This window comes from Triplophysa dalaica, chromosome 13 (genome assembly GCF_015846415.1).
Source record: "Triplophysa dalaica isolate WHDGS20190420 chromosome 13, ASM1584641v1, whole genome shotgun sequence".
Taxonomy (NCBI): domain Eukaryota; kingdom Metazoa; phylum Chordata; class Actinopteri; order Cypriniformes; family Nemacheilidae; genus Triplophysa; species Triplophysa dalaica.
In genome coordinates, this window is record NC_079554.1 from 22,382,598 (window position 1) to 22,504,493 (window position 121,896).

At 38.2% G+C, this 121,896-nt stretch overlaps 7 protein-coding genes across 9 annotated transcripts; 3 read left to right on the forward strand and 4 right to left on the reverse strand.

Moving 5' to 3' along the window:
• Nucleotides 1-25,742: 25,742 nt before the first annotated feature.
• Nucleotides 25,743-28,713, reverse strand: hlx1 (H2.0-like homeo box 1 (Drosophila)). Of its 2 annotated transcripts, XM_056763624.1 has the most exons (4): nt 27,953-28,713; nt 27,299-27,466; nt 26,882-27,066; nt 25,743-26,294 (listed from the first exon to the last, which is right to left on the reverse strand). In XM_056763624.1, the coding sequence occupies exons 1-4, from the start codon at nt 28,371-28,373 to the stop codon at nt 25,992-25,994; spliced, it is 1,077 nt and encodes a 358-aa protein (XP_056619602.1). In that variant the 5' UTR covers nt 28,374-28,713; the 3' UTR covers nt 25,743-25,991. The 2 variants fall into 2 exon arrangements, with proteins under 2 accessions (XP_056619602.1, XP_056619603.1); XM_056763625.1 differs by lacking the exon at nt 27,299-27,466 and having other exon boundaries at nt 27,953-28,711.
• A 4,950-nt stretch (nt 28,714-33,663) lies between these two features.
• Nucleotides 33,664-40,383, reverse strand: rhpn1 (rhophilin, Rho GTPase binding protein 1). The gene is made up of 17 exons (XM_056765421.1): nt 40,323-40,383; nt 39,993-40,105; nt 38,679-38,794; nt 38,156-38,284; nt 37,991-38,066; nt 37,832-37,909; nt 37,636-37,760; nt 37,386-37,552; nt 37,202-37,299; nt 36,984-37,073; nt 36,590-36,746; nt 36,274-36,393; nt 35,382-35,576; nt 35,118-35,194; nt 34,894-35,037; nt 34,666-34,812; nt 33,664-34,545 (listed from the first exon to the last, which is right to left on the reverse strand). Exons 1-17 carry the CDS (start codon nt 40,324-40,326, stop codon nt 34,354-34,356), a joined length of 2,028 nt encoding a protein of 675 aa, XP_056621399.1. The 5' UTR covers nt 40,327-40,383; the 3' UTR covers nt 33,664-34,353.
• Nucleotides 40,384-41,141: 758 nt separating this feature from the next.
• On the reverse strand, nt 41,142-48,329 carry naprt (nicotinate phosphoribosyltransferase). Its single transcript, XM_056764134.1, has 13 exons — nt 47,931-48,329; nt 46,959-47,086; nt 46,795-46,877; nt 46,586-46,716; nt 46,381-46,496; nt 45,915-46,108; nt 43,568-43,708; nt 42,837-42,921; nt 42,674-42,754; nt 42,447-42,549; nt 42,025-42,182; nt 41,628-41,735; nt 41,142-41,521 (listed from the first exon to the last, which is right to left on the reverse strand). The coding sequence occupies exons 1-13, from the start codon at nt 48,178-48,180 to the stop codon at nt 41,435-41,437; spliced, it is 1,665 nt and encodes a 554-aa protein (XP_056620112.1). The 5' UTR covers nt 48,181-48,329; the 3' UTR covers nt 41,142-41,434.
• A 1,897-nt stretch (nt 48,330-50,226) lies between these two features.
• On the reverse strand, nt 50,227-51,908 carry c13h8orf82 (chromosome 13 C8orf82 homolog). Its single transcript, XM_056764135.1, has 3 exons — nt 51,647-51,908; nt 51,521-51,569; nt 50,227-50,734 (listed from the first exon to the last, which is right to left on the reverse strand). The coding sequence occupies exons 1-3, from the start codon at nt 51,779-51,781 to the stop codon at nt 50,274-50,276; spliced, it is 645 nt and encodes a 214-aa protein (XP_056620113.1). The 5' UTR covers nt 51,782-51,908; the 3' UTR covers nt 50,227-50,273.
• Nucleotides 51,909-52,766: 858 nt separating this feature from the next.
• arhgap39 (Rho GTPase activating protein 39) lies at nt 52,767-88,823 on the forward strand. Its single transcript, XM_056764133.1, has 10 exons — nt 52,767-53,013; nt 64,635-65,024; nt 68,525-69,701; nt 71,373-71,537; nt 71,624-72,023; nt 73,377-73,450; nt 74,963-75,162; nt 75,720-75,811; nt 85,328-85,497; nt 86,596-88,823. Exons 1-10 carry the CDS (start codon nt 52,787-52,789, stop codon nt 86,788-86,790), a joined length of 3,090 nt encoding a protein of 1,029 aa, XP_056620111.1. The 5' UTR covers nt 52,767-52,786; the 3' UTR covers nt 86,791-88,823.
• A 484-nt stretch (nt 88,824-89,307) lies between these two features.
• Nucleotides 89,308-93,823, forward strand: LOC130434820 (GDP-L-fucose synthase-like). 2 transcript variants are annotated; one of them, XM_056765170.1, is made up of 10 exons: nt 89,308-89,437; nt 90,691-90,839; nt 91,093-91,207; nt 91,284-91,412; nt 91,521-91,594; nt 91,766-91,899; nt 91,973-92,104; nt 92,198-92,277; nt 92,999-93,098; nt 93,228-93,823. In XM_056765170.1, exons 2-10 carry the CDS (start codon nt 90,691-90,693, stop codon nt 93,281-93,283), a joined length of 969 nt encoding a protein of 322 aa, XP_056621148.1. In that variant the 5' UTR covers nt 89,308-89,437; the 3' UTR covers nt 93,284-93,823. The 2 variants fall into 2 exon arrangements, with proteins under 2 accessions (XP_056621148.1, XP_056621147.1); XM_056765169.1 differs by lacking the exon at nt 89,308-89,437 and adding an exon at nt 89,622-89,669.
• A 9,181-nt stretch (nt 93,824-103,004) lies between these two features.
• Nucleotides 103,005-120,688, forward strand: LOC130434279 (GDP-L-fucose synthase-like). Its single transcript, XM_056764331.1, has 11 exons — nt 103,005-103,113; nt 103,229-103,329; nt 117,556-117,704; nt 117,958-118,072; nt 118,149-118,277; nt 118,386-118,459; nt 118,631-118,764; nt 118,838-118,969; nt 119,063-119,142; nt 119,864-119,963; nt 120,093-120,688. Exons 1-11 carry the CDS (start codon nt 103,020-103,022, stop codon nt 120,146-120,148), a joined length of 1,164 nt encoding a protein of 387 aa, XP_056620309.1. The 5' UTR covers nt 103,005-103,019; the 3' UTR covers nt 120,149-120,688.
• The last annotated feature ends 1,208 nt before the right edge of the window (nt 120,689-121,896 follow it).

The window sequence follows — 121,896 nt, forward strand, 5'->3', positions numbered from 1 at the left end:
TTAGACAAGAAAACTATAAAATAACAGAAAATAATATTTTAAATCAACATTTTATCAAGTCAAGAGTTTAAATCTTTAGACATTTTAAACAGGTTGGTTAAAAGGTTTAAAGGTTAAAAATATTTTTGATTTATTTCTACATTTGAGACGCAGGTTTCTTGTTCATTTGTGCCAAATAAACATTTTAAAAATACAGATAAATAATTCGTCTGTTGTGATTCGAATGTCTTAAAAGCGATACTGTTGTGAGAAATGTTGGTGGTCTAATAAAAGTGAGCTCTGCAAAAGGATCTTTGATAAAACGAGGCCGGGAAAATTATATGCGTCTTTCACACACGGCAGCCAGTGATCAGCACATCTGCAGCATGTAAAACTCCTGTAAACCTCCTAACATTTGCCTTATGAATGTCAGCTCGACGTCACGCATAACCTTACACAAACACCCGGCACACATGTTAATCCTGCACACGCAGCGGGACACGGACAGGGCCTCCGTCCCAGCGCTATCTGTCCCGTCCACCCGCTGCTCGGCCCGAAACGCCAGATCCATGCTGAGGCCTGTGACACACTGGCCCCTTTCAAATCCCCAGCCGCGGGCCGAGAGAGTCCGGCCCGGGCCGCACATTAACTGGAACAGGTGCAGGCGAGCGGGTCGCTTGTTTCCCTTCACGGCCTCCTCAGGAAATCATAAAGCAAATATATTGCTGGGGGACGTTTTGTTGGGGTGCCCTGTGAGCAAACTGAAAGGGGAAATGGATCAACGCACAGCCACTGAGGACGGTAAATCAACGGAGAGCTGAATGTACTGCGGTGGCCCCCGGAGGACCCGGCTCAAGGCCAAACTCTCTGTCAGTCATGGCCTGGTGTTAATGTCATAGCCAGCTGTGCTCGGCAGGCCTGCAGAGATTGAGACGTCCATGTCGATCGCAGGAATTCCACTAGAGGCCATCGTGACGCAGGAAATGCGCCTCTGAGTCAGGGATGATTTGCATTCAATGCAGTTTGACAAAGACATAATAAAGATGACAAAGAAGCTTTTGAATGCAGTTTTTCAAAGTCAACATGAAACGGCGAACGCAGGTCATTGTTACAGATGACCTGTTGTGAATCAAGATAAGGAGACACTCATTTCTAGGCACTTGCTAAAAACATATTTTGATTCATTCTTAGCAAAAAATTAAGAAGTTATGGATCGCAGATTTAATGTTGTAAACATTGTAAACCTGGATAAATTGGCAACACTAAAAAAATAAGTAAATAAGCGTTTCAGAGGTTTCTTGGTTTAAGTAAGCAGAACTTTCATATTTTATTTACTGTGAAATTAGATTAGATTAGATTAGATTAGATATATACAAGTACAGTGTAACGAAATGTAGTTTAGGTCTAACCAGAAGAGCAAATAGCAAGTGCAGATATACAGTGTGAATAAATACAGAATACAATATTAGGAAAATACTATACAATGGCCATGTACTATGAAAATGTGACAGTCGGTATGTACTATGAACAATATAGACAGAAGGCTATATACTGTGAACATTAATGTACAGGTGGTTATGAACAGATAACAATATTGCCAATACAATAGTGCAAGTGACTTAAGTGTGCATAAGTTACAGACATTAGCTATTAAAGTTACAATGCAGTAGATGAGTTGATGCAGTTATACAGTTACAGTGCAGTAGATGAGTTAATGCAGTTATACAGTTACAGTGCAGTAGATGAGTTAATGCAGTTATTGAAGTTATAGTGCAATAGATGAGTTAATGTGGTTATTAAGGTTACAGTGCAGTAGATGAGTTAGTTTTCAAGTTCGTAGTAAGTCTTGGTAAGCGTGATTCACATATTTCATTCATCCTTCTCGTGAAACTAGGTATACAAAATATAAAAAGTTAACAAAACTAATTTTTCAAGATTTTCTTTATTTTACAAAATTATTATTCTTTATATGCATTAAACAAACAGATTGAACTATTCAACCAAAATTAATAAGAAGAGACTGATCTCAGAACTGGTATAAGCACAGTCATTGCTCACTGATGACATATATGTGGCCTTCCACAGGTTTTGCAGATGCACCCCTCTTCTGAACAATGGTAACCACAATGTTGTAAAATATGTCAAACACTTCTAAATATCCAAGATAAGTGAACATTAAACACTAATAAATCTTTAACTTTACTGAAAAACATATCAAAGAATCATTTTTTAAAATGTACTCTCATAATGCAGTCTGATGCTAAGCATGTTGAGAATTGAAGATCCTTCCCGACAAATTGTCTTGAATTTACTTTTCTAGATTAAGTAAATTGAACAAGGAGCGAATACATTTTTTAGAGTTTTAGTCAAAACCTTAAATTAATAAAAGATGATCATTAAAATTCGATCAAAACTAGAAATTTCTTTCAGGAACTTTATATATTTAAGTATAAAATGAAGTTTCCAAAACTTAATCTGTTTGATTATTTTGAGCATTTGGGTTCAATGACTTCCACTCAGATCTCCCTTCCTGAAAGCACTTCCACACGCAACTCAAATCTTCTTTATTCTCGTGGTCAGAAGATGCTTAACCTGTTTGACTTTACCGAAACACAAAATCCTCAATTCTACAGAGCAGTCACACTTTCTTACAAAATAAAAGCACAAGATGACGGGCCTATCGAGCTCCAAAAAGACATACGTTTTGTTCTCCTCACACAAAGTGTATTGCATGCAAACTTAAAATGTAACGCAGGACGTTAAAAGTTGCCTGTCTACAAAAAACAGCTCATTGATTCTTTAAGATACAAATAAATATGTGTTATACAATAAATAAAAGGATCACTAATATAAAAATATGCTAAATATACACAAAATATTATGCAGGATACATTTAATTTTGACACATTATTTCATGCAGTGTTTTTGGAACAACATTGTGGTCTAATTGATGACGTGCATTTGACATCTGCTTTATTGACATGTGGAGGTAAAACGACTTCTTGACACCCGTCATCGTGTAATTCTGTATGAATCTTCCAGGGATTTAAGACACAAGTTGCCTCGTCTGATAGAGCGATTCAACACAAGATATAGAGAAACAGCTGTGCTACAAATGAGCCCTTAACACAGAGACTTTGATAAATGTGTTCAGAAGTCCCGAAGGGGACGACCTCCCGGCATTTCCGTCCCTCATCAGGTTAAACGTTCCTTAACTACACGTAGGCCTATGTCTCTTTAAACATGTTCGGCGTCCTATCGCAGGGCAAACATCTGACATTACAGTGAAGTGCATTTCAAGCTGTGTAAATATGAATTCATATACAGACCGCCGCTCTCCAGAGCGGTTTAAATCATAAGCACATTAGCCATTGTACATAATCCCAGCCGCACGTATAAATCACTGTTCTCCTACAGTAATGAGTGCTAATGCTGGGAATATATGAACCAATGATCATGACCCCACATGACAAAAGATTTGGTGTTTCTCCCATCATTACAATTCATGCACATGTTTCTTCAGGATAAAGTACATATAATCTTGAAATATGGAGAGAAAATGCAATGTGCAGGATTTATAGCAACAAACAATAAATTAGATTCCCCTGATTTGCATTTTGTTACGCTGCAGTCTGCAATAAGAACATAGTCAATCAATCACACGTTTATTTGAGTAATTATTTTATTTAAGTATAAATATAAGTATTTACTAAAAATAAGAAAATTTACGTTTAACTACTTCTCAGAAAAACAGTTGTAAATAGTTGTGTATTAAAGTTAGGTATGTCAAATTATTAATCGCGACTAATCACATCCAGAATAAAAGTTTGTGTTAACATAATATATGTCTGTGTTCTGTGCATATTCATTTTGTATTTATAAAAACACACACACAGTCACACATACATACATATTAAGTAAACATTAACATGTATTTATTTATATTTATCAATAATTTAAATGAAATATAAATGTTTATCATTTTTTATATATACATATTTTTCTTAAATACATGTATGTATGTCTATGTGTTAATGAATACAAAATTAATATTAACAGAACACAGATATATCTTATATAAACACAAACTTTTGTTCTGGATGTGATTCATTGCGATTAGTCGTTTAAAAATAATCCTTTAAAAGTAAAAAGTTGGCCAATTTAGTTCCAAATTGTACCTATATCAAATGATAAAAACGAAGCAAGTGCACTCTCTTTTTGGACAGACCCATGCTGCTAACTTGTAAAATGTGTTCACGTACTTGCGAAATTACAACTTGTAAACTTTTCTGAGTGCATCTACGTGTATCACCCGACCACATGAACGTCACGTGACAGTACGACGACTTTAGGATTCTATTAATATTGTAGTTTTCTGCTTTAATGGCAGCATTGGTTATTGAAACACTTCACGTAAAACTAACTGGACAGGTGGACAGCAGTTCATTTCCTCTAAAGCCAAGAAACAGATCAACACACCATTACAAAATACATTTATCCTGCCGTGGAAGGTAAGACACGTTGTTCTATATTGAACAAAATATTTCAAATAAATATTTCAAAATAATCAAAATATTTTCGAAACCTTTGGAAATCGCTTAATTACGTGTTGAATAATGCGAAATACATCTCTTCTAATATCTTAAATTGTATCGTATACCGAGCTGCAGTGGACACGTTTAAATAACGTTACTTGGACCCATGCGAGCTGTCTCTATACCGGGTGGGTTATATACACGTTGCTGCTGATTGGGCTGAAATTCTTACACACACCCACCAAACAAGACAAAACGTATCTCAAACCCTGTTGCACAGCTTTGCAAACCGGTTCCAGGAAACCGCGCACCGTTTTGAACTTGAACCAGGTCATCTATCGAAAAAATATAGTTAATATGTAACGTTATTTCTAATTCCACTATTTTATCGAGAAAAGGGTTCAAAAATTGTATGCAACACATAAACATCTTACATTTAGCAAAAGTGACGGAATGCTTATACGATCCCTTCACAGGCGTCACTCACCGCGGCTACGACCGTGCAGCAGCCAATTAGGAACGGCCACGTCACAAACATGCAGAGGTAACAGTAACATTTGATAGTTCACCTGATTATTTCAAACCTATGACGCATTTGTTAAAATGGCGTATCTTGATGTTTCTGCGAAATATTTAAATAAATTTAATGTAATACATTATTACATATTTAAATATGTTATTAATGAAAAACATATGAATATATTTACAAAAATGTTACATAGAAAAGCCTGTCATATGCTCATGTAACCATAAGCATGCTGATGAGTCTCAGGTGTTAATAACTCTGATGAAGTGAGAAACCAAAGAAAGATGCTGCGTTCGTCACAACTTGGGTTTCGGATATTATGACGTGAAACATGCGATTTCCGACCTCAATCCACATTTGTTCATAAACAGTTTCTGCATATATTAATGTTCATGTTCGAACATATAACGTGTGGTAAAAAAAGTTATATTTGTTTACGGTTCACAAAAGCCTGCGAAGAGCTTCCCGCCATCTTGTGTGTGACGTCAAATGACACGTCCTGCTGAGGTCGGGGGGATTGATCTGGCTCGAGTTCAGAGGTCATATAACTCACTTCTTTTGTCGTTGCTATGCCGAATTTTGACTCCCCGCCAGATTAAGACTCCCCTCATTGAAACTGCTGACGGTTTAGCTAATCCTAACTCCTGGGGGAGTCATAATGTGACGGGAGTAATTTTTCGACACAACACCGTTCAATACGTTCACTTCGGGGATTGAGAGCGCAATTCCCGAAATCCGAGTTGTCTCGAACGCAGCATTATACACTTGTTCAAACACTGAGTGTTTCAACATTTCACTGGACAACAACACATGTTTCTTTGCATTTATAAAACGGCTTCCAGATGAAGAACTTCTCATTTTTACAGAACAAACGTCTACATTTTGCCCAGACTACAAGAGCACATCTATAGTACACAATAATTGCGGTTAATATCTGAGTGTTGCAATTCTTACGATATGATCTACACATTTCAACGGCCGGGCAAAGATGTTGCAATTTATTGAAGGTGTCTTTAAACAGAACTGAAACTCCTCATTTTAGAGTAGGCAGCTGCTTATGTGTGCATGTACTTTGGTTTCTTTCTGTGTGAAAGTGGTTGTAACTTCTCCAAATGACCAGAGCATCAGGTAACAACAGACGAGAGCATGTTTTTCTGAGTGGAAAAGTGTAAGCATACATCATTTTCAAGTGTCGGCCATTCCCTAAATCTTTCACACTATTGAGGATTTTCTGAAATAATGCATTTGATTATGTATCTTTATGCTGTTTTGTTTTTAAAGATGTCTGATTAGAAAAAACGCAGTGATTGTTCCCGCTTTTCTCCAAGTAACTGTATTAATACCATTGTGGCCAATGAACTTCCCTATTCTGGATATGACACATTGTTTCATCTTCCTGTTTCTCTTTATCTGAGTCTTTGCACATCGAGAGATGATCACACGCGCAGTCATTAACTGTGTGTTAACTTTGTGGACGAAGATAGAGGAAGTGTTTAAGTCGGTGTTAAGAAATTTTTAGCACTTCATTAACATTCAGTCATGACCCACAGACATTATAAAATATTGTTTATTTGTTTAATTTTGTGCGGAGAATGTTCCAACGCTGACCTGCAGCATGCATGTATAACATTGACAAATGTCATTTTAACGGAATATGAAATATTTTGTCATCAAATCAATGTATTACATGTATGCATTTGGCAGACTTACATTGCATTGTACCATACATTTGTTTCTGTGCTATCCCTTGAGACCGAACCCTTGACCTTGGTGTTGCTAGCGCCATGCTCGAACACTGAGCCAAAGGAAAGCTGGTATTAGCATTTTTATTTTTCACTGTTTTAAACCCAATTGGGAGTCTTGCCATATACCTGCCAATAACTGTGATATTGAAAACCACAATTATTTACATGATATTAAAAAAGTAGCATGATTTGTTTTTTTTAAATATAAATAGATATTGTGATATCATTATCGTGAATTATTTTGGATATATTTTCAGAATAATCACAAAATTGGATTTTGTCACAATGTTTAAATTGTGTTGTAAAACTGTAAAAGAAATATCCTGTGGGAACTCTTTCTATGACTTTCTATGATTAAGTGTAATTTTATATTAAAATAGCAATAATAAAATTGTACCTAAAATACAGTATGAAGAAACCATAAAGTTTGCCAATTGTAATGCAACATGGCACATCGAAACATAGATTTGGACTGAATACTTATAAGGAATAATACGTTGGTAAATGTGAAGTCTGTTAATAAACCGTCCCAGTTAGCAGAGAATAAACAACCCTTAATAGTGTACACTACCGTAGGTCTGGAATGCCATGGTAAAGTAAACAACATAAATAAAGAGTTGCTGTATGTCCTAAGATCTTACGCTTAACAGTGAAACGCATTCATAATGTCTCAAACTGAACAGATGACAGCAACACACATTCATCAAATGAGCACTCAAACTCTAGGAAGCCACGTCTAGTAATAATTTTAGCAGATGCTTTGCCAAATGTTTCATACGCGGCGCTGCCAAGAGGGAAAAACAATCTCACGTCCCACAGGTAAAATTATCATTTATGAGAGTTTTTACATCAGACTCAAAATGTAAAAAAGTGCATTTGTGCTGCAAGCGCCAGTAAAATGAGATCAGAGCAATAAAGAAAACGCAAAGAAAACAAATATTTTGAAGTGACTGTATACTTTAAAAGAAGAACAGCTTCCTTCTCCAATGAATCTCATATATGAGGATTATGGGAAAACCCAAGATGAAATCTCACTTGAGATCTATTGACGGTGTTGGCGTGGGTTCGGCGTAGTCGTGTACCAAACTACAACACAAACTGCTAATTCGGGAATGGAGTACGTAAACCACAAACTCAATAAGTGTTGAGCGTCTCTCAAAGTTCACAATTCTGGAACATTAAGGCTCCAGGTTTCACAGGGTGTTAAAGGCACGACTCACTCAACGGGTAATGGCTGCAAACGACTCAAACTTGAGAAAAACACAATCTTTTGTACGGAAACGGAGATTTTCATCGATGTAAATTAATGCGTGTGTACCGCTGCACCCTGCGAGAGGATTTCAGAGCCCTTTATCACCTTCCCGAACTGTTGAGGAAAAATAATGCCCCCTCTGTTATTCTCATCATGGCTGCGGTGAGCGAGTCTAAGGGGATATCCTGTTGGAGAGCCCAGCGCATTTATCGTCCACGCGGCGGTTTGGGGTGACTCGAGATTTACAAAATGTTCCACTGGCTTCCACTTACCTCTTTACAATATTACAAATATAGAGTAATGGGCCTTACATCCTCTGTTATTTCACAAAACATGAGGCTCTCAAAATGGTGCCAGCTTTAGAATGGTAACCGAAAGGGTCGGTGTGACATTGCAGGGCGTCCTCGCCAGGATCGGGAATTTGGAGCCCTGATGCGGTGATGAGCACAGAGATTAATACTCCACGGACACGTCTCTGGACGAGTTTAAATGTGCAGTAAGTAAATGTGTTGTATTTTTTATACAGTTTATGCCCAAGTATTGTAGAAAAGATTATGTAGACAACCATTCTTCGTACATTACATTTAGTGGAAAGTAAGATTTTATTGTTTTTATGTTTTACTGCATTTTATTCAATTTAACAACATAAGTCATTTGGCCTATAGGAATGTAGTTGTTGCGTAGCCAATTTATAGGTGCTTTCTTTGGCCAAGGCCAGTCCATGAGGTCATATGACTGACAGGTAAAGCAACCAATCACGTTTGGTTTTGTGCCACGCCATGTTTAGAGGCGTGGTAATGTCCCTGCAGTAACAGACCGGTGTACATTCACGAAGTTCACTTTCAAAATAAATGTGGATGATAATTTACTCACCCTCATGTGATCCAAGATGATTCTGTGTTTGTGGCTTCAGTGGAAAAGAAATGAAGGTTTTTGATGAAAACATTCCAGGATTTTTCTCCATATAATGGACTTCAATGGACACCAAACGCTTGAAGGTTAAAATGACAGTTTCAGTGCCGCTTCAAAGCTTAAACGATGCCAGACGATGAATAAAGGTCTTATCTAGAGAAACCATCGCTCGTCATTTTTTTTTTATGTATATAAACACAAATGCTCGCTTTACTCTGTTCTGAGATGCGCGTTCATGACTACACAAAATACGTCATTATGTTGAAAAGGTCACACTTGACGTAGGCGGAAGTACCGAGTGTTTACAAGTTCAACGTGCAAGTTTTCAACGTAATTACGTATTACGTGAAGTCAATCATATGACGACTTCAAACGTGCTGAAGTGTGCTCAGAAATGTGTCCCGTGGGCGTGACCTCTGAATGCTTATTTTTTCTCGAACATACAAATACTGCTCTCTCAAGAGCCTCAAGTCCAACAGGACCGTCTGTCTCTGCAGTATTTTCCATCAGCAGATATGGAGAAGACTTCAACGTCAGTCCAGCGTCACACCTATTGAGCATCAATCCACAGTCAGTCCATCCAGAACAAAAGCCTCTCACCAACAGTCATGAGAAACTATGAAGTGTTAGTGAAATCTCTCTGCTGACCGTAACATCTCGTGTGGCTTTCTACACTTTGAAACCAAATTCAAGGCTCGATTTGCTTCTGAGACCAGAATGAACACCATGCTGGAAACCGTTAGCGGCCGGCACACAAGCCGTTGTTGAGGTCGTCCGAGCGCACGAAGTGGACCCGATGTCTCGCGTGCGGCGATGAGGCGGTCGCGCTGCCCAAATCAACGACATTACCATGGAAAACCAAAGGAAGCGGTCACAAGGGCCACCCAGGCTTTCCACAGGTCCAGGAGCCAGCGAAAGTATATCTTGGACGTATCTCTGGCCTGCTCTTGCATTTCCTACAATTAATTTTGCGCGGGTCTCTCGTCCCCGTTCATAAATCAAACCTGTGGTTTTGAATGGCCTTTTTGTCTCAGCAGTTGTGGTGTTTCTCGGCCGCTCTAAATCTCCCAACGAGCACTCGGCTCGCTGGCGCGCGTCGCGAAATAAAAGAGATCGATAGGGGACGCTTGCGTCTCCCCCCGCGTTGAAAGAGGGATGAGATACAGCGATGGCTATTTGTCTGAAGCTCACGGCTGTATTTTCTCTCTGACCATCTCGCTTGAGCTCTGTGCATCGAGAAATGGAAAATCCCCTCTCATTGGGTGTAGATGATGTGAATAATAATTTTGTTGTAGTCAGACAAAGCCGTTGTTGGATGGCAACGCTGGAATAAGAAGAACTGTACCACAGGGCCTGGTATAATTTTGGCACAGATTTGTGTAGGGTTGCAGACGGCTCATTTTTCGGTGTTTTGTTTGGCAGCTGAACTGGATGATGTGTGTAATGTGATAGGCTGTCCACTCCAAATTAACCCTTTATACATTAACACAGATGTCTAATCTTATTGTGCATTATTGAGCACGTTTAGTTTTTATATTTCTGGGAATGAATATCTTTGCTCCGCCTCTGAAACAACTTTTGGTGTCGGCTGAGGTCATCAAGCCCTCTTTCCTCCAACCACCTATCATGTGGAGAACAATCTTGACAGATAAGTCCCAACTTATTGTTTTACTTTATATCTCATAAACACTGGAAAATAAGTGATTTTTTAAGAATAACATATTTGGTCATTTCAATTATACATTGTTAATTTGGTTCAGTGGTCAGTTGCTGTAACTTATGAAAATCACTTGTTATACTTTTTATAATAACAGCGATCTCTAACGTCGTTTTTAGTCAAAATGATGGACAATGAAAAACTCTTGCGCAACCTCTGAGTTGAAGCAATGTTAAAACATTTAAAAATGTAAAAGAATAAGTTGAAAGAGCTGTAAGTCAAACTTACTTTTTTATTTGAAAACATCACAGTGCATTGTGCGTTCTGCAACCGCTTCAATCTAAAGACAACTCCAACGATCTCATAATGTCTAAACAATATTTCCACAAGCAAAGTAGAAGCACCAGTATGGGCTGAAAGGCCTGAAATAGAAACTCTTATGAAAGGCAACATCGAATAGTGGTTTGGGCCACAGAATGACGGATCTATCATGCCACCCCGGACTTAACGCAGCAGCACATTTTCTTGTATTCACGTGCCAAAACTATCATGGATGTGGCCTTCTTCCAAACCGTTCTTAAACTCTGTCAGGTTAATCTGTGGCCCAGTACGCTCTAAACACATCTCTAAACCTAGAAAAAATGATCATTGTACATTTCTTTAATGTCTCTGCCGACCTTCATATGATCTTTCGTGAAAAACTGTAGCGGATTTTAAATGAAATGATTTTCTCCACCGCCTTTGAAGTTTTTTAATTGTCCGTTGACGTTTCTCATGTGAATTTTGACGTGTTTTTATACACGTCTCAGGCTTGTAGTGTCGTCTGTCTGTTCCATATTAGGCAGTAGAGCATTAGAGGACAGATGCCATGGCGGGCATGCCAACAACATCCTCCAGCTTCCATAAACAAAACCTTTGGATGAGTCGTATTTAACTGGCACAGGCGAATCATCAAAGTGGACTCCAAGAATCCTGGTAATACTTAAACATACGTGATGTTCCTTCAATAAACCACAAGCCTTGACGCTGCCTCAATGACTTAAGACAAAATCACTTATGAGAGAGAGAGAGAGAGAGAGAGAGAGATGTGCAGCAGATGCTCTGTGGAATTTCTAAACAAAGAGATAGCCATCTATTATATCGAAACCATTTTACGCTTTATTTGGACCTCTGGTGTCTCTCATCACTCTTAGAACATGACAGTAATTATAGCCATCAAGGTGTTCCCTTGGAAACGTGGTCCAAGAAGTTTGAGTCGCTGCTTAATCTCAGAGCGGCCGTCTGACATCACGGTGTCGTTTATTTTAAAGTGGCTGAAGTGTGTAATGGCTGTAATTGCAGACAGAGCAGATTTAAACAGACAACTGTCAGGAGGACTAATCCATAAATCAATTTAAACGTTACTCTGAGAATAATCCCATAACAAAATAAAGTATTACTTTAGAGCTGAGCGAATCGTGTTGTTTAATCAGACATTAATCCAGAGATGGAGCTCAGTTCTGGCTGAACTTTTACTATATCAGCGACAAGACAGCATAAATCAGTTCTCTATAATTGAAATGTTTATTTATAATAATAATACCAGACTTTAGATTTGACCATAAGTATAATATAAAAAATATATTAAAAACTTTATTGAAACTGAAAATTCGGTAATACGTTATTTCCACGTTTTAGTATAAATCTTACAGATAAATATATTTACGAGTATTGTTATGTATAATACTTTTTCATATAAATATTAAAATTTTGAAACTCTTTATTTTGCCTCTCTATTGCCATCTCTGTTTGAAAATGAACTTACTGTTGTGATATAATTTCATCAATTTTTATGTGAAAATGTATTTTGTATAAAGCAAAAATATGGATTGCAGCTTCAATAATGATATTAATAAATCATAAAAGAATACTTTTAAAATAACTAAATTGATATTTACACTAGGATGGGATCTTCGTTCATAAAGTTGGCAGTTCTGATGGAAGCATAAGAAACCGTTCATTTGTGACATGTTGAAAAACTGTACGTGTTATTAATTCCAGGCAAACGCTGCAGTGTTCAGATCTTGTAAACCGAGCGCTAATAGCCGCTAGCCGGCATGTATTAGCCCGAAAGGTCCTGGAGGGAAATGTAGTCATTTGTTTCCTCTTGATTGTAAAACGCTATCTTTGGAATATATCAAATGTAAATAGCATTTAGACATCGTGACGGCACCCATTCGCCGCGTAAAAGCCCGTTTTATTTATTTCCAGTGGTTATGAGTGAGGTGATGTTCTATTAGGCATTACTGTCCATGATGTCATAATTTTATGCGTATAAATGTTCCCCGGATGATTTAGCAATAACTGTACTTCTCCAAAACGTTAATTCAAAAGGAACGAGAGCCGCTAAATCACACGACCAAAGTTCTCCGAGCAAAACAGGGAAGGGGAATGGAAAGCGGGGAAGCCCCCGGAGAAAAAAATCTGTCTAACATCAACAAGCCGGGCAGCAATGTGAAGCAAACACAGTGACCTTTGACCTCCACGCTGAGCCTCGGCTCATACATCACCAGACCGAAACTCCCTTAAAAGCCCGTTTACAGCGCCTGGTGCACTCGCAGTGAAATATGCGCCGCTGGATAGACAGAACGTGTCAATGAGGTGGGATTTCTCAGGGTCCGCGTCCGTCTGTTATCGCGAAACGTGAGTGAGAGAGGGAGAACGCAGAGGAAGATTGGAGCCGTAGAGGATGATTTACTTGACCTCGGCGGTGCTGGAACCCGAGGCGAGAGCCTCATTAATTCCGGGGTCATTCTGTTTGGACGTAAATTGGTTGAAAATTGGAATGTGTGGAAGACTTCCAGACGTATACAGAGAGTTATGAAATCTCTGTGCTCTTTGTTTCCTCTCCTCCCTATTCCGAATGAAAGCGTTCCCACATAACCTGACGTAAATCAAGTGGGCTTTTTCGTCGGAGGTCCCAAATCCCGTTCAGAGGGAGGGGACGGCCTGGAACGCTGACTGCTTATTAGTCGGTGAATGTAGTGTTGTTTTTAGCGATTACCGGCCGTAGGTGATTTCTTACTCCCATCCGCTCCCGAGGCGGGGCCCAACATTCATCTCAGACCCCCCCCACCTGAAAAAGGGACAACACTTGAGCTTAGTAGGAGCCCTATAAATAATTTTAATGCACACATTTGAAACTTTCATATTTCTCTTGGCCTGTTATCAAGACTCGGCTAAGAATGTAAACTACCTTTGCTGGCCCGTCTCAAGCTCAATATTTAATGTTATCTTCATTTGAAACATTACTGTTTGTGTTATAGCGGTTGTAGCCAGATTTTGCAGAAGCCCTGATCTTTTTTCTTTCAATGAAGACTTTTTTGGACAGTTGTTTTAAATAGATAGATGATACTACAGGAGTTTGTAATGATAAGCAGAATATATATGCCATAATAAAGAGATAAAGACATAAAAATGAGATCGAGTGATGAATCGAGGTGAAACCTAATGTGCACTATAACACCATTGGGTTTAATTCAGCGCTATGAGTGAAATAGAATACATTTTCATATTTTAATCTTTTTTGTTTTCATGGGTTTTTACCATGTAGCTGTATGTGGACCATGGATGTTCAAGGCATGTTCTTTAGAGTTGAACATAGGGAATAATAACAGATCTTTTTCATTTTTATCCACCAATATACCTATAAAAATTGTACATTGTTCGATAAATTCTTGGAAAATGAACAAGTAAAGTAAGGGATTACTCTCAGTAACTTCTGATGTAATGAAACTAAACACCGTGTGTAATATATGTGTGTGTGTGCAATAGTGGAATTGACATCAAAATTTAAAGTCTAACTTTAAAATCTGTGCTTTGATGTATACTTCTCACATTTGTAATACTTTATGTAGATTTATATTAATTATTTGAATTAATTAGAAGAGCAGTTTTATGTCCATTCTTGAATCACTTAACTAACCAGGATTGATGTAGGATATAGAAAGAAATTAGTAATAAGTCATCTAATACTTTTTGGAGAGAGTCATATGGACAGTAATCTTTTACAATTACACTATTGAATGTAATAAGTAACTAGTAATGAATTACTTTTTCAGAGTTACTCGCCCAACACTGGTCATGGCTTAGGCACTGATGCAATATGAGTTGTAGTTAAAAAAGGTTTAAAAACACAAAGATTGAGCCATTCTACCTGTCTCACACGGAAACATATTGAAATAAATAGCATTTGTAACGTCTGAACACGTACTTATACACGAAGAAAACCCAATATAATCAACATAAAAACTAGGGCTGCTGGGCTATGACAAAATTTTTGTCACGAGTATTTTTACACGATCACTCATTAACTTGATACAGAAAAATGTAAAAACTTGGATTTTTAAACTTTTAATTCAACTGGAAAATAAATGAGAAATGCTCCTTGAAAAATGGATTATTCTGTTTTTGCAATTGTTGAAGGCCAAAATTGACGATTACAATTTTTTTCGATTACATGACCAGCCCTCATAAAAACACATAGAGAAAACTAAACAAGACTGTTTTCAAATGTATTTTTGTTTACTACCCTTCAAGTCAAAAAAACTAAAAATTAATGAACTCATTTGTATTTTGCAATTGACCCTGAAGATTGAATTGTTATCAGGACACTTTGACGTCATACTTTGAAGCTGCGATCCGTATCTTTGCCACTCTATTGGGATTCTGTTCATGTTACAGTTTAAGATTATATAGCAAATAAACCACTGTCAGTGGTTCAACAACAAAACGAATCAATGGTCAGTTTGTGCATGATTCTTCTCTGTAAATATCTATTTTCATACACTTTATATTATATAACAATAAAATATCACTGTCAGCCCTGTAGATGTGAAAACATCTTCGATGTCTCCCATCTTCAAAAGTCTCAGGTAACTCGAGGGAAATGTTCTTATAATGTTTTTAATCTTATAAAAGTTTTTTAAAGATTTGAAAATAGTCACCATGCATACTGTTGAAATGAATAAAGAAAAGACACCGACAAATGTGGAAAATAAATCTAAATAAAGGCCGGTGATGTGTGCTCATGTAGTTGTTGTTTAATGCGAATTAAAATAGTGATGAGTCAAAGCAGCTTCACTGTCAGACTGCATCAGGCTCCAGGACCTGAAGGAAAGCAGATGCATGTCTTCAGAGCGAGTGATCGATCACAACAGCACCTTCACAAGTGTGTGATTGTGTCAAACACGGTGTTGTTGGAGGGCGCGAGCGGGTGCTGCTAAAAACTGTCACGACGACACAGATAAAGTCAGATTCCAGACACAATGGAGTGATGTTTACGTTTGTGTGTCGGGTCACGTGAGGTTCAGAGACATGATCCGTCTCCAGACCTTCAGCGGGTCTACATGAACCAGCTCATCTGCCGGTTAACACTCGGGGAATTCCGCCCAAATATCCCGTCTGTCCAAATAAATAACCTGAAGTGGCACTTGAGACGGCGCGCAGATGATGGTTTCCTCTCAGCAGTCGGAGACCATCGCTCCACGTTTCAATCAAAGCGCCGGTGCGGGTGGTTTTCGGTGCAGGAGTGTGTCGGGTCAGGACCCGAGGTTGTAATGATTAGCTGATAGATGTCACGATTCCAAACTCAAACGTGTGTGGGAGGAGTGCAATGGAGAGAGAGAAAGCCGAGGGAGAGAGAGACGAACGATGAAGGGTTGTTTATTTGACAGCAAACAGTTTGTGTTCATTAAACTCGTGTTGGGGTGGGTGCTAGTGCCAGAATCTGAATTTGACATATTAAAGAACCACGTGTTCGTGCCTAGTTTTTATATTCACGGAAATGAAATGACCAGTTCACCCAAAAACAAAACCGAACACAAAAGAAGATATTTTGAAGAATGTCGATGATCAAACCACAGTGACTTCCATCGTATGAACATGAAACCACGGAGACATTTCTCGAAACTAACATTGGTAATTTTGTAGTCATCATTCACACAAGATTCCTGAATAACGCCTTGCAGAGGGATGTCGTGTGCACATCAGATGCAGTGAACACTCATAACCGTCAGCAGAGCTCACGTCTGGCCTGCATGTGTTAAAATCTGACAAATGAGGAATCTGCGAGGAGATGTGAAACCGTGTTACTTTCTAAAAATCGCTCACCTTCTTTTCCTTAGGTTTGGATGAGAGTTTCTGTGGTAACAGCTGACCAACATGTCTGTTATTTCAACATTATACAGCAATGCCCCAAAACACAAAAGATCTCTTTACGCATTTTACAATTTTCACTGTTACAAAAGAAAATCAATGAAAGTTTTACCTGTAAAAACAAGAAAAAGGTGAAAACAGTAGACAGACACACCCACATAAAAATGCTCCACACACACAATATTCACACGTACTAACACACATAGACATAGACACACACACACGGACGCCCAGACACATGGACACACACGGACACACATACAGGCACACACACACAGACAAGCATACGCACACACACCTACTAAAACATAGACAGACATACACAGACGGACACACATGGATGTGCACGGACACACACGCACGCACAGTGAAAGCACACATTTAAGATAAAGGACAGAGAACCTGAAATCTACTTTAAACAGACTAGAAATTCCTATATGCAATATTAAATATGTAAAACTTTAAAATTCTAATTCTTAACATCTCAATTATTCCTCTTAGACATCAATGAGATTAAATGGAGAGGAAATGGAAACTTGATAAAGTCTCATGTGTGACTCGGATATTTAGAGAAAAAGATTCACAAATGTCTCAAAATGTCGACAATGTGTCAAACTGAGCTCAGATCTGTCTTGCCTACAATCACAAGTCAATATTATTGAAGATCTCAATATCAACTCAAACGTTTCTCATCAAATCCAGATTATTTTGCCTCTACATTCATTTACATCTCCATTTATTGTCTGCGTGTGCAGGATTTATTTGTTGGTTCAGAGATGCAGACACGAACATTCTCTGACGTCAGCGTCTGAAAGAATGTCACAGATCTGTCAAACTCATCCTTCGAGTTTTTCATGATCACATGATCTTTTGTGTTGTGATACAGTAGAGTTCAGTCATGCTGCTAAAATGAGTCACAGTCGCACAGATCTCTCTCTCTCTCACTCCTGTTTCTCTTCTTCACAGTCTCTCATTCGTCTCTTGTAATCTCTTCATGTTTGCTTTGAAGCACAAAGAACACAAACTGGACCCGTGTCGCGTTTGTTTTCTCTCCTGCTCTAACAAGTAGAGCAATAAACACACGTCCATCCGTCCGTCTCTCCCTCTCTCCTCCTTGTGTTCTGTCAGTGTCAGGGATAAAGAAGCAGATAATGAAGCTCGTTATCGTTGCGTTCATGAGAAATGACTCCATTAACCACGAGAGCAGAAAGACTCAGGGTGGTCCGTCCACACTAAAACTCCATTACACCCGCTTTAAACGACGCCTTTTCTAAACAAATCGTATCTCAGAAACGCCAACGTTTTTCATCTGAACGGCATCCAGCAGACTAACTAAATAAATATCTTGTACTTTATGGCTTTTTTATTAGTGTCGCTGTTTTTAAATGGGGAGAGAAACTTTGAAATAGTTGAAAATACACTTATTTTTTGTGCTAGTAATTGAAAATTTTTGTTCTTTTTGAGGAAAATTGACATGAATGATGCAGTGGCGTTGCTAAGTTGTGGCTATGCAGTTGTTTTCGGAGATGTTGCTAAAATTGCTTTGGCTCTCAACTTGTCTGTGTTTACAGTGTAGGGTGGTTAGCATTGTGTAGAACAGATTCATCTAGAGAGATATTGAATGTTGTTATTATCAGAAAACATATGAAATGCTTATAAATGATCATCTCTTTCTTCAGTCTGTACACAAAGCACATGAGTATTTCTAAAGTTCACCACACAAGTGATTCAGTCAAGTTGATGTGATACGTCTAAATTTAGTCCGGGATAAATTCAGTTTAGTTCCTTAACAGAAGTGTTAGAGTATGTGCTTTATGTATAATGCATTATAAAGGGTTATTAAAGGTTATGATGCATTATAATTGTTCATAATATGTGTTGTAATACATTAAATGTTGTTTTTACCAAATGCAACCTGTTACCAATGTTTATAAGTGTTAAAATGAGACATTACAATGCATTATAAGGTGCATTAAAAGGCATAATTAATAGTACTTTTATAATGCATTATAGATCTGCTTTAAGTCAAGCGTCATCTCTGTCCATGATTCAGTTAAGTTCAATATTGTAGCCTAAATGCTTTTGCTGTTTTGTGTTTGAAAGACTCCTGTTGTGTTTAGATTCACGTGTAGACTCATTCTTTGTGCTTTAGGCCCTTCCTCAAAATAAGACTCTATCTGTGTGTGAACTGTGGAAAAAGTGTTACATCCAAAAAATAACATTTAATGCAATTAGTTATTTTGATAATAAATAACATTAAGATTGTTTGTATTGTACAACACTTTTTCTTTCGTAATTCTCATCATTCTGAATGGTCATTCCAGTTATAATTTTTGCTAGTATTACATAGAAAACTGTATATATTTGTATACATTTTTATAATTCTATAATTCTACAATTTAATGAATATATGAATTCCTTTTTGCTTAGAGCACAATATAAACGTTTATTGTTCTAGTTTAGTGGTGAAATATAAGTATTTTCCACCTATAAGATGGTGTTTGGTGGGCGTTCTGGCGCAAAATGGTTTCCGTCGCATCAGCCAGGTGGATGCTGTACATTGGAGGTGCTTGAGGAGATTCCCCATTTAAAGAGATTTGAGTACCCAGAAGAGTGCCATATAAATGTACATTTACATTTAGTCATATAGCCGATGCTTTTATTCCACTTACAGAGAGTTCAGGGAACAATAAAGCGATACGTCTTACAGCAATAATGCAATAGGGTCAAATACAAAGTTACTAGTTTCCACAAAAGAGAGAATGTTAGTTTATTTTTTTTAACTAATTTGCTGTCTGTATAAATGTATCAAATTATTATTACAGTATGTGTTCTCCACTGTTTTTTTATGAAAAGGGAGATGCAGTACTCACAGCTACACACAATGAAGATTAAAACTTCCCGGTGTCGTGATGCTCGGGTGGGATAAGTGATATAATAAACTGTAGTTCAGTTGTTTCATACTGTACTTGTGTTCAAGGCTTTGCCATTCACAGGCTGCAGGGCTGAAACCATTAACTCCAAACGCCTCATAAATTCAAAAGCCACGGGCGTCTCCATTATAGAAATTGAACTAAATCTCCTCTTTCTTCCACCTTTGATGACAGTAATTTGCGTCTCTCTCTTTATTTTTTATATCATTGCGAGCTGAACTGGGTTATAATAACCGGTGTAAACGTTTTTAAATACCCTCGCCGTGGAGACGGAAAGGGCACGTGATTAATCTTCACCAGAGGAGCGCTTAACGTTAATTAATAACCAACTACAACCCAAACGTGCCACAGAGTTGGCAGAAAAACGCCCTGCGCTCAACGTGGCTCATTTATTAGTCCCTTCGGCCCTGGAGTCTGTAGATTAGCACCGCCGATTGGACTTAAGTGCAGGCACAAGGCATTACTTTAAAATCATGCGGGCGTTGAAAGTGTTCTTCAGTAGTTTGAGGCCAAGCGCCAAAGTCTCCGAGTCCAAGGACAACTGGGCTCCGTCCAGAGGGGGTGGGTGGGGGATCACTGGTGGGTTTTTCACGAGGCGCTGATGCCCCGTCGCCTGTGGTCTGAAGCCAGTACGGCAGTAGGTAACCGAAGCCGAGGTGGAGCGCAAGGAAGGGAGGAAACTCTGAACGCAACCATGAAAAATGTGGAGTATGAAAATGTCTCCCTTGGTTTATAGCTTCACAGACAGGCGTCCAAAAGAAACACATCTTTAAATTTAGCTTTAGATGCCTCTTAGTCTTTCGTTTTTTCTCTCTCTCTTTGCTGGCTTGCGAAAGTTTTGGTTTGTGGAAAGCCAAGCTGCTTGGAAACTGCGAGCATGTTAGAAAAGCGCTCGATGATGCACCTTTCTGAAACGTGTCGACAGTACCCAGATCGCTTTTCTGCTCCGTGAACACTGAAGCTTACCGAGCTGCTGAGTGTTTTACACTTCAATGCAGGAAATTGATTTAAAAAAGGTGTTGTGTAGATTTCAACAATTTATGGACAAATGAGGGTCGATGTGTAGGCCCAATGTTTGTTTTGTTGATGTTTCCCCTGCTCAAAAATTCTGGATGGATAAATTGAATCCTGTGTGTAGTTTTCGTTGATGAAACTTAAAAATATGTCACATCATGACGTTTTTTTATCTCTTGAATTCAAAATTTAAACAGCATTGTTATGTTAATAGGTTGACATCAGTGGATCGGATCTGCATTCATTCATACGGTGAATTATAAATACTCAAACATGTCGCTCAAGTGAAGGGTCTGCGGTCTCTGTCTACACCCTCTAAACGTCTGAAAATAGAGAAATGGGAACGATTGAACGCCCAACTGTCGGTAGTATCCTTCTGCTCTCATCTGTGGGTCTAGCACCATATATAGAGCTAATTTCACATTCTTCTGGTGTTTATTCCAAACGTTTGCATTTACAGATATTGTGAGTTTATCCTCATCTTTAAAAACACAACGGAGATCTTTCATTGAGTCGCAGTGAAATGTACTCAATGGTGTTATTCTTTTGAAATGGACTGCAGTGCTTATTGAATCATCATGACAGGCTGTTAAATTACAGGCAAAAGTGATTTTTGTTTCTCTGTAGGTGGAAACTCAGACACGTGTCACTAGTGAAAGCGAATCGTTCCTTTACCTCATACATCACACAGAAAGTTATGTGCTTGGCCAGCTCTCACAAAACTAAATAAAAGAAATCTTTTAAATGCACAATTCCTTCGTCTAACCTGACAGAAGAAAGCTGAAACTGGAGTAGAATAAATCAATAAGAGAAATAAAGATGATGTAACCATAGCAACAGAATCAGAGCGTCAGACTGTATATTCAAATCAGTCTGATAAACAAATGTTGTTTTGGGTTTAAGATAGTTGACAAGTCCTTCAGCTGGAGTCCGAATAAGTACTTTTTGACATTCAATCAGAATATTATAGGATGGCTTTTGTCATAATCTCAGTGTTTTTCAGATCTTTTTGTTTATGTTTATGTTGAATAGGCTTTAGACCTTTTTATGTCAACACGTTCCACATAACTGGATTACATTGAATTTAAGTTACATTATCTATTTGAGTAAACTTAAGATATCCCACTTACACAAAGTTTATGCAATGCTGTTTAGTTGAATCAGATTGAGAGTCGTGTTTTTGTTTTAAGTCATTATCTTGATGAAGTTCAACTATGCTAAAATGTATACTTTACATTTAACCAATACAGTAAACCCAATTTTATCAATTTGTTTATTCAATGAAGGCATTCAAGAACATTTTTTTATTTGATATATTTTTATAATAATCAGACAGTACTTGAATTTATCTTCAATAAGATGTTGAGGTATAAGAACTGGAACCGCCCAACGCTGTTCTGAATAATGGCAACCCCAAAACTCAAAAATATAGCAAACTCTTCAAAACCTTAAGGGATGCTTCACCCAAAAATGAAAATTCTGTCATCATTTACTCACCTTTGAGTTTTTCCAAATGTGTATAAATGTCTTTGTTCTGATGAACACAGAGAAAGATATTTGGAAGAATGCTTATAACCAAACAGATCTCAACACCCATTGAACCAATAGTAGAAAAGAATACAATGGTCAAAAGAGCCCCAGAACTGTTTGCAGTCCTATTTTTTTGTCTTAATCATCTCTCCCTATCATCACCCTCAACGTCATTAATCCTTCTGCAAATGAGCTTCGAGGTAAAATTCGCATTGGCCTCATTTATTTAAAGCAGCTACTTTTCCAAAATGTTTAGATTTGTAAGAGGAATCTGTGAATCTGCTCTCCGTCGCCTTGCGCTGCCGAGGTCAGAGGGACATTTAAACGGCTCTTTAAATAGCGGAGAAACATCTGACATGAAGTCCCGGGCCAGATGGGATTTCTCATGCTGGTCATAAAAGCTCAGAAGACAGTTCACAAATCAAAGGCTGAAGTATTATGTTAAGCGTTCGCACTGTTATTGTTATTGCATGTTTGCACATACAAACGTAATTCACAACTTTGCGAAGGAGAATTGGAGACTGACACAGCGGCTCAGACACAGGATTTATGTGAGCGGTCGGAGGCCGGCGGTGGAGGAGCTCACTGATAAAACTGCTGAATGTTCCACATAAAGTCATTAACCCTCCCATCGCTTTAAAATACAATCTCTGTTGCTATAGTAACCGTCTCCACACCTCAAACCATCGTGTGACTCTTACCTGTAGCTCAGAGAAATTCATTGGTCAGTGTGAACATGTTCAGGTAGTTTGGAGGGTGCATGAAGTAGAATTCAACATGTGAGCTTAAGTAGAAAAACTGATGATCTCAAGAGATCTTCTCACTCTCTTCCGGACTGAAGGCAAGAAAGACCCCGTGCTAAAGGTGGTCTTTGGTGAAATCATTAACGGGAGTGAGAGAGAGATGGTGAGTTAGTATCAAGAGCTCTGGTCTTTAGAGGTGAATGGAAAACCTTTTTACTGCTGGAATTAATAACTTGTGTCAAGATGATTGACTTGCAATATTATTTAGTCGTTTTATTTCTATTGTTTATATCATCTAAACACAAACCGTAAAATGATGTGACCATATTTATAATGTGTGAGCATATTCAAATAGGCTAGAATTTGAAGAAATTTTGAAGAAACACAAACACTATCTCTCTCTCTCACACACACATAAACAGACTCAAAAACAAACTTCCTAACACACACAAGCACACTCCCTCTTATACACACACTCACTCTCTTTCAAACACACAACCGCACACGCAGACTCTCACACACAAACACACACACACACTCTCTCACACACAAACACACACACACACCCTTTCTCTCTTACACACACACACACAAACACACACTCTCTATCTCTCTCTCACACACACACTCACTCTCTATTTCTCACACACCCACACACAAACACACTCTCTCTCTCACACACACACACAAACACACACTTTCTCTCTCTCACACACACACGTTTGAGTATACTTGTGAGGACATAACATAGACTTCTATTGATTTTCTATCAGGCTTATGATCAATTCTATCCCCTAAACCTTAACCTAATAATCACACACACATGTGTCCTCTATTACATTAAAAAAAAATATGAATTGAGACCATTATGAGCCTTTTTATTTAGTGAGGACCAGTCAAATGTCCTCACATGTGGGTTCACACCTATTTCACTGTGGTACTGACGACATTTGGCCCTCAAAAATATAGCTTAACCAGAACACTCTCTCTCTCACACACACCCGCACACACAAACACACTCTTTCACACACATACACACACACACAGCTGGCTTCATGGGTGTATAATGATGATTGTGCTGTCTACATTGCACAGGGTAAATGTTGGGATGTTCTCGATTTATGAATGTCTTTTAAATCCTAATTCTTCTCACAGACACTAATGCTCTTAACAGGCCTGTTTTTCATTGAACGCTTCTGTGTGTTGAGCTGAGCTGCATTCATGACACAATGCTTATGACTCAAGTACAGTATTTATAAAGAGCGACTGCACTCTTGTACTAGTAGCTGCTCTTATCAATTCATGAACTCATTAAACCTCCTGTTATCGCACGACTTCAGCCTCAGTGTGTTAAATGTATAATAATTCATCTGAAGATGTAAAATGGACACTAATAGTACTGTCAGGAGGCTGTAATATCTCTGGATGGATTATTGTCTAAATCCTGGAATAGTTTTGCAGTTACAGCACTGTCATGACACACTGCACCTCACTGCATGTGAAGTGTAGCTTAGACAGCCGGAGTCCATAAATGGAGCAGTTTCTGATCTGAACTTACATTCATAAAACATACTCATCCGCTCTGCTGCTGATATCTGGAGCCAGAGAACTTACACAAACTATAAATCCCAGCTCTTCTCTCTCTGTTTATTGTTAGACACAAATTTCACCCCGCTCACATTTTTCAGGGCCAAAAAGCCCTGGCACAATCACATTAGCCTGACTCACAAAGGTCTCACGGGCCAAAAGACATTCGCTGAACCATTTATCAGAGCGTTATGATGCAAACCTGTAAAAAAAGAAAAAGAATGGTGAGCTGACGCAGGGGCATGTTGTCACAGCGGGACCTGCTATTTACTGATTTAAAAAGAAAACCTTTAACTTGTTTTCCACGTGCCAAACTTTTACTACAAAGCTTTTACACCAGTTTCTCATAAAGATAGATAGTATGTACATATTTTAAATAACTGATGTAGAAGCTTTCTTCAACAATATTTAAAATGTATTGTTTAATGACTTCTGATAAATGTAAGCAATAAAATAATTAGGAAACAATGTCATGTTCATGGAACATTTAAACTTTGAAATTTAATTGTTCAAAAAATCCAACCGTGTCAGAACGCAAACAGCGTATTTCACAAGCAGAGAACAATTTGATATAAACACATATGTGACACGTTGCCGCATGTAAAAACTTGCCTTGATCTGAGAATTAAAACGAAAAATTAAGTTTAAACTCTTTATTATAAATCTGACTTTTCATATGCCTAAGTGGCTTTTATTATTTTGAATAAAATATAATATATAAGTGTAGTTCTAGCATCCAAAATTGACTGAGATTATGCTTTGACTGATAGCTATTGGCCCTGGATTCCCGTAAAATTTAGTTTTTCCTACAAAAAAAACATTTTGCAATTAACCGTCTCAAAATGCGTTGAATATAAATTAATGTATTTTCCTGCGTAATTGCGCAAATACGTGGGTAACTTGTGTAATGCTGTCTTTAGTGAGAAGTCTTGTGTTGCAAGAGCTCATTGCTGTGTGTGAAAAAAACAAACCCTATGGACAAACTCATAATTAAACTACTTATCTCTATGAGAAAATATGTTTACATGTATAATACTCTCTTAAAAACTACTTATCTACATGAGAGACCTTGTTGACATTTATAAGACTCTCTTTAAATATTTCTAAAATGCATTGATCGTCTTTAAGCAGATGCCACTTGGAACAGTAACAAACTTTATTTACATTTTCAGTGCAAATACTTACAGACGAAAAATATAATACAGTCAAGTTTATCAACAGTCTGAATTCTTGAACATTCGATTTCCAAATCGTCATATAGAAGGTCAAACGGTTGTGTTAAGAGCAAATGTTTTCCTTCACGAGTCTCTGTGGCTCAAGCTTGTGTGTTTGTGTTGTGTGTTGTGAGTTGTAAGACGTGGTGATTCTTGTGTTCACGGTTCCTCACAGCAGTATTTGTGTGGCTGTGTTCGCTTCTGTCGTGGGGTTTGTCGTGTCCTCTGTGCTCGTGCATGGGATAATCACACTTGTTTTATTGAGTTCACAAATGTCCACGTCGCTTTTGTCCTCCGGGCCGTCCTCGAATTCGGATTCGCTCGGTTCGCTTTCGCATTCTGAATCATCGCGTTCTTTGGGTTCGGCCTCGGTCGTGGATTTGTCCGGCTGTTCTTTATCTTTGTCTTTCTGGGCCTGGGCCTCCTTGGAGTGTCTCCATTTCATCCGTCGGTTCTGGAACCAAACTTTTACCTAAAAGACGGGGAACATATGTCGGGTTATTTATGTAAGAATATCCTTTAATTTCCCTAGCTTTTATAATGGAATAAATGTTTTATATACTTTTATCATGTTGTGACGCATGCAAAAAATTGACAAATTTCATTGCACTCGCAATAACATGCTACATGCACCGAATTTCAATTATTTAGAGAGTAAAATAATATCTTTTTTTGTGGAAAAAAATAAAGAGCCCATTTCCTACTCTTATTTAACTGTGTTTGTCGTGTGATACATAAACTCTTGCCCACCGTCTTAAATTAGAAACTTTTGAAATGAAACGCAACTGTAATCCTCCCAAATGTGCAATAATTCGTTATAATTGACTTTCATTTCCCTTCAAATGTGTCGCAATAATGCCATTTTCAGATTTAGAATTAAGCCTCGCGCTTCCTCTAACACTCCAAATGGCTTTACGCACTCTAAACCGCCTCCAATGTCATGTTTAATTTCATCATAGAATTATTATGTTAATGTTGATCCTAGAAATATTTGATTTTCGTGTTCATTATTATTTATTGTTCATGAAACTGATGCTCAGATAAATAAGAGCATCTCACCTGTGCATCGGTGAGGCCGAGCATCGCAGCCAGCTGTTTTCTGTCCGGTTTTGTCACATACTTCTGGACTTCAAAACGCTTTTCGAGTCCTTTTCTCTGGAGGTTGGAGAACACCGCTCTGGACCAAGATCTCTTTCTCTTGTATGTCTGTGGCATCGAGTCTTTGGATAGCACCGCATACGGCCCTGTTTGAGTCAAACAGAGATACATTAACACTTTAACACAATACAATTTCTGTAGAGCTACAAACCAATGACTTTCTGCATGAATTGCAAAGTTAGAATTTCCAACTTAATGTGCATTATACCCTAGATAAATAGAAAAAGAATGCAATGCTGTACAAGGAGTTATGTGCATGACGCATGTTCCCTGAGATTTCTTTGGGAATGGGGCACATGTGGGATATGTCTACACTACCTGGGAAGGTGTCTTGAAACTGATGTTGCCCTGTTTGTCTGGCGGCATTGCTTATTGAACCCATCATGGAGGAGGTTTCGCTCATGGTCGGGTCTATGGACGCGAAGTACGTGCTGGCAGACACATGGACTCCTGACTGCCGATTCAGACTAACAATCGATGTGAGATCTGTTATAGAACGACAAAAACCAATAGATCTAAATTAGACAATTATACTAGTTAAAATAACCCATGTAGACCTATAGTCCTATGTCTGTACTGCCGCGTAAAATATATATTTAACAGGCAAAACAGGGCCATAACCAAAACAGATATTTTGGACGCGCCCCCGTGCACTAACATTTAAGTCGCTCGATCAGAATTTGTTTGTTTTTGTCCTTGGTCCCAGCCTCTCTAACTATTAAATATTTAGTTACACCCGTGGACATGAACCACATTAAACAACTTCTATTCGTCTGTGATGCCCCCTTTGTAAAAACGTCTCGTTTCGATGCCAAACAAAGGTTAAAAGTTAAAAACGTGTGGTCATCAGATTCTGTTCTCTTCTATTCTAATTAAACTAAATGTCTTGTCATATGTGAGAGGTGATGTTATGGAAACTGGTGGTGTCGGCACAGAAAAAACACAGGCACGCAACTTTGAAAACTGTCTTACCTCGCAGTGATGAGGAGTCTTTGGATTTGGGCTCGAAATCTGTGGATAATATCCGATCGATGCCGAACTTAAGGTCTTTACTGCACGGTGGAGGCGCGGACTGCGCGTTAATCGGACATCTGGACACAGATGTCAGGTGTATTCCGTGCCTGTGATACGCAGACGCGAGGTGGAGACGCCCGTCCGGAGCCACCGGAGACGGGCGCAGAGGAGAGCCAGACGAGTGTACCTGCGCCCGGGCGCCGATGTGAGCCATCAGCGCCGATGACCCGGGGATGTTTTCCGCATCTCCAGCGTGCAGAATGTCAGCGATGCAAAACGAGGGTTTTTTCACGGTATCCACCCCAAAACCACCCGAACAGTACGCTGTCCAAAGGCTAAAATTCGATGCGTAAAACGGATTCAGTCCCGCCGTGTACATCCTTGCGGGAGAAAACAAACCGCTGTATGAAAGAAAGAGAATCTCACACAACTACATACAGCTCAAGCACACAGTCATCTAAGAAGTTGCTTCGTCTTGCGTTTCTTCTCAAGTATGAAACTTTAGACAGCGTTCCGCGATGCTGTAAGCAAGAGTTGCGTTATTGATTGGCTCTGTCTGAGCCAATAGACGTCCACAAAACGGTCCAACACGCCCCAAAGACGAAGAGTTTGACAGACTGAAAACAAATATTTCAACTGTTCTATCTATATTTCATAACATATATCAATAACTACTTTACTATATTGCAAAACACTCAAATTATGCAAATTGTAGTTTTAAATAAAAAAAATTCAGTAGATGTGACCGAAATTAATTAGAATTAATATCTTACAAAACAAATGGTTAAATAATAAATAAAAGAACGAGAGCACTAAAATGTGTTGATATATTAAAAAAAATGTGCGTAAACTTTTAACACATAACTGTTTTTATTTTTTATTTCAAATGTATAAAATGATACTTTCATTTAAAGAGCTAAACTATTAAGAATGTTTTCGAATTATCAAAAAAACAACAGCTCATACAAAGAACAAAATGTGCTAATAAAATGATTTTGTAAAATAGGCTCTGAGGACTGTGAGTGAGTTGTGGTCTTGTTGCTGTGCTCACTTAGGAAACAGGAGTTTCTAGATGCAGGTCATCCTGTTTTTGATGAGCCCTGATTCAAGCTAAATGAGCGGATATTCCTGCTAGATAGAGGCCAAAAATAGAACACGTTTTAGTATTTTAGGATACAACAGAGGACCTTTATTTCCTCCGGCCCAATGAGGTGGAACTTTATAATGACTGTTAGCACTTCCTTTTTTCAATATTTGTGCAACTTTATCTCAACTCGCAAGTCGCATGGTGACGCAAATCCGTCCTCATGCTTATAATAAACAGAGGAAATCTATTCTCCACCGAAACGAAAACACAATCAACTTCAGAGGCGATACTTCATTTTTATGTTCAAGTTCAACCCCGTGACAACTTCACATTACAGCACAACTGATATTTATCACGAAGAACAAACAACAAATAAAGTTTTGTTTATTGTTGAATTGAATTTGATTTAAAAAAATGTGGTTATTAATTCATTTAATTGTGGGTATTGTTTATATGTATAAATACAATTACAGTAAGGTTTTAACATATATTCATATATTAATATGCTATATATAAACATATAGGCCTGTACACTTTTTAAAAAGAACATAGTAAAAGTGTAGGTATATTTTTTTGCGTACTGATTATTGCAATGGTTCCAGTGAAGTACAGCAAGCTTTACTTTCTATATTTTTTGAAGAAAACTTTTTTTATTTTTGCGCAAGGGATGTGATCAGTAATATCAGTAGATGAGTTTACCCCGTGCTGTTTTTTGGGAAGTCTCTTCCTCTGATGGCGTTCATCATTACCGGAAAGGTCTATGACCCTGACGCCCTTCTATCGCGGTGCTTTCGAGTGACTCCATTCCGGTTTAAATTTAGAGATAAAATGTAACGCTTTGCTCTCGACCAGGCAGTCAAAACAATCTCGGGAAGAGGATGCGGAAGACGCTCGCGCAGCGGGTGAACACGCACGTTATTTCAGGTGCCGACGGTGTGCGTCGCGGAATATTGAAGGGCCACAATCTCACGAATAAACAAATGAAGTGAGGTAATAAAACCACAAGAGACCACGGACGAGGGTCAAATAGTCATTTAGGAAGAAAATAAAATAGTACATAACACATAAAAAAATGTAAAGGTTCTAAACGGTGTCCTGATTTATAACTTTATGAAAACAATCCGCATTTTATATTAGATGTATACATTCTGTTTCCATGTTATAAAGCGTACATATACTTCTTATCTTTGTCATGAACTACTCCATCGAAACAACTCAGAACATGAGAAAATTCGTCTGCTTTTTAATTTGATTGTTTTTGCTTTTTTCAAAATGCTTCAAATCATTCAAACAAAAAGCACAACAGTGAATTAAACGCGTGTCATCCATTTCATCCTTTTTCTGTGTGGCTGAGAATAAGTCATTTTAAATATCACGTGCATTTGATATTTGGAATATATCCTGTTTAGGTCAAAAGCGACACGATCAAAGTTTAATAAAACAATCAAATTGTGTAAAGGAGACAAAAGGTCCAGAGATTCCGGAGACGTTTACTGTACATTTCCAAATGTGTTTTCCAGTAGGCCTGCACACATCCATGTGATAAATATAGTGTTGTTGAAAGCCCGAGTCATCTGTCGCAGTAATTAAAGCAGTGTATGAATGTCACAACATTCTGAGGGTGAACACTGTAAGTACAGTAACAAGAACCTAAACATTCAGGTCCACGATTCCCAAAAATAGCTGTGTGATGTTCACCCTCATCAGAATCTATTTTGGGAGGCATTTGGTCATTGTGCTCAGGCTGTGTGGTTTAATCATTATTTCTCACTTCCTGATCTTCCCTGGAACAGTGACTAAAGGACAAGCCATGTATTTATTTTTCTCTTCCAAATGAATATAATTTCAAGTGTGAAATACAAAAAAACATTTAAAAAACATTCAACTCGTCACAATCGCTTATGGTGAGATATGATAACATCACCAATGATCCTTTGACTATTTGTGGACACCCCATCATGATGTGCTCATAGGAGTCTTCTGTCTGTCAACAGTGACAGGACCCATCACGCCGGAAACATTATATATGAAAATGTCATAATCATTAAATAACGTTAAATCATGGGAAAGTTTGGAGACCTTATGGAATATCTTTGTTTGTCTAAATTCCCTCTGGCTGGTGAAATGGTCGTCCTGAGAGTTGAATGATAATCTGGTCCAGCCTGATGCGGTTCATTCTGGGACTCTGACAGATTTGGGAAACATTTGTTACGGATTATTAATTGCGATTTTAAATGCACCCCTGAGAGAATGGAAATCCTGTAGTGACTATAATCCCATTAACGACGCAAAACATAAACATTCTTTTTTTAGGTTAATGTAGGTGAATAGTTTAATTTAATAAATGTATCTTTTTAACTCATGCTGTTCAGTCCTCAAAACCTGCACATGGAGTAAACAGTTTCATTGAAACAAAATCAGACACGTTTTCTGCTATACATTCGATGGACTCGTTTTTTCCAAATAAATAAATAAACATATTATTATTATCAGCCTATTATTATTATCATTAACATTGTAGACCACTGCAGTCAATTGTCTGGTCAACATTTTTTGGGGGGATATCAGATATTGTTTTAAGGGCGAATATAATGCGAATAAAGATATTAAAATAACATTTATCTATATTGCGCTTTTAACAATTCTGCAGCATTGCAGTAACAGGAAATGATGAAACACATCATTGTAGTATTGCATATATTTTTAAGTACTAACTGAAAATATTTGTATATTCTCGAATTAAACGAACACTTATTTTCTATAATATTCATTTAAAATTTACACAAATATTTTTTCACAATTTATTGGACAAGAGACACAGAGAATTAAATGTGTTAATGTCGAACTGATCAAGATATCAGAAGACGAACTGGTCAGACTGGGTGTGTGTGTCTCTCTGTGGCACAGGTTCAAGTCTTTTTCTTTGTGTGGAAAGGAATTCAGACTGGATAATGACTCTTGTCTTATAATATACACAGGCTTAAATCAAACGCGTCAGACGGAATAACAGCGAGACTAATGGAAACGCGGAAAGGTCATCATAACAAACCATTAGAAGCTGTAACTCCCTGTACTGGAGCCGATCACACGTCTAATGGATCACGCTGATCGATCGTGCTCGTGTTTACTGAACGCATCGCTCGTGATGAAACCCAGAGAACATTTCCGCAGCGCGAGAGCATCAACCTGTTGACGAGGATTAAAAAACTCATGCAGTACAGAAAGAAACGCGTCTTAATTACTCTTATTTCATATTGATGAGATTTTATCTGAAGAAATATTAACTAAACAGGAGACATTACAAAAATAGTTAAGGTCATTTCTATATTATTACATTGATCAAATAGTATAAATTAATATGATATTTAATCATTTATAAAACCTTTATTTACTTCATATACTTTTTTAATGACGTTTCTACGCTTTCATAAATTGTCTTTAGTCCGAAGAAAGTATTTACTCCACATTATATTGTTTTTATAAGTGATCTATTTAAAAATGTTATAGGAAGGAATATTTTTTAAATCATAGTTTAGCGATTTAATTGCAGCAGGTCTCATATCTCTCAACATTTATCTCGTTAAACTCACTGCAGTGGGCTTCACAACATGGTGAAAAATACTTTAGTAAAAAAGAAAGTTGAAAATGTTAAGCTATTTCTGAAGATCTCATTAGATGTGTAATATTCAAAAATATAACAAACAAACTTGCTGATATTTTATTATTCTGACTGAGTTCTTATCATTCGTCTCGTTGAAACGGCGCGCGGCTGCTCTCTAGTGGTCGAGTGAAGCATGACACTCTGTGTTCTAGAGTTTCAGAAGTCCTAAAGAGTTAAACTTTCGCTTGTTTTTGTCTCTGAGACACCAGCTGTCCTCTGCATTACTTTAATTGGTCTTATGTATTTAAATGCAGATTTGAAACTGCGAGTCTTGACCTCTGACTTGTTTCCCAGTGCAGTAGTGTGTGTCTGGGGAAACACTCGCTGCACAATCCAAACACATTTGGCAGCATTAGCTCATATTTCATCATTGTTTACTGCAAACTCATTCCTTCAATCCCCAATGCAACAAAAGTCAGCTGTTAAAACGCTTCCAGACACACGTCACCCTCACTGCGTCAGCTTCAACAGAACACATCTTTATTAGGATTATAAGAAAGAATGTGTGTAATATAGAACTATTAATATTTAATTAAATGAATGTTCATTTGAATTTGTTTTATTATTTTAATCTATAATAATTGTATTAAATACATTTTTTTGAATGGGTCATCTAGTTCGGTCGGATTTAAACAAACCCAATGGCACATTGACATCTAGCGGTTGAGTTTGGTATCGCAGTCTAAACTCAATATAAGGGAGAGACAAGTTTAGCCAAGTAACGCTTCTTCTCGGTTTCTTTTGCTTGTTATCAGAAATCTACAGGCACTATATTGTTTGTAGATTGTTTACCGGAAGTTAAATTGGGGTCACAAAAGTGCGCATGCGCAACAACCTTTTTTATGCTGATTGGATTAAAGAGTGACATTTGCATGCTGGCAAATACAAATCATATCTGACAACAAAATAAAGACACAAACGGAAAACAAGAATGACTCTGTCTTAACACACAAAACAACAACAAACTATTTTTTCTGTGCAAAAATACATAATACAGAAACCTCCTAACTCTTAACAATATAAACCAAAATTGGTTCGAGTCAAACATTTTCTTTTCATTTCTTGAAGGTCTTGCTGTGTCTCATTCATGTGTTGTGTGATTATTATTGTCCTTTTGTGATGTTGACAGCAGCATTAAACAGACAAACCCGAGACAGACTAAGCATGTGAGTTCTAAAACATTTGGTGTGCAAGGGCATTATGATATATTTACAGTGGCCCCACAGACTATGTAGAAACTTATCAAAATGTGTTTTCATCAAATAAAAATAGCATCCTTTATTTTAAAGATGCAATGATGCTCATTTAAGAAAGAGTGAAGATAGTTGTGAATAAACCTCTACCATCATTTCAGTGCAGATGACACTCGCTTTCATACTTTTTATCCATAAAACATCATTCAGCTACACATGTAAGAACATCGCTCATCCCCTCTGAGAAACACCTCCTCAGTGTGCTGCTTTACTTCTCTTAATTTAATCTAGTTTTGTGCCACGTGATTTTTGTTCAGCTCTTTAAATCTAACCGCATATAAGCATGAAATCATGTGTGCTCTGTTGGATTGATTTGTGTAGTCAGTTTTCAGAAGATAAAATAGTGCTTATCTTCTCCTTAGTACATGGATTCACCTTCATGGAAGTTTCCAAAGGAAAAACTGAAATTGCTTCCGAATCTTTTAGTGACTCCACCGCTCCTCCAGCTCCAGTTCCACGAAGAACGCTCACAATCCCGGCCCTGCTTCCTTGAACCGCATGGCTGAGTCTGTTTATCACTGGTGGGTGAAAGAATCGTCCTTCTCTCCATCTGTACCAAAAAATGAAAGTGAATGCTAACCAATGGTGAAAGATTACGATAAGCTGCGGATGAATCCAGGAAATGAACCGTACAGTCAGCGCTGCTCTGTGTTTGTCTGCGTTTATGTACCTCGTGTGTTTGTAGCGTGATGACGTCGAGCTCTACTCCTCTCTCTGTGCAGCTCTTCAGGGCGTGAACGACCTCTGCATGCTCCGCCCACCTGCAGTCGACACCATTAACGGCTATGATGTAATCGCCCTCACGGAGCCCCGCCTCCTGAAACACACAATATCCCTATGAACAGAATCACACTCGATAACTCACTGTGTGACACAACATGCAACGATGCAAACGTACCGCAGCACATCCCCCTAGCAACACCCCGGCAACCAGAACCGGCGCATCACCTCGAAGTGTAAGTCCTAGTCCCGCCTCTCCTCGAACTAAGCAAACGTGATTCCTGTGCCATCGGCTCCGAGCAGAAAACACAGTCAGTGGACCCTGTACAACAGAGATGAACGTCTGAGGGTTGTGTAGCGTCACCATCAGCCTCTGAGAGAGTGTTTGTTTGTGTGTGTTACCAGTCGATGGAAAATATCAGTCACTCTGACCGCACTGAAATCAGGAGCTTTAATATCAGGCTTCTGTTGTGTGTGAGCTGGAGGAGATAAACAGAGTCTGAGTCATGAAAACAGAAAATTCTCACATTATTTGGGTTGCACACCATTTGGAAAAAAAAGCAGATCTAAACGTTTTGTCTTGAAATAAACAAAACAGTACATCGAGCAACTACATCACACGTCATACGGGGAATCTGTGTGTGGATGTTAAGATGAAAAGCTCACACTGAATCTCTGGAGCCTCGGCGACCTCACAAAAGTCGTCTTCCTGATCGATATCGGAGTATTTCTCCAGGGAGCGCGCGTGAGCTCGTGACAGAACCTCCTGCAGGATGTCCATCTTACGAAGCATCTTACACACGCCGTGAAGACGCAGGGCTTCCTCGTGCCGCATGATGGCTTTACGGAGATGAGCTTTACCTGAACAATAACAACACATTATTAAGACCACTAACACGCACTATAACTAAAGTTTAAGAGGAGGTATGCATGTGTCGTCACTGCACACCTCATATTTTTTTTAAAGACTGCCGAAGGACTGAAAAGAAGCAAATTAATTGCTGCAATTTGTGGAAACAAATGGAATACTGAAGCATGGATGTTTGCTAGCCATTTCATATCAGACTCAGCTCAGGTACGTTTTTTTTTTTAACGATAGCATAATAGCATTACCAACTTTCTAGACATTTATATGTTGTGTAAATGTGTTTCTTTTAACATTCTAAGCAGATGTATTTCATTCAAACTTAAAGAGAAACATATCCTCAACACCGTAAACAAGAAAAGCAATGTAAATCTGGTAAGATTATTAAGTTTTGGTCGAGTAGAAAATGTTTACTTAAGGCTTTGCTTTGTGTTTTCCCCCCAGCGATGAAATCAGAAACAAATAAACATTAGGAAACCGACACCTGGATCCTACATTAGTCGTGAGGATCACTGTCGAGTCCAACTGTTTTAATTTCAGCAAATAATTGCGTGTTTTAGTCAGTTATTTTTGTTTCTTCTTCTGTAACTAGCCATTTTGGGTGTGAGGGGGCGTATCTTGGTATGTTTTCGTGTTGTTCACGTGTGAAAGTGACGTCAATGTATACCCTCTATATTAAAAACACTAACTAACCAAGTCTGCGTTTGTCCTCTGGATCCTGAAGGTTGAGTTTGTCTGGGCGTCTGGTGTGAATCTGTATGAGAGCTTTAATCTCTCGACCTTCATCATCATCGTCATCATCATATCTCATACCTGAAAGGACAAACATTCGGTCATGTAAGCCGGTTCAATGACAATGAGCCCATTTTCTGATGAAACAGCAGTACATTTCAATAAGTCATTTTTTATGGATATTCACACTTGTCTAGTATTCTTGAATGCTTGACCTGAATTTATATTTTATTAATTGAATAGCTGTTTGCATTACATAGAATGTTGAGAAGCTCACCTGAGCAGTCACACAGGGCCACAGCCGTGTAATAATGAGCGAGTGCTCGGAAATGATGCGTTTTCACCTGAACCATTGAGATCCAGGAGAAAGGAACATAATCTTTCAGCAATGGTACTGACATGGCCTGAAGAACCAGAGAATATACGTCTGATACCTAAACACACACACACACCAGCAGGTTTGAGATAGAGGTGGGTAAAGTAAATATCCAACAAGTATGAAAACCATTGCGTTTGTGTGTCTGTGTGTCTGTTTGAATGTTAAGGTGTGTGCGTTAGTGTGTGTGTGCATCTCTGTTTGTGTGTGTGTATGAAAGTGGGTGTGCCTCTTTTTATGTGTGTGTGTGTGTGTTAGTGCGCGTGTGTTAGTGTGTGTGCGTCTGTGTTTGTACCCTTGCTGCCTCCTGTGCCGCTTGCAGTAACACATTCAGATGGTTGTCATGTGCGTTCAGTATGACTTTCTCACACACACACTCCTGAACCTGCCAACGACAAACCCAATAACACACATCACACATAACCCTAAATACAAATCCCCTCATATTACATGTTAACACATGTGGTTTAGAAGCACTCTTTATTTAAATTAAAATCTGCAAAGACAGGTTACCTGAGCCACCATGAGCCGGACCAGCATGCTCAGAGCCGAGCTGCTCATATCCAGACTGGGTGCGTGAGAGAAATTCTCCTGCAAGAAGAGAAACGCACCTGTACACACACAAAAACATCATCACATTACAAACAACATCAATAAAGAGTCATAAAACACCAGCAGCTGGAAATCAGGTCAGTACCTGCGGCTCTCTGAAAAGCATCGATGGCGTTCTGAACGCCAGTCATCGTCGAGCGATCCTGTCTGGCTCCAATCTGAGTATGAAGCGCTCCGATGTTGAACAAAACGCTTCCTTTCTCGAACGCCAGCGCTCTCTGAACCGACGGCACCCCAGTCAGTGAATCATACCTGCGGAACACATCATCTATAATCCGTCTGGACACAAACAAACACGCTCTGACGTATCTGATGTGATGTAAAGCGCGCGTCACCAGTGGAAATGAATTCCCAGAGTTCTGTGAGGCGAGTAGAAGCGCTGGTCCAGGAAATAGAGCTGATTGTAATATTCCATCAGCAGCTCCTGGCCCGAATCATTCCGAGTGGGAGTTCGCATGGCCTACGAGAACACGTCAGGGGATTACGTACAAGAATCAGACTCAAAAGCGTCGTGTCGGCTGTGACTCTCACCTGTCTAAGCTCCATGAACTCATGGATTTGGTTCAGGTATAGAGAGGAATCCTCACCATAATGTTCGCTGATGAAATCCTGATGAGAAATCAAACATGTGTGGAATATTCACAGGAGTGACGTGAATTCTGTGATGTAGGAGGAGACACTGTATCTCACCTGAAGCGGGACTGTCAGATCAATCTCTTTAGTCTCCTTCAACCCCAGTGGAATCATGGGAACATTAACTGTCTCACTGTAACAGAATGAAGATTCGTCTGCTTCTACAGCTTCAATCTAGCCGACCGACCAAATTGTGATCAAATCCACAAAGATGTTTCTAACCTCTCAGTCTGATAAACGTTCATGGTGCTGTTCAGTTCCTCCAGTTCCTCTTTGAGAAGTTGAAGGTTTGAGTTGACAAAGCTCAACTCTAACGCCACAGTCTCCAATACCTTCTGATTGCTGCTTGCTCTGGAAGAACACAACAGCAGACATCACTAAATGAACAGTTTGGTTCCAAAACAAAGTTTATAAACAACCTTTTTTTATTGTGCATTCCAGTTAATATCATTCAAACTGCAGTTGGTTTCTTTTGATTCAAGCCACAATAACTCAAAAAATACAGCTAACTAACACAATTAAAACATGATAACATCATGAAAAGCTATTTTAAAAAAACAGAGTTCTTGTTTTGGAACTGAACTCTTCAAATACACTCCTGCCGAAATACACGCTCATCAAAACACACGCAGGGCGAGCAGAGAGGCGTGTCACGGGTCACTTCCTGTTAGTTCTGGCTCACGCTGGGACATCTGCACGCGGTGTGTTTTGTAGAGAACGTGCACCTGTACGCACACTGATGTACCTGTAGAGATTTTCTGCTCCGGTGCGCATAAGGAGCTCACGGTTGATCTGCTGGTTGAGTTTAGCTCTCCGCTGCTGCAGTTTGCTGCGCTGGGTTGAAACCAGAGGGTCACATCCCTTAAACACACACGAACACGTCACAATCTGCATCTGTTCGATATGATAACCAACTCATCTCAGCATTACATTTCAACCATTTGGGTTCTGTTTTGTTTATCTGCAAGTACACGCTTGTGAAAAGCCTTAGTGACATTACTCTACTGATCACATTCAAGGCTTTTCTGTATGGATAGTTTATCCAAAAATATAAATTCTGTCATCATTTATTCTTCCTCGTGGGGTTGGAAACCTGTATGTGATACTTTAAAATATCTTCTTTTGTGTTCTACAGAAGAAAGAAACTCAGATACAGATTTTATATGACACGAGGATGAGTAGATGATGACAGAATTCGGTAACACTTTACAACGGTGTGCTATTAGTTAACATAGTAAATGCATTAGTTGACATTAGATAATGAACTATTTAGATTTTCAGCATTTATTAATCCTTGTTCATGTCTATTCAGTCATTTATGTTAGTTCATGGTGCATTGACAACGTTAACATTTTAATAATGTATTATAACTTTATTATTAAATGCTGAATGTAACATGAAGTAACATTAATAAATGCTGTGTTAGTATAATTCATTGTTAGATTGTTTGAGGATGCATTAACTAATTGTATTGTAAATAGCACTTTATTGTAAGGTGTTAAGTATTTATTTCTATATTTTCAAGTTTTACTTAATTAATATTACATAGGAATTTATAGTCTGTTTAACATTTGAACTGATTTTTCTCTCTCTTTTATCATAAATGTTTTGCTTATAGTCTATATGTTTCATGTACAACTGCTTTGTAACAATGAAAATTGTAAAAAGCAACTTAGGTTGACTTGACTTGTTACCCAGAATTTGAGTGAACTGTCCCTTTAAGGGGGGACTTAAATGATTAAACACACTTATACACTTAGAAAGAACTATACAAACTGTATATTAGTTTCATCTCCTATTAACTCTTGGTGATAATAATGAAAGAGAAATAATATCAGATGCTTTTAACGTTACATACCATTGTAATGAATCATATACTGTTGTGTTTATTTACATAGTACCCACAGAACTGTAATGCAATGGAAACATTATGCTACTCTCTTAGGTTATGATATTATATTATATATTATATGCGATATTATATATTTAAAAAACAAATCGTTTAGATAGTAAATGTAACTTACATACAGTGTGAACCCTAAAACGCCTGTAAAGTTACCTTGCGTACGGATTCTGTTGATCCCCCCTCCTCAGCTGTGAGACCATAAACATCTTCATCTGATCCAGAATCAGACATCATCAGTTCACCTGCACAACTTTCTCTCTTTACACCTGTAATGAAGACGCGCGTGCACTCACAACAACGCAGAGGGTCGCGCGCACATTACCCAAGCATTTAACCGTAAATCCCCTCAAACACAGCCGTTAGATAACAAACTCCACTTTAACTGCCTCACTTCACTCACTTCATTTACTTCTGACGCGACATGAACTCTTCCTACGTTTGTAAACATTTAATTTATATACATAACGTGATCTTAAAACTTACACATTAACACGAAATCCCTAAATCCACTTGTTGCCTCAGCGCGTAGATGTGTCTATTTTACCTCGAGCCTGGTGGTTTCAGCCAATAGAATTGCGCCATTGCTGATTGACAAGGGCGCTGGCGAATCACACGTCGATAAATAGATCGGACTGACGGAAGAAAGGTCCAATGAGAGGACAGCTGTGGGTCTAGGCGTGATTTGGAGCGGAAAATTACGTTGCCCCTGGTAACAACAAGGCATCTGCGAGTCGACTGCGGTACGATAATAAAAGCATCATTTATGTCCGAAGAGATCAACGTTTATTCATATTTTAAATATAATAATCGTAAAGCAGGTTATGTACATAACATATTACTGTTTAATCTAACTCTAATCTAAAATGCACAACATTCAGTAAGTCACCACATGAACAAAATAGTAGTAATGATACCTCCGTATACCTTAGTATTTACTAACAAAAAGGAGTAAATCTCAAAAAATGTAAGTTATATTTGTGTTTCTCAAATATTTTAAATTACAACCGAGGCCAATATCACATTAATATACTGCATTTAACTTTTGAGTTGAGTTTAAAGTTAACTCTAGAATAGTGAATTTAGCAAAAATAAAACCTTGTCTTTTAAGACAACATGTTAACTTACTTTATTTGTAAGTCGCGTACGATAAAACTTAATTATAAATGAATACATGAAAAAAACCTGGGGACATGTTCTGATGATCAGCACCACCAGATTTTTATTCTTAAGTCAAATTATTTTTCCAGCAAAAATTTAAATGAAGAAGTCCACTTTTTTTAAATAAAAACTTTGATGCATAAAGTATTTATTAAAATATTTATTAATGAATCAATGCAACTTTTAATTATTAAAATATTTATTAATGAATCAATGCGATTTTTTTATTAAAATATTTATTAATGAATTGCAATTTTTTGTTAATTCGCAGAGGTGCATTGATACCATACGCCTCTTCACAGATTTCTATTATTAGTGTTAGAAGACACAGAGAAGTGCCAGATGAGCATAAATCTCACTTTTAATTAGATCATTTGTGGGATTTGTTGGATTTCACAGTTTTTGAGAAAGTCAGATGCTGACTGCATTCCATCGCTTCAGTTTGACAACAGAAATTTGTTGTCTTTACTGTTTCCTCTTCTGATATCAGAGACTAGAGAGTTCAGCCGCTCTGACACACCCACCTTCAAGAAAAGAACCGTAAGAAACACATTAAGTCAAGCAATTTATCACACGTGTCATTCTTGCTAAAACATGTCTAGGTCACCATACGTTTTTAGAGAAACTCACAGTGTAATTGTGCGGTTCTTGTAGTTTTTTGTGACGGGGGAGCAGCATTTGAAGAGAAATCTGAGCTTGCTCACGACTCTCTGACGCGCTGCTTATAGGATACATGATCTGTGCATAAAATCACAAATAAAGATCCTCATGAACAAACACAAAAAAAGCTCTCAGTCTGTTGGGGACGTTCCTAAACTGCTATAATTGCATGTGTATAAAACTATATAAATACATTTTCATTTTAGGATGAATTAATTTACATGAATTAACCCTACACATACATTTTGTATTAAAATGTTCTTGAGAAAACTGACTTTCATTATTAGTAAGAAAACGGTTCGCTGGACTACGACAAATCTTTGGACAATTTTTCTGTTATAGAAACGCAAATGTTGGCTGGGTTTACCTGACCACAGGTGAAGACATCCAAACGTAAGCTGGTTACTTGAGCAGGCGTGATGGACTGAAGTGATGTCTCAGACACTAGAGGAATATAGTTCAATGAGACGCCTGTGGTCGGCACGGGCTCTTCAGACAGACAGATCAGATCCATCTGAGGATGACCTGCAGAATAAACATCCATTACAACCACAGTCAACAACTTAAACATGCACTCACAATGACCCAACCATTAAATAAGCCTTTTAAATCGATTCAGTGCTTTTTAATTAAATGAATCAGATCATGAAAATACGTGATTAATATATTTCCAGAATGGCATCAGTTATCAAAACCGTTCGATTCGCACACGACATGAGTCAGAGAGGAATGACAGATCACGGATTATTATAAATAATCAAATGAATGGGCTGCTTTAAAGACACTAACCATCTGTGTCCAGAAGTCTGTAGACAGATTTTCGGCCGGGCAGCGTGCTCTTCTCTGGGTCTTCACTTAACTTCATTCTGGGCCGACCTCGGACCTCTATCAACTTTAATGAGAGAGTCATTTAATAACAAAATACTTCTATTTAATATTTAAGTAGTGCAGGAAAAACAGGAAAGTGTAATAAGTTGTGTGTGTTGAGGTCTTGTTAACCATAAGGTAAGATTTACCTTATATACACACCCTAGAGACGGCTGACGCGTACAAGTGACAAGATGAGTTCCCACGCCGATAACATCAATTTCATTATCCTGACAGAGAGAAAGAGAGAGAGAGATCATGTCGTCCTTTAATGCGATTGACCCCATTAGTCATCACGTGATGGGCTCTTACTTTTTTGTTGAGTTCAGCGAGACTCTTTTCAGAAATGCTGTTTGTGCCGACAATGATGAGAGATTCAAACTGAGGTACCGAGAATCTACAGGCGGATAAAAGAAAGCAAACAGAAGATTTTAAAGTCCCCGTGAACTGGAATTTGCGATCTTTTCTACTTCAGTATTCTATAAATTTCCAAGTTTAGTGGGCGTGCCTTGCGTTTTTTACTGCGAATTGATTGGATGTATAAAAACGGCTGTTGCATTTTGAAATTAAACTAGCAGCAGACTGACATTTGAAGGGGAGGGGTTAACGCATGCTCCGCCCAAACCGTCTAACATACATCATTTGAGATGGATGGTCATTTCAAGACGGAAGTGCAGATTTTAACTAAAGATTATGAGGGTACATGAATTTTAAAAAGAAAATGAACCACATTGATAAGCTATTTACTATAAACGCTGCAATATTTCATGAAAAATAAGAATTTTCATTTTTTTATTTCACTAGGACTTTAACCAAAGTTTTTGGCACAAAATTCATGGCTAGCAGGGCATTGTGGTGGTTAGTGCGTTAGTATAATGTGATTACAAGTCTTTATGATATCAATGGGTCTTTCCTTCTCTTTAAATCTGAGATCTTTCTGTCAGGTTAGAACTGTTGAGACACATGACCTCATTCATGTCTGTGGCACAGATCGGGTAAGTGTCATCGCTTATAAAGCACTTATGAAGTAAAGAAGCTCTCACTGTTTGCTACATTCTTTGAAGACTCGTCGCACTTCCAGTGACTGTCTGCAGAGGTCACCGCTGTCCAATCTGACACCCAACGGCTGATACTTCAGCTCACACAGAGCCAAAGCCACGGCACAGAAACACACCAAACCACTACTGCAAAACACACACAACACAATCATCTACACACACATAAAACACCAGTTCATCTGTTAAAGACAACAACTCCAGAGTTTCCAAAATATAGACGGTTTCAAAGTGACAACATGAACAAACGTTACTGCGCATGTGCATTCGTGGACTGCCCTTAACTTCCCGTTCACATTCACAAACACAGAGTGACTGTAGATTATTTCAGATAACAAGCAAAAGAAACCGAGAAGAACAGTTATTTGGCTAAACATTTCTCCAAAATATTGAATTTAGACTGCGATACCAATGTCAACCAATGTTTACTTAAATGCGTGAGAAGTACAAGACCCATTCAACAGTTGTTTACTTAATAAAATTAACATACAAATAATTCAACAAATTGTTTATTTCACACAATTGTTAAACAATTAAATAATAATAAAATGTAATATTTACGTGAATTACACAAAATATAGTTATGTATTATTAGACACTAGCCAAACACAGACAAGATGTTAACTGCTGTCCCGAAACGATCAATACTGAAATGTGCAAACGGAAACTGTTAGAAAAGCTGAATTATTTTAATACTTCAAAAAGTCGAACTTTCAGATCAGATAAAAGATTTAAAAAGGAATTTGGGGGTTTGTTTTGTGTATTGCAGCCCTAAAACATAACTGTCCATGCTTTATTTTTTCAGAAAGAACGTGAAATGTGTGTTGTTATAAAATTTTCAGCTATTAAATACATTTTATTAACGTTTTTCAAAAGTTTAAAGCATTATCATGTTGCGATAGCATGTTGTATTTTTTCAGTATCACGTAGCCCTAGTTCCAGTTTTTATCTATGAATTTCTCAATTGATTTGTTTTTCAAGACTACTCGATTTGAAAAATATTTACATTTTATCACTCAGAATTACGCTGAACTAAAAAAATAATAATAATAATTTCCTCCAGAAGTCATAGTTTTTTTATTTTTTTATTCCAATTTCATTGGGAACCCACATGTGTCTTCTTTTTTTTTAAGGAAAGCATCTAAATCCAAATCTTTTCTTGGGTCAAACATAACTGAAGACTGCTGCTAAACTCTAGGCCATTTTTGGATTTCCGCCTGAATTTGCCATACCCAAATTTAAATGCAAACCATATCCACATACAGTGGCATAAATAAAAAAAAATGGTTTCATATTCTAAGAAACGCCTCCAAATTTCTTAAAACACTGCTGAAAGCGATGAAAGTCTTATGAAAAAGACACAAAAATAAAGGCGCTTATATACATAATTTTTAGTCTGTTTTTGAAAGTGTATTACTCTGAGCCTGAGGATCCCATGAACCTGCAGACAATTGTTCTTGATTCAAACAGGTTTCAACAAATAGAGGAAAATGTTTTTTTTTCTCTATCATGTGGTATTCAAGTATTCTTCTAAAGCAACCCAAGCGTGCTTTTTTTGTTATTTCCGCCTGAATTTGGCATACCCAATTTTAGACAGACACCATGACCACATACAGTGGTGAAAAAAATGAAATATTTTGGTGTCATTTCACAGTAAACCTCACACAATCCCAAGTAACACAGCTGAAAGAGCATCTTACAAGCAAAACTTGGTGTTGAGTTCACGTGTGGTGTTTTGGTCCGCCTCCCCATATCTCAGCCGCTGATTCGCCTATTTGGAGAAACGAGGGGTCTACATAGAGGTCAGAGTCTAAGCTTCTGTTAAATATGTATCTCATGTGGATAGACAGAGGTTCAGATATTTTACTGAATTTTTAACTACCCAAGCTTTTATGTCACGTTGTTGACGCAGCATGTTGATTGGAGACATTGGAAGTGGATATTTAACTTTTAAAACAACGAAAAGAGGTAAGAATGGACTTATTTTGTAGAAAACAACCTAACGATGATTATGTAGCATTTGTGGGTAAGTGTAATGGTTGGATGCAGTAATTAGCTTGGATATTTGATGGATGTATTGTTTGTTTACAAATATTAATCTCATACATCATAATTATTTCGACTTGCATTGGATCTGTGGTAAAATATTAATAAATGGAGATCTATATTCTGTAGAATAAGAGCTTTCATTTGATATACAACGTGAACATGTTGAAAATATATTTGAGCGTTATGAAAAATGTTCATGATCATAAAGACACATGATTTTAAAGGGTCTATGACATGGGGACGTCCATTAAGTTGAATGAGAGACACCGGTGAGCATGTGTCTTACCAGCTGACGCTGTAGCTGTCAATCACAGGCAGAAAGTTGTGAGGGTAAGCGATGGCGAACGACATGAACGCCGCCAGTTCGCCCTCTCGTATGAGGTCCGCTTTCGACCCCAATAACTGACACACGGAGCTCAGCCGTCCCTTCACCAGACTGATGAAGTCAATACCGCCACCGCCGCCCACAGGAGTCAGAGTCTGCCAGAACAAATCAAGAAACCTACCAGCTGTTGAAAAATCCCACGACAACATGACATATTTCACCACACAATCAAAAGAGAAGAATAACAACATGTATTCCAATATATATGCGATGCATTTGAGTCAACCACGCCCACTTATTTAGATACCGAGGTCTGTTTGACGTTTTATGGTCACAATTGTATACACGTTCACCTCGCCCTCAACAGAAAAATATGTAAATATAACAGTCCCATCTAAAAATAACAGGAAGTGACCCAACAACACACCTTTGGCCACACCTCTGCCAGAGAGGAGAAGGAAGTGACGTAAGAGTGCGCCATGGTGCCTACAACTGGAATTCCGTAGAGACGACCAGCGAGGGCGTTACTCGTCAAATCAAACCCTGGAAAAGAAATAATGAGCTTCCTGTTTTAATGCACTAGATATGATGCTTCCAGATACGATATTAGATGTCACTTCTGCGTCCCGTACCACCGACGAACGTGTAACGGGAGGCGGTGAGGCCTCCATCAGGACCCTGAGCTCTTCTGAGACCCATCTCTATCAATCTACGCTGGGGACCTGCGGCTAAACGGAAGCGAGCGGCGTTACTGCACACCAGACTGAGAGGAGAGAGAGAGAATACATCAACGATAACCACACAAACATTCAGATGTTAAAGAATGAAAGACACGTGATACCTGGCGTAGTTCACCAGACACAACAGACTGGTCTCCAGCAGCTGAACCACAGCCAGCGGCCCGGACACTTCTAACAGAGGAACCTGAAGTACACAACAACACAAATCACACACAACCTGTGTAATGCAACAACATTCACGCCAATGGATTAATAGTGCACGTACTCTGGCAAAGACAACAGAGCCCTCGGGTACAGCACAGACCGACACAGATGAGCAGTCCAGCTCCTTCAGATACAAGAAGAAATCCGGATCCGTGTTTGCTGGAAGCACGGAGCGTAAATACTCCACATCTGCAAAACACACAAACGTGATGGATAGACAGTTTAACATGTAACATACATCAACAGAGCTGTTGTTCATGTAATCACAGCCATGTGAACGTCACGTGACTTTCTATAGTGTACAATGTTATGAGTCCGAACCCTTTACCCTTTCACGATCGAGTGAAATGCTGGACCATGATTGGCTGCTTCAGGTTTGTGTCTCACGGCTGGGTTCATACGCTGCAGGGTTGACATCCTTTGCCTTTAAACCAAGGTCAAAGGTCACAGACACACGTGTTCATCTGACATTCCTGTGTTTCTCACTATAGGCTGTTACGTCTACGGCTCAAACCGTTGCTCAACACCTAGAAAGCATAACTAGAAAGAGCACTAACAACCAGCTCATAATGCTGTCTACGCAGACAGCTAAGTAGGGTTTAGAAAGTTTGCAAAAGGAAGAGCATTATAGACACCGGACTGTTGAGACACACTACAGAATTGAGTAAATCTAGACAGCTCACTGGGCTCTGGGTCTCACGCCACAAAATCCTCTACAAAGAAATGTTGTCTTGGTAGGGAGCTAGTTTTAAAAAGACATCCTCAGAGATGTTGACGGGGTAGGGAGCCTGCTGTGTTCACAGACAGATGCTCAGAAATGTTCTCCACGTAAGCACGCTATGTTCTTAAACACAGGCTGAAAGATGTTGCCTACGTAGGCAGCACACTTTCATCACACAGTCCTTCCTAGGTAGGCGGCACAATTTGCGTTTTGAAACACATTTACACTCGAATCTGGATGTTTATGACACATAGACAGACATGTTGACTAGTTAGACAGCTCACTAAGGATTGAGACGCGGTCCATACTCACCCTGATCTGAGAACGCAAAGTTCTTGAGGAACACCAGACAGTCGTTCAGACCTGCGAACAGTGAGAATCCTCCACCGAACGGGTTATCCCGGAAGAAGAGCTCGAACACGGCCGGTTCCCGGTGTCTGTCTGCTCTCCAGTACGCGTACGCCATACTGAACTGGTAGAGATCGTTGAGAAGCGGCGGCACGCGGGTCATGACGGAGCGTTTGAGATCCGCGCGCACGTCACTGTCCTCACATGTCGACATGATCTCAGGTTTGTTTTCTGACACATGCGAGTTTAACTTTATCACCGTGAACTTCTCCTGGATCAGTCTGCACGTGAGCTAGGTGACCCTGAACTGTTTCCTGCTGGTATTCAGACTCCGCCCACTTACTACCATGAGTGTAAACAGCTAACAGAAACATCATTGATAAAAACCCGAATAGGAACCATAATATGCATTTTAATGGGTAGACCAATAATGGGAATTGTTTGTTTTAATGGTCTCTGTGGGACTCTACAGGTAATGTGTTGGGTTCTATTAGTGGGATGTTCTCAGGCAGATGGGAACCAGCAGAACACGTACTGAATTAAAATCCCAAACATAAATAGATTTTGTAAAAATCTGATTGTTTATGAAAGTAACTGTATTTGAAACTTTTTTTAGAAGGCAATCGACTCAAACCTTCTCCCATACACTTTAAGTCACGTCAAGTGCACACTTTTTTATTAAAGTTTTTTTTTTTATTAAAAATTTTGATACTGGGATCGTTGATCGGTTTTGAATAGAAGGGATGCGGCTACATCCACTGCGCATGCGCACTTCAATACCGCAGTCGATTAATATATTGTGCGCGCGATGCAAGTTTTTTTTTATTGACTGAACATTCGACATTTTACAAACAAAAGTGGCCTGTCACAAATTATTATATACCTTCTTAAAAACTGCAATTATGAAAATAATAACACAATACGAGAGAAAATAAATAATAATAACACACACTAGGGGTTCTCCGCAAGTTCCAAATCCTCCACTACGTTACACAAACAAATTTCATTTTTCTCGTTCATAAACTTGAGTGACAAGAAATACAGAAGTAAATCCTTGTGAACGCGCTGCAAGTTTTCAATACGGAAGCCGCGCAGCGTCGAGGTGGATTGTGGGATTGACGGCGTTGTTGGGTGCATTTTTCCCTCTACAGTAAAATTTCACTCCAGAAATCACAGAGAATGCAAAAAAATCCAGTTATTTGTAAATTATGTAATATTGTTTAAACGCTTTAAGTTTATCATTGGTTAAATTGACGGGCTCATATATAGAGCAGAAAAGTAATGAACTTGTTACTAATTACATATTCAATAGTGTAATTAAATTACTGTACACAAAACTTAATACCACCTATATCATAAGTGATTCGAGGACATGAAAAGTCTATTTTAATTCATTAAAATAAATAATATAAAACTACATAAAGTAGTTTTGTTAACTGACCGAAGTATCACAAATGGATTTTAAAAGTTAGGATTTAAATTTTGATGTCACTATTGCACACATATATTACACAAAGTAGGCTATTAAATTTAAATACATCAGAAGTAGATGTAATTAAATGACAGAAAAATAAGAGTAATTCCTTACTTTACTTTTTTCAAGGGAAAATGTACTAAATTACAGTAACTAATAACTTAGTAACTGGTATAGCGAATGCGAAGTTTCATCACGCAGTGTTGAATGTTGCGCCATCTTGGGAGGATTGCTGCTAGTGGGTTCAATGCAGTGTTTTGTTGTTCTTGTTTGATAAGGAAATATAACTATGGTGGGTCGGTCTGCTGTGTTTAAAACTGCAACAGAACCTGGTTCTTTAACTCTCGATTTCTCAATATGTCAAACAAAATAAGTAACGGTATGTATCATAACAATGACAGCAGTGGAATATGATCCTCCCAAGATGGCGGCGCTGCTACAACACAGGGAGTGGCGTTAGCTTCACATTCTCTATCTGACATTGACACTTGAGTTGTGATGTTTCTTCAATATAAGTGAACACATTTTTTTTGGTATAATGTTATCAGAAATCCATTAACTGGTCAACTGTTGTTGTCTTCAATTATAAAAAGTTGTATAACCTTGAGTCAACCGTTGCTCTAGGATGACCTGTCAAAATTTATATTATTGAAATCTTTTTTGTCATAGCTTGGCTACCTCACAGATTTGCAAAACATGAATAAATCAGTCCGCTCACTCAACACACTATATACACCTATATATTTATGTCAGCTTGATATATAGAACAGACATTCATTTAAGCAGTACATTTACAATCTTTATTTTTACACAAGTATACATTGAAATTCTCTTTATAATTCACCACACACATACATCTTTTTGGACAGTTTTGCCAACTCTTTTGTTAAGGTGTGTCGATGTCCTCCCCACAGAAAATGAGTGGGCTGTCCTGTGCACTCCTGACCCGGGGCATACTCAAAGTGGGTGCTCAGCTCAATGGCTAACGCAGAGCTAACCAACCCGACCCCCCCTCCCCGTTCGGGACCAGGGTGGTAAACTCTTCCGCTGACCGGATGCATGAAGAGAGATTCTGGGCAGAACGGAACCGTCAATTTAGTCCCGCCCCCGCAGTAGGACAGACGCTCCTCCAGCCCCCCCTCTGATAACAGGTGCGTGAAGACCACGGGCTGATCTTCACAGCGCAGGAAGTTGCGTTCACGGCCGCAGAGGGAGAGGAATGGAAAGTCCTGCTGGTAGCGGCCACTCTGGTTGCCTTTCAGGCGGCTGAAGAAGAAAACAAGGAAGTGCTGGTCTAATGAACAAAGAACAGATAGAATCAACGACAAAAGCAAAGTAAGTGAATCATTTAGAGTTGATCATGTTGTCCATTTTCATTGCATACGATGTAATTCTGCAAAAATGTACTTATCTAAATTAGTTAAGCTACACAATTCATATGATCTGAATGGGGATGAATACCAGAGAATGCTGTGGTCTAATCGTCTGAGACCATAACCCACAAATGAAAATGATATCATCATTTACTCGCCCCCAAAGATTGTTCCAAACCTGTTTACATTTTTATGTTCTGTTGAACACACAGGAAGATATCTGGAAGATTGTCAAATCTCACCCCATATTGACTCCCATCGTATTTATTTTCCCAACTATGGCAGTAAATGGTGGATGAGTTCTGAGATTATTCCAAATTTCTTCCTGTGTGTTCAGCAAAACAAATACATTTCTACAGGTTTGGAAATGATGACAGAATTTTCTCTTTTGGGTGAAGTATCCCTTTAAGCAAGCAATACATAAATCACAGCCTGAGAGGCCCAGCTGAAGTACACATGTTATTGTAATGCAAAGCAAAATGTTTTCATAATACACAACAATCTGCACTTAAAGTTTGTGAAGCATTTCTGCCACATAACATCATTTACAGCATACAGAGAGGAGACGGGCATATAGGACTATCAATACTATTTGGGCTGGCAAATCATATTACTTTTGCCTTCTGACTTTAATGTTTTGTAAGAGTTGCCAGGCCAGGTTTTTATTCAGGTGCCTGTAATGAGTGCGGTCATGAACGGATAAATACCTTTGAAGCAGGTGACAAAGTTCTTCACCTTCGTATCATCAAGAAACAGCTTAACAAGAGAAAATACAATGAACTTATAATGACTTACATAGAAACATTATAATCTCATCTGTGGTGTAACGTTACCTGCCCCTGGTGATCGATGTAGTAGAAATATTCTCTTATTTTTGGCTCCGGACTCTGTCCTTGTGCGTATGAGGACACATCTCTGCAGAACACAAACCTCCATTTATAAGCAAACAACCTGTTCAAACTTCTCATGGCGATTTCAGTATAAAGAAAACCTCGTCATTGTAGTAAAAACTGTTTTATGACGTTAAGTAGTTTGCAGGCGACTGCACGTGAAATATTTTTAGTTTACATTAAGCGTGTTCAGACGAGCTCTGATTCCGGCGGAAACTACATCCGCTTCACGTCAGTTCCGGCTAATGCTGTCACCGTGCAACTAAAAAACGGCTCAAATATATCGGCGTTATATACTAATACTAATAATGATATTGTATGGTGCTCGTTTTGTATAATTCCGAAAATATAAAAATATCTGCATTTGCTCGTCTCTAATGTTAAACGCTAGATGGCGCTGTCTTTTCAATAGGCGATACAGGGCATGTTTATTTAATGGCGCATTTTCTACAATTTTATTATTTAAGAAGACGGAACGATTTGAAAAAGGTATAAAATTAAACATGTACATTTATTTTGATTTTCTTAAAGTATTTGTGTGAGGAAATAAATCGTTTTCAATGAATGACAAATGTTGTCTACAGTGAGTTGAAGTATAAAAATAAAAAACAAATATATATATAATACAATATAAATGTTGTAATATAGTGTAATGACATTAAAACATTTATGTGGTTCAAGTTTTAAGACAAATTTACAGATGAAAATTTGATTTGAAAGAAAATAAAGGTTTTATAAATATTTTTTGTTGGTGTGTATGGTTCCATAAAGCACTGGTTTTCAAACGGGGGGCCCCAGATGGATCACGGGGGTGCCACAGAGTTTGTGGCATTTTATGAAATATTAAAATGTATCAACCAAATAATACCACCAACCAAAAGAATGGATGTTTCAGCATTTTATAACTGAATATGCATGGTTTCCCTATATCCAACGTTCAATATTATACTAAGTCTTTATTTTGGAGGGGGTGCAAAGCACACAAAGGGGAACCTACAACAAAAAAGTTTGAGAAACACTGCCATAAAGGACCTTTAAGACTGCGTGTGGTGACAGTCATCGCTGGAGCGTTCTCGAGTTGCCATGGCAACCTCCTCTCTCCAGCCTCCCTGCGCTCGCCCGCTGCAGGCGCAAGATGACGTCAGGTTGTCGGTGGTGACGGAGACGCGGGTGGACGGCGCGTGCTCCAGATTCGCCTTGACTGCGGCGGCGTCGGCGCGGCGGCTGAGCCTCTATCATGATGACAGACGCGCTGTGGATTACTGTCACCGCGTTTTAACACGGGAAACGAGAGGCACCATGGCTGAGAGGTAAATCAAACGCGTCCAGCATCATTTTCGGCTGTGAAATGAATTGCGGTGATTTGGGATCCGCTGCGCCCGGGCGTGAGACTGCGTGCGTAACGACGGTCAAACCCCGATAACCAGCGGCATCCTTTGGCTAAATCGCATCACTTTCATACGACGTTGTGCATTTTTTACCCGTGCAATTCGGTCTGTGCGTGAATCCCTAAATGGTGGTTTCTAGCGTTCGCCCGGCGCGCGTGTGACACCCCCACGCCCATAAACCACTGCCGTGTAAATCCCGGACTGCTTCATTGTTGATTTTCTGTCATTCCTTCGTAAAGGGGCATCACGGACACGCACCTACCGAACGCGTTCCCCCGAGGCGCGCACACGGCGGGCTGATTCGAGGACGCGCAGCACCTTTGGTTTTAGACTAGAGCTCGAGCAGAATGTCATGAGGACGGAGATGCGCACACCTGCGGCACGTTATCCAGCATCGTCCTCGCTCGCTTGCGAGGTCTTAATAATTAATGGTTGGTGTTCAGGGAGTCAGTCATCCGTGTGAAATGTAAAGTGTCATTTTTATTGGAAACCTCCTTGTGTTTATCAAACAAAGCATTGGACATCACGCAGACGCATGGGGGATCATCTGAGACTATTTCGGCTCATGATAAACCATACCTGCTGTTGCATTTTTATATAACCTGTCAATCATTTCGTGAGTGTAGGCTGGCATGTTTTTGAAGGGTTTGGAAAGAGGGCGTGTGTTTGAAGGGATGGGACGGTCTAAATAAATAGCCAGACATTCTGAACATACTACATCCAATGTGTCCAAATCCTGTGGCCTCATGGGATAGCATGTGTCACTGTGAATTCAGACGTGGTTTGACAGGCACACTTTATTTTCCTGCATTGATGTTTGTCATGTTGCATCAGTAAATAGCGAGAGGATACATTTAAAGGGCTTGTTTCTTTTTTTTAGACGTAATAGCCTTCCATGTGTCATTGTAATTTCACTTGGGTTAGAGTTTATATTTTCATCCTTTTTTTCTGGCAGACACAGACTTGATGTTGACACACACAGTATATCTTCCAAAGTTTTGTCAGCCTTGTACAGATGCAATTGAATGCAAATAGATAAGACACATGGAGCGTAGCAACCTATATAACCTTTAGCAAATCATTCAAAACTACCGGATGAATGTTAGCCCACACACTCCCATTGGAGATGTAGTTGTTTGTGTTCTTCCGTGTGCATCTTACAAAGAGACACAGATGCTCTTTTTACTCTCTGATTGTTCGATCATGTAGAGTTAGAAAGCTTGGTGTGTAAACAGAGCTTGTCCGGTTCCCCTCATCTCTTCCCTCATCGGCCTTTCTCTGATCATATTTGTTTCATCACTGTGTTGTTGGGATGAATTTCATTTGTGTGTTGTGGTTTCAACATTCAAAAGAGCATGTGCACAGGTGCCTGGTCATCCCCGGCCTCGATCCGTCCTGCCGAGCACCTGTTTGTCCCGAGCTCAGACGACACGCCCGTGACACGCCCCGCACACCACAGGCTGACATCTGACACACGCAAAACAGAAAGGAAAATCACGAGGGCCAATCCCATTAACACAACCTTCAGGTCTTTCCATAGACAATGTCTGGGTTTGTTGAGGACGAAACTTGACATTTGATTCACTACATGGTTCCTTTAAAACATATCTAATATATTCAGCGTGCCGTGTAAAGAGATAATAGTGAAACTGCTTTTCTGCTGCTGAAATATTCAGGACGGGTTACTGTGAGATGTACAGCTTAAACGTGTCTGTGTTGGCCAGAAAGCATGCGCTGTGTTTTCTTTGAGTATTTGAATAGGCAGATAATTTAGCACGGGCCCAGAGTTTAATCTTCTATATTGACTCCTGATTTAAAGTAATGATGTCATGTACAGTAGAGCGCTATACTGTCACAGTAAGTGATGAGAATGAGAATACTCACTCGAAGTGTTCTTACTCAGGCCAGTGAATAGATTTCATTACAGTCATGATTTTGAAATAGACTGACGCTATACTGTATGTGAATTACTTCAGACGCGCTTATAGATCAACGTTTGTGCTACAGAGCTATAGATTCAAATGAAATAGAAACACACACAGCGCTTTAAGTGGTTCAAGTAACGATATGTCACTATTCCAAGAAGAAACGTCCGGTCATATTTCACCCAAAACCTAAAGATGAAATGATTATATGGGATGCTTGTTTTATGACAAATAAAATATTGACATCCTTTTAATGACACGGGTTGAATAATCATGAATAATAAATATTGTCCTGACCATCATTTAATGATTTGCATTGCAGATTTCTGCATTTGTTACAATTTGGTTGGAAATGTGAAAATGATGTCAATGGGACACGTAAACTAAGGCCTCATCTGTCTTTATGTAAAATACAATTGATCTATTCTCCTATTGATTTTTGGATGATATATGAGCAGACAGTCTTTGCGAGATTCATTTACCCAACACTGAAGTTGAGAGACACGGTGCCAGCGTGAGCTACCCTCGAGAATGAATTATTCATCCAGATTAACGTGATGTTAACATAAAAAAACACTGATGTCATTTATCCAAGTGTCTGGAATTCATGTTCACAAATAGACCGTTTGGAGGCTGCGAGTGTGTGTGTTGGCGTGTGTGCATGCATGTGTGTACTTGTGTGAGTGAATGTGTGTGTATTTGTGGCTAGGGTAAACCCTACGGTGTGGAGACAAAATGTGTCCACAAAGATGGCAACATCCAAAATCCTTGTCCTTGTGGGGACATTTTTTGGTCCCCATGAAGAAACAAGCTTATAAATCCTACAGAATTAGCTTTTTTGAAAATATAAAAGAGCAGAAAGTTTTGTGTGATTGTTAGGTTTAGGGAAAAGGAGTACGATATACAGTTTGTACGGTATAAAAAACATTGTGTCTATGGAATATCCCCATAAAACATGGAAACCCAACATATGTGTTTTGGTGTGTGTGTGTGTTCGTTGGTATGTATGTGTTGGTGTGCGTGTGTGTGTTTGTGTGTTTGATGATGATGTAAATATACAGCAGGAAACAGAGTGCAGATCAGCATACACATGCTGCTGCCGGAGTGCACGTGGAGAGTAAAGAAAGTGCAGAGTAATAATGACGATGATGGGATTTAACACCTAAAGTTGTCTTAGTTTAAGTTTGATTTTGTTTTGCGCTGTTACAATGTTTATCGAGGATGTTTTGTTGTGGATGATGTATAATGAATCGATGTTCAATTGTGACTTGATTCACTGGTGTATAAACTGTAATAAAGTCATTCTGGATGAGCAAGAGAGAAATGAAAATTCTGTAATCATGTACTTACCTTTTTGTCATTTCAAACCTGTATGACTTTCTTTTTTCCACAGAATACGGAAGAAGATATTTGGAAGAATGTTGAACGTTGGTATTCGAACAGCACAGCCCCTCATTCACGTCTATAGTAACCAAAGAAAGTGAATGAGCTAGTTCAGTGAACAACATTCTTCAAAATATCTTCTTTCATGTTCAGCGGAAGACAGTCGTACAGGTTTGAAATGACAAAACGGTGAGTAAATGATGACAGAATTTCCATATTTGGGTGAATAATAATCACATTATTTATATTATAATTTCTTCATTTATTATTGTCATTTTCTTTTCTGAGTTTTGACAGAATCTCGCCGGTTCCCAGCTAACAGGATACGTCGGCTAAGTCTTCAAAAAGCGTTCTCGCAGTAACATGAAAGAGCATTTGATAAACTATTATATAGACGGGTTTCATCAGGCACACACGCCTGGCCCAAAGTTAACTTTCGGTCTGTTATTGGTCATAACATTTATTTAATATTTAATTTATATTAATTAAATTAAAAATGTAAAACTTTACTAGACAGTTATTGATTCTTTGCGGAGGTCAACCGGATGTTTGGGTCACATTATGTTTGTTTATGTTGTTGTACATCAGTGTAAATGGCACATTTAAAAAACATTAAGAAATATGTTCATAAATTCAAAAACTCATACAATGCTTAAAAATGTGAAATTGATGGTAATACTGCACCTAATGGTTATGTTTTTCAAACATTTTTACGACACATTTTCTTCGCTACGATATTCAGAATCAGAATATAGAAATCTTTCTTGATGCTTTGAAAAATGTCACATGTGAAGCGATTGAGCGTTCTTGCTTTATTTTCGTTCTCCCTCAGGGAAATAAGAGTTGCGAGAGCTTCCATTCCGAGTCCGGTCACACAGACAAACGCGGGATAGTCCAAAGCGCACAACCCAAGACACAAAGTGACAGTGATGAGAAAACATCAGAGAGTGTCAGACAGAGAAAGAGACGAGAAGAGAGCAGATTAGACAGTGTGCCGCTCACCGAGTCCACAGCCAGACGAGAAAATCCTCCTGTTATACACGTGTGTGTGTGTGTGTCACTGCACCAAAGCTTCAAATGATTTGACCGTTCGCCTTCATCACAATACCTGTGTGTGTGTGTGTCCTTGCTCTACGGCTTGATCTACAGATGTGGAATATGGGGGTCATGGAATTGCAGAGGCTGCGGTTGCTAGGATACTGTTGCCGGGATGTCTTTGTCTGGTGGAGATGGTGATGTCTATAGAACTAGCCTTAACTGTGAGGTCACACAACCCACGCGCGCAACCCACACACACACAATCTGAAGTGCTTCTATTTTTAGTCGACACCTCTGCTTGTTCATTTACGGCGAGTGAGTGAATGTTCATTTGAATTAGTGAGGAAATGCTTTCGTGAGGATGAAGTTAAAGCAATCGAGTCTCTTTGCGAAGGACATGTTGCTGACTTCAAACACAAGAACCATTTACAACACACATAACCTTACAAATAACACTCACGGCAAGTTTATTTTTATTTTATTTTAACTTCAGGTACGTATTGAGTGAATCTGAGTGAATCTGCTTCTCTCTCTCTCTCTCTCTCTCTCTCTCGGTCACTTTTGAAGGGTAGTTTGCTTGTTCCAGCATGAGTCAAGGACAGATGTGAAGTTCACTACAGGTCGTCTCGAGTGAGCACACGAGTGAGCACACTTGTGCAGCGGGTGTTTGCGTGTTTGCGTCAGGAGACGGGGAAGTTGAATGGATGAACGCTGCGGGAGTGTGTCGGCATGATCAGCTGGCTTTGGAAATCCTGAAAGCCGCGCGAGGGAGATTTATGTAAACGGGTGTTTAGGAAAGAAATTGTCGCATGGAAATAAGAGATGTAATCAGGTGTGTTTGTCCGTCCGTGATCGCGCTCATACACGCCTTCCTCAGACCGACAGATGCTCACATCTTTATTTCAAGGTCGTGTCGGAGTCGTGTTTGAAGTTAATGTTGTGGTTTTGATGCAAGTGTGTGTGTGAAATAATGGAGCAGGTGGTTAGTTTGAAATGTGTGAATCTGTGAGCAGGGGGATGGGTGTTAATGTCTCAGCAAAGACAGTGTGTGAGTGTGTGTGTGTGAGAGAGAGAGAGAGAGAGAGAGAGAGAGAGTGAGTGTGTGTGAGTAAATGACAGAAGGTTCCAGGGAGTCTGTGACTGTGAGGGAGCACCGCACGGAATGTTTGGAATTCTATATGTAGTGAACCTTAAACATTGATGTAAGGATGTGTGTGTGCATGCTCGTGCATTTGTGTGTGTGTGTCTGTGTGTGTGCTTGCGTGTGTGTGGCTACAGACCTTGTTTCCCTGACCAATAGACTGACCCAATATCATGAATGCACCACATTTCTGGGCCTTTATGTGAGTCATACGGACCGTCCAGACGCTCTCATGTATCCTGTATGTTCACTTTTGCATTCTAAAGCAGAATTGAACTCTTACTGTGCATTTACTGGCAGAAACACAAATATACAACATCTTGGATTGTTGCAGTGCATTCTGGGATTGCTATGTTACAACACACGTCATGCGGCTTTAGACTTTAGACTAAATATGTTTGCGGCGTCCCAATTCGCCTAATATATGCACTTAAAGTATGTACTGATTTTGTGTAGCAAAACAACATGCACGCACTGGGACACACTAGCAGGGAACAGAAGTGGCCATGGTTGCCCAGGCCAGGGATTTTCAGACTCGGGTCCGGGGGCCTCCAGAAAGCTGCAAGGGGTCCCCCAAAAAATTGAATGGCAAAAACCTTTAAAAAGTCTACCAAACATTAATATTGTTTCATTACTAGTTTTTTTGTTATGTGCATTATTTCAGGTTTGTTTATTTTTGTATTTTTACCTCTTGGAGATGCAACAAAAGCCCACAGACTTGCGTTGAAAGAAGAGCTGCAGCTGTGTGTGCGAGTGTGTGATGGAAATATGATGGAAATGTTTGTTTGAACAGTTGGATTTTCATGCACATGTTGAACGCGGGGCCCTTGTCGCTATTTTCAGACCTCAAATGTCACTTTTGCAGGCAGACGACTCGACCATTTGTGAGCTCCAACACGTGAGCTTTGAACGACATATGTGCTGTGTTCACATCTTTCTTTTGTTAGAAGTACATTAGTCATGAAGAAGAAAGTAAGAAAAAGAAACAACAGGTGTAGATGATGACGAACTCTTCTCAGTTTTCTGTAAAACTGTGACTTTGCGTGTTGCTATGAAATGAAAATTGAAGTACTTTATGACATCATTCTGCACTTCTCTTTACATTCGTCTTACCAAGAAAATGCTTCATAGAATCTCAACTGCACTGTCCTGCTATTGGCTTTTTAGAAGGGGGAGGAGCTTCTCACTAAGTCCCGCCTTAATCTTCTGTCTCAGTGCGAATAGTTCAAGTTTGGTTTATTTTGTTCATATACTTCATACTCCGATAAATCGCCTGAAATAAGGTATACAAAATCTATAAATATTTTTACGTTTTATTCTGAAACATAAAACACAATTATACACAATTTTAACCCGTTTTTTTTTGTGTGTCTTAAAAGGAGCGTTGGTAAAAGCGACTAAATCCTTTGGGGGGGACGTTAGAGATCATCACGCATATAAAGCTTACAAATAATGCAACATGGGCACAAATATCTTAAAACATAGATGCAGATTCATATACGGAATAATTACTTACCAGGGAACATGTTTTTAATAAAGTTTGAAATAGTGATGGTGGTGACGTTGATATCAAGTGTAGTCTGTTTATAGCATTGTGTTAGCTTATTACTTCTGCCGATTGTATTTCGCCTTCAAAAGTAACAAATATTGTGTTCTTTGTAAAGATTATCTTACTAGACAAAACGTGTGAACATCATGAACATGAACACAGAGCTCATTTTTTTGCAATCATCCAAACGCTTTCCGTCGAACTAGCACCTCGTTAACTTCTGGGTTGGCCTACAAAAATACGTCACCCCTTCGGCTCTATATTGCATATGAAGGCACTTGGGTGGGTCTTTAAGGGTCTCAACCGGCTCAGCCAATGGTGTGAGTTTGGGGCGGGGCTGTCTGTTTGACTATAAAATACAGTCATTAGATTTGCTGTGTAGTTTGGTGAACGCACACGAGGCACTTTGTAACAGAATCTTCTCTAAATGTGAGTATGAATTATATCTCTGTGCCGACCAAGGTTGCAGTGGGATTCGCTGTCATTCCCAGACGCATTTACATTGGCTGACTGACTGCTTCAGCTCCGCCCAGCCCTTAGCAACTGGAGACATGATTGACAGGAGAGATTCACACACACAATCCTGAATGATGCTCAGTTTTATTTTCATGTAATTTCTCCAAAGACAGCTTAAACTCTGTCGCACGTCGCTTGTATTTACTTTTATTTGTTCCATCATCTTGTATAATTTAAAAAGCGTATAGATTGATGTTTGCTCTCAACACCCATTGGCTCCCATAGTAGTAAAAATGACTTTTTGAACACAAAAGAAGATATTTTGAAGAATGTCGGACAGCAAACAGTTTTGGGGCACTTTTGTCTACCATTGTATTCTGTTCTACTATGGGAGTCAATGTGTGTTGAGATCTGTTTGGTTATAAGCATTCTTCCAAATATCATACTTTGTGTTCATCAGAACAAAGACATTCATACACATTTGGAAAAACTCGAGGTGAGTAAATGATGACAGAATTTTCCTTCTTGGATGAAGGATCACTTTAAGAATGTGCCTTTTTATAGGGCTTCACATCTCATGAAGGTCAGAATGAAAACAGAGCTCGAGGAGAGAAAGAGAGAGAGAGTGTGGATGAAGTCTTTCTGCAGGAGTGACTTTTATTAGGATTAATAATGATCATCTGCTGGTCAAAGTGTCAGATTATATCTGGAGAACACAACACACAGACACACACACACATTTGACCTTGAAACAACATTAAATATATTTCATTCATATATCATGTGTGTGTGTGTGTACAGATTCTCCTTTTCCTTTATATGCTTGTTAATAAACCCTGTGAAATTCATAAGAGAGCTTTGCTGTCTCTCTGTGGGGTTCAGAAATCCACCTGTTAATGAACTCACGTATTAATAAAAGTGATTATTAATTCACACAATTCTAATGAAGACAATGATGATGATTCTGTACTCGTGTGTAAGTGCTCTGCTCAGGTGAAATATCCAGCATGCATCAATTGAATCTTGCTTTTTTTAATGGCAAATGCATTTACCAATTGAACTGCACTTTACACATATAAGATACACTTTAACATCATTACGGTTTTTGAGAAGCACAAATGACTGTCAGGTCAGTCAGTATTAAACGTCACACTCTCATACAGATATGATGTTTAAAATATATAAAATATTGTGTTTTTGGTCGTGTCTAGTTGGCCTTTGTGACCCTTACATGTGGACATAATCTGTGTTTTTGCATCCGGCTCTTGGGATCTCTGTGGATTCGTCTGGTCCTTGAGTTCTGCTCTGACCTCACTCCATTCTCTTTGATCTTTAAATAGATTTGACTTCACGTTGAATTTGGGGATGAGTTTGGGACAGTGATTGGTCCATTAATTCTGTATGAAATGAGATGTCGGTGTGTGAGGTACTAATTGACTTTTATGGCGGCAGACCTGATTGACTCATCACTCACTGACACACACATTCTCTTTCTCGTGCATGGGTCGACTCTCAAGGGCTCAGCATAGTCCAGGCGAATTACACTTTCGATCTGTGGTTAACCGAAGCTCGAAAACGTTGAGAGATGGTATAGTGTTTTCCAACAATCCAACACCCCTTTGTTTCTGGAGGCGGGTTTACATGACGTAAGCTAAATAAAATGACGAGTTATTTCCGACAGACCGCGTGACACTACATAGCACATCCACCTACTACGCAATGGCCATGGACCAATGGTGGCTCAAGGAAGTTTACCGGCCAACACAAACTTTCCCAGAGAGTTCTGTTTGATTTGCTCCGGCGAACTAGTGAAACGAATTGTCGTGTTTACAGTGTACCAGCGCTCCACAAACACAACTAAACGTTGTGTTTTTGTTAAAACACTTTTGTTTTCATGTCGTGCCACTCGGCGGCCACGTTTCCACACCGCCTCCGGCAGTTATTACGTAATTCAAACAAGACGTGAATGGAGAAAGGGATGTTTATATCTTAGAAAATCTTCCTGTCATATCTTAGAAAATTCTGTGTTTCTCAGAAATAAAACAGCACACAGGTCTATTTTGACAGAAGTGCAAGTAAAAAGCATTTTTACATCTTTTTAATTGGGAAACTGATTCAGGTTTAAGATTGTTTGAAATCATCAAGGTTTATGATGTGGCGCCTTTAAATGCTTAACCCACAATCTCACATGCCATATTTAGCCGTTACCATCAGCGTGTTTGATTGACAGCTCGGAATCTCTCCTCCTCGTCTTTGTGAAGTGGAGACATTCATTGCTACAGATGGTGGATGTTAACAGCACTGCAGCATCCCGCCTGTCAATCAATAGCTACACATCTGCTTTGACTCCGCCCACAACATCACTTTCAAACAGGGAGGTCAGGATAATCTATAACTCTAAACGAGGCCATGAGAAATCGATGATGTACATGTGACAAATATTTCTCTTCATCAGCAAATTAATGTTAAACAGAACAATAAAAATACAAATTCTCTTAATTTTTTTTAAAAAAAAAAAGGTCTCGTTTTATTTGTATCTTCTCATGCATTTTGAACACTAGGTAGTATACAGTATTGAGTGCGTGTAGGTTCTTCCAAAGAACACTTGATGTGTCTGTAGATCCATTAAGTGTGCGCTCTGAGCATATTAAACTTCTGCTGCATGGAATCTGATCATATGCTTCAGCACGTTCAGACGGATGATCCAGACTGATCAAATTACCCAGAATCCCCTCTGACCAGCTTCCCAAAAATGCTTTCAACAGGATTTGAGGGATCAGATTATTTAGGATCAGAGCAGATTAGATTCGATTATGAGATCATAAAATATTTACTGTGAGATTAAAGGGCCGATGATATCACACACACAAACAAACACATACACACACCCTCACACACACACACATGCACACATCCTCACTCACACACAAATGAATAGACAGGTAGACACACAAACAAACACACACACACATCCTCACACACACACACACAAACACACACACATGCACACATCCTCACTCACACACAAACAAATAGACAGGCAGACACACAAACACACAAACAAACACACACACACATCCTCACACACACACAAACACACACACATGCACACGTCCTCACTCACACACAAACAAATAGACAGGCAGACACACAAACAAACACATACACACATCCTCACACACACAAACACACACACATGCACACATTCCTTACTCACACACAAACAAATAGACAGGTAGACACACAAACACACAAACAAACACACACACACATCCTCACACACACACAAACACACACACATGCACACATCCTCACTCACACACAAACAAATAGACAGGCAGACACACAAACAAACACATACACATCCTCACACACACATGCACACACACACATGCACATCCTCACTCACACAAAAATGAATAGACACGCACGCACGCACACACACAAACAAACACATACACATCCTCACACACACAGACACATCCTCACACAACACACAAACACACAGAAACACACACACACACACAAACACACAGTCACTTAGAAACATATCCTCACTCACACAGTCAACACACAGAAGGTGATGCTGGAGCAAGTCAATGTGTGTGCGCGTGTCTATGTGTGTGTCTGTCTCGTGTCACTGTGTGTGTGGGTGTGCGTCTGTCTCATGTCCGTGTTTGCACGCGTGTCTGTGTGTGCGTGTCATGCAGGCACTGTAATTGTCCTGTAATGATGTTTGTGCGTCTCGTCTCTCACGTGTGCTAACATGTTTATGCACACATGAAACCCCCTAAAGTGTCATGTGATGTAGTGTCCGTGGGTCATATTTGTCTATTATGAACGCTGTCATGCAATTGCTGTGTTTTACTCTCTTGCAGTAATGAGAATCTAATGAGAAAAATCATTATTCTTGCAAAAACTCAAAGACGCAGGTGCATTAACACTAATGAGAACTGGAGACGGGAATTGTCATGACAGTAAATATGATCTTACTGCTCGTGCTCGTGTTGTTTCCACGAATGCTCAGTTCTTCTGTGTGTGTGTTTTCCAGGTTGGAATGGGTGGAAATCATCGAGCCGCGGACTCGAGAGCGCATGTACGCCAACCTGCTGACGGGCGAGTGCGTGTGGGACGCCCCGGCGGGTGTCCAGATCAAGCGCAGCGGACAGGATCAGTGGTGGGAGCTCTTCGACTCCAAAACCTCCAGATTCTACTATTACAACGCTTCCACCCAGCGCACCGTCTGGCACCGCCCACTCAGCTGTGACATCATCCCCCTCGCCAAACTCCAAACCCTCAAACAAAACACCAACACCACCCCGCCTCCGGTTGCCCCGACGACCAGCGCGTCTGCGGACAGCAGTCCCGCCCGCAGCGCCGTCAGCACCACATCGTCGCAGGAGCAGGAGGAGAAAACGTCAGCCAGCGAGGAGGGAGAGAGGTGAGAGAAAACACAGTGGCCGAGGTCTCTCGCCCGAAAGCACATTCACTTACAGCTCAGAGGTTACTCTTATACAGCTCAGGAGATTTGATGGAGTTGTGATTCATTAAAGGATCGACTTTGTCTCAGATGTTTCTCCCTAATCTGGAGTAAATGTGATGAGAAATGTTTGAGTTAATATTGAGATCTTCAATAATATTGACTTTTGATTGCAGACGAGACAAATCTGAGCTCAGGTTGACACATTGTTGATCTGCTACATGCATACATGTAAATGTAATGAAAGAGTACATTGGATGGCTCTCGCTAAATAAAACATACATGTTATGTGACAACTTTGCTGGATACTACATTCAACACATTCATCATTGAATAATGCGCTCTGTTTCACATACTAGTTTTGTAAAAGTACACTATAGAACCTAACAGCGAACTTTACTAAATTTAAATATGTTCATTTTAAGTTCACTTCATTAAAAATTGTTTTGTTAACTCCATTGCTGAATATACACAAAACCAGGGTTTTTTCTGGCTCAAAATGATGCGGAGTTGTTGTAGGCCTACTGTCCCTTTAAGTGTCTTAACAAAACATTTATATTAAAGTTCTATAGAAATTTGATGAAATGACCGCTAATATGTTATTTAAAGCATTACATTTATTCAATCAAACAGAAAAGTTGACAATTTGAATATAAGCCTTTTTAGCCGTAAGTAACCAGCAAAACAAATGAGCAAAGCTCGTTCTCTTGTAGTTCACTGAGCTTTAAACGATTCACTGATCTCTTACATTCTGTGTAAAAGAATCGGTTCAAAGGAGTCATTCGTTTACGAGTCGTTCTGATCGCAATGTTCCTTCATACTAACGAGCTCGCTGTTTATAACGCTGATTCAACGAGACAATTTCACTGCTAAAAATATTACAATGATGTACAGAAAGTTAATTTAGGAAACATTATCAAGAAATTGAAAATAAACACCTGAAGAGCCGTGAAACACATTTAATACAGCTCCTAATATAGCTGTTTTACTGAACTCTTCAGCGTCTCACTGTGCTGGTAACAAAACAGCACCTCTAGTGTGGCGTAATGCTGCAACTGCAGTTACAAATGATAATCTTGTTTAATGCACACTGTTTCTGAAGACACTCGACATATTTTTGATGACAATTTCTTTATGCAGAAAAAACCCCGAGAACTGATATCAATCAATTTGAGCCAGAGAAATGTATTTTATCAAGTAGCTTACACTCAGAAATGAACTGTTCAATTAACTCAACGGAAACAAGTTAATTTAAAGGGATTCTTCACCCAAAAATTAAAATTCTGTCATTGTTTACTCACCTTCAAGTTTTTCCAAATGTGTATAAATGTCTTTGTTCTGATGAACACAGAGAAAGATATTTGGAAGCGTGCTGGTAACAGATTTTGTGATTAATTTATGACAACAGAAAAGTACTGAAAGGACTAATAAATATTGAGTTTAGTTATCATAAAATGACAGGTATAATTTAGTTTTCAACTCAATTCATTTAAGTATAAATTTGAGTCAGAGAATGTAAGGAATAATTTAGGAGGTTAAAGTTAAAATGTACTTATTCATGTTTTGTTACACTTACTCAATTGAATCAAGGCAAGGAGTTTGCACAATTCAATGAAGTAAAGTAAACAAATTTGTTTTCACTGTGTTGTATGTAGGTTTAAGAACACAGCTGGTCTTTCTAAAGGACACACTGATGGCCTGATGTTTAATATCCCGGGATGTTTCAAATGTTGTCGGACATTAATGAATGAAATGAAGTGAATCACTGGAGAATACAGCAGCCATCAGCGCTTAAAATTCAAACAGTGTCAGTCTCATCCCACAGGGAAGACGGCAGAGAGAAAAAGAGATTTCGTCTGAGAGAGGAGGAGGAGGAGGAGGAACAGAATGTGTAAATTGATTTGAAGGTCGGATATCCATGAATAATTAATATCCAGAGGAACACACAGCTCACTTTGTAGTGGGACTCTTTCTCGAGAGAGAGAGAGAGAGAGAGAGAGAGAGAGAGAGAGAGAGAGAGAGAGAGATTGGAGTTTTAATCCGGCTACTAAAGAAACAAACACACATAGACACTGTTGGCGGTGTGATTCAGTCCGGTCATGGGGATGTTCCAGAAGGTCGTGACGGCCAAGAGCTTAATTGATTTTACACACTTCTTTTTCTTGAACTTTCAGAGGGCTTTCCAAAAAATCACAAACCTCTTAGATCTTCCTGAAGGAGTTGTTTTTTTAAGCTAACAATGACATTTTTCTGGAGGAATTGCTTTGTGCTGACACATCAAAGTACTTTTTTGGACCGGTACATAATAGTTTTCGGGTGTTAAATGGCAAATTAGAGGCTGCTGTCGGTCATTGTCAATCCCTGAATGATGTCCGAATGGCCGAAGTTTGCTCGACCTTTGTGTGATATCTAGGCCCATATGATTTCCGCGATGTTTTTGTAATATGCTTATTTTGCGTGTTAAGGAGTGAAAGAGTGGCATGTTTGCACTTGTGGAGCTTTCAGCATCCGCGTTTCACAACAGGGAACCTTCCGTCAAACACCCCTTTGCGGCAACACGCAAAATAAAAGTCCTTTATTTGAGAACAAGTTATAACATGGTTTTTAATAATTCGGTCACAGAGTATATTTACTTACTTCATTGAAGTAAATTGAAGTAAATGTGCTAGTAAAATTATAAAAAATAGTTTATATAATGAAAAAGTATTACTTGCTTAGAAAATAGTAATTAAATATATGTAGACCTAAAATTACAGTATGTGATCAGACTTACAGTTTCCAAATATTGCAACTAATATCTCTAATTAAAATGTTTTTTTTATAAATTAAGACTTATAAATAATAAATAATGTCTACATAAACCACCACAGTGTCACATAAGGCTGCAATTTATAGAATTTTAACACCATTTAAATTAAATTAAGAGATCATTCAATTCAATTCAATTCAAGTTTATTTATATAGCGCTTTTCACAATGTGTATTGTTTCAAAGCAGCTTTACAGGGGCAAACAGGAAAAACAGAAAAGTTAAAACACAGCACAGTGTATGGTATTTATACAACGAGTAAGATCATTCTAATAAATAATATCTAATTTCTAATTAAATAAATAAATTAATGAATGCAGTATTATCATTTCTAATGTATTTCAGTCCAGTGTCTGTTGAATTTAAAAAAAAAAAAACTTCAGGAGTGACATGAAGTCACCCAACAGCGATGTGAAAGACTGACAGTATGACAAGACACATAAAAAATATTCCTAAACACATGTATGTTGTAATGACTGTTGTATTGCTTGAAAGTGAATCTGAACTTGTTTTCTTGTTTTCTTCATTCAGTGACTACCAAACATTTGCAATAATTAAACCGTGAAGACCTATAATCATAGAATCAAACAATTATATGAAAAGAAAATGTCTGTTTTTATAAACCCTGTGAGTATTTTCTCAACTCTTGTTCAGGTTCAGATGGGGCACAGGGACCAGAGAGCGGATGCTCATCAAGGTGTCCGATCGAGAGCCCAGTTTCCTGACACAGGGTAACGGTTATTCCTGTTCGTCTCCGCGCTCCAGGCGATCATCCAGCAACGCCCCTTCAGACCCTGAAGCCACGCCCCTTTCCCTATCCGACCGCCCCCAATCCCAATCACCATTCCTAAAGAGGGCAGAGTTGACTGGCACTCAGCGCCGTTGCTCGGGGGATTCCCAGCCTTCATCTCCCCGCTACGCTTACGAGCCTCCTCTCTACGAAGAACCGCCCTCGGAATACCAATCCCCGCCTATTTATGAGGAACCGCCTACTGACATGCACTGCGATCCGGCCTTTTATGGCGCCGACAGGTCTCCGGTTCGGAAACCAAGCCTTTACCACTCCCCTAAACAAAGCCCGTCCCCTTACGGTCAACTGGTTTTGACGAGACAGCGCAGCTCCACGCCTGAGAAGACGGGCGATCGAGATTACGCCTCAAGCGGGCGTGACTATAGCTCTGCGGGGCGGGACTATAGCTCCAGCGTGCGGGATTACAGCTCATCCGTGAGGGACTACGGCTCCGGTGGGCGGGATTATAACTCCAGCGGGCGGGAGTACAGCGCGGCCGGGCGGGAATATGTAAAGCAGCTGGTCTACGTGGAGCAGTCCGGCTCCTCCCCTCGGTTTAGGACCACAGAGCGTCTGCTGAGTTACGGGTCCACCAGTTCAAACAGCCTAGTGGCGGGAATGTCATACGGCGGCTCCTTCACGCTGCAGCACGGTCACGACCTCAACGGCGGCAATCGAAAGCGGAAGAACCGCAAGCCCTCACTTCCGGGTGGTGAAGGGGAGTGCGCGGGATCCGGGCTCGGGGGGATGATAACTCAAGCCCGATTGGCCTGGGAAGCTCAACAGCTGTTACATCAGCGTGGGGGCGCGTCCTCCGATCAGGGAGGGAAGGACGGGTATGAAAGTGACGGGGCCACGCCCCTCCCTTTCCCCGGGCAGGTCGTTCGGGCGTTTAGTGAAGACGAGGCCTTGGCGCAGTCGGACGGCCACTGGAAACGTGCCACACTGGACCGACTGGCATTTCCACAGGCGCTGTTAGAAAAGAGTTTGTCTGTGCAAACCAACCTGGCGTCACCTGAACCGTACCTTCATCCCTCACAGGTAATGAACGTGAGACCCAAAACACCTAAGAATACCTTAGCAATTACATAGCAACATCTTGGTAACCACAAGTTACTTGACAAATCTATGTATTGGTGGTTTTTTAAACAAGACGAGGAGGTATATTTTACAGTACCACTGTCATACTGTTTTAAGGGCTTAAAGATGTTTAAAGTTCAGTCTGGTGTTCAGAGCATCCAGATGTGAGAATAAACACATAACAGCGCTGCCATGCTGGAGATCTCTGTGTTTATATTGAGATCTCAACCATTTCCAGCTTCACAGTCGTGCGTGTACATTCACACAGAGACACGCCCTGCTGTTAGCTTATGAATATTGCATCATTTAAGAGTCTTTGCACTTATGTAAGTCATGTCAGGAACTCTGTACAACAACATTCACTCAACATAAGTCGGTGTGAGTCTACACACGCACACGAGTGTACAGTATTTACACAACATTTGTGTGCCTAAATCTCACCAAGATAAGTTTATAGTATAGATAATCAAAATTGACCCTTAAATCTAAAGAAAGGATATAGAAAGAGCATTTCAACATCAAGCCGTTTTGCGTTGATGTAACATTATTCACATGACAATTGCAAAAATACATTAATATTTATTATAAAATAGAAAAAATACACTATTAATAACAAACTTTTCATTTTAGCTATCAAAATGTATAAATACTTCTGTTTGAACTATATTTATCAAGATTGTGTTTATGTGCATTAAAGTATTAAATATTTGGGGATCATCGACTCATCTGCTATTCATTAAACTGTTATGTGCTTTATCATTTTATGGATTATTTATCATTTCGTTATTTATTTTATATTACTATATATATATATATATATATATATATATATGTATATCTTTTTTTTTCATGTTAATATTTTTAGTGCCTTAACTTATCCTAGATTTATTGTTAACTCATTTTATTTTGTGTAGTAGTTTTTTAGGCCTATATTTTATTAATTTCAATTAAGGTGTGGTTTTACTTTTGTTTAAATATCATTTAAAAAATACATAAAATATATAAATATTTCTGGGCTGTCGCACCCAGAATAAAAGTTTGTGTCAACATAATATATGTCTGTGGGTCTGCTCATATTACCTTTGTGTTTACAAACACATACACATACATGGATTGGATGCGATTAATCTTTTGAAAGAACCAAAAAACTTTTATACGAAAGTTTGTGAATATTTTATACAAAAAATATATTTGACATTTTATAAAAAATTTGACTCCTAGGCCTTAAAGGGACAGTTCACCCAAAAATGAAAATTCTGATGGTTATTTTCAGAATTACACCCTCGATATTTTCCAGATCTGTATATATTTCTTTGTACTGCTGAACACAGTGAAAGGTATTTGAACGATTCTTCTTTCTTCACCACAGTCGACTACCATGGTATGAACATTTGCTTTATACATTTATTTGTTTTGTTAAACACAAAAGAAGATATTTCGAAGAATGTTGGAAAGCAAACCAACACTTCTGACATTGTCAGTTCCACAAGAAATGTATACAGATTTGTAACAACGGGAGGGCGATTAAAAGCAGAATTTTTATTTTTGGGTGAACCATTCATTTACGTCATAGATGTTTGAGATCTGTACTCTTTGTTGTTTGAAAACAGCGTGTAATGTTTTCTTTCTAAGTCTGAAGATCTCGGAGCGTGTTCTCAGTTCGAGGCGAGTCGGAACGCCCGGAACATGATGCCCAGCGCTAGCTGTGGGATTTTCCAGGAGTTCACGCTTCGCAAACCCTCGTCAGAGACCGACATCGAGAACTGGGCCTCCAAACACTTTAACAAGCACACGCAGGTACGCGCTCGCTCCATTAACTGCGTTTAACATGGTACACCTCAACCCGAATCCTGTCAAACTGCTCGACCTCGTCTGCTCCGCAGGGTCTGTTCCGGAGAAAAGTGTCCATCGCTAACATGCTGGCCTGGAGCAGCGAGCCCATCAAGAAACCCATGATAGTGACCACGGACCGGACGGTCAAACGCGATGCCGTGGATCTCTTCAAACTCATCCAGACGTACATGGGTGACCGGCGAGGGAAAGTAGAGCCGCTGTCCGTGGCTCTGGAGGTGGTGGTGAGAGGATGGAGCTGTCAGGGTCTGAGGGATGAGCTCTTCATCCAGCTGTGTCGACAGACCACTGAGAACTTCCGCTATGACAGTCTTCAGAGGGGCTGGGAGCTCATGGCCATCTGTTTGGCCTTCTTCCCCCCCACCCCTCGCTTTCACAACTACCTGGAGGGATACATCTACAGACACATGGACCCTCTGAACGACACCAAGGGTAAAAAACACTTCCGTCCAATGGATACTAGAGTGAATATTCAGAGTTGTTTTCTTTAATTGAGTGTCTGTTTGGTTGATTTGCACCAAATCTTGGGTCTCAAGACGTCAAACATGATTTTACTAAGAACATTTTTCCTTTGTATTTATTTAAAACAAGGAAAGACACATTTTCATTGAACAACGTTTACTGACAGTTTTAACACAATTTAGAATTTTTATTTTACGAAAAGGCCTTAAAATTCTCATTAGCTTCATCTCGTAGCATGTTTTGCCAAAAAAACATGAAGCATAAGCCCGTGTTCATAAAACCTTATAATACTAATTTCTCGCTAGAAATTCAATCAGAAGTTGTTGAAAGTGAAAATTAAACCTACATTTATACAAAACTATGCTCCAACGAGTGTTTCGGCCAGCATTTAATTTGGAGCCTTCTCGACCAAATACGTTCCTCGCATGTTGTTATAGAAACGGCAAAAGGAGCTTGACGCACAGCGCTTTATTCAGAAAAGTTCAACTTTTTTCAAGTGTGGCTAAGCCTACGTTTTTATTAATCATACTTAATAAGACATTATTAATTTACACTTTTTTAGAAACTAATAAAGGTAAACATTTTTAAATGCAGAAAACCACCTTTATCGGTCATGAGAAGGGAAAAGTTGTGTACGCAGTGTGACAAGAGAATATGATGTTTTTAACTAGGAAAATAGTGATTTTTTTTGAAAAAAAAGTGCATTGTTATCTTGTTAGCCATTTAAAAGTACTAGTAGATTTGTAAAGATCTTTGTGTGTGTTTAAACATTCTTATAAGGGATAGTTTGTCCAAAAATGAAAATGTATAAATGTCTTTGTTGCAATGAACACAGAGAAAGATATTTGGAAGAATGTTAGCAATTTTCCGGGACATCATCATCCACTACCATAGTAGGAAAAATCGACTGTATTTATTTGTTCTGTTGAACACATAATGAGATATTTTGAAGAATTTAGGAAAACAAACAGTTGTCTGGCACCTTGGACTACCGTTTAATTCTTCCTACTATGGTCATTTAACAATTGTTTGATGGTTTTTTTACGAATATTTTAATTTCACTCCGTTTAAAAACAACATATAATGCACTCAGACGAATCCAGACTCGTCAAGGTTATGAGAATTTCATCAGAAAAGCATCAAAAAATACATAAATAATTCATTCCTATGTGAAAGCGATGTTTTGTCTGACGTAGAGAACACAATTATCTTTATTACGATCATGCTTGTGTTACCGAATTGTATGTTTTATCATTCCAATCTTTAGTGCCATGATGTTTCAGTGGTCTTGTGAGAATGACCCGTTTGTGTTTTCTCTTACAGGAGTGGCGATAAGCAGCTATGCAAAATACTCTTACCGTAAACTCCAGAAAGCAGCGCTCACCGGTGCCAAAAAGGTTTGTCCTTCTCTTACTTTCTGGTGTAATGGATTGTTTAGCACGTTCTGTAGAAGATTCAGCGTGCTGATTGGACGTGAAGTGGAAGGAGGGCGTGGTTTTAAGTTCTGGAACGTGCCAGATATAACCATGATCGATCTGCTTCAGATAGATTTATATTTCATATCTGTGACTTCGCTTTGCTGTGGCGAAAAATACTTTCACTTTACTTGGGATGCCATTCGCCTCATGAGAGTTCAATGAGTCACTGACACTGTAATCCCATAATGCATTGCTTCGTGAGAAAAACTAATCCAAGATAGAAGAAAGACAAGATCCCTTTAATATCTTTAATATCCCTTTAATATCCTAGACAACAATGAGATTAAATGAAAAGTTTTGTTTAAAGTCCCAGTGACGTAAAAGCTTCCAATGCTTATTTTGTCATGAAATTTTGCCGAGTTTATTGTAAATAGTTCATCAATATTGGTCGTTCTCTTTTTAAAATGTGTGCGCCCTCATAAAAATGCACTTCCTTCGTGTAATGACTTTCCATCTTAAATGACGTATGTTAGATGGCTTGGGCGGAGCATCCGTTAACTCCTCCCCTATAACTATCAGTCTGCCTGTCAACTGTCAAAATCAGAGCCATTGAGAGAGAGAGTTCTGCCAACGGAAGTCCAAAGCGCTGGAGCGTCATGTGATTCATGGGCCTTCAGATGGTTCCAGGAAGTTATGTTTTCACTTTAAATGCTTTATTTCTTTCATTTGTTTATTCATGAAATGGCTTTTATCTTTAAATGGGTTAGAGGTTAACCTCAGTTGGTCTGTTTAGTCGCAGCTCCATCCGTTACTAGTAACTTCCAGGAACTATTGAAACTGTAAAAAAACTGCTCCATTGGAGTCAACGTAGATGACGCAACTCTCTCTATCAATGGCTCTTTGAAAATGCAATGGCTGTTTTTACAAGTCCAATCAAATCGCAAAGAAAGATGAAAGCCACGCCCACTGTTTTAAAATTCCATTTCATTTGGAAAATTGTCAAAACACGGAAAAAAATACGATTGCAACTTCCGGCTCACGGGGACTTAAAGTCTCATCTGCATCCAGATATTTCTCCTAAGAAAAAGAGTCAGAAATTCTGTTTCAGAAGAGATGTCAAACTGAGCTCAGCTTTGTCAATATTAATGATGATCTCAATATATCAACATATTTTCCCGAAAACAGATTATTTTAAATCTACAACCACTTTTTACACCACCATAATTACAATTACATTTGTTTCTCTTTTAGCAGTTTTAGGAGAAACACCCAAGACTAAGTTGATACTTACGAGAACTCCATCCAATCTCCTGAGCTCTGAAAGAGCAACATGTAAAGCTTGAGAAGTTTTTTATGTTTAGAGTCTTTCAGATGAGTTCCACAAGGTTTTTGGAGGAAAGCCAGGTTCTCGTTCAGCACTTGAGCACAGTTTTGTTTGACCTCTTCGGGTTGCCAAGTGTTCACCAGATAATCCTCCCTCTGTGTGTGAAGGGTCTGAACAAGCCGTCGCTGGAGGAGATCGCCCACGCTCGGAACGCCATCTTCAGGCTCTCCATGTTCGGCTCGTCTCTGGAGGAGGTGATGGCCATGCAGAAGGAGCGTTACCCCGACCGACAGTTGCCATGGGTACAGACGCGGCTCTCAGAAGAAGTTCTGGGCTTGAACGGTGATCAGACTGAAGGAATCTTCAGGTGAGATGTGCTTCATCAACACTTTTCATCGCTCCGGTGTGAGAGAGAGTCTGTATTTCAGTATTGATTACTCGTATTAGGACGCAGATTTCTTTACACAGCAGATTATTCTAGAACAACGGCTACAGATAAACAGAAAAAACTCTATCAGGGTTCCATCCAGCCATTCCTCATTACCATAAGACCACCGGAACGCTTTTGTCCGGTGAGTTAAGAGCCAAGACTAATGCGATGAGACTGTCACTGAGTCCAAAGTTCAGCTTTGCCAAGCGAGTCCGATAAACACCCGGACATCAGGAATATTTTCATTGTTAGAATTCAAACTGTTGTGTCACATGAATAAATAATTGATTCGTAACTCATTTGAACAATCACAAAGCGGCGGAAGGATATGATAAACATTAAAGTGGTTCCGGTCAAGATTCCTCACAGCACACGAATCATTGATGGTGTTATCAGGTTAACAGACCTGAAGTGTCACAACGGACCAATCAGAATCGAGTATTCCAGAGTAATACCACAGAATGGTAATGTGTGTTTGTTTGTTTGTTTTTCAGAGTGCCGGGAGATATCGATGAAGTAAACGCTTTGAAACTACAAGTGGATCAATGGAAGGTGCCGACAGGCCTCGAGGATCCGCATATTCCAGGTCTGTGCACATTAATAATATGGAGTGCAACAGAGATGACATATTCTTCTGTTTTAACTCTCGGAAGCGAGTTAGCATTTTAGGACTTCCACTTCCATCACTCATAACGGTTTTGCTAAATCGCCTGACATCGATAAAGTTTGTGGTTGATAAAACCTCTAATATATTTTAAGCTTGTGATTATTTAAACGTTTATTGTGTTTTTAAAACGGCGGTTGCTTAAAGCGACTAACGTAACTTCCTTCGGCGGGCACATACAGTAGATCTCACAAATAATGCAACACGGGCACAAATCTCTAAAAACATTGTTCCGGATTCATTCACCAAGTAATTACTTACCAGGGCTCACGTTTTTAATTAAGTTTGAGAAAGTTGTCGGAGAGATGAATAAAGGTCTTATCTAGTGAAATGATCGGTCATTTAAAGAAAAAAGTATATGCTTTATAAACACAAATGCTCGCCCTTGCTCTGTTTTGCAATGCGCGGTCATGACTTCACAAAATAAGTAATTAATAAGTTGAAAAGGTCACGCTTGACGTAAGCACAAGTACATAGTCATCGTTTACAAGTTGAACGTGCAAGTTTTCAACGTAATTACGTGTTACGTGAAGTCATGAACGCCCATCGCAGAACAGAGCAAGGCCAGCATTTTAGAAAATGAGTGATGGTTTCTCTAGATAAGACCTTTATTCATGGTCTGGTATTGTTTGAAGCCTTTTAAAGCTGCACTGAAACTGTCATTTTGACCTTTAACCGTTTGGAGTCCATTGAGGTCCACTATGTGGAGAAAAATCCTGGAATATTTTCATCCAAAAACCTTCATTTCTATTCGACTTAAGAAAAAAAAATATAAACATATTGGATGACATCAGGGTGAGTAAATTATCATCAACATTTATTTTGAAAGTGAACTACTCCTTTAAGTGTATTCTGTTTATAGCCTTGTGTAAGCTCTTTACTTCTGCCGATTTTAATTAGTAGGGATGTGACAATATCACAATCACGCCTCGCCGTATTGCCTGCGGTGCGATATTTAAAAAGACAAATGAAAGCCAACTGTGTCATATCCTGTCCTCTTTTCATTATTTTCTAATAATAACTGTTGCTTTAATGACTCAAAACTTTGCTGACTTTATTGTTCAATGCATTTAACTATTTGCAAATTTAGAATGCATTTAAAAATCATTTGAATTTTTATTTTAACAACTATGGAGGACCAGGAGAGTCATGTGTAAAGTAATAAAGCATTTCATTTTTTAATAACTAATTCTTCAATAAAAATAGGCATTAATCCATTTATTTCTAATTTCATTTTTTAATGGGCAATAAAAAGCGTGATTGTAAAAATAATTATTAAATTAAATATTAATCCATCAATAAATACTTCAATTTAAAAAGGGACATTTAAAAATCAACATAAAACATGAAATAAATACACCATTTTAAAGCGCATTAATGAATTCCTTTATAAATAGTGGAATTTCAAAATCTATTTCAAAATGCGATTTAAAAAGAGGAATAAATAATTGGATTTACAAATTAAACTAGAAATAAAAGTTTTAATCCGTCATTTAAAAGACTATTTCTTTTAGCATTTGCATTTCCATTTCCCCTCTGCATTTCCTTATCCGATTTGCTATTCGATTTGCCAAATCATTTAGCTTTTCCATTTAGCCTCTCTATTTACCATTTCCGTGACACTCTGAGGCCTTGCATGCTCAAACGAGGTAAAACAATGCAAATTAGCCGCGGTGAGACAGATGTAACAAGCTCTCTGATTGGCTAGTTCATTTTACGGCATGTTCAGAGGTGTGTCAGATGAGCAATGGAGAAGAGAGGATAGTCTGTTGTTCACTACACGTGTAACCAGCGCGTTATCACCGCCTGCTTATTCTCTAACACAAATCATAGAAAATGAAACTTATTGTTAGAACAGGTTAGAACATTCATACTGCACGTGGAAGCAGCAGTGCTGCGCTCATTTTGGCGCCGAGTCTATTTATGATGCGATGCTTACATGGAGTCAACGTGACACAAGTTACGGTGCTTATGGCCCAAATGCTCATAGATTCACGCGAAATGTAACAGTTTTACCATTAAAGCATGTAACTGATGTCAGCTGTGTTTTAATCCGCCAATATCTACTCTTTATGAAACCGCAAACACACACCATGGTGTGTATTATATGCATATAGTAGATGCAGTGCCGGTGTTACAAATTTTCTGTTACCCGTGATATTTTGTGAACGCAGTAGGCGCTGTTGTCACTGTCGACAATTCTCTACGCAAAGAGCGTAAATTCAGTCGAGGATGCCCTTTTGCTCGTGCGCAGCTTTTTAATCTTGGGCAATAACGCGATTTGTTCTCGTGCACGTTACTGTGAGCGGGCTTTTCGGAAAGTCTGTTAAGAGTGCTGACGTGACGTGAGTGGCTGAACACGCAGATTGAACTGTACAAAGCAGGATCATTTAATTCCTCTACTGATTGCGTTTGGAATTATTGTGATTGCCATGGTAGTTGTTTTATAGCCAACATGTAGGTGTGTGTATGTATATATATAATATATATATATATATATATATACATATATAAAAAGTGAATACACACACACATATATATATATATATATATATGTGTGTGAGTGAGTGCGTATTACCCTTTAGCCAAATAATAGAACAGCAATCACGACAATCTAAACGTTGTCCATTTAAGAAACATGGACATAAATGAGCTTTGTGTTATACATAAATACATAAATACATGCATTATAGGCTATAAAATGTACATAAGAACGTAATATTATAAAATGATATGTTTATAATGTACAGAGTAACCTTGTAGTACAGCAGCTCACCATATTTCACTATGCACGGTAACAGGCTAAAAAAAGCTTTTACCTTCCCCTGTTTTACACAGAATATCCTTATTGTTCTCCATATTCACTCTTTTGACATGTAATGCCTTCTGTGTCTTATCCTGAAGAGCATTTAGCTGTGATGAGAACAGTGACTGTGGTACAGCAGGTCACCATATATCACAATGCTTACTAACGGCCTAAAATAATCCGTTACCTTCCCCTGTTTTACACAGAATAGCCTTATTGTTCTTCATATTCACTCTTTTGACATGTAATGCCTTCTGTGTCTTATCCTGAAGAACATTTAGCTGTGATGAGAATAGTGACTGCGGTACAGCAGGTAACCATATCTCACGATGCACAGTAAAGGCCTAAAAAAATCTGTTACCTTCCCCTGTTTATTAATATACGGGTTAACTTTCTGAAATGAGTGACAAAAAATATTGACCTTTTTCATTATATTCTATTTTTTAGCTTTACCTGTATCCAATTTCTGTATGGAACGTTTTTTGAACGTTCTTTTTTAGTTCCCCAAAAATAACCAAATGGGAACCAATATTAGGGGAACTTTCTGTGTTTGCTTTCGTTAACTTCATTGTAATTGATAATAATTTATTGTTAAAGATGTTGTCGATTTAGTGTATGACAGTATGTTTTATATACATTTGAAAACAGTTTAATTTATTTTTTCTATTTTTTTATGAGCATTAAAAAACTATCTGGACCTCTCTGACCTCATTGCTAGCTATGATTATGATTAGCCAAAATTTTGCGCCACTAAAGTCACACCGTTTTTGGCTGAGACATGTGATTAAATCATCACAAAATGAATACTTTATACCTTCAAATGTTACATTACTAAAAATACAATACTGTAATAATTTAGTTAAAAAATATTTTTGAATTTGTGTTTAAGTTATTTTAAATCTGTTATAAATGCTATCAACGTCCTTCCATGAACTGTTGCCATGCATGCATAATAAATATGTACAACATGGGTGAAAAATTTCAAATAATAACGATCGATGCTTTTGCTGATTTATAACAAATTAAACACAAATACCATGCTTAACAGTTACTGTAGTAAGACTATATTTATAGTGGGGATAATGAATATTTGAAAAGCCTATAGCCATGCCCACTAGTGTACTTTTCTCTCAGGTGTTTATTAACATTACCTACCAATGATACGAAAGTAGTTAGCTCTTCTTTTCAAAATGTAACACTGCTGTTTATCAGCATCTTTGGGATATTCCCCTTTTAAAAGACTGTTCTTCAGTCCCAGCTGCATATTACCATCCATTTTGCACAGATATAATATCAGGGATCTGATCACGTTAATCTGCTTTCCAGTTGGTGCAAACTAGCTAACGGAGTCCCCACATGATTGGCATGTGCGATATGGGGAGATGGGAAGAATATTAAAAAATAATTATTTAGTATTTAATAAAATAAAGCTAAAAAAGTAGAATATCATGAAAAAGGTCAATATGTTTTGTCACTCATTTCAGAAAGTTAACCCATATATTGTAAAACAGGGGAAGGTAACAGATTTTTTTAGGCCTTTACTGTGCATCGTGAAATATGGTGACCTGCTGTACCACAGTCCCTATTCTCATCACAGCTAAGTGCTCTTCAGGATAAGACACAGAAGGCATTAGATTTCAAAAGAGTGAATATGAAGAACAATGAGGCTATTCTGTGTAAAACAGGGGAAGGTAACGGATTATTTTAGGCCGTTAGTAAGCATTGTGATATATGGTGACCTGCTGTACCACAGTCACTGTTCTCATCACAGCTAAATGCTCTTCAGGATAAGACACAGAAGGCATTACATGTCAAAAGAGTGAATATGTAGAACAATAAGGATATTCTGTGTAAAACAGGGGAAGGTAAAAGCTTTTTTTAGCCTGTTACCGTGCATAGTGAAATATGGTGAGCTGCTGTACTACAAGGTTACTCTGTACATTATAAACATATCATTTTATAATATTATGTTCTTATGTACATTTTATAGCCTATAATGCATGTATTTATGTATTTATGTATAACACAAAGCTCATTTATGTCCATGTTTCTTAAATGGACAACGTTTAGATTGTCGTGATTGCTGTTCTATTATTTGGGTAAAGGGTAATACTCACTCACACACATATATATATATATATATATATATATATATGTGTGTGTGTGTATACACTTTTTATATATATATATATATATATATATATATATATACATACACACACCTACATGTTGGCTATAAAACAACTACCATGGCAATCACAATAATGCCAAACGCAATCAGTAGAGGAATTAAATGATCCTGCTTTGTACAGTTCAATCTGCGTGTTCAGCCACTCACGTCACGTCAGCACTCTTAACAGACTTTCCGAAAAGCCCGCTCACAGTAACGTGCACGAGAACAAAGCGCGTTATTGCCCAAGTTTAAAAAGCTGCGCACGAGCAAAAAGGGCATCCTCGCCCGAATTTACGCTCTTTGCGTAGAGAATTGTCGACAGTGACAACAGCGCCTACTGCGTTCACAAAATATCACGGGTAACAGAAAATTTGTAACACCGGCACTGCATCTACTATATGCATATGGTGTGTGTTTGCGGTTTCATAAAGAGCAGATATTGGCGGATTAAAACACAGCTGACATCAGTTACATGCTTTAATGGTAAAACTGTTACATTTCGCGTGAATCTATGAGCATTTTGGCCATAAGCACCGTAACTTATGTCACGTTGACTCCATGTAAGCATCGCATCATAAATAGACTCGGCGCCAAAATGAGCGCAGCACTGCTGCTTCCACGTGCAGTATGAATGTTTTAACCTGTTCTAACAATTAGTTTAATTTTCTATGTTTTGTGTTAGAGAATAAGCAGGCGGTGATAACGCGCTGGTTACACGTGTAGTGAACAACAGACTATCCTCTCTTCTCCATTGCTCATCTGACACACCTCTGAACATGCCGTAAAATGAACTAGCCAATCAGAGAGCTTGTTACATCTGTCTCACCGCGGCTAATTTGCATTGTTTTACCTCGTTTGAGCATGCAAGGCCTCAGAGTGTCACGGAAATGGTAAATAGAGAGGCTAAATGGAAAAGCTAAATGATTTGGCAAATCGAATAGCAAATCGGATAAGGAAATGCAGAGGGGAAATGGAAATGCAAATGCTAAAAGAAATAGTCTTTTAAATGATGGATTAAAACTTTTATTTCTAGTTTAATTTGTAAATCCAATTATTTATTCTTCTTTTTAAATCGCATTTTGAAATAGATTTTGAAATTCCACTATTTATAAAGGAATTCATTAATGCGCTTTAAAATGGTGTATTTATTTCGTGTTTTATGTTGATTTTTAAAAGTCCCTTTTTAAATTGAAGTATTTATTGATGGATTAATATTTAATTTAATAATTATTTTTACAATCACGCTTTTTATTGCCCATTAAAAAATGAAATTAGAAATAAATGGATTAATGCCTATTTTTATTGAAGAATTAGTTATTAAACAATGAAATGCTTTATTACTTTACACATGACTCTCCTGGTCCTCCATAAACAACAAACTATAAACACCCTTTTAAAGCAACACAGCCCTTAAGGATGATTTAATCTTTTTTATTTAGAGTATTTACTTACAATTAAATTAATTTACAATATAAACACAATTATTCTTAACCTTATCCCAAATAAAATGCAGAATTGACGGTTAATTGTAAATTACATGAATCACGTGAATCACTTATTTTTCTTCTAAAGCATTTTGTTGTTTGGATCAATAAGTGCTGCTGGATGTTCAACATATTAATGTTAATATTAATGCTATTGTTGAATGTTTTTAGTCACTTACAGTATGTTGTGTGTTGCACAGCACTCTTTCAACTTTATAATTGAAGCGTCTTGCTGACTGGTTCAAGACGTCACGCCTCCTTTCATTTGATTGGCCACCTCACTTATTTTGATATTTCAATGTTGGCTTTAGTCAGTAATTTAAAAAATGTTGACACTCATCACAGAAAATAATAGTGTTTACGGCACTACTTGAGAAAATTGATGTGTGTCTTGAATATATATCACAAAAAAGCTGTAATTTATTGTGCTCTTGGGGGCCCCCTAGTGGCGGCGAGCTGGCTCATAGGGAGGGCCGACTCTAGTCACCACCACCATGGGCGTAAATCTCATTTAACAGTAGGGGGGGACAATACACATACAATTTCTCAAGAGCAATTTTTGAAGGGGACACAAATATTACAGTCAAAATTACAATATTCATTACGTTCATAGGTTTATCATGCAGACTTGAAGTCATATTATAACTGAACTTTCACATACTGTAATACAAGTGAACAAAAAGCTTTTTTCCAATTTTATATTTTTTGTCTCTGTTGTAAAGACAGGAAACAAATATAAAAACACACTTCCCATGATACTACATGTTAACAATGAGTCACTTTTTAAACATTTGAACTTTTTATTAATATTTATACTGCAAAACGTCTGACAAAGTCACTGTACATCGACATTAATGAGTGGTTGTTATGTAGTGCACTGCCTCCGCCAACAAACTTTGTTCATGTTAGTGTAGCCAAACAAACAGTCAGTATCAGTGAGAGATGCTTCAATTCTGTGTTATACTCGTTGATGAATCGCCAGAGTTTCAGTAAACTAAATGTTTATCTTATCCACCGCGAACATACTGAACACAATAGATGCTGTGCACGGGACCTGAATGTTCACATCATGCCAGGTCGCCAAAAATAAAACAATGCATGAGAAACGGCTTCGGCGTGTTAGATAACCACTGATGAACTGAGTTCATACCCGACTTGAATGTGTTGCGCAATGCGCAGGTGAGATGAAAGGGGAGAGCTGGCAGTGGACCAAACCACTGTGAGAGGCAGGGGAGGGGGAACTTAACACTTAAAACATATTTTTTGAGTTTGTATTTTCTTTAACCTTCACATTAAGTTTAGGTAAACATTAATATATTTATGACAATAGAGAATGCGAGTTTATTTTATTTGGGAGGGGACCCTCGGAGGGGGACTTGTCCCCTCTGCCCCACCCGCGATTTACGCTCATGACCACCACAAAAGCTAAAGCCATTTTTTCTCTTAAAAGGTTGTGAAAGAATTTGTTTGATAATACAAGTAACACAACCGCACTCACACACCCTCACACAAAAACACACAGACCCTCACACACCCTAATGCCAGAGTACACCTGTAGCCTCTGGCTTTGTGCATTGCCCTATTTGTCTGGGAATATAAAACTATCTCTCTCTAAACACACACATTGGGAGATTGAGAACTTTTCACTATAGTTTAACATCTTTTCATGTGTTTATATATATAACTGTTATAATATCTGACTGTGAGTCTTTTAGAAACGATGTGATTTATAGAATTGCTTTTGCTTATTGATCAACCCATATTCACAAAGTGTGTTCCATTGAAGTGCTTTCTAGGAATCTGATTCCAGGCCAGCGTGTTACACTACCCACTAACACACTTCTGACGCGCCGTCTCAATCTCATTTCTGAATATCTCACCACAGACAACCATCCAACGCTGTGCCAAGATTACTGTATAGAAGAAACAAAACTAGACTTAAATTTTGTGATTTATTCATGTCATCATGAGCTCCAAACAACAATTTGCATCAAAAATATACTACATTAGAATAATAAGGAAAACAAATCGTAATAAGGGCTATAATATATGTAATAATACTGTACATGAATTGTGCCATTATAAACATATACACATACATGCACATTTTGGAAATAAAATAAAAATGAATAAACAATGATACATAATCGCAATGATCGGTAAATATAAATAAATACATCTAAATATGTCCTAAATATACAGTATCTCCATGTATGTGTATGTTTTTGTGTTTATAAATACATTTGAATATGCACAGTAAACGCCATATATTATGTAAACACAAACATTCTGGATGCTATTAATCGTGAGTAATCATTTGACAGCCCTAATTATGATTTTATTTTACTTTCATTCTGGATGCCAATAATCAATTTACATGCAATTATCACCATCCATTCACAACACAGTTTTATGATTATTATTATTATTTATGATTATAGGAGGTTCAGGGATTATAATGTCTGATGCATTGAAAATACCGTAAATGTTAACATAAACAGCACCACGTAGGATGTTTGTTCGAATGCTTGAGTTTTATCACAGAAGAGCTGTGAGAATTTATTTTTACAGATGAGAAACAAGAACGGTCAGAATAGGGCCCATGTATCTCATTTAGTGTTTCACAGAACAAACAAATGATTCTGTGTTTTTCTACTATTTTAGTCACAATGTCTCTTGAATGTCAGCTGCTAACATTTTTCTAAATATCTTTCTGTGTTTATCAGTGAAATGAACACAGGTTTGGAACAACTGGATTTTCATTTTGATCTATTTTTGTCCCAGTCTTTGGGAGAGAGAGTAGCATCTTTGAACCTTTGTGTATCTCTTGTGCTGTATAAACCCCAGGCAGTGTGTTCAGATCCTGCAGATGAAGCTCAGTCATGTGATGATCAGAGATTAAATGAAGAGAAATGGACTTTCTGTACTATAACCTGTATTCACCTCTCTGTGTCTGTCTGTCGGTCTGTGAGCAGCGTCTCTGTTGAAGTTGTGGTACAGAGAGCTGGAGGAGCCTGTGATTCCTCATGAGTTTTATGAGGAGTGTGTCATGAATTATGATAATCCATCTGCTGCTGTGAACGTCGTTCTCAATCTCCCTCACATCAACAAACTGGTGCTCTGCTACCTCATCCGCTTCCTACAGGTCTGTCTGCCTGCCTGTCAGATCATGTGTCTATCTGTGTCCGCATGTCTGTCTCTCTGTCCACATGTGTGTCTCTTCACCTGTCTGTCAGTCCACCTATCTATCTGTCTGCATGTCTGTTTGTCTCTTCACCTGTCTGTCTGTCTCTCTGTCCACATGTCTGTCTCTTCACTCATCTGTCTGTCCACCTTTCTATCTGTCTCTTCACTCTACCTGTATGTCCACCTGTCTATCCGTCTCTTCACCTGTCTGTCTGTCCACCTGTCTATCTGTCTCTTCACCTGTCTGTCTGTCCACCTGTCTATCTGTCCACCTGTCTATCTGTCTCTTCACCTGTCTGTCTGTTCACCTGTCTATCTGTCCACCTGTCTATCTGTCTCTTCACCTGTCTGTCTGTTCACCTGTCTATCTGTCCAGCTGTCTATCCGTCTCTTCACCTGACTGTCTGTCCACCTGTCTATCCATCCACCTGTCTTTCTGTCTGTCCAACTGTCTCTCTCTCCAAATGTCTGTCTCTTCACCTGTCTGTCTGTTCACATGTCTGTCCCTGCACTTGTCTGTCTGTCCACCTGTCTATTCCTCTCTTCACCTGTCTGTCTGTCCAACTGTCTCTCTCTCCAAATGTCTGTCTCTTCACCTGGCTGTCTGTCGACCTGTCTATCCATCCACCTGTCTGTCCAACTGTCTATCTGTCTCTTCGCCTTTCTGTCAGTCTGTCCACCTGTCTATCCGTCCACCTGTCTGTGTGTCCATCTGTCTCTCTATCTGCATGTCTGTCTCTTCACCTGTCTGTTTGTCCACCTGTCTATCCATCTCTACACCTGTCTGTCTGTCCACCTGTCTATCCATCTCTACACCTGTCTGTCTGTCCACCTGTCTATCCATCTCTACACCTGTCTGTCTGTCATCTCATTCTTATATCTGGTCGTCTGCCTCTCAGCTCATCTGGTTTTCTTTTCTTTCTTGGTGAAGTGTGTCTTATGCAAACACATATTTTCAGTCAGATTCTGGTTTCTCTCTCTTGTTCATCATCCTTTCATCTTTTTTTCTGTTTTGTATGTCAGTGCGTTAAAAGATGTCCTCGTTTTATCTTCACAGGTATTTTCTCAATCGTCCAGCGTGGCTCTGACTAAGATGGACGTCAGTAACCTGGCGATGGTGATGGCTCCAAACTGTCTCCGCTGTCAATCCGACGACCCGCGTGTCATTTTCGAAAACACGCGGAAAGAAATGAGCTTCATCCGCGTGCTGATCCAACACCTCGATACCAGCTTCATGGACGGGGTGCTATAGCCAACAAACACACACACTCTCACCGACATTCACAATCATATCTAACCATCAATCTTCCGATGAAAAGAACCACCTGCCCGCACATGATTTGCACTCACCCTTCAACAAACAGTATTCATGTCTTGTTTCCATTTTTTCCAAATCATTAAAACAGTCCTACACTAATAACAATACGCTTATAACAACGTTCTCAGAGAGTTGAGTTTAAGACTACATGAAGTTTGTTTCTTAACCGATTGTCCGATGTTTCTTTTCTCATTCGAGGGATAATTCCTAATGCATTTCTGTTAGATTTATGATTAACATACATTTGCTTAAAGCTCTATTTATGTTGCACAGTTTTCTTTCTTCATGTGTTCTTCATTCTTCAAGTTCATGTGATGTTCTTGTTTTAATAGTGTTTGCACAGGACTGAGAAACAAAACCACTGTACTCTTTAAAACACTTTTTCAAACTCACGAAAATCTTTTCAGCGAGCAAACGTTGAATCCTCGATGCTTTCTGAATGTTTGTGAACAGATGTCCTCACATGCTTTGGTTTTTAGCATGCATGTTCGTTTCTGTTTTTTAACTCGACTGACTTTTAGAACATTCTGTGCTTTTGTATGATTAGTTTTTTTGTTATTTATTTGAATAAGAGTTTGGAAGTACTGTACTGCCTTTTTAATAGAACACATAAATCGTGTGTGTGCGTGCGTATGTTCACATCTCACCTGTCACGATCACTTCTTATGTTTTATACGTTTATTGTGTACAGTGTCTCACTGGAATGGCACAAACAACACAAACTCCCTCAGAGCAAACTACCTACATCACAGGTGAAGTGTGTCATTTATTTGTTTGTTTTTTAAATGTAACAAGATTTGTATATTTTCGGAAGAAAAAGGAATGAGTGCCAGGATTGTGAGTGGGATGATGTGTGGTTGCCTTGGCATCGGGTTTTGGTTGCTGGTCTTCGGACTGATTGAAGTTTTGCTTTTCCCAACATGTTCTTCATATTTAACAGGGAGGGCAAACCATGTTTAAAACACCCAAAATAGTACACACGTCACCATTAGATAATATGCACATGACCACACACACGGAGATTTGGTTTGGTGCTTGTAATGATCTATACCACACTGCCAAACACGAAACATTGAAACTTTGTGGTCATTCCTGACTTGTGAACTGAGAGAAACAGAGATGAGAATGTAGCGAGAGCAACATCAATGAGAGACAAAGTGACTGTGATGGAGTTCATAAAGGACATGTCCAAATCATGAAGTCTGGTTTTTTTTCTTTTTTCTTGAAGAGATCTTTTGATCATATTAAGGAACATTGAAGGATTATTACAATGATGATGTTGAAACACTTGAGTTCGATAATGCAGCTAGACATCATGTTATTTAATTTTATGGTAACGTACACATTACATTTCTATTTATTATATAATGGTCATAAGTTTTGAAATAGATTACGTTCTGGACGCGTTCCTTTTGATGGTCTTTACGAGATATCTCATTGTTTGGCTTCTTCACGTCAGCACACACGCGCATCATGGCCATGCATTTACAACCTCATGTGTACAGAACAATATATAAGAAAATACAAATAATGAAGATAAAATAAAAGAAATGATAACGAAGTTCCTACAGAAGGAGAGTTTAGTATTCACACATTTGGAGACGTTTAGGTTTTCATCTAAAAACTCATTCATTCCCATATTTTGGGGGAAAAACTGTTTAAAGAAGTGAAATATGATGCTGAGTATAATAAAAATGGAATAAAAGTTACAAATATGTTATGTTTGGGACCACTGTGACCAACTGTCTGAGATCAGCACACACACACAACAATGACAGCTCAATCAACACAAACAGGATTATGGGTAATTGTGATGTATGCTGGTATGTTTGTCACGGATCTGCTCTCATGGTTTTACTGTATTTACTGTATGAAGTCATGTTAATAAAAAGCCCTTCCTCTTTTTGTTCCGAGGTCAAAGGTTATTCTGGACCTTACAGACTTACTGAACATTGTTTATTAAACAGTTCAAAGAATTCATTGCCTTGTTGTATTTTATAGTGCTTTCTTCACACACACACACACACACACACACAATTATTAATATACACATGTCATCATTTATCAATGACTTAATATTAAAATTCCTTATAAAAAATTCAATGACATAAATCAAGATAAACATTCATGTACAGAACGGCATGAAAACAGAAAACACATGAATATAAATTTAAAAACAAAGATGATGTGGCATTCTTATTGTTTTCTCAAATTTGTCACACTTAAAGTACTTATTAATAATAAAATCTTAAATTAAGTTTATGTGCTACATGAATACAATACAAATTGTAAAATAATCTTGGTAAGTAATTGGCTACAAAAACATCTCGCCGTCCTGTATTACTTATATATCTGCACATATATTCTTCATATCTGAATGCTCATCTGCTGTGTTGTTGTGTTTTAAAATGAAAGAAGAAGTTTATAAAGTCTTTAAACGGTCCAAAGAGAGCACGAGATACACGAGATACTCTGCTGTGTGAACGACGGCGCTTTGTCCCTCAGGGGCTCGTCTGCGCATGCGCGTTGCCGTAGGCTGACGTCAGAGTGACAGAATCCGGATGTGGTTTAAGAGACGTTGGTGAGTATTGTTTAGCGTGTCCTTATTCTGAAATCAACAAACACAGATCCTGCCAGAACTGTCATTAATAAAATGCGCCTCGACAGGCATGAAGTTTACAGTTAAAGACGTTGACTTTTGTCGGAAAAATGTCTGTCAACGACCAATGTGGTTGTTTGTGCTTGCGGTTGCCATAAGGTTGATCCGATGTGAATTTATAATGAGTTTCATAGCGTCATATAATCTTCATATTGTAAGTGGGTCATTGTCCTCATTTGACTCCGTTTCTTAAATACAAATATGAACAAGTGGGATGAGATTAAGAATCTTCGGTTTACCTTAATTCACCTTGTGTATAAGTGATGTGCAAAAGTTACCAGCACTTGTAAAGCTGTTTATTTAGGTTTAGTATGTGTGTAGGACAGTATTATTGTTAACCGTGATAATCAATAACTCAGAAAGCACAGGTACATCGGTCAGATGTCTGGAAAACATCTGCTGTGAAAAAAACATCTGTTGAACAAGAGCTGTTGGGCATCTTTTTTAAATCAGACAGTCTATATGACATCTGAAGGCAGACGTCCCAGAGATGTAAGACAGATCAGCAAACCGCATCTGCAAGATGTCTCACAGTTGAAAATAAAGACATCAGATAGATGTCTGTCCTATGTACCTGTGATATCAGGGAATGAATAATGTCAGCAGCTCATGTGATCTTAATTCTTTTCAATGTGCTTTTCTCAATCATGAGTGGTTGTCAGCAGTCCTGTGTGGAGTTTAAGGGTGTGATAGTTGTTTAACCTGATTTTAGCTTATCACTACTCCATTGTGTGCTATGAGGAAATAAAACATTTCTCTTCAGGTTTCTTCATGTGATCCTGTACACTCTCACAGAAACCTAGCGTGACCGTACTATAAAATAGTGATGCTATTATTATTTGTTAATATTAGGTTTGATGAAGTGTATTTCCCTCGCACACTAATGGGTTTTATCACTAGTCATTGTTATATGTGACTGTCATCACAAAGTAATGTCTAGAGACATTAAATTATTATTTCAGTTTACGTTTTTGTTTTGTTGTTTTATGTTCAAAGCTAAAGTAAGGAAAGCACTTTTCTTGGAGGTAAAACGATTGAATCATTTATCAGTACATGCCAAAAGCTACCAATACTGAAATATATGATTATAGTGTATGAATGAAGTCAATCTTAACCACTGAAGTGATTCTCATACCATCTCTTTCTGTCTCTCTCTCTCTCTCTGTGTCTGTCAGATGGAAGGGCAGGTTGTGGCGATGCGTGTGTTGGTGACGGGTGGCAGCGGGCTGGTCGGCCGAGCGATCGAGCGAGTGGTAAAGGAGGAGGGTGAAGCAAGAGAAGGAGAGGAGTGGATATTCCTGTCATCCAAAGATGCCAATCTCATGTAAACACTTCACCAACGAACACACCCACAGAACAAATGTATTATTGACGGTTTCTTATTAAATCTAGACGTGTCTCAGCATGTTTCTCTTTCATATAGATAATCTGTCTCTATCAGTTAAAAGTCACATAAAATATGATAGACCCTTCATTTGTTTGCAAGCAGGCGAACCTACAAAATCAGCAGAGGATCAAATCATTATTTCCCTCACTGTAATAAAATATATTTTGTTTTATTGTTGCATTGACTTTAGGAACGCTGAAGAAACAAGAGCAGTCTTTCAGAAACATCGTCCAACGCACGTCATTCATTTGGCTGCTATGGTGGGCGGGCTCTTCAAAAACATGAGACATAACCTGGACTTCTGGGTAATTGGTAACATTAACTTATGTATGACATTAATAGTCAAACTGTATATTTACTCCACGTGTCTCTTCATTTCAGAGAAATAACATTTACATAAATGACAACGTGCTGCAGGCGTCTCATGAGGTCGGGGTGGTGAGAGTGGTGTCCTGTCTGTCCACATGTATCTTCCCTGATAAAACAACTTATCCCATCGACGAGACTATGGTACACACACACACACACACACACTTTCATTTGCTAATGCTGATGCCTAACTTTCTCTTAGAATCATGAAAAATCTCTTCCGTATCTCTCTCTCTCTGTCTGTCTCAGATCCACAACGGTCCTCCTCATGAATCTAATTTTGGTTATGCTTACGCCAAACGCATGATTGATGTCTACAACAAGTTTGTTTTCTTACTCTCTCTATGACGTGTGCATTGATCATGAGTGAATTTTCACGACAACATTCAGGATGAAATTATTTGTTATATTGTAACATCATCAGGTATCAAAAACAATAGCCTCAAATAACAAAAGAGTATTTATTTTTTCCCTTTCATGTGTTTGTGTTTCAGGGCGTATTTTGAGCAGAATGAGCGACGGTACACCTCTGTGATTCCCACCAACGTGTTCGGACCTCACGACAACTTCAACATTGATGACGGTCACGTGCTTCCCGGACTGATTCACAAGACATACCTGGCAAAGAGTAAGACACGATCACTTGAGAATTCACTCACATGAAGAGAATTTCATCTGATCGACATGCGTGTTGTGTGTAGAGGAAGGGAAAGCGCTGGAGGTTTGGGGCTCCGGTCGTCCCCTGCGCCAGTTCATCTACTCACTGGATCTGGCTCGTCTGTTTCTCTGGGTTCTGAGGGAATATGATGAGGTGGAACCAATCATACTGTCAGGTACTCGCTCTGACCGACACAACTCATCTTTGATTTGTCATATCATGTCGTTCATCTTCATCTCTCTGTTCATCTCTCTGTTCATCTCTCTAGTGGGGGAAGAGGACGAGGTGTCCATCAAAGATGCTGCAGAGGCTGTGGTCGAAGCGTTTGGCTTCCAGAATGATGTCATTGTATCCTTACAAACACTGATGATGTCGCACTGATGATGTCACTGCACAACTTTACTCTTGTGAACTCTTATCCCTTCGACTCCTGTCTGCTGTTCTTCCTTCTTCATCTCTGTATGAAGTCGACTCCAAATAAAAATGTCTGCTGTGTTTAAATGTGAGGCCGTGCGCGTAACTGCAATCAAATCGTGTTAGTGAAAGCACACCATTGTTTCATTCAGCTTAAAAAAGTAAAAATCAGCAAAGCCAATAAACCACAATTCATATAATATGCTGTATCTGTTATTATAGCATAGACAAAGATAAAATACATTTTATATCCTTATTGTTAAATGTCCTACACAGAAAGACAGGGAAAGAGTCACAATAAGGACACACAGTAGGTACTCTCATTTGAAAATTGATAATTGAAAGAATAAATTCTAAAAAAAATAGTAATTGAACAATAATAAATCTAATACATAACTAATAAACTAAATATATAAACATAGTAAACCATAATTAAAATAATACGGATAAGAAAACATTAATGACATTTATTAATGACAACAGATCCTGCAATACATCAACCGGATGTGTGAAATTCTTTTACTGTCTGAATGAAATATTTTTCCACAGAATGTCTGGAGACTTAAGTGCGTTCATGTTTGCATGCAGCAGAGAAGAATGTGTATGCTGTCATTCACACAAGCACACGTATGAATTCTTAACTCCTCCCTCTCAGTATGACACCAGCAAAGCAGACGGTCAGTTCAAGAAAACCGCCAGCAACGCCAAGCTACGCAAATACCTGCCAGACTTCAAGTTCACACCGTTTAAAACAGGTGAAGACGCACAGACAATCACACTTTACAGTGAATTCAAGTCACACGTGTTATCTGTATGAGTGCGTTCAAATTCAGAATGAAAGAAGATACTGCAATGAGAAATATGCGTTTGTGATTATTTTCCAGCCATCAAGGAGACGTGTGATTGGTTTGTGGCCAATTATGACATCGCCAGGAAATGACGAAATCATTGGATGTCTTGAAACTGTTCAACTTGTGCACTTTTACAAAGATGAATCTTATAAACTCTTCTCGTGATTATTTCAACACTGTTATCTATACAGTTTATTTGTGATTCTAAATGTTTTCATCTCTTTTTACTGTTCAGGGTTTTCTTACTTTCTAGAGATCTGTTTATTTAAATAATAATACAATCATATATAACAGGGATGTTTGAAAAGAAACAGTATTTTAGTCAGAAATGAATATCATTTGTCTTTCTTCTTCAGAACAAAAGAGCAGATATTTTTTAAAGAATGTTAATAACCAAACAACACTGAACCCCATTGACTTCCATTTTATTTTTCCATTTAATTTAATTTTATTATAATATTTATATATTATAATATTCAACACAAAACTACAGAATTTTTCCAAATATCTTCTTTAGTGTTTCTCTGAAGAACGAGTCACACACCTGTTTACTGTGGCGATGCTGATAGTAATCCTTTTTTTAAATGACATTTTAAACCCAAACTTTTAATAAATTGTTAAACTGTAAACGTTTCGTAGTTTATTATTGAAAGAATGTAAACTTCTTCCGTCCCCTTGTCTAAACAATATTCTACGTTTGAAGAGTCTAATCAACTGAACACACAGAGTTTCAGGCCTGGAGACAAAGTTTGACACAGACACAAGTGCTTGTTCAATCAGAGTCCAAAGTTTATTTTTAAGGACTAATACTTATAAGCTTGCATCAGGAGGCGTCATATAAAACCACCAAAACAGTGGAAAATCACCAGACTTACTGTTTAGTCTTTCCTCCTGAAAAATCATATATGATTACATATTTAATATTACAATAATAAAACAATTGTCTATAGGCATCATTAGGAACCTTGATATGGAGAACAACAGATACTTATATCAACATAAGACACCATAAGACATGATACAACTTTCACCGAGGTTAAACAACAAGAAGGTAAGGCACATCTTATGTGAATAGAAGCTAATATTAATAGTAATGAAAACGAATGAATACATATGATACATGAACTTTGTATTAAAATCAGATGCAATATTTGTAGAGGACAGGACGAAATCCAGATTCTCACAATTATACATGCTTTCTCCTCTTAAAAAGATCCAGATAGGCTCAAACGTTTGAACGCAGAATACACACAAATTGAAACTAAAAAAAGGGAGTCTGAGATGTCCTACTAGGATCCTGCAGTAATCTTCTACCTCTGCTTTTGATTCTTTAATCAGTATTTAACAAATGAATTTTCCAAATGTTCTTTTTATGATTGTGTTCATTATAATCTCAAAAAGTGAGGGTACACAGTGACTATAGGAGAATATGGAAGCATTTGTTTTGTTTTAAGAGTTTTCAGGCCCATAGCTGTTATAAATTTCACTGTAATCCGCTACTTCTTGGGGCTTTATGCTTTATTGTAACACGGCATGATATCAGTCTCTGAGGTAAAGGTACGCAACTGCATTTTCAAGATAAAACAAAAAGGGAAAACCACAACCCTGGTGCTAGGGCTTACAGCGAACCATGCGGGGCCAATAGCCTCAGACCTTTAGCTCAAAGACTGAAATCATGACAGACGCTTTTTCTCCAAAGCGACTTACATTGCATTAACCTATGCATTTATACTTTGGTATATGCAATCCACTGGGATCGAACCCACAACCTTTGCGTTGTTATCTCAATGCTCTTACCACTCAGCTACAGGAAAGCTTTCTAAACTTATAAAAATATTCCAATATGAAATTAAATAATTTTCTTATATTTCATGCATCTCTCTCCCTCGCATTGATTGAGACTGCTTACAGGGAGGAAGTACGGCACCTGGCCACATGGTGCTCAAACAACAACCTGCTCCTTAACACCTCCAAGACAAAGGAGATCATCGTGGACTTCAGGAAGGCGAAAGGAGGTACACACGACCCCATCCACATTAACGGGGCGGCTGTTGAACGTGTTTCCAGTTTTAAGTTCCTGGGGACCCACATTTCGGAGGACCTGTCCTGGACCACCAACACCTCATGCCTGGTCAAGAAGGCTCACCAGCGTCTCTTCTTTCTGAGGACACTGAAGAAGAACCAACTGTCTTCAACTATCCTGGTGAACTTCTATCGCTGCACGATAGAGAGCATCCTGACCAACTGTGTCACAGTATGGTACGGGAACTGTTCTGTTGCTGAGCGCAAGGCACTGCAGCGGGTGGTGAAAACAGCCCAGCGCATCACAGGAACTACACTCCCTTCCATTGAGGACATCCAGAAGAAACGCTGTCTGCGTCGAGCTCGCAGCATTCTCAAGGACTCCTCTCACCCCGCTCATAGACTGTTTACTCTCCTGCCTTCCAGTAGGCGCTTCAGGTGCCTCCGGACAAGAACCAGCAGACTAGGAAACAGCTTTTTTCCCAGATCTGTTTCATTATTGAACTCTGTCCCCCACTGATTCCACTACCTCTCATAACTTTATCTTAATGCTGCTATTACATTGTTTACATTGCACTACAGGGCTGCCTTGCACGACTGAACTGTACACACCAGTACTTCATGTATCTGCTCTACCGGACTGTTTACACACACACAGCATCATTTGCACTCCTACTGCTCACTTGCACACCAGGAATATTATACTGAATGCTCATTTGCACTAATGGACTACTCTCATAACTGCATTACCTCATCTACTGCACTGTAACTGTATATCTGCATCTACTCATGTATTGCACCGTACCTTTAATAACCACATTAACTCATCTACTGCATTGTAACTTTAATAGCTAATGTCTGTAACTAATGCACACTCAAGTCACTTGCACTATTGTATAGTCTATATTGTTATCTGCTCATAACCTCCTGTACACTAATGTTCACAGTAGATAGCCTTCTGTATATATTTTTCATAGTACATACCGATTGTCATATTTTCATAGTACATGCCAATCGTAAATTATTTTCCTAATATTGTATTCTGTATTTATTCACACTGTATATCTGCACTTGCTAATTGCACTTCTGGTTAGACCTAAACTACATTTCGTTACACTGTACTTGTATATGTGTAATGACAATAAAGTTGAATCTAATCTAATCTAATTGATCTCTATGGGCCGTGTTACTGAAAAAGGTCAATTTTTAAGACTGTAAACAGGTTTTGTATAACAAACATTACAGATGTGTATACTAGAAACACCCAATATTGGTTTATGCGCAACTCAGGCTGTTTTTTATACAAGTGCACTTTTCACAGAAATAGGTCTCTTCCCATCATTTTAGGCATAATTCTCCTTTATTTTTGTACCACGGCAGTGAGGGAGAGGAAAAAGAAAGTCGCGCCAAGAATAGGCCTGCAAGGCTCAGCAAACTACCAAGTCAAGGCGGGCTGCGGATGGGAGGAAGACTACAGCAGAGTTGGGCGGTCAGGGGGACGCGAAAGGCTCCTCGTGTATGTGATGATGAAGAATAGGTGGTCAGGGCAATGAATAGACGTTTTGCGGCACGAGGGTCCACGCCGTAGCACCCCTTGTGGCGTCTGTATGATGCTTCTCCGGAAAAATGGCCCCCAAACTCCGACAATGATAATCAAACACCACTGACTCTCATTGACTTTGTATGAAGACAAAATCATTAAGAGGTTTCCTAAAATATTTGATTTTGTGTTCCAATCAAGAAAGACTGCTGGGCAGGTTTACTGTGGTGGGGCGGTAAAAACAACAAACCGCCTTTTACACTCTGCCCCCAAATCAGAAGGACGAGGGAAACGATATATAAGAGAATCAGACAGTGAAGTGTGTTGAGTGTGAGGGGAAGGAAGGCAAACGTGTTGGGTACCCAAAACCGGGTGTGATTGCCAAAATCCCGGAGGAAACTGGATCTGCATTGTTTGCCAGTTGTGAGGAGACTCCGGTCCGGTTCATCGCTGTAAGTATTTTAATAATTTGACGTCATCCTTTTAAAACTACAAAATAATATAGATGCTAAAAAACATGTTATAAGACGTTTGATGGTTTCTTGTTTTCTCAAAAAACATATTTCTTACTTAAGTCTAAATTTTGTGAGTGTCATTTGAACCTATTGTGTATCTGTTTATTCGTTCGAGCTTGATCCAGTAAGTGTATAAATAAAGAGTTTGTTTCCAAAATGAGATAACTCTGTTTTTCTAATGTTTCAAAATTCATGTTTTTTTATGATATGTCTGTGTTGTGTTTTATTGTGTTAGTTAGCTGTATTTTTGAGCTATCATGGCTTAAATCAAAACAAACCAACTACAGTTTGATTGCCATTAATTGGAATGCATAATATAAAATTTTATAAGTTTTAAATGTTTTCTCATTTTGGAAATAAACTCTTCAAATATACAATATAAATAATTCCCAGTGGCAAATGTTTTCTTGTCTGGCACCTAAACAATGTGATTTCAAATTTAATTTGGGGCTGCCACCATTTCATAAGGGTGCCCGAGCGGGGACATAAACCTAAATGACGTTGAGTTTTACTCATGACTTGAGGTGGTTATGGTCAACACTTTAATATTGTCCGGATGTATTATGGTTTAGGTGTGAAGGAGTTCAAGTGAAAATAGTTTTAACTGTTGTTAACCTGCTGTTTAACTAATGAGCTGGTTAATTCTGAAATATGAAGTTTGTGGGAATAGTGGGTCAGGTGTTAGCTAATTGTTGGACATGAAGAGTGTTGGGACAGGTCCTTGCCAAACAGGATTGTCCGAGAACATAAATTTACTTTGCCAAAACTCCTTTATTTGCTTATATTTGCATTTCAGTTGGCAAATTATACACTTTGGCCCAGTTTTGCATGTGACGTTTTTTTTATATGTTACATCTCATACTATCCTTAAGCCTTAACTTAAGCATCCATATCACTCACTGTAACAAACAGGCCACTGAAGGCACGTTTGGAGAACCCTGCAGTTGTCCACACATAAACATAGACTTGACACAGTCAGTGTGTAGTGATTGGTGGAATACTGCAAGCATGTGAAGGTGATGCCTCTCACCATATTTGGAACATCAGGTTCCTCTTCAATTGTACTGACCGATAAGCCCACCTTAACATTGGGCAGTCTTAGTTAAATTATACCACCAACTGATGTAGATTTGTGGAGTGTGTTTACACAAGGCGTTTCAGGCAGGTCTGGGTGAGCTTTCGCTTTTTAGATAGAATGCATCTTTTATTCCCACACTTGACAATTTTAATTTTGCTAAAGTAAGGGAGCTAGACCTTATTATTATATCAAAATACTTACTGGCAGGTAAACGTCCAAATTATGTTCCTGGCTCAATACAATACACGTCACAACCAAATACACGTATTGAACATTTTACCTTTTGAGATTTAAGATAACCGTTAGACTTTAAGATGATATTTATGACAGCTTTTGGATTCTTTTAAAGCAATGGTAAGTTTTTTTCAGGAATAGGTAACATTCCATTTTTTTCTTAAATTAGAATTTTAGAGAAAGCATGGCACATAAGAATAATTTTCGTCTTAAGAACCCTGTCACCAGATAGCAACAGATGATGGATGATGCACCACATCACGGAATTATCAAGGGTTTTTAATGATAAGGAATCCAAATAAGAATAGACAGGTAAAAACGGGAACAAGAAATCCGGATGAGACAATAAAATAACTGACACTGAACTTGAGAAACATACAGGGCTTATAAATATGTAAATACACAAACGTAATCAAATTGAAACAGAAACAGGTGAGGGACTAATTAACTAATAAAGACAAAAAAATAAGGAAACCAAGACAAAACAGAGTCTTATTGTGACAGGCCCCAGGTCTTTCCTTAATTTTATTTGTCAATCTTTTGACATTTATTAGCATTTATAAGCACTGCTGCATTAAACCATTGGGATGCAGAAATCACAACAGCCAGGCTGGGGGAGGGCAGCACATTCACAAACACATACTATCACATGAAACCTCCTGGGGCCTGTACCATAAATGTACTGAACAAGCAGGGTTTCAGGATAAGTGTTGGGTTGACAAACCAAACCAACCTGATCAAGCTTTGTTGGTACCATGAAGCAGATCATGGAGTCTCTTTGTGAACTCAAGCTTTGACTCAAGCGTTCAACATGGATAGAAAGAGTTCCGTATGTTTCTTAGGAAATAATTATGTGCAAATATTTGTTACCGGAAAATGTATTTCAGCCACGGAGTTATACTGTTTCTGCTGTCTGAAGAGAGAAGTGTTTCAGAAACACTGCCGATCGAGTTAATGCGCAAATTAAACGCCTTTATACTACACACATTTACTGTATACTTTGGTAAGGTATATATTACAGTAATGTAATATGATGTATGTGTATAATGTGAGCGTGTGCCCCCAAAGAGGATGAATATATCCTGCCTTTGTAGTTGTCATTTAGTTGACCTTTATTTATAAGGATGAAGCACATGATGAAGTGTAAGTGTGCGCTCTGACGGAGTTATGTAATGTAGCCTACTGTGCGCTTCTATTCAATGTGGCACACGTGTGAATGTGAGGATTATATTTTATGTTACTTGTGTCTCTGTTATTGTCGGACATAGTCGAGCCGAGCACAGACAAAAGCGAAAGATGGGGGTAGGGGTGTGTTTGTTTCGTTGATTTGAACAACAACAACGGCTCTGAGAAATCGGACAACCTGCCTTTAATAGAAGGTTTCTTTAGTGGACAAAGAAGATAAATGTCCCAACACAGTGAAACCGAAAGTGTTCCTAGATGTTCTGCAGAACAGAATGTAAAAAATGCAAAGCAAAGAAATACATATTGTATGTACTATAACATCTACAAAGACAGCCTACATGCTTTTAATATGGAACTAGGCAAAGCTAGACAGACTTTCTTCTCAAATATTATAAACAGTAATTTAAACAACACACGCACTCTTTTTGCTACTGTAGAGAGACTGACAAACCCGCCAAACCAGATTCCCAGTGAAATGCTCTCAGACAACAAGTGCAGTGAGTTTGCCTCTTTCTTCTGTGAGAAAATCAATAATATCAGAAAGGTGATCAGCACATCCTTGAGTTGCCCTGGGGTTAGACAGATAATCAAACCACCTGAGAAAGTTGTTACTATGTCTGACTTCAAAGAAATTGATGGCACAATTTTGGAAGAAACCGTACAACACCTTAAAACATCAACCTGTTCTCTTGACACACATCCCACATCATAATCGATGATCGATCAAAATGTCGATCATAACATACTTTTTGACAGGCTGGAAAACTGGGTGGGGCTTTCTGGGATAGTCCTAAAATGGTTCAGGTCATACTTAGATGGGAGAGGTTATTATGTGAGTATAGGAGATCATAAGTCTGAGTGGACATCCATGACATGCGGAGTCCCTCAAGGCTCAATTCTTGCGCCAATCCTGTTCAACCTGTATATGCTCCCAATGAGCCAAATAATGAGAAAGAACAAAATTGCTTACCACAGCTATGCAGACGACACACAGATCTACTTAGCTCTATCGCCTAACGATTACAGCCCCATTGACTCCCTGTGCCAATGCATCGATGAAGTCAACAATTGGATGTGTCAAAACTTTCTTCAATTAAACAAACACAAAACTGAAGCAATTGCATTTGGAAACAAAGATGAAGTTCTCAAGGTGAACGCATACCTTCACTCTAGGGGTCAAACAATTAAAAATCAAGTCAGGAATCTTGGTGTGACACTAGAGTCAGACTTTAGTTTCAGTAGTCATGTCAAAGCAATAACCAAATCAGCATACTACCATCTGAAAAATATTGCAAGAATTAGATGCTTTGTTTCCAGACAAGACTTAGAGAAACTTGTTCATGCTTTCATCACCAGCAGGGTGGATTACTGTAACGGACTCCTCACTGGCCTTTCCAAAAAGACCATTAGACAGTTGCAGCTCATACAGAACGCTGCCGCCAGGATTCTGAGCAGAACTAGAAAATATGAACATATCACACCAGTCCTCAGGTCTTTACACTGGCTCCCAGTTAAATTTAGGATTGATTTTAAAGTATTATTACTGGTATATAAATCATTCAATGGCCTAGGACCTCAATACATTGCAGATATGCTCAATGAATATAAACCCAACAGATCACTCAGATCACTAGGATCATATCAGCTAGAAATACCAAGGGTTCACTCAAAGCATGGCGAATCTGCTTTTAGCTATTATGCCAGCCGCAGCTGGAACCAGCTTCCAGAGGAGATCAGATGTGCTCCTACAATAGTCACTTTCAAATCCAGACTCATAACGCATCTGTTTAGCTATGCATTTAATGAATGAGCACTGTGCCAATGTTCGTCCGACTGTCTGTACTGTACTGTATTTTACTTTTATAAACTGTTTTAATTACTCTTATTTCTTTTTATTATTTTAATTTCTTCTATGTAAAGCACTTTGAATTGCCACTGTGTATGAAATGTGCTATATAAATAAAATTGCCTTGCCTTGCCTTGCCTTACTACAATAAAAGAATGGAATATAAAGAAATGTAATATCATGTGTAAAATAAAGCCGGCAAATGTTATCTCTGAAATCAGATTTTACCTGTAGTAACCATTACTTGATTTTATATTTGTAATATACTGTATAATTATATATTTTTATATTAGTATCTTTTTTATTAAACATAACAAACAACTAGCCAATGTAACAAGCAATCTGAGTTATTTGCGTCACTTATATGTATATTTACGCCCCGCTTACTGGTTCACAATCGTTGTCAAATCGGTAAACTATCATAACCTGCTCCGGAGCAGGTTAGCCCTGCAGCATAAATTACCCTGGCGATGAACACCGATTAAAGATGAGTTTCATTCATGGTACCTTAAACCCATGTGTGGCCTAAACAAACATGGCTAGCCACACAAACCGGCTAAACCGGCTTCATGGTACAGTCCTCCGGTGCTCCAGATGGCCAGCCCGCAGCTCCCTATGGCACGGCTCGGGACTGGTTGAATGTAGCACGATCATCTTGCATGAGTTTGAAGATTATGAGGACAAACTATCAGAAAGAGTCTGAACAAGACTTTATATTCACTCTGCAAAAGATGTCAGCCGTCCTAATCTGACCTGGTGAAATTATGTAACAACAATATGAAACAGACGAATCAATGCGGGCGGTGTGAATGCCATCACCGAGTTTCCATCGAAAGTTGCTGATTTCACTTATGCGCAAAATTGAAATATTGCATAAAATATTTGCGAAAAAGCACCGTATCCATCCAACTCAACCGTTACTTCCTAACATCAGTAAGAAAAGTAAGAGAATCCACTGAATATAATAATATTCCTGTATAATACTTGCGCAAGCAGACAATAAAGAAACAGCATAAATGCGTACTTTTGTGGATGCCTGCTGTTTGGGAAACACAGACAATTAAATATTAAGACGACTTTGCTCAAGCATTAAAGAATGACCATAACAACATTTCCGGTGCTGTGTAACAAGATCAGAACTCGTCAGGTTACGCGGTCTCATAGTGCAGTTACGTGACTTTTTGGAGGAATTTATTCGGCCAGTGTGTTTCCATCTCCCATTATGCGAGAAACAACCTCAAGCGAGCGTAAAAACTTTTTTGCGAATTAAGTGTTTTTAATTCGAAATTCCATTAATGAATTATAGTTATTTCGCCATTGTTTGGTTTTCTATTAGATGACACAGTCGTTTTAGCTATTTTTAGGCTGTGGTTAGACGTCTATTACATTTTCACTGACAGCCCAAATGTTGTCCTGTTCTAGCCTAGACACATGTTCACCATTTATTAGACGTACACGTGTAGTTGCATGTTGGGTACCGTCTTGCTGTTCACTGAGAGGTGCGTCTTAAGTACTCAAATTGAAAAACCTAATGTGTCCAAAACACTTGCTGAACGAATTATTTGTCTGCACTTACCTTTTGATCATTCTTCCCTTTTGTGTGCTTTGCTGCAGGGAGGGGTTCACCCACTAATACGTCACTGATTTATAATAGGCTATCTGTCAATTTTCCTCACAATTACAGTCAGACGTACTCCGGAGACGCCGTTGAGCAGGTAATTCCGTGTGTTTTTATTCTTAAAGTCATAAACTCTATATTCTTCATGTAATGAAGAGCAAAACATTTTGTTTTAATCTGATTTCAGCTGATATAGAGTTTATTTCTAATGATAATAATCAGATTTGAGAACATGATGTTGACTCGAGTCTCATGACATCAAATTTGATGACTTGTGCCTCGACAAAATCAGAGAAGAGTGGTGACTTGACGTACAGCAATGCGTAAACGATGCAAGTCTTTATATATTTTAAATCCAAACATCGAACGGTCGGCTGTTCACACAGGTAAGAGTTGCGCGTTGTGTTTGGCAATGTGCCAGAGAAATCCTCGCTCGCGGTGCGGTGCGCGCTTGCCATTTATCGAAACTGTTCAGTGTTTTAAACAAATAATGCTTATTTCAATTATTCCGTAAATTAGATACAAGTGCTAAAGTGTTAGTATATTTAAAATACTTTAACGTCTTTGTAGGCAACCACTATAAACCCTTCAACCTTAATTTTAAGACGGTTTGTTCATTTCAAACGCGTCCATTTGTAAAGGAAAGGACAAAGCTGAATATTCTCCCTGGTCTTCCTCACGCGCACACAAGTCATTTCATGTCTGGAGATATGGGTTTTTGCATGTCTTCCAAATGAGTTTGCATGTGAATCCGCCCGACTTGAACTGCATTGCAGAACATAGCCCTGATAACCTGGCACCAAGTGATCAGTATCTACTTTAAAAACGCAAAAGAGATGTACTTTTGTTTCAACATAGTGTGGTAGTCGCGGGTCCTTTGTAAGCATGAGGTGGTCAGCTATATTTAAATGGAGAAACGTCCGGCAAACGTAACATCAGTTTTATGAAACATGCAGTTTAGAAGCTAATAAAAGGATTTTTGTAACTATACAGAAATAAAAGCTAACCAAGTATGATTGTAGAATGAAGGGTTTAAATTAAAAAATTGTGTAGCCTATACCACACACATAAATCAGGTGTAGATTAAACGGCATTTAAAGATGGGGTATGTTTGTATTTATATAGTTGTATATAGTTATATATTAAATTTTGGAGGACGGGAGAGCAAACTGTTGCAAGAGTTAGACGGACTGAAGGACACAGAGTTAAAGAAATGTAAGAGAAAAGAGTGACTCATTTCTTACAACTAAAGCACTGCCTAGTCAGTAGTATGCCGGAAAATATCTTAATACTTTCTATACTCTTACAAAAAGGTTGTTCAAATATGGAAGATTCATAGTAAATTAATTATTTAACATGATAATTTATCCCAAAATAGAAATCCGGACCTTATTTATTCACCTTCATGTTGTTCAATAACATTTTACATTTTGTTTTATGTTGTATACTTACATTTTATTGTAATGTTAAATTATTTATTGGTATAAATTAAATTATTAATTTATACAATATATCGTTCAATAAAAAACTGCATTCTGTTTGTGATAAAATATAAGTAAGTATTCCTAAATGAAACCTTGAATATAATATTCAAGACAAAAGAACAAAAAAAGTATAACTTGATTAATATCTAAATTCAAAAATGGAAAGCAATGACATGCTCCTATCTCTCTCTCTCTCTGTTTTATTACTCAAATATGCAAATGGAGGAAAATCAAGTAAATTGGGACACTATTTGACAGAAAAAAGAGGTCATCAGAATTATTTTAAAGATACCTGTATGAAAAAAGCTTGTGTTGAAATATTAATATAGACTTATAAACATTGCTTCCTGTACTACTGTAATAAACAAACAAGGGTTTTACATGATTAATGACAGCTGCTCATGTTTAATCCTTTTTTATGTAATTTTTTTTTCTTTTTGTCTAAATAAACTGTGGAGATTAAGGGTGTGTCAGTGGTTTAACCTGTACTGAACTATCTGTACTTCATTGTGTGCTACCCAGCTAACAATTTTTGGTTTACCAGAACGTCCCCCTAACGTTCAGGAGTGTTAACGTTCTGGGAACCAAGAACTAACGTTAGGGGAACGTTACCTTAACGTTAAAGAAACCAAAAACAAACTTTAAAAACGAGAGGGGAACGTTCCCGGAACGTTAGCCTAAAATATCTTTCTCGTCCGTTGTGCCTCACTAGTACACAGTAATGAATACATCCATGCTGTGTTTTTATCCATCGCTTGTCTAACGTTAATCTAATTGAAATAAGTAAAATATATGGAGGATGAACTCAATAAGATCATTCTTTTAACTAATAATTTCTTTTTCATTACTGAAGTAGCCTGATTTTCGATTCAAACAGCACAGTAACGTTATATCATTTCAAATAAAACCACAATGTGTGTAGGCCTACCTCAACATCAGACATTTTAGAGATTGATATAAAATAACCAATGACTTCACCATAATATTTAAAGCAGATTTTTATTGACAGAAGAATAAAGATTTAATTTTCTTCAGGCTAACAATATTCTTGTCTCACCACAGAAGTACAGCGCGGCTCCGATTTTAGATATAGGCCTAACAATCAAAAGCACTGAGTTTCAGTCTTTACATCATCGTCTGTTGATTTAGATGTGTCAAACCAATCGAAAAATCACGAAAATATAAGTTTACTCTCAAATCTGTGCGTTTAAAAAAACACTAAACTAATGTTTAATTGGGTGAGGTAAAACAAAATGACCGTAAATGTTTTAAATGATGGGAGTGGAGGATGCACGTGCTCGAGCGCACACAGATACAGTAACAGACAAACACACTAAAGAAATACACACAGATATATATGATTGTATTTTCATTTAGCTTAACTAGTTTTTTATTTTCAGCCATTAAAGGGCACATTTATTAATTTAATTTGGACTGTATAACATCTGTTATCTTATAATTTCTGTATTGCAAATGTCACTGACATTTACCAGTTTTAACTATTTTTACCATTAAAAAAACAAAATAACCACCAGGGAACGTAATTTTCTGGTTATCTTATGGTTGCAAAATAATAACCAAAAAATGAACCATCAGGGAACGTTACTTTCTGGTTATTTAAAAAAAGAGCCTGCAACGTTATTTTCTGGTTGTAAACCCCCCTGAAAATAACATTCTTAGATTGTTATTTTTTGGTTCCCAAAATAATAACCAAAAGGAAACCAAAAACTAACGTTAGGGGAACGTTCTGTGTTTGCGTGGATGAGGTATCGAGTTCCCCCTCGTACACGGACCCCCGATTGATTCTATTGGCTGAAAGAACGTGTATTTGGGTACTCTTTTAGCGCCTGATTGTAATTCTTGCGAAATTACATTACGATACACGTCACTAAAACTTTGCTAATATTACCATTAACTAGTATGTATATGAGGCTATAGGTAGTGAAATCAAACAAATCTCGTTCTTACTGTTTTAGTTAGCTTACGTATCAACTAGCATAGCATAGAACTACGTGGTTAGCAAGCTAGCCCTTGACCTGATGACAGGTGTCAGAAATGTGTCCGAGTTATGGGTACCTTGGTCTGATGTCGTGCTGACGCGTGCCAAGAAACTCGCGACTGCGAGGCAGTAAGGCCTCGATCCACTATCGAGCGCAGTTGCTTCCCCCCTACTGCTTTGATGAAAAGCACGATGGGAAGAAACGACTTGCTTAGGACAGAGCTAACATGCTCATGGGCTGATATCTTTTTTTATCAAGTTTTCCATTAATAAGTCCATTAACTGATGTGGTTTTTGTGTGGAAAAAACCCATCTATGTGAAATATATTGTCCTCATAACCACCTTCAAGTAAAAACAGAGTCAATTTAGTTGCATCGATTTCATCTGCGATAAAAAAACTGCCTTTTCATTTTTTTATTGAAGTTAAACAAAAACATTACAAAACTAAATGGTATACAGTCTTCATTCAAAAGCATTCATTTTAAGAGGGGATGAGACAAGAATAATAATAAAAGTAAGACAACAAACTAAAAAACAAAGAAGACAACGAAGAAACTTTCAATCCATCCATATGAATAAATTCAAAACAAGAAATATAATTTATGTTATCGAAAAATAATATATTGTCTAAAAGTCTATTCGTCTAATTTTGTCTAATAAAATTCCAGCTTTTTATTATTTGCTTTTGAAAGCATTTTTTATATTGTCCCAACTAAATCTTAAAAAATATAAGCAGGGTTGTTAACAATACTAAAGTATTAATATTAATTTAAAAAAGTTTGACCTCCTTATCACAGTTTCCATGTATTTTTTTATGAACGACATGTTAAATTCTAACACATCTTACTCATTAAACCACAATTATTGCACTTTGTCCAGGAATGACATAAAAATAAGGTCAGAAAGAAAATATGCTATGTGTTTTCTGGAAATGCTCTTTTTAAATACTCGATTCTGATTGGCTGGAAGGTTTGCATGAATCCCTTTAAGCTCCATTAATTAAGTTTTATTACATTTGAAATTTATCTGACAAAGTCATTGTACTTTTCATCTGTTTGATCTAAAATGTCACTGTAAACATCAATAAAAGCCATGGTATAAGCGGGATAATCCACAGCTAGCCTTGCGTGGCTAAACCTTAGTTGTTGCACAACAAGAGGTCAACGTAATGTGATGATATTACCACTGATTCTCGTCGTGATGCAATATTACATTACTTTAATGAACATTATAAATAAAGAAATCAATTAAATAAATTATAGAATAATAAATGAATATATTGTATGTTGTCATACATCTGTGTTAGATTAGGCTATATCGAGTTGATGTACTGTAAATGTTTAAACTAATGTCAATAAACTCCCTCGCGTTCCGGTTCCCCCGGTCTGCTCATGACCAGAGGCATCATGCGGTCAATCGAAACTAAGCAAATCCTTCTAGTGGAAATTTGTTTGATACAAATAAAAGCAGTTGCAATTCAATTTCATCGATAAAAAGTGCTTTTAATTATTTTTATTAAAGTATAACAAAAACGTTACAAAAAAAAGATGGTTTACGGTTTATATTCAAAACCATAAATTTTAAGAGGGGCTAAGACAAGAAAAATAAAAGATAATACAACAAACCATACAACAAAGTTTTACATTTCACAATTTTCAATCCATCCATATTAATACATTTAAATCAAGAAATATAATTGTTATTAACGAATAAGTCTTACAAAATTCCAGCTTTTTATTGTTTGCTTTTGACAGAACTTTTGAATATTGTCCCAGATCATTCTTAATATAAACAGGGTGATTTTTAAAAAATACATTTGGGAATACAGTTCTTAGCTAACAAAGTAAGTTATTAATATTTATTTTTCAAAAGTTTGACCTCCTTTTCACAATTTCCATATTTATTTTAAACGCCATGTTTAATTCTAACACATTTTACTAATTTAACAACAATTATAGCACTTTGTCCAGGAATTAAGTAAGGGATTAACGTGGAGGGTGGTTTAAATCCTTTAACGCAATTAGCTGCTCCGGACAGGGTTAATTTCCCAGCATAAATTGCCATAGTAGCGGAGTTACAACCAACAGAGAACATGACACCAACCATTACTGACCAAGGGAACACTTCTATTTAGTTGTCTTGGTTATTTAGCGTCTTTTTGTTGAATGAGAGGTGCATCTTAAGTACACAAAATAAAAAACCAAGTTTGTGCAACACACTTGCTAATCAAACTAACTGTATTCACTTACCTTTCTCCTATTATTGACCACATTCTTCATTTTGTGTGTTTTGCTGCAGGGAGGGTTTCACCTTAAACGTCACTGATTCATAATAGGCTATCTATTAATTTTCCACACAATTACAGTCAGACTTCCGGGGACGCAGTTGAGCAGATAATTCCGTGTTTTTATTCTTAAAGTCATAAACTCTTCATGATAGGGCCTACAGTTAGTTCTGCAAAACCTTGCGTTTTAATCTGATTTCAGCTGATATAGAGTTTATTTCTAATGATAATCATCAAATTTGAGAACAAACTCAGTTGACTCGAGTCTCATGACATCAAATTTGATGACTTGTGCCTCGACAAAATCAGAGAAGAGTGGTGACTTGACGTACAGCAATGCGTAAACGATGCTGATAACCTGGCATCAAGTGATCAGTATCTACTTTAAAAACGCAAAAGAGATGTACTTTTGTTTCAACATAGTGTGGTAGTCGCGGGTCCTTTGTAAGCATGAGGTGGTCAGCTTTATTTAAATGGAGAAACGTCAGGCAAACGTAACATCAGTTTTATGAAACATGCAGTTTAGAAGCTAATAAAAAGATTTTTGTATATACAGAAATAAAAGCTAACCAAGTATGATTGTAGAATGAAGGGTTTAAATTTAAAAATTGTGTAGCCTATACCACACACATAAATCAGGTGTAGATTAAACGGCATTTGAAGATGGGGTATGTTTGTATTTATATTGATTTACAATATTTGTTTAAATTTCGGAGGACGGGAGAGCAAACTGTTGCAAGAGTTAGACGGACTGAAGGACACAGAGTTAAAGAAATGTAAGAGAAAAGAGTGACTCATTTCTTACAACTAAAGCACTGCCTAGTCAGTAGTATGCCGGAAAATATCTTAATACTTTCTATACTCTTACAAAAAGGTTGTTCAAATATGGAAGATTCACAGCCAGTGCATTATTAAACATTATAATTAATCTCGGTTTTATTACTCAAATATGCAAATGGCGGCACTTTTTGACAGAATGGAGGTCCTCAGAAATATTTTTAAGATACGTATTTGAAAACAGCTTTTGTTTAAATATTAAAATTGACTTATAAACAATCCTGACTGAACTACTGTGAAAAACAAGTAAGGGTATATGAACAACGACATCGGCTTATGTTTAATCCTTTCCAACGTACATTTCAAGCTTCTTTTCTGTCTGAATAAACTATTATTGAGTTTAAGGGCGTGTCAGTGGTTTAACCTGACTTTGAACTATACGTTCTTCATTGTGTGCTTCGAGTAAGGGCGTGTTTACCATTTCGTTACCCTAAGCAAAGTCAAGACCTGAGGCTTATGAAGGACCAGGAGAGTCATGTGTAAAGTAATAAAGCATTTAATTGTTTAATAACTAATTCTTCAATAAAAATAGGCATTAATTTTATTATTAAATTATTTTTAATTTCATTTTTTAATTCAAATATAAATAGGCGAATTGACAAAGTAATTTGCTATATATTGTTTTAATGGGCAATAAAAAGCGTGATTGTAAAAATAATTAATAAATGAAATATTAATCCATCAATAAATACTTCAATTTAAAAAGGGACTTGAATTCCTTTATAAATAGTGGAATTTCAAAATCTATTTCAAAATGCGATTTAAAAAGAGGAATAAATAATTGGATTTACCCAGCAGGCACCGGACGTCAATGTAACGTCAGAATGATGTTGGACTCCGACGTTGCATATTAGTTGAAAATGTAAATCGGGTTGATGTCAAAACCCAACGTCAAACTGACGTCAATCTCCAACGCTGATCAAATGTTAAATTTTGGTTGTAAATAAAAGTCGTGTTGACGTCAGAACCCAAAGTCAATCCGATGTCAATCTTCAACATTGTCAATTCGGTTGACATCAGAATCCCATTTTGGACCAGTTGCATTGCAGTTGGTTGATCTCAAAACTGGAAACACTGTCTTTAAATCAAGCTCGACCTCTGAAAAGATTTTTGTCCCAAATCAAAATCGTTACCTGTCAAAAACCAAGGATAGCGGTCAAATTTTGTTGGCATGACATAAAACTTTTAACAGATGCTGGTTTTTGTTGTAAAAAAAAATTAACATACCGAGAAAGCATGTTGAGAAAATGATATAATCTGACAAATTATTAATTTCAGAACATTAGCAAAGATAAAAGTTGAAACTTAAAGTGAAACTTGAATCCACACATTTTGGGTGGTTTTATCAGAAAAAAGAAAAAAAAGAGATGAACTGGATTGTGAAAAAAATCTTTACATTTTTTAAAACAAGTTTTACAAATATTTCACATGTTTAGAAAAATAGTTTGGATCAATTTTTTTAAAATAAGATTAGATAATTAACCATCTACAATCTGAACAGAATGTAAAATAAATATTTAATAACTAAAACTGAATAGTTGCCACCTCCACCAACTCTGTCTGGTACATATTTTAAACAAAAGGCGATGGTCGCTCCAATGTTTGCCTCCGTCTCCTTCAATGTTTTCTGGACACTCTCTGTAAGAAATATGAGAATTCCACAGAATATTTTAGACCACTTCAATTCTGACTACTACCAGTATAGTAAGAGACTTTCAACCAGTTTCTTGAAATAAAAATCTTCTCTAGCTTTAATAGCCGTGAACATTAAACATTCCTGCAGGTAATTGCTGCAACTAGATACTGTTTCAGCTTTTGATGCATTTCAGAAGTGCTGAGCAGACAATGACATGAAAAAAACATGAATGCAAATGTCTTAAGGTAAATTAACATATATAGGACATGTCAGTATGAATGCTAAAACAATTGTTAGAGTTCTGAACAATTAAAGATCTCAAATGGAATAAAGTTATGCTGGCGACAGGAATGACCTGCCAATCAACAAGTGTATATAGGAATGTTTGTTTTATTTCTGTGTGACAACTGCATAACTCTGAAAAAAAGTTTTGACAACACCAGAGGGATACCACAGTTTCTGAAATGTAATGTGACATTTTTTGAAGGTAGCAGATAGATTGATCACAGCTTGACTACAACACGTAATAAGTGGTTTTCACTGAAATACCAGAATTTAAACTAAACAACCCTCAATGTCACAGTGATGCAGAACTAATATTTTCATTCTTTATTTTTACCTGTGATAACAGCATACGGGTGGAGCTTAGTGAAGGCAAGTTTCCCTTCATATGAAAACTCCCCATGACCTCATTTGTCATCAACCTGTGAATACAAGAGGAATAATTAATTATACATGACACATTGAGCCAGTTGAGTTTGTTTAAACTTCATCACTTTAATTAGGGTTGGGAACTTAGAACATGCCAGTTCTTATCTAGAACAGGATCTGTTTTATTTTAAAGAACCGGAACTGTGAGAGATTAGGTTCCTGAAAGTGGTTCTAATGCGACGTATGGCCAAGTGCTGTGAACAACTTTGGGCAGCCATTTTCCATGAGGCGTGTCACAAATCAAACAGAAACGCCACACCACCTCTAATAACTGAACAGACACATTGTCTCATTGGTCCTGTGGGTGCTAGATTAATGGTCATAGACTAACCCAAATTGGCAGGTTATAATCTTATTGCAGCACAACTGATACTGCGCCATTTCAAATTGTAAAACCAGTACCATTTTAACAACTTGGCCCAGTATTGATACTGAAAGTCAGTAAGTGTCATGATTCCGCTATCATGTCATGTTTATTCTTGTTCGTGCAGCTGAGTCATGGCTAAACCTAGGGTTTTGTGTGAGAAGGACATGGCGTGGCTTAATTATTGGCTGTCATGCGCCTTTTCATGTCTCGTCTATGGCCCCGCCCCTCTCGTCTCCTCGTTAGCTTCCCTTGAGTGTTTTATTACCCACACCTGCCTATTGTTAATAATCCTTTTGTTCGTCTCCCTATTTAATGCCCTTGTATTCTCTGTGCTGGGCTCGTGTGTCTTTTAAACTTTGATGTCCGTTTGCTCGTCTGATTCTGCTGATTTATCCATATGCTGTGTCCCAGCGTTTCTGCTCCAGCACTCTGAACCTGAGAGTTTTTGTTACAGTTTGGCTGTCTCTGTTATCTTAGTTATTTTTCCCCATTGTGGGTTTTTGTTTTAGTGTTTTATTAGCTGTCCACTGCACCCTACTTGTAAGTCGCTTTGGATAAAACCGACTGCCAAATAAATAAATGTGTAAATGTGTTTTGGGATATTTCACAGTATGAATTCAGCGCTATTACTAGTCTTTAATAACTACATAAGAAGTTGGAAACATCAGCACATTCTTCCTACAGAGTCTTCCTGTATGTAAGCAATATAAATCATGTTCTGTATCAAAATTATTTTTGAATCAGCTTTACGTGTTACAAATTTGATAAAAAAAAAAATGCAGATTAACAAAGTAGGGAAAATTAAATGTGAAAAGTTGTGTGAAACTGTTATGGGTACTATGTTACCTGATAAGGAGAAAGTCAAGGGGGGTAGATTAAATGCATGAAAAAACTAATGAAATTTGAATGGATTTTAATGGTTAATAAGGATGGATCATTTAATAGCCTTTATCTAATCAGATGGCCTTACATTGTGTCATCTCACAAGGTTTCTTTTTCACTCGCAGCATGCGGAAAAAAATCCTTACAACTAGGAACGAGATATTTTATTTAACGCTGAAGATGCGCTTCGTTGTTTATGTCAAATGATTTTACCACTTGTAGCCACTAGGGGGGCCCCCAAGCTTGCGGGGCTCTACGCATTTGCAATAAAAAAAAAACCATGCAACGAAAATAAATATACGCGAAATAGGCCTATTTGACAATTACCAGATTAACAAAAGAGAAAATGCTGACAAGATCCCAGCCAAGGGCGTAGCAAGCTTTTCAAAAGTGCGGGGGATGGATGTGGTTTGTTTGTTAACAATGAAAACGATGAATGGCAATGACAGAATGGTACAAATGGTATAACAAAAGATATAAAAAGCTTCCGTTTTAAATGAGTAATACTAGAAAAGTATAAAAACACACAGCAAATATGTCAAAACTACACTGAAAATACACAACAGTAGACTTGCTAATGAATCCGAATCCGAAATACTTTAATAATCACAGGGGGAAAAGACCGTGGTAAACTTGATAAAAAAAACCCATAAATATACTGCTTAACAAGGACAATTTGTCCCTCCCCCTCGTCAATTCCCTGCTTTCTTCACCACAGTTACTTCATACATTGCATGCCAAATAAATAACCGAATTTAGCTAGCTTCTGTACAATATCCAAATTTGCATAATGCATTAGTCTAAAAAACAATATAATTCAGAAAACACTCGACATATCAAGAAAACATGAACAGAACTTTTTCCCAAGCACATAAAGGTTATTTAAAAACCTCGAAAGCATAAACACTCATTCAAAGTAACTGGAAAAGGGAGACGTAAATAACCATAAATTCCCATCTCCTCAGCACGAGCTGACCTATACATCTAAAACACCAAGAGAGGCGGGACTTAAAGCAGAACAGCCAATCATCATCCGGTCACACTCAAAGCCTGAGTGTCCTGTTTGAGAGGGAGGGGGAGGAGTCAGCCGCATCGAGCGCAGACACAGAGCGTCCGGAGAGCGACTGCTGTAAGGCGTTTGCACAAAACTGCGGAAAAACTGCAGAAAATGTGCGGGTGTTTAACCCTCTCACCGGGGAAAATGATCCCCAACGGGTGCGACGCCCCTGAACCCAGCTAACAGTGTTACGTTGTGACGACTTACATGGACTGGACAATATTCGTTGGCACGACGTACCTGTTAGGGTTTTGGGGCAGAAGAACCCAATTGCAGGCAGACACGGGGATGAAGGGGTTAACAAGGGAATTAATTTATTAAACAACGCAAAAACCCACAAAGGGGGTAAAACAGGAACGAGATAAATGATAAACACAGGCAACACAGGAGCAGAAACGGACTACGCTGACATTAGACTAAAACACTAGACAGGATTACAATAACCTATCACTAACTAGACTTACTTGACACGAAGACACTACAGGCCGGAAGAATACTAGAAAATCAAAGGCACGGAATAAATCGAGACTCGACACAAACATTCAGATGAAAAAGCACGAGCACAGGATAAAAGACATGAGGATCATATAGGGAAGACAGACAAAGGATAATTAACAGGGGCAGGTGTGGGTAATGAAACACTCAGGGAGAGTAAATGAGGAAACGAGATGGCGGGAACAGAGACGCAGACCGGAGAGAGAGTATAGCAAGCCGATAGGATCACTATCTCTCCCCCCACACACAACCTAAGGCTATGCCATGACTCCGCCCCAAGACCAAGAATAGACATGACATGATAGCGGAATACGTGACGAGGTAACATTGGACGTTGCTGATTACCTAATGAAGACAGACCTTGAACCATATTCGTCGCAGTGACTTACCAAATAACATTTCTGAGACATGACGAGCATGTCCTAATTACCAAACAGTCACGTTGTTAAAATCGTTTTTTATTTAATTTAAATAATTATCATCCATCACATGGAGGATTTAATTAATTTGTGATTTCATCTGTGAGTTAAAGATTAAATTTTATGCATAGGAGTAATCCTCTTTTCAAATATGTATAAAGCACAGTATAACTAACGATTAATAAAACTCAACACAGCACTGTACATAACAATCAGATGTTTTACTTATAGTACATGACATAATTAATCAAAGACTTCAACACAAATCCAGGATTTAAAGCAGATATTTATTGACCGAGAAAAATAAACATTATCTTTAAGATTTACAGTCTTGTCTTACCACATTTAGCAGGTTGTTCGTTTTAAGAAACAACTTTCAAATCAAAAGCGTCTTCAGTCACACTCACAAACATCGTGGTCGGTTCATTAAAATGGGAAAATCACTAAAATATGTGTTAACTTTCACATATGTTAGGTATAAAGTGAGAAATTTCTTTTAAAGGGGTCATATGACACAGCTAAAACAAATATTATGGTTTGTTAAACACATATCAGGCTGTGTGGTAAAGATAAATGACTGTTAACGTTTAAATGATGTTTCAGTATGCACGTGCCTTCTCTGTACTCGCATCATTAAAACATTAACAGTCATTACTGTTTACCTCACTGACTGATATATTACTTAAGCGTTTTTTTAAAGGGGTCATATGCTGCGAACACGTGTTTTTTGTGCCTTGGTGTGTTTTGAGTTGCATGTATTAGACAGTAAAATTGCTAAAATTTAAGTGCCAGAATGAAAGATGCATTCTATCTGAAAGCAAATGCTCACCCAGACCTGCCTGAAGCGCATCCTGTCACCACACCCCACAAATCTACATCAGATTGACACGCGCAGCAAATAAACAGAAACACAGTTTTACTTGTGCTCTCAAATTAAACTCCTGTTTTAATAGCTGTGAGAAATTGAATTTATAGAATTTGTCTTGACCAGTAGCGAACCATCAGGGCCCTCTGTGATGACCTAAACTATTGTAAAAAATGATATTGATAACTTTAAAATACTATTTCCAATAAAAGTCAGGCGATTTTAAATGGTCATGGTCAATTTACATGATTTACATATATAAATGATAAATGGTCAATTTACTACGGTCAGTTACATACGTTTAGTTCACTGTTTCGTTAACAGCTTTATTTGAAGATTGATTATAATCATAGTTTATTCACTGGTGAATCTGTGTTGACTGTCTGCTAGCACACGTTTTCTTTGCTGAGAGCGCTCTGTGTGAGTCTGTGTTGGTGTTCTGATCAGACTGGGAGGCAGTGTCTGTCATGTGGTCCACAATTCCATTGAAGATCACATACACGCAACCCGCCTATCATAATGCACATGTATAAAAATGAGTGTTATTTTGGTTATAACTATCTTGTTGTGTTCGGCTTGTTGCGTTTCAATTATGGAGTAGCATTGTAAATTTATCATGTGGTAAGTGTGATGGTATAATGAGTTCCAAGGGAAGAATCTCAGGATGAGACACCTCTGGGACCATCGGACTTGGGACCACCGGACTTACTGGCGAGGCGGCCATGATGGCTGGAGGCTCTGTACTGGCAGCCATGATGACCGGGGTGACCACCATTACTGTGGAGCATGCAAGCATGCGCAACTAAAAAGATTTAGGGGCAGCCTCTTCCTCCACCTCTCCCATGGTTATAGGGGGACCCATAAGACAACAATGCAAAGTCAATAAATTGAGCCAGGGACCCTCAAGGACCATAACGGGAGATGCAGTGTTTGTAATGATCATTCACAAACAGTTCTATGAGAACAGAGTAAGAATCAGTAATGTCCAAGAAAATCTGTACACGGTCCTCAAGGGAATTTTTACAGCGTTATTCACAATGATGAGCTTTGATAAAAATCAAGGCGTTTCAGAAAGACCTCTTTTGAACTGAAATGTTTTGTAGAGGGGCTTTGTGTTCTGTGTATGAAAATTAATTTCTCGTAACGTATTTGTTTAATCAAGTTTTTACCTCTGACATGAGATCCTCTTGTAAATTTGCAGATGTAATAAAGAGATTTCTAAATTCTCTCTCTCTCTCTCTCTCTCTCTCTCTCTCTCTCTCTCTCTCTCTCTCTGTGTCTGTCAGTTGGAAGGGCAGGTTGTGACGATGCGTGTGTTGGTGACGGGTGGTAGCGGGCTGGTCGGCCGAGCGATCGAGCGGGTGCTAAAGGAGGAGGGTGAAGCAAGAGAAGGAGAGGAGTGGATATTCCTGTCATCCAAAGATGCCAATCTCATGTAAACACTTCACCAACGAACACACCCACAGAACAAATGTATTATTGACGGTTTCTTATTAAATCTAGACGTGTCTCAGCATGTTTCTCTTTCATATAGATAATCTGTCTCTATCAGTTAAAAGTCACATAAAATATGATAGACCCTTCATTTGTTTGCAAGCAGGCGAACCTACAAAATCAGCAGAGGATCAAATCATTATTTCCCTCACTGTAATAAAATATATTTTGTTTTATTGTTGCATTGACTTTAGGAACGCTGAAGAAACAAGAGCAGTCTTTCAGAAACATCGTCCAACGCACGTCATTCATTTGGCTGCTATGGTGGGCGGGCTCTTCAAAAACATGAGACATAACCTGGACTTCTGGGTAATTGGTAACATTAACTTATGTATGACATTAATAGTCAAACTGTATATTTACTCCACGTGTCTCTTCATTTCAGAGAAATAACATTTACATAAATGACAACGTGCTGCAGGCGTCTCATGAGGTCGGGGTGGTGAGAGTGGTGTCCTGTCTGTCCACATGTATCTTCCCTGATAAAACAACTTATCCCATCGACGAGACTATGGTACACACACACACACACACACACTTTCATTTGCTAATGCTGATGCCTAACTTTCTCTTAGAATCATGAAAAATCTCTTCCGTATCTCTCTCTCTCTGTCTGTCTCAGATCCACAACGGTCCTCCTCATGAATCTAATTTTGGTTATGCTTACGCCAAACGCATGATTGATGTCTACAACAAGTTTGTTTTCTTACTCTCTCTATGACGTGTGCATTGATCATGAGTGAATTTTCACGACAACATTCAGGATGAAATTATTTGTTATATTGTAACATCATCAGGTATCAAAAACAATAGCCTCAAATAACAAAAGAGTATTTATTTTTTCCCTTTCATGTGTTTGTGTTTCAGGGCGTATTTTGAGCAGAATGAGCGACGGTACACCTCTGTGATTCCCACCAACGTGTTCGGACCTCACGACAACTTCAACATTGATGACGGTCACGTGCTTCCCGGACTGATTCACAAGACATACCTGGCAAAGAGTAAGACACGATCACTTGAGAATTCACTCACATGAAGAGAATTTCATCTGATCGACATGCGTGTTGTGTGTAGAGGAAGGGAAAGCGCTGGAGGTTTGGGGCTCCGGTCGTCCCCTGCGCCAGTTCATCTACTCACTGGATCTGGCTCGTCTGTTTCTCTGGGTTCTGAGGGAATATGATGAGGTGGAACCAATCATACTGTCAGGTACTCGCTCTGACCGACACAACTCATCTTTGATTTGTCATATCATGTCGTTCATCTTCATCTCTCTGTTCATCTCTCTGTTCATCTCTCTAGTGGGGGAAGAGGACGAGGTGTCCATCAAAGATGCTGCAGAGGCTGTGGTCGAAGCGTTTGGCTTCCAGAATGATGTCATTGTATCCTTACAAACACTGATGATGTCGCACTGATGATGTCACTGCACAACTTTACTCTTGTGAACTCTTATCCCTTCGACTCCTGTCTGCTGTTCTTCCTTCTTCATCTCTGTATGAAGTCGACTCCAAATAAAAATGTCTGCTGTGTTTAAATGTGAGGCCGTGCGCGTAACTGCAATCAAATCGTGTTAGTGAAAGCACACCATTGTTTCATTCAGCTTAAAAAAGTAAAAATCAGCAAAGCCAATAAACCACAATTCATATAATATGCTGTATCTGTTATTATAGCATAGACAAAGATAAAATACATTTTATATCCTTATTGTTAAATGTCCTACACAGAAAGACAGGGAAAGAGTCACAATAAGGACACACAGTAGGTACTCTCATTTGAAAATTGATAATTGAAAGAATAAATTCTAAAAAAAATAGTAATTGAACAATAATAAATCTAATACATAACTAATAAACTAAATATATAAACATAGTAAACCATAATTAAAATAATACGGATAAGAAAACATTAATGACATTTATTAATGACAACAGATCCTGCAATACATCAACCGGATGTGTGAAATTCTTTTACTGTCTGAATGAAATATTTTTCCACAGAATGTCTGGAGACTTAAGTGCGTTCATGTTTGCATGCAGCAGAGAAGAATGTGTATGCTGTCATTCACACAAGCACACGTATGAATTCTTAACTCCTCCCTCTCAGTATGACACCAGCAAAGCAGACGGTCAGTTCAAGAAAACCGCCAGCAACGCCAAGCTACGCAAATACCTGCCAGACTTCAAGTTCACACCGTTTAAAACAGGTGAAGACGCACAGACAATCACACTTTACAGTGAATTCAAGTCACACGTGTTATCTGTATGAGTGCGTTCAAATTCAGAATGAAAGAAGATACTGCAATGAGAAATATGCGTTTGTGATTATTTTCCAGCCATCAAGGAGACGTGTGATTGGTTTGTGGCCAATTATGACATCGCCAGGAAATGACGAAATCATTGGATGTCTTGAAACTGTTCAACTTGTGCACTTTTACAAAGATGAATCTTATAAACTCTTCTCGTGATTATTTCAACACTGTTATCTATACAGTTTATTTGTGATTCTAAATGTTTTCATCTCTTTTTACTGTTCAGGGTTTTCTTACTTTCTAGAGATCTGTTTATTTAAATAATAATACAATCATATATAACAGGGATGTTTGAAAAGAAACAGTATTTTAGTCAGAAATGAATATCATTTGTCTTTCTTCTTCAGAACAAAAGAGCAGATATTTTTTAAAGAATGTTAATAACCAAACAACACTGAACCCCATTGACTTCCATTTTATTTTTCCATTTAATTTAATTTTATTATAATATTTATATATTATAATATTCAACACAAAACTACAGAATTTTTCCAAATATCTTCTTTAGTGTTTCTCTGAAGAACGAGTCACACACCTGTTTACTGTGGCGATGCTGATAGTAATCCTTTTTTTAAATGACATTTTAAACCCAAACTTTTAATAAATTGTTAAACTGTAAACGTTTCGTAGTTTATTATTGAAAGAATGTAAACTTCTTCCGTCCCCTTGTCTAAACAATATTCTACGTTTGAAGAGTCTAATCAACTGAACACACAGAGTTTCAGGCCTGGAGACAAAGTTTGACACAGACACAAGTGCTTGTTCAATCAGAGTCCAAAGTTTATTTTTAAGGACTAATACTTATAAGCTTGCATCAGGAGGCGTCATATAAAACCACCAAAACAGTGGAAAATCACCAGACTTACTGTTTAGTCTTTCCTCCTGAAAAATCATATATGATTACATATTTAATATTACAATAATAAAACAATTGTCTATAGGCATCATTAGGAACCTTGATATGGAGAACAACAGATACTTATATCAACATAAGACACCATAAGACATGATACAACTTTCACCGAGGTTAAACAACAAGAAGGTAAGGCACATCTTATGTGAATAGAAGCTAATATTAATAGTAATGAAAACGAATGAATACATATGATACATGAACTTTGTATTAAAATCAGATGCAATATTTGTAGAGGACAGGACGAAATCCAGATTCTCACAATTATACATGCTTTCTCCTCTTAAAAAGATCCAGATAGGCTCAAACGTTTGAACGCAGAATACACACAAATTGAAACTAAAAAAAGGGAGTCTGAGATGTCCTACTAGGATCCTGCAGTAATCTTCTACCTCTGCTTTTGATTCTTTAATCAGTATTTAACAAATGAATTTTCCAAATGTTCTTTTTATGATTGTGTTCATTATAATCTCAAAAAGTGAGGGTACACAGTGACTATAGGAGAATATGGAAGCATTTGTTTTGTTTTAAGAGTTTTCAGGCCCATAGCTGTTATAAATTTCACTGTAATCCGCTACTTCTTGGGGCTTTATGCTTTATTGTAACACGGCATGATATCAGTCTCTGAGGTAAAGGTACGCAACTGCATTTTCAAGATAAAACAAAAAGGGAAAACCACAACCCTGGTGCTAGGGCTTACAGCGAACCATGCGGGGCCAATAGCCTCAGACCTTTAGCTCAAAGACTGAAATCATGACAGACGCTTTTTCTCCAAAGCGACTTACATTGCATTAACCTATGCATTTATACTTTGGTATATGCAATCCACTGGGATCGAACCCACAACCTTTGCGTTGTTATCTCAATGCTCTTACCACTCAGCTACAGGAAAGCTTTCTAAACTTATAAAAATAT

Bases quoted from the DNA above. Each gene is read 5' to 3' on its own strand.
- LOC130434279 (XM_056764331.1), top strand. From the start codon at position 103,020: ATGTTGTCCTGTTCTAGCCTAGACACATGTTCACCATTTATTAGACGT. The intron at 118,970-119,062 runs GTACTCGCTCTG...TCATCTCTCTAG, and splicing joins GGAACCAATCATACTGTCAG to TGGGGGAAGAGGACGAGGTG. The intron at 119,143-119,863 runs GTATCCTTACAA...CCTCCCTCTCAG, and splicing joins GCTTCCAGAATGATGTCATT to TATGACACCAGCAAAGCAGA.
- naprt (XM_056764134.1), bottom strand. From the start codon at position 48,180: ATGTCGACATGTGAGGACAGTGACGTGCGCGCGGATCTCAAACGCTCC. The intron at 46,717-46,794 runs GTATCACGTGTC...CTCTCCTCTCAG, and splicing joins TGTCTGGTGAACTACGCCAG to TCTGGTGTGCAGTAACGCCG. The intron at 46,497-46,585 runs GTACGGGACGCA...TTTCTTTTCCAG, and splicing joins CCGTTACACGTTCGTCGGTG to GGTTTGATTTGACGAGTAAC.
- c13h8orf82 (XM_056764135.1), bottom strand. From the start codon at position 51,781: ATGAGAAGTTTGAACAGGTTGTTTGCTTATAAATGGAGGTTTGTGTTC. The intron at 51,570-51,646 runs GTAACGTTACAC...TCTCTTGTTAAG, and splicing joins ACATCGATCACCAGGGGCAG to CTGTTTCTTGATGATACGAA. The intron at 50,735-51,520 runs GTATTTATCCGT...TTTGTTCATTAG, and splicing joins CTTTGTCACCTGCTTCAAAG to ACCAGCACTTCCTTGTTTTC.
- hlx1 (XM_056763624.1), bottom strand. From the start codon at position 28,373: ATGTACACGGCGGGACTGAATCCGTTTTACGCATCGAATTTTAGCCTT. The intron at 27,067-27,298 runs GTAGTGTAGACA...TGACTCAAACAG, and splicing joins GTTTCAAGACACCTTCCCAG to GGCCGTATGCGGTGCTATCC. The intron at 26,295-26,881 runs GTGAGATGCTCT...CCCGTCTTTTAG, and splicing joins TCGGCCTCACCGATGCACAG to GTAAAAGTTTGGTTCCAGAA.
- arhgap39 (XM_056764133.1), top strand. From the start codon at position 52,787: ATGGCAACCTCCTCTCTCCAGCCTCCCTGCGCTCGCCCGCTGCAGGCG. The intron at 65,025-68,524 runs GTGAGAGAAAAC...ACTCTTGTTCAG, and splicing joins GCCAGCGAGGAGGGAGAGAG to GTTCAGATGGGGCACAGGGA. The intron at 72,024-73,376 runs GTAAAAAACACT...TTTCTCTTACAG, and splicing joins CCCTCTGAACGACACCAAGG to GAGTGGCGATAAGCAGCTAT.
- LOC130434820 (XM_056765169.1), top strand. From the start codon at position 89,637: ATGAGTTTCATAGCGTCATATAATCTTCATATT. The intron at 89,670-90,690 runs GTAAGTGGGTCA...TGTGTCTGTCAG, and splicing joins CGTCATATAATCTTCATATT to ATGGAAGGGCAGGTTGTGGC. The intron at 91,595-91,765 runs GTTTGTTTTCTT...TTTGTGTTTCAG, and splicing joins ATGATTGATGTCTACAACAA to GGCGTATTTTGAGCAGAATG.
- rhpn1 (XM_056765421.1), bottom strand. The intron at 37,761-37,831 runs GTGAGAGTCACA...GTGTTCTCGTAG, and splicing joins AGTTCATGGAGCTTAGACAG to GCCATGCGAACTCCCACTCG. The intron at 37,074-37,201 runs GTAACCTGTCTT...TGTCGTTGGCAG, and splicing joins TCCGGCTCATGGTGGCTCAG to GTTCAGGAGTGTGTGTGTGA.